The sequence below is a fragment of the Hakea prostrata genome, chromosome 8 (genome assembly GCF_041222555.1).
Source record: "Hakea prostrata isolate BN-2017 chromosome 8, UWA_Hpros_2, whole genome shotgun sequence".
NCBI classification, from domain to species: domain Eukaryota; kingdom Viridiplantae; phylum Streptophyta; class Magnoliopsida; order Proteales; family Proteaceae; genus Hakea; species Hakea prostrata.
Genome location: NC_142607.1, coordinates 2,893,632 through 3,035,451, shown reverse-complemented (window position 1 = coordinate 3,035,451; position 141,820 = coordinate 2,893,632). Strand labels below are relative to the sequence as shown.

Here is a 141,820-nt window from a genome sequence, read left to right as displayed (position 1 = left end):
GTTTTGAATATTCCATCACAACTCTGAATTCAGAAATAGATGATTACCCCTATTGAACTCCTTCTCCTTTGAATTTGAGCTGAAAATTAACCAAACTAGTGTAGCATTCCGCTCTTCCACATCCACTAATTGGAAACATATTGGGAGAATGCCCACACTCTCAATTACTAGACAACTTTCTTTGGAGAGCTTCATGTGAAGCTAGGGCAGTTGGGAACTCATTATTTTATCGAACGTTCCTCAACCCCACTATGTTTGATATGTGCATCGAATGTGAATAAGTCAATTATGAATTTTTTTTATTGTGATATGCGAAAAAACGTTGGAGACTCTCCCCTCTCCGTAGACACCACAGAATTTCTAAGTTCTTCATTATTTGATTGGATGAAATTTATGCATGAAAATTTTTAAGGATATGCAAATTTACAAACAGTTGATATCATTTCATCATCCTTTTGCTAGTGTATTTGGTATTCGTGTAAGCATGCCTACATATATTTTATGGGGCTCACATATATTTGACAAAAATAAATAAATTATTAATAATGATGTTTTTTTTTTCAACTAGATATAGGTAAATTAAAGCATTAGTTTAAAAAAAATACACGTGACTTTAACCCTAAAAAATTTGCCAAAAAAAAAAAAAATTAAGTAAAAGATGCAAACCAATGGTAGTTAGTTACCTTACAATTATAGATTTTTTATTTACAATATAAAATCAAATAATAAAAATTGCAAAAGAAATACAAAAATAAAGAATAACATAAAAAATAAGTAAAAGAGAAAAAATAAATAAATTGAAAAAGATAAAGAGAACCTAATAGTGCAGAAGATTTTTTTCCAAATTTTCCTTAATCCGCACTCATAGAATAAATAAAAAGAAAGAAACCGAAGAGAATAAATAAGAAGAAAAGAGGAGATATGAGAGAATAAATAGAGATTGAGGAGTTAATTTCCATTATAAATGAAATTTTGAATATTTAATAATATATTTTTTTCAAAAATTTTCCTTAACCTACGTTTATAGAATGAGAATAAATAGGAAAAAAAGATGTGAGAGAGAAAAGAGGGGAGAATAATAGGGATTGAAAATTTATTTTTTAAATAGGAATGACATTTATACCAATTATTTTACCTTTAAAATTTATTTTCAAATTTTTGGAGGCCAAATAGTGATATTTCACACGTGAGAAGAAAAAAAAGCTGAAAAAATGAAGAAAGTTAATATAAAAAATAAAAAACCTAAGTAAATAATAAAAATTTTAAAAAAAATTTCCAAGGGACCATTGCCCATTTGCCCCCGGCCCCTTAGTGGGTCCGCCCCCCCGCCTTGCCCTAACTCTTGGCGGTGATTAGTCCTTCGCAAATCAGGAATGTAACTCTTGAGGGGTCATCCTAGCAGAGGCTGCGAGATTAAAAAGGGGAAGTTTGTATCATTATCAGATTCAGATCTTAACGGAATGAATTAACTTGGCATATATGTTTGATGCACATGAGGGGAGTTTTATGTCATTATAATATTAAGAGGGAGGACCTTGGCATTATGTATAGCACCAGGCAAGTAAAGTGTCATTTATCCTAAAAAATTGGTACTTCATGTAAATCAAATGATAACAAGTGGGTTAATCCCCCTTGTTTTTCTATTATATGCATTTGTCATGAGCAATCTTTCTCAATCTTCTATCACTTTTCTTTCTCGATTTTCTCTGTAAATGTTGATGTGTAATAAAATAAAATAAGAAACTTCATTTATCAAGATTAAGACATGGGAGAAAATCAATGATGCTGCGTGGTAAATTTTTATGGGTTTTGCTTTTCAGAATTTGAATTTTGATGAGAGCTCAAAAATTTCTTATTTATAATAAACTAATAAAATAGCATTAATTTCTAATTTGCATTGTTCGGTCTCTTTCTTAATTGAAACAGTCATTTATGAAATTCGATCTCTGTTTTAGTGTTTTTGATCTCTGTGTTTAATGCTAGCTATTTAGTTTTCCAAGTTGAACTAATCTTTTTAATTTTTCATAGTATTTGCGATCTCTGTGTTTAATACTAGTTACTATGATTTTATGACCTATCATCTTTTAATTGCTCACGATATCAAATGTTGAATGCGTTATTATTTCTTAGATTAAATGTTTAAGATTCTATCGAGTTCTTTTAAGTCCAATTTAAGCATGATTTGCAAAGTTTAAGAGTGATTTTAAGCAATCTCTCTTTGTGATCTTTGTGTTTTACTTTACTTTATGATTCTCTCTGTGATGTGATGAAATGTTGAATGATTTGTTTGATACATTAATTTTGATGCACCAAGTGTTATTAGTCTTAAGTGATTTTTAGCAGTTCGGTATGAAATGAAGTTGATTTCTTGATTTGATGTTATTTACTTTTGTTTCACAGCCTTCCACATTTATAAAAATTGATGTTGCAGAAACTCTCCAATGGATGGACAAGGTGCCACTGTTTTTGCTTCACTGCCTTTGACTTGAGTTTCATTTTGCAATTTATAAGAAATGATGTTGCAAAGACTCTCAAAGGGAGCAGTTTCCATGTGCCACTTGAAGGTATTAATAATGTCGTTTCATTCTCCAGCAGCAGAATTCAAGTTCCTATGTGAATCATGTGTTTCCTTGATCTTCTCTATACAATAGTTTTGCAAGAAGAGTTTAGGGGTTGCGATTTCCTCAGTTTTCACTGCAATGTTTGATGTGTGCTGGAGGGATAGGCCAAATTCTTTCCTTTGATTTTGGGATATGGAGTAGTGAAAATAGCTGTTTTGACTATTCGTTTGCCAATATGTAGCAAAATTATGAATTGAAAATCAAAATTGTGCACTTTCTAGATCCTTGTAAACTTAAATTCTGAAATGGTTAGTGTCAAAAATTAATATCTAAGCCTGCAATGATATAGTTGACCATGCCTAGAAGTTCTAAATCTCGAGGAATGAATGTATAGCAATGATACATAAAACTGTGGGAATTTATGAAAATTTTCAATGTATGGAATGTCCCTTGCTTTATCTTCTTGCATTTGGGGAGGATTTTTAAATCTCTTCCTAGTGTATAGTATTCTAGGTAGAATCTCTGATAAGCTGCTTTCAATCTTGTCAAAGATTCAAGTAAATGCAATTGATGCTTCAAAGTCATGCTTCTTAAATCATAATACTCTTCCAAGATATTCATTGCTAGACTCTACAAATGTATAAGAGAGCAGGAAATCGCTGTTAATGATCTTTTACATATCTCAAGTTAAAATGACTGGCATTCTTTCTACTAATCTAAAGGTTTAGATCTGTATATTTTGGTGAAACAGAGATTTCTTTTTGAAATTGAATGTTAATATTGATTGACAAATATGTTGAGTTTTGAAATGAACAATTATATTAAAAGTCTTCTCATTTATTAAATGTTCAATTGAAGCGGTAAGTATAATCCAATTTGCTGAAATCGATTATTTGTGTTACCTCCAAAATCCATTCAATTATTCAAAAGCAATCTCCTTTTGCTTACTTTTTTGATCTCTCTCTTTTTTCGTCTAGACATGCAAACATTGAGTGACACTGATTCCTTCGACCTCGCCCACCAAATTGTCTTGATTTTTCTCTTACGGATTAAATATTCCATAACTCATATTGTTTTGGTTAACTCCTAGATTATGAGACATTTTATCACACTTTTTTTTTTTTGGTTCAAGGATCCCAACTTCCTCAATCCAATGCATCATGCATAATTAGCACCATACTTGGAGACGAATGCATTGACTGATCCAACGTGAAAACCTCACATGGTTCCACCATTCGAGAAAATGTAAGTTGTGGGAGATGCTATTTATTGGCACAAACACTGGTTTCTCTTGTTCATCATTTCATTATAATGGATTAAAGAAAATTATGAAATTTCATATATACTTCACAGATGAATACTTTCACCATATTTCAGCCATTCAGTTCAAAAGAAGAGCATGCTATGATTTGGGTGTATTTAGCTTGGAAGATAACAGCATTGAATTTAATTTTTACTCAACTAGTTTTCATTTCTATGCGTTACCGGCCCATCTGGTTTGCACCCATCCTTCTGGTCAAGAGGAGAGGAAGTGGATTTGTAGAGCCTTCAGTTATTGCCAAAATTAGAACATCCCTTGCAGACTCTCAATTACTAGGCAACTTTCTTTGGAGAGCTTCATATGCGGCCATGGCAGTTGGGAACTCATTATTTTACAGACAACATTCCCAACCCCACTATGTTTGATATGTACATCGAATGTGAATCAGTTAATCATGAATTTTTTTATTTTAATATGTGAAACAATGTTGGAGACTCTTCCCTCTCCGAATAGACACCACACAATTTCTGGGTTCTTCATTATTTGATTGGATGAAATTTCTTCATGAAAAATTTTAAGGATATGCAGATTTACAAACAGTTGATATCATTTCATCATCCCTTTAATAGTGTATTTGGAATTCATGTAATAAAGCCCTTTTTAGAGGTCTATTTATGAATATTGCTCAAATTATGACTAGGTTCTCTATGTAGGTAGTTGAAATACAAGCCCCTGTTCACCGCAAATATCAAATCAGGGAGTTCGGTAACCTACTACCATGGCTATGAGGATGATAAATCATCCCTCTCATTTATATGTTGATGGTACTTGGGATAAGGCTTCTAGGAGAGGGAGAGGACATTGGTGTATCTTATGGGACCAAATATGGTCTAATTTTGGTAGCAAAAGTAAAGGATTGTTGGGGACTATCCCCTCTTGCAATGGAACTTGAGGCCATCGTGACAGCCCTTTCTTTAGCTACTTCCTCGATTATTTTCAGTATTATTGTATAGTCAGAGAGTCTGGTTAATTTTTGTTGAATCACTAAATCAACAACCCCAATTGACTGATTGGATCAATAACAATCTAATCACGGAAATTAAGAACCTTTGTTTCACATAACTGATTGCATCTTTGTTGTTGTTTTTCCTTGCGATAGTAAAAAAAATTTAATCTTTTGACAATATTTAAGAGGAAGAAACCTTGAGTGACTGATTTACTACTTTGGTGTTGTTATCATTGCTAAACTCTGCGAGATATTAATAATATTTTTTTTTCCTGAAGGTACTGAAATTTCAGACTAAGAACCCCAAGGCCAACATCTCTCACCTCTTATAGGACATGAAAAAGAACAGAATTGCTTACAGATGTCTGAATTGAATTTAAAGGATAAATGCAAATTTCATCACAGGGAGTCTTTTTATAGGACATGAGAAAGAATAGAATTGCTTACAAATGTCTAGATTGAATTTGAAGGATAAATGCAGATTTCATCCTAAGAAATCCCTGATTTTTAGAAAAATCTCAAATCTTCAGAGAGGATTGACTGTTAAGTTATTTTCTCTTTGGTAATAGTTATTTTGACGGCTTGTCTTTAGTTAGAAAGTACACCAATACCAAAACCGTCGTTGCCTACCTTCTATTAGCTAGCTTCTCCTACTCATAAAACATTGGCATTTTTTTTTGGTCTGAGCAGTAGGGTGGGTGCCTTTCAATGACCATGGGGGCTCTGGCCTCCCTGTTCCAGCATGTTGACAAACTACACACAATGTCTCACTAATCCTGACTAGAACCAGTAACCACTGCATTTTCCCACCTTCCCTTTTTTTTTGGTGATCAGCATTCATTGTTGTTGGTGCTGCTGCTGCCACCACTTTAGCTGCAACTTCTCTGTTTCTGCATAGCCGCTGCTACATCCCAACACAGCCTTCCCATTGTTGCAGGGAAAAACTGAGTTCTGGAGCACCAACTCATATGAGCATTGAAAAATACCATAAAGAGATGCTGGTGGAAACATGGTCATGGCTTGTTTTGCTTGAGGTGGGCTTGGAATGTCTCTATTGAAACGAGGTGCTCTTTTAGTATCATCATAGTCTCCTGGTGTAAATTCAATTTTAGGGTAATAGGATTAATATTATATGAGAAATGAATACTCTGTTCAATAATAACTTTTAATTGTTTTTAAATCGTAATATTTTTTTAATAATAAATGCATACTTGTTCCTTTAAGGATATATATCATCAAGAATCAACATTATGAGCAATAATAGTCTCATCTGTGAATTTTCTATAAGGTTTTGCGCGGCCCATATTGACAACATCATAATTGGGCCTCAGCCCATCTGTTCCCTACTCTTTGATACACTCTCACACCTATTTTCATAATTGGTAATGTCTGAAATGGTTAGAATCAACAATTAATATCTGAAACGGTAATGATATAATTCATCAAAGGGTTTACCAAAAAAAAAAAAAAAAAAAAAAATTCATCGAAGGAATGAATGTATAGTGATGATACATAAATCCTGTGAAAATTTATGGAAAAAAAAAATTCAGTAGGTGGGAGTGGGAGGTCCCTTGGTTTGCCATTCTGCTCTTGCCCGAACTATTTCGGCTTTATCTTCTTGCATTCGAAGAAGATGAGTGCTTTCCAAATCTCTTCTGAGTGAACTAGCATTCTCAAAGTAAGAATCTCCAGGTACAGCTGCTTTCAATTTCGTCAAAGATTCAAGTAAATGCGATTGTCGACATTCACGTCGATACTCCAAAGTCATGCTTCTTAAGTCATAGTCTTCCAAGATATTCATTGGCACACTCTACAAATATATAAGAGAGCAGGAAATAGCTGTTAATGATCTTTACACATCCCAAGTCCAGTGACTGGATTCTTTCTACTAATATGGAGGTTCAGATTGTATATTTTGGTGAAACAAAATTCCTGAGGGTGCAGATCCAGATTACAAAGCTTGAATGTTAATATTGATTGACATTCTGTGTTCTTGATCAACAATTAAAAATTGAAAACAGTTCTATGTGTTACCTCCAAAATCCATCCAATGTATTTCACATTGTTTACATGTTGATTGGCATCCATATCACTCCATCTTGGCTGGTTTTCATAGAGAGTAACTGTTAAAATCAATCATACTAGGTAACTGTTTGGTATTCTGGATCTACAGTTGGTTATGGAGAGAAGGGTACTGAAAGCTAGCTGCATCATACTTACAGCTAATCCTGATCTGATGCTCTCTGCAGTTGCATCACTCAGTTTGCTGATTTGGTTATAGTCAATTGTAGCTACATCAATTGCTCTCTTGTCCAGGTAAAACGGTTTAACCTCTTCTTTGACTTGTTCTGGAATCTTAGATAACTTTCTTGTTTCTCTGTTCATGGTAACCCAGGTGCTGCATTAAACATAAATCAAGTCAAATGTTTGGTTTTGACCAAGTGTGTGAGAGCAAGAATGTTTGGGTTCTGATTAAACCTTGTAGCTCTTGTTATGATCTGTTGGGTTCTGTAATCCCTGATTATCCAGTCCCTGCGCATCCCATTTTTCCCTAGTGCATCTACCCATGTATCAATTTCAACTACATCACCCCTGAAACATTCATTTCTTTGCATCAGTTCATTATGAAACTCAGAAGCTTGCAGCTTGTGATAGGGGACTTACCATGAACTGTATTTCTCTACTTGTATGTGTATGCGTGTGACAACCCATATAAGCTTTCTGAGACTCATCTCATGTGTTGCCCCGAAACCATCACCAGCCAGGCCCGAGCTCATTACATGATTCAGAGCTGTCTCCTGCACCATTAAGGAAAACAAAAGAGTGAATTGAAGATGAGTTTTATGTTCAAACCTTGTGTTTAAATCCTAATCGTAACCAGTTTCACTTTACTTCTAACTAAGCAAGAACCAGAAATGGCAGTATAGTAAGCAAGTCATAAAGGAAGAATATACCTGAAGGAGATTCATGAGGGTCTCCATGGTGGCAGTCTTGTCTGGGCCAATCTCATAAGACCTTATAACAAAGGTCTGTCGATAGACAAAGCAGTCCTTTACGAACCTCCCAAGCTTGAAAGCTTCAATGGGCATGTCCACCCCAACAGCTCCTTTCCCCATTTCACTGCTAATGCTTCTCTTCTTTACCTCAATTCCATTAACCCTTCTGTTGATCTGATCCACGTTTTGATTACTGCTAACTGCTTTCACAGCCAACCGTACTACTGTGGCTTCTCTTTTTCTCAGAGCAAAACGCTTCCATTCATGTAAACCAACTCTATGGGTTTCTTGTTTTTCAAACACTTCTCTTATAAGATTAAGACCAAATCCTCCTCCGCTCATTGCTGCCATTGTTGTCATGGCTAAAACCTTTAGAAAACCAGTTTTCTTTCTGAAGGACCGATTAAAGGAAAGACAACTAAGTAGAGTTTTTTTTTTCCCTCTAATTCTGGATAAGAAGGCTAATTTTGGTCTGGAAATGGGAGAGTGAAATCATATTGTAATACAGAATGGGTATAACAACTTGAACTAAGCAAGGAACTCAATTTTTATTATGTTTAGTAGAAGAAGGTTACGAGAAAAGCAGTCTTATGGCTGTGAAGTTAGGGAAGAAGTTTGAGCGAAAATTATAAGTTAGGGAAGAAGATTAATTAAAGAGAGAAAAAAAATTAGATATGCAGGTGAACCACTTTAAATAGGTGAATTGGAGAGGAAAACACACTCACACGCAAATTGGTGATGAATGCATGGACTTTTAGTCCTTAATTTTCAGTACTCATGGACATACAAAGTGAAAAGAATAAGAGATGAAAAGCCAAAATGTTATATAAACTGTCATCAAGTATGCATGGAGAGAGCATTTGTAGAAGCAATACTGAGAGATGTCATCATCTAACCCCAACGTGTAATCTGGACCATGCCACCAAACCATCCAAAATTCCAAGTCAGACATACAGAGAAAGTGAACAAGATGAACCATTGAATTTTTTGGAGGATCTAATTAATGATTTTTCATAGGTTTCAAGGTTAGTTGTAACAACACTTGAGGTGGACACACATCACTACTTCTTTTGCTTGGAAAAAAAAAAATTTGGGTAGACTTTTGCTTTGAAATTGTTACACTTCTTTTTTTATTTTTCCCTGTTTTTTGCTAGAAGACACAGTTGGCTTGTTTCTAGAGAACTCAAAATAACAAGGAAACTTTAGGATTATGTACTTGGAGGAGCTCTATCAATAAGTGTAGTCATATAAATATTCTAATTTAAAAATTATAATAAATTCAATGAGTATCTTTAGATTAAAATATTATGAGTGATTGAATGATATAACTCATTTGGGAGATTTCCTCCAAAAGGATTGGTCAAATTCAAAACCCTTTAGCCCTGCTAGTTATTTGAATTTTCGTAAATTTTCCAATATCTAACTTGACTAAACTTAAGGTTGCCTTTTTTTCTCTCTTTTTCCCTTCTAGATAAAAATTAATTTATTAATCAAAAGCAAAGTACACAAACTCCCAATGCAATGCAAGATTTCAAGACTTTGAAAACAAAAATAAAGCATGAGCCATGCGAAGAGCTCAACTCTAGACAACTAAATTCATTAGCAATTAATCCATTATCAATGTCCATGCAGTTATTGTTTCGTCTTTCTTGCATATTTGATTATTGTACTACATGTGAAAATTTTCTAGTTTATCGGAAACATGATGCCAAGTTGCGGGAATCTGGGCAAACAAAATGAAATAGGGATTTGGAAGTCGGGTAAATGAGGGGTCTAATTTGTAATTAGTAAATTTTAAACCCTTAAAATATAAAAATAAAAAATAATATCTACAAATAAACCCCCGTCATTTGATTTTCAGTCATTCAATCATATATTGGCCCATACTTCTTCTTCATAGGCATTGCAAATCCAAATCACTAGATTCGTGAGATGCCAACTTACTTAGGTCTAGCTTGAAGTCCATCAACCCTTTGAAAGTCAGGAACTAACTTAGAGAGAGTCATAGGAAAGAAAGTCAGTGAGTGCTTACTAAAAGCGAAAGGCTAACATCTCTCCGTAAGACAAATAAACTTAGTCATTTGATTTTTAACCATTCGATCATATTTTGATTTCAAGGCGCGATCAACACCATTGGCTAAGGGGTTTGATTTTGTAAATTAGTAAACTTTAAACCCTTAAATTGTAAAAATAAAAAATAATATTTACAAATTAACCCGTCATTTGATTTTCAGTCATTCGATTATATTTTGATTATATGGCACGATCAACACCATTAGCAGCAGCCAACATCGGCTGCTCCAAATAACTATTCGAATCCTAGTCACCATAGCATGAAATAAGGCAATGGGAGTATATTTTAGAAACAAGATGAGAGTTAAAGGAGAAATTTTTAAACCCTCAAATAAATTAGCCAAATGATGGAAGGAGTTTTGCAAAAGTACAATTGGTTATTTCTCTTCCTTTATCTACAAACAGTATCACACTCCTATGTATACATTGGAAAGCAAGAGAGAGGGATGACCTTTTTGTGCAAAGTTTAGGCATTAGAATTGATTCTCTGAAACCCTAAACCTCCAACCAATTGAAGGAGAACCAACCAAGCTACTCCACCACTAGTTGCCTTTAAATTTTCTAGCCATTTTTCCAAAGTTAGCCTTTTCTCTAATCTGGGCTCATAAGATTAAGCAATGTGCATTTGGGTTTAAAAGCTACTTAAGAGGCCTTAATACTTGATTATCTCAAAATATGATGCCTAATTCAAGCACGTGGCAAATACAAGAATACTCAACCTGAATGATGGATTAATTTATACGAAGAATTCATATAAATAAACCATTGTCTAATTTGTACTTCATTGGTACTTTCCTCTTTGTTCTTCACTTAAACAAACACCACCACTGAAAAAGCTTAGAAGATACATAGAAAAGAAAAAGGAAATCATTTCTCCTTTCTCTGCTTTTGTTTGGCTGGCATACCACTCAAAACACAAATTTTAACCCTTTAACCATTACATACTAATAATTTATGCATTTTGAAGAAGTTTTGAGTATCATTTGTCTCAATCACATTTTTGTTAGTTTTCAAAGTTTCTCCAATAGTCATTGTATAGTATATGTATGCCTCCTTTCTCTTTTTTCTATGGAAATCTTCAGAGATGGGAAAATCAAAGAAATCTTCCTTTTACAAAAGAGCTAATGGAAAGCAAAGTGGGACTTTGTATGATGTAATAATCTATGCACACAGAGAAATTTATAATAGTGATAGATCAGGGTTACTACAACCTTTTCTCAATAAATTTTTTGTTGGAAAAATGAAAACTTATTAGTGAAGGAAGTGATGAAACCTAAATAATGCACACTTGTGATGTGTGTCCCCCCTCCCCTTCTTTTTGCTAAGAGAATCAAAATTGTTGTGGCTCGTGAAAGCTTTATGGTGGCTCTTTGGTTTATTGCTGTTGTAACTAAATGGTATATCTTTCGGCTGAATTATTGATGCGGGTCACTATTCTACGTTCATATATTTCCTTTATTTTAATCAAATTGCATTGACCCCACTATAACTATGAAGGAAAGTAACAGAAAATATCGTAAATCACCATACACGAGCTAACCTTTAACATCTTCTTTACACCGTTGTGAATCCTAAAACTGAATTGTTGTACTATAAATGGATTTTTAAGTGATAACTTCATTTTTAAGTTTCACTTAATACAAAGTAAGAGATCAAGAATTCAAATATCTTTCCTAAATATTAATCTAGATGTGCATAAGCTGCAAAGCTGGCTTTAACAAGATGCCCCCACATGATCTGAGAATCAAAATTGAATCAAAACCATCAAGTAAGATGAGTGATAGCAACAAGTGCTTTAAAGGAAAAGTTGTATCCACCAACAAAGCTGAAAGCTAAAAGCTCCCTCATCCTCTTCTCTTCTTCTTCTATATAAGGCCGTCTCTGGAACTGCTCTAAGTTCTGTCAGATGGGCAAGAATCCTCCTTGAGCTTCCTAAGTTTGCTTCTCAAACCCTAACTTTCACTCTTTTAAATTTAATTCTCAGGATCTCTCTAACCCATATTCTGTCCCAACCCAGAAACCCTCTGAAACCCCAGAGCACTAAACCCATCTCTTATCTTCGTTACAAATGGATCCCATAACCATACAAAAATTTCAAGCCATGAAAAAATGGAAGAAAAACCATTACTTTCTTAACACCCTTATCTTCCACTGCCTCACTGTTTTCATTTGTACCCTAATCTGTTCAAGCCCTTTCTGGTTTCCCTCTCTGCTCACTTCCACAAAGTCCTTCTTCTTTGACTCTATCCCCAAAAGTAGGTCTTTCCTTTTCAATCCCAAGTGCTTGTTTATTGTCTGCAACATTATCATCGTCTTCCTAGTCGGAGAATCTAAGCTGGGCATGGGTTCCTCCTCTTCCTCTTCCTCTTCCTCTTCCTCTTGTTCTTCCTCATCAGCTGCTGATATTTATGATGAGTATATAAAGAGGAGCCAAAACATTCAGAGGTTTTATTCCCATGAAGTCAAGAAGGAACAAAGGAAAGTGGAGAAGCATTTCATTAAAGAGAAAACACAGAAGGTTCATGAAGACAGAGTAATAGGAGGAGACAGTCTTGAAGGAGATGACCTGAAACGAAGGGTTGAAGATTTCATTGCAAGGGTGAACAGACAAAGGAAGCTCGAAGCTGAACAGTTGATCTGATTTTGCTTTACTGTAAATAAGGATCTGAAATGAAACTTTGTTTAAATTTTTGAACCCATTCAGGGCACCATGGGTAATGCAGAGAAAGATTATAAAAAAGTACTCCATGTACAAAAGTGACTAGTAGAAACAGAGAACAAGTTTTTATTCTCTGTTCCCCTATAGTTCTTCCCTATTGATCTCAGTCATGTAGATGCATGAATTTTTGTTACTACCATATCACAGAGTGTGAGAAGGAGCTCAAAAGCTCAGTTTGGTATGTATTTTAAAATTTGGTATAGTTTATAGTGCAAATCAGTTTATTGTCTGACTAACACACTTCAATCTTTTTCTGTTCTCCAATTTCTTCTAAGATCCTGACAGCATTCTTCTATAAGGTTACTTTAAAAAAAAAATTTGCCCTGTTTATGGTCTAATAATTGAAAAGAAATGGCTGTTTAGCCCTTTTTTAAACTCTTTCTTTTCTTTTTCTTTTTTCTTACTCTTCAACTTGCAAGTGTGCAACACACCCCGTGCTTTTCTTTTCAAATTCTTTCGGAGTGGAAAAGACTTGATAGGCTTTCCTTAACCATGAAGGAAATCAGAACACTCTCCCGCAAGGTTTTTTTTTTTCTTTTTTTTTTTTAAGAACCAAGAAAGATTACAAGCTACAAACACAAAAGACTTTGAGAAACACCCGCTCCCAACTGCGTATGTTAGTATTATACAAGGTTTAAAGTATCCCGTGATACTATACGATACTTGTCGGTACGTATCTTTATTTGACCCAACCGATACGATACATCTCGTTACGTCTCTCCATTGAATTACATTAAAATATATTAGTCAAAGCGATACAATACTCGATACAGGACTATACATCTCTTAAAATCATCTAACCGATACGATACTCGATACCAATACTTTAAACTTCGGTATTATATATTAACTGAGAGGCAAAGGTAAGAAGACAGTTTTCAGTATTTTCTTGCTTAGAAGGTTCGAACATGACCGTTGGGGTGACTTTAGCTAAGCAGCCTCCACTACCTCAGGAAGCCAAGGAATCTTAAGATATGATATGGAAGATAGTGTACTAGGTTATCTATGTTTTTTCATTTACTTTACATACAAGATTCTTTTGCCAAGCAATTATGATGTAAAAAAATTTATTAAAACAAAATTCTATTTTTCACGAGACTTGGGGTAATCACAAGTTGAGATGACCGAGTTGCTCGAAAGTGTTAGATTAAGGTTCTCATCCAAAGGACGTGGTTCAACCAAAACACCTAAACAAGGGTCTTTGATCCAAATTGGCCAAGTTGAGGGAGCGATTCACCTTCAATTATTGAAACTAACCGATGGTATCTCCCATCTAGCATAAACGAATATCCATGTTTGTTTGCGTTGGGTTTCCCCACCCCAGTCAAGGCGGGAAAAATAAACAATTCCGAATTTGACTCGGACGTTAAAAACTCGCCTCAGGAGTCCACTACGGGAGGGCTGCTCAAGGTTGGCTGCCGAGATGTGCCATCACCTGATGGAGGATGGATATTCCATCCTTCCACCTGCCAAAACAAACCAGTGTCAAGAATATTCCCTTTTTATTATTTATTCAAACTTGATCTCCACGGACATTATTAGGATCCCACTTGAACTCAAACTCAAAGAAGTACAACCATAATAAACAATCCATGTGTAATCTTAGGCTCTTTTTGGTATCAATTATCATTTTCAATACTCGTGTAATCTTAGGCTCTTTTTTGTATCAATTATCATTTTCAATTATAAAGTTTTTTCATTATTTTGAGTTGTTTCGCTTTTTCTTTTATTGTGCTATTTGAGTGTACATTCTCCCATCTTCACAGTTGAACTGACACAAACTTGTCCACGATACATAGACAGGTGGTGTTCTACAGGCAAACTCAACTGTAGAGGTGGAGGGATAGAAGGATGGGCAATTTGATGGAAGGGTCTAGATTAAGTATTCATAGAGTCTGAAAATTGTCCACTCATCAAAGGCCTGCAAAACAATAGTTAGATGTGGCCCGATTCATCGATTGGAATGCCACCTTCAATGAATAAATCAATAATTGCACCATTAAAAAGCTCTGAATAGTTGAAGAGGTTAATTGAGAGATATAATCCAAAGAGAATTATTCAATTACCCCTCTTTTGCATTGTTCATTAACTTATATAGAACTTACCTTTTAATCTCGATTGTCGGATCAATCAATGAGTCTTATCTGCGACCGTATGATCTTGAGGTTTAACTTCCCTAATCCTTGTTATTTCACATTCCTTCTTGGACAAGATCATATATCTCAATTCTGACATGATCATATCTTTTACCATAGTGGTTGAGTTTTTCATAATTAACATTTAAGTTTCTACATGCTCAAGTAACATTAGGGTTAGCTATTCACTCCGGTTCAAAACAGGATGAACCAATCAATCATAGTTCAACTCACCTGCCTTATTATTATTATTTCTACTTGATATATTATTATTTCTACTCATCAAATATTATTCCTACTCTTTAGCCCTATAATACAAATACTATAGGAAATAGTTCACATGGAATTCACGGCCAATACAATTTTTTCTCATTCAAATAGGACATGAATTTCCTCCTCCCATGAGTCGTAGTATCGTGTGACCTAACTGACAACTGCCGCTTGTTGCCTTTTTTTTTTTTTGTAGAACTCTTTGTTTTCATCGGAATTGAAATCAACGGAATGTTTTGAGGTGGTAGTAACTGATACCGTAGGATTGGAATCTTATTTTATAAGAAATTTGAAAAAGTACATGATTCGCATAGCTGGGTCGTTGATTAGGGTATTCATCGTTTTGTTTACGCATTCTGTGTTCGGTTTGATACAAAAATAAACGGAAATTGAAATTCCTTTTTCTCATTCCCTTTGCAGAGAAGAGCGACACAGAGTTCCCTTTTCTGAGTTTTTCTCCTCCTCCTTCGGCTTCGACCTTCCTTTCGTATTTCGATTACTGAAATTCCATTACTAAGACAAGCGACGAATCTCTGATTCTGATACCGGAATAATCACAGAGAAGAGAGAGATGTCAGCTCTCTATTCTCCAAGTTGTTCTTACTCTGTTTATTATTCCCGTCTTGCTGTTTCTTCTACCTCACCAGGTTGTCAACAATGTATTACAGTTTCTTCACTTCCAAAACGATTTCATTCACAGAATATCTCTTTTCAGTCTCCTAGGAATCATCGCCGCAATGTGGTTAGCATGCAAGGAGGTTGGTCAAATTTTAATTTTTAATTTGAAATATTGATGATCATTGCTATTCGGTTTTTATTTTTTACTGCTTTCTTTATGCTGCTTAACTTCTTTATTTAGTTGATCTTCCGAGTTTACAAGAGAAGTTGTGTTTATGTGATTCATGTGAGCTTCCTCTCGTGTTTGATTTAGGATTTTTTTTTTTTTTCTTTCTCAATTAGTCATTCAATTTCTCGTCTTTGTTTCGTATTGGAGAATTTACTCCCTAGTCATCTCTTTAAGTTACACAAATATTGGTTTATTAGTATTTGGAATGTTGAGCAGAATGAGTAGGGGAAACTAGAAAGGATAGAATTGAACATGAATACATCTAGCTGGTCTGTGACAAATATATAAATATAGATAACTGATGAATGTATTTTTGAAAACCTAAAGCAACAGCTTACAATTTAAAGGAATGTCGGATGGTCCAGCATGTCCAGTGAGCCTGTAAACTCCACGGGGATGTAATGTGAGTTGAAAGCCATTACAAGGACAAGGGAAAGACCCAAAACAATCGTGATGAATGCATTAATGGTTATGTTGGGATGGAAATCATGGCCTGGATATTGTGGAGAAGTGGAAGGGTGGAGCAAAAATTCTATAACACAACCAGATACTCGGGAAACTTTTTTTTTTCTTTTTTGTTGTGGGGTGTTGGTTTATGATTAATTTAAAGAATCTGCATTTTTCATACATGCATGTGCAATCTTTTATTTTTTTGCGAGGTTCATCGTTCGCATTGTAAATTTTGCATCAGGTGAAATAGCTGCAACCGCATTATTGCCTACTGATGAGATTCCCCTCACTGCAACTCCATCATTGCCTACAAATGCGAGTCCCATGACAATGATCCAAGATGAGTTGCTGAAAATAAATTCTTCAGAGGAATGTAAAGATGTTGCAGGATTTGATTTCAGTAAGGAACCCACTGTCAGCATCACCGTGGTTGGAGCCTCTGGGGACCTAGCTAAGAAGAAGATATTTCCTGCTCTTTTTGCACTTTATTATGAAGGCTACCTCCCAAAGGTTTTGCTTATTTTAACTGTGCTAGATCTGTCTTTAGTTCATCGAATTCTATGATTTGGGTCATTGGCTTTTCTTTATTAATTTTCTTGGCCTTTTTTCTTCTGAGATGTTACATTTGAAGTTGAGTCTGTTACATTTGTGTGCTACAGCATTTTAGTGTGTTTGGCTATGCTCGGAGTAAGATGACAGATGCAGAATTCAGGAGCATGGTTAACAAGACTCTTACTTGCAGGATTGATAAAAGGTGATCCTTTATCTAGCACTGGTTCCCTCTTAATTTCTTGTATATAAATTCGGTAACCTTTTTTTTTCTTTTTGACTGATGTTGATGTCTTCTTGTCTTCTGTTTTTTTCTAACTTATAATATTCTGTCACATGGTTCTGTTACTTGTTGAAGACGGGAATTTGGACTTATTTTTTGGGGATGTCTGTCTGCTGTCTTTTCCAGGGAGAACTGTGCGGAAAAGATGGACGAGTTCCTAAAAAGGTGCTTTTACCATTCTGGGCAGTATGATTCAGAGGAAAATTTTGCAGAGCTTGATAAGAAGTTAAAGGAACATGAGGTAATGTCATATAGTCTATTTTTCTATGTTCGTTATGTTGGATATTTGGTTTCTCAATGCTCTTCTTAGTTTCCTTCTTGAATTAGTTAGTGTTTATTATAAAATTAATTTCTCTTTATACATTCTGTAATCCCATTCATGGAGGTTTGTTGAAAAGATGAACTGAGATAGTTGCCCTTGAGAGTTTATGTGGCTGTGTGCATGTACGAGCCCCTCTCCAACCTTCTTATTTTCCTTCATCATATGTGATTTCTTCCCCCTCCCCTCCAACTCAGAGACCATTCAGGAAAAAGTTATAACTTGACGCAACTACTTCTCCAGTCCCATGGTTGCTGCTGGTCATTCCTTCAAATTCATTTCAAGTAGGGAGTCACAGATTAATTATCCAGAGCCTTTCCATCAATGTCATAAGCTGGTTCAGATGATTCTTTTGTTCTTTCTTTCGGTAGACTGCAGATAAATGGTTTGCGGTCAGTCAGGAGATTGAGATTTTTAAAAGGTTTGAAAAACTACAGCTTTGGCGCACAGGGTGTGCCCCTCTTTTATGCTAGATTATTTCTAGGTCAACTAGATTCAGTTGTATAGGTTGATACCATGCCTACTGAATTTCCATTCTATGTTTTACCCAATTTTCAGTAATATTGGTATATCAGTGTGTGAACTAACTTTAATTTTCCATTCATATTTAACATCTCTGGCTCTCAGAAAGTAGTCTTTTACAAAAAGAGCATAGTGCTTTGAGTTGAATGTTTAGGATGTGCTTCTTCCCTTCCTAGCAGCCTCTGTCATTTTCACATAAAATGTTGTAATAGATCCAACCCCGGCAACCCCCCCCCCCCCCCCCCAAAAAAAAAAAAAAAAAAAAAAAAGAAAAAGAAAAACAACCCCTCCACTTCTGCTAGAATACTCTTAAGTAGCATAATTGGGTTAGTCCTAGTTATTTGCTGCTGGCTTAGTCAACTGATAAATAGCATTGAGTACTTGGGTGGAGTAAACCTGCTCATAGACCACCTTTGCTTCTTTCATCATAGATCAGTTACTGGCCACCTTGATGCCACTTCACATAATGACAACTTTTTCCCGAGTGCAGACTCCACATATATGGAGTCTTGAGTGACAGATGCATTATATACTTCTGTGGGCTTAGATTGGTTACATATCAAGGTTGATGGTCTACCTTCATTATATGATCCACGTGCATATTGGACTTTTCTGCTCTTACTATCAGCGGTTGAATTTTTATGTTTTGATAACTACCTAGAAAGGGTCCTTGTATTGCTGTATCCTGAGATGTTTTGGACTACAACATACAAAATGGGCAGAAGGTGGGTGTTATGTTGACCTGCTCATAATCTTGCTGGTGTCTCTTATTTGCTTTTTTTTTCATTTCTCCACTTCAGAGCATGTGGTGAGTAAAGAGACAATTTTCCTGGATGCTATGAGCTCACCAACCAAATTATTATTATCATAATCTTCATTGTCACCATGATAGATGGTGCTTTTGTGGTTTGTGCTTCAGTACTAGCAAAATCAGTATTCACGATGTCACTTTTGGAATTGCCAAATCCATTTCTTATGGAACATACCTATTGTGGCATAAAATTCACTGTACACGTCCTTTGTGTGAATCTTGGGAAGTCGTAAATGGGATCATAGACATAAGGAGTACTAGTATATGTACTTATCGATTTCTTGCAACTAAGCTATTGCTTCATTAAGCAGCACTAGTGTCTTCCAGATTGATAATATGAGAAATTGTTCTTGCAGGGTGGGAGGGTTTCAAACCGCCTATACTATTTATCAATTCCACCCAATATCTTTATCCATGCAGTAAGATGTGCAACCTCATCGGCTTCTTCTTCCAGTGGCTGGACAAGGGTTATTGTTGAAAAACCCTTTGGACGTGACTCAGAATCCTCTGCTGCTTTGACTAAAGAATTGAAGCAATACTTAGATGAGGATCAAATCTTCAGGTGGCTTTACTGAACAAGAGTTGCTTCTTTAAGGTTAAGGCCAATGACTTATCATGACTGCTATGGCATTTTTATTGCAGGATTGACCACTATTTGGGGAAGGAACTAGTGGAAAACCTATCTGTGCTGCGCTTCTCTAATCTCATTTTTGAACCTCTATGGTCAAGGCAGTACATAAGAAATGTACAGTTCATCTTCTCTGAAGACTTTGGCACTGAAGGACGAGGAGGGTAAGCCTCTTTTATAATTTTTCTTTTTCTGAAAATCATTTCAAGGATTTCTAGTATCTTATTTTCTTTTCCATCAAACAGGTACTTTGACAATTACGGTATTATAAGGGACATTCTGCAGAACCACCTGCTACAAATACTAGCCCTTTTTGCCATGGAAACTCCAGTAAAATTGGATGCAGAAGACATCAGGAATGAAAAGGTGTTTGAGAAAAACTGAAGCATGCCCATTTTGTAAATGTTGGTCACTAGATTTCTTTTATTAAACTACTCAACTGTTTGGCAGGTTAAAGTTCTTCGCTCCATGAAACCTTTGCAACTAGAAAATCTGGTGATAGGACAGTATAAGAGCCACACCAGAGGGGGCATTACATACCCATCCTACACAGATGACAAAACAGTGCCTAAAGGCAGCCTTACTCCAACATTTGCTGCAGCTGCATTTTTTATTGATAACGCAAGATGGGACGGGGTGCCCTTTCTAATGAAAGCTGGGAAAGCTTTACATACTAAGAGGTATGTAGGAATATTGATATATCTTTGGTCTATCCAATATAGTTCATAATAATTGTTTGTGATTCCCTTCACCCCCCACCCCCAAAAAAATTGCTATAGTGAAAGATTTTCCTACTTCTGAAGAAATAATTTGAGAAAACTATAATTCCATGTCACTTTCAGAGCTGAAATAAGGGTGCAGTTCAGGCATGTTCCTGGTAATTTATACAGTAAAAGTCTTGGAACAGATCTTGATCAATCAACAAATGAGCTTGTTATTCGGGTTCAGCCTGACGAAGCTGTGTATTTGAAGATCAATAACAAGGTCCCTGGTTTAGGCATGAGATTGGACAGCAGTAATCTTAATCTTCACTATGCAGCCAGGTACATTTCAAACTCTTTGTGGATGACACAGGAAAAAAACTAGTAAACACATGCCTGTATGGATTATACACCGAGAAATCTTAACGTGGCAAACTTTAGTCCCAAAGGTTTTTGCCAATGCAGTTTCTCAATGTATTTGATTGGTCCTGAAAGTTTACAAGAAACCTTATTGTTAATGGTTTTCTTCTTTTTCTTCTATTTATTTCATTGGTTTACAGAAATTAATGATGATTGTCTAGGTACTCCAAGGAGATCCCTTGCGCATATGAAAGGCTTCTCCTTGATGCTATTGAAGGAGAAAGGAGGTTGTTCATACGAAGTGATGAGTTAGATGCAGCATGGGCGCTCTTCACACCTGCATTGAAAGAGTTGGAGGAGAAGAAGATAATCCCAGAGTACTATCCTTATGGTAGTCGAGGACCTGTGGGTGCCCATTACCTTGCAGCCAGATATAATGTTCGGTGGGGTGACCTGTGTATATAGCACCTAGGAATTTAAATGTAAGACCACTACCATTCTCTAGCTTTAAGAGATAGAGGCATGTTCATTTTTGAAACCACAAAGGGTGGAGTTAGCAGAGCATGGAGTGAATTCGCTCCATTTATAATATATTTATCATTGGTATACACCTTTCTTATGATAAACTTGATAGAATAACAATGATAGAATAACAATGGTAACTTTTATACATCCATAATAATATTGGGCGCTCTTCTTCTTTTTTTCATTTTTTTTAAATTCTGGGTGGTTTTTTTTATATCTATTCGATTGGTGCACTCTATGGATCAATTACACTCATAGATTCTGGATTCAACAGAATCTGGCATTCAAGCCTAAACCCTAATATGAATAGTTTTGACTTTGTATCTCTCCTTTCTTGGTTTCCGTTTTTTGTGAACAACATCAGTTTGCGTGAGCTATGCTCACCGTTCATGGATCAAGCAGTGTAAGGGTATTTCTGTCTTGACCAGGTATTTTTGACTCAGAGAGTTGACAATGATTTATGTTACAGGCTTACACAGCTTTTTGCAGCATGTAAAGCTATAAGTCTATTACTGAGTGATCGATATCTGAATATGGAATCCGAATCCGAACTGAAATCAAAATAGTTAGATAGAAGAAGATATAGGATCTAAAAATATCTTTATGATTGATTGACCGATGAATGTAATCAAATACAGTGGTTTGTAGAACGATAGTTGGTGATTTGACGCGGTAATGCATTGTCTTCACTGCATCTAACTTCATTTAGTGCAAAGTTTTCTGCTTGTTTAAAACAGTTGCTTAATTAAAAGTATAATAAGACAGATTCACATTTCCTTTTCAGTAGATTATTATGATTTTAAACCATCAAAAGTTGGGACCCATTTAATATAAATCCCATTTTGTCACCTTACTGCCGTTACTTAAATAAGAAAGAGTTTAAGTATTATTTGACAAGCTAGGAGGTTTAACCTTTACAAACCGGGTTGAATGGCCTAGTTTTTATGTATTTTATTTTTTTCCCTTCTGACTGGAAATAGGCCATTCAACCCGGTTTGTAAAGGTTAAATGTCTTCCTTGATAGGAGATCCGCAATTACATTGAATTTCCTAGTAATGTGTCTTGCACTGAACTATAAAAATTTGGAAGCTATATACTATATATCTTGGACAACAAGGAGAATATATGGAGGGGGAGTAGACCCATTCACAACGAGCTTGATTAGTTCCTTGCAATCCGAGTGAACTTCCACATAGTCAAAACTGAGACCTCAAGGAAGTGAAATTCACAAGTTACAACCACATGTTCCCACCAACTGCAAGTTTCTGGGTAGTTTGATGCACTGCTGAAAAGAAATCCACTTCCACTAAATAGAACATAAATAGTAATGAAGAAGAAAAAAATGTGTAGAGACCAGACCAGATCTGCCCAATCATCAGGGCTGGGGTAAATTGATCTTTGGGTAAGAGCAAGTGTTGGCAGGATGGGTGATTGACGATCCCCTTCAGTATCTCGAAACAGATCAACAATCCAGCCAATACAGTCCTTATTCTGATACAGTGGAAAATGGTTGTTCTGTACCAAGTGCATGGCAGTCTCTATCTATCAATGTATAGATCACGCACGATTCCCATGATGTCCTCATTAAACTCAATTTTCAGCATATACAGACCCAAAACCCACTCAACAAGAACATTCAGTGACCAATGCTGCTATCATGGCGTTTCCTTTTACTTTTTAGTCGCCAACTGCAGTATGGTATGCTCAGTCATGGGGACAAAACAATTGGATCAGAAAGCGGACACTGAGGTGCTTGAGCGGGCGTTGGGGATTTCAGTCTACTTAGAAGCAACCATGCATCAGATGTTGAAAAACCTTGATTCATCTCAATGGCAACTGGGAGAGGAGAAGTATCATTTATTTCTATGAGCATTGTACCCTAAAATCACGTAAAACACGTTCCGACTTCAGCAATAGGAAAATATATATATAAAAAAAAATAATAATAAAAGAGCAAATTTGATGCCAAAAGGCAAAAGCTTTGGAATAGAAGTCCAGGGAGCATTTTTCTATGCAGCCTTAAAGGAAAATATATCAACACAATAAAACAGATACAACATTCGAGACATCCTTGTTCTTGCATTCAGTGACACAAATAACAGTACCTATACACAAGTGGAAATTGGCACTTTTGAGGGAGCCAACTAGAAAGGCCATTCAATGGGAACTATACATGCGGTCATAATATTTATCCACATGCCACTTTTATAATTACAAAGATCCTGAGCTACCAAGGATCAAATTGATTTGGGAACTCTATCATGGGAATGAACTTTCGCCTTTTTCCTATATTGGGTATGGGTTAGATTTACCAACATGGCTGTAATTGTCATGCTTAGTCACAAGGCAGCCTGGGATAATCTAGGCAACTGGTGTGTAAAAGCGCCCAGAATTGAGCTTTGGGATAGCAGGAAACGAAATAAGTGGTACCAGGGAAATAGAGGCAAAGGGGGTGCCTGGGTTCTCCTAGGCCCCATCTAGACCTCATGAGCTGCTGCCTAACGCCTCCCTAAGCACCACCACAGTGACACCCCTAAGCAAAACAAAAAAAAACAAAAACTTCAAAAAGGAGAACAAGCAAGTCTTAAATTACCTCAAAATTTGCTAAAGTAATCTGGAACTGCTTCATGCGCTCCTTCATATCACTAATTCTTTTATTATCTGAAGAAGAAAGAGCAGCAGTTACCTCCTCAGGAGAAAAACCAATTCCTTTCTGTACAACCTGGAAGCCAAAAAAGAAGGGGAAAATAAAGAGGGAGGCAAAGGAGTCAACAAACAGTTAGTCACTACCAATGATCAAATGAAAAATCAGAAGGTAAATATAATTAGAACTCACATTGTGATCAATAAGGATCTCAGAAATGAGACTACCATCTTCAACATAGGTCTGGAGCTCAAACGTTGCCCTCCGTTTAAAATGGAAATGCTTCACCCCAGTTAAGAAACACTACGCAATTTGCTAGCAACGTAAGAAGCATAAAAGAGGATTATAACACTTCTAAATGGCAATATGCTACTCTAAGCTTTATGTCATAATTGCATCAGCACTGACACTGCTTACTGAGATGGCACCATAACACCATATAGCAGTGGTAGCTCTGTAATAAAACAAATTGATTAATTATTGAGCAAGCCACAGATTTTAAAACAAGACGGCAATGACTTCAAAATTTAGCATACCATATAGGAAAGGAAATTCTCTAAAGAAAGTGTCAAAAGTTTTGCGGCCGATGTCAGATGACCCATGGAATGATTTATGGTATGCTCCAAAGATTGTCCATACAAATACTCAGGTACAATGTGGGAAAGTGGGAAAATTTGAAGAATTTGGAGATGACTACATTCTTTTAGCAGACTGATCAATCAAAATCAGATACAAGGTGCAACAGATATAATGCTCAATGTGAACTGCAGAATGAGAAGGAAATATTGCAACAATATCTCTTAGGAGTATATGTTACAAAGAAATGGGTTTGCATGCATCTTATTCCACAAGGAATATCCTTAAGCTCCAAAGCAAAACCAAAGAAATTCGATTCAAATTTAGATGTGTAAGGCGGATAGAGACTTAGAAAAGGGGAGCTCAATGTTGGATCATCCTCCCAATGCACCACATAAAAACAAAATAAGTACCTTAATTACTCCTTGAACGGAAGGCACACCATCTTCCTTTGCATCCCACTTTCCCAATAAGCTAGACAAGTACGTAAAAGGGTTCTCATTATCACCAGTTAATATGAGTGGACATTCAATTTCATCGATCATATTGATTTCTTCAACATCCAAATGGGCATTAGAGGACATCCTAGCTTCTGCATCTGAAGCATGCCTGGGAGTAATATCTTCCATAATTACCTCACTGGCACCACTGCCAGGCACAGCCAAAACAGAAGCTGCAGTAACCAGAAACAAAATGATAAATACGCAGAAACTACTCGCTTAAATAAAGAGCACTGCATGAACAAAATATAATGAAGTCCACCACAAATTGTCAGGTCATGAATGAGATATGATATACCATTCCTGCTGAAGGAAAATTTTATGAGAAAAACAGACATATGGCTTCCACTTGGATGATGGTATTCTCTCTCATGTGTAAATGACTACTTCTCCGGTGAGTTCTTCAGGGTTTGAGGTATCGATCAGATGAACCAGAACCTCCCAAATTATTTCAATCTCAACCTTGGTCAAAACAGAACTGCATGTGATTGCATAGGCATGCAATCTTTCAACTGGAACTTGAAAGTTGTGATTTAAATTTGATACTTCAGCATTCTGGTTTTATGCTGCCAAAACAGTACATTCATTTGATTGAAATAGCTCACTGTTTTGACCAATTTCGATATATTTCTACATAGACTGAGAATTTGACCCCAACATTTTTTATTGAGTTTAGTGCCATTCCATTTGCAAATATTGTTGCAACAGCATGTTGGATTCTATAACATTTGTACAACAAAGGTGCCGTGCATTTAAGCTAAGATTGCTTAAAGTTATGCAGTTGAGGTATGATCTTTTTCCTCAAAGTTAATTTTGCAAAGAGTAAAATTAATATATAGGTAGGCTTCAATTTTGTTATATATTATATATCATAGGCCAATCTACAACTTCACAACGTCAATTTAATTTTTGTACAGGAAAAAGTCAGACCAATTTTTGAAAAAAAAAATTCAAAAATTGGGTAGTACTTAGTAGTTGAACATTCAGTAATGTAGTCATAGTTGTAACACTTGTATTTGTATGGTGTATCTGTAGCTGTAACATTTAAAAATATCAAATGGGTTTGCTCCATTAATGTAGTCATAGTTGTAACACTTGTATTTGTATGGTGTATCTGTAGCTGTAACATTTAAAAATATCAAATGGGTTTGCTCCATTGGTAAATTGCAATTGCAAATTTTAGCCGTTTTCTGTTATTATTATTCTAAATTAGGAGCATGGACTGTATTTTGAGAAATATATAGCCAAGGAACATTGTACACTGCCAACCTAGAATGAAATCCCACTAATATTTTGAGTGTGCTATTTAACAAACTAAATCTTCCATGGTGTCTACAGATGCTTAATTAGGGTCTCCTACAGTTTCAGGCAAAATATGGCTATTTGACCACATAAATGATTAAACAAAACCAATTACCAAAATTTGGGGAGTTCATGAAATGTTTTGTTTTCGACCAGGGCTTGAAACCTACTTGTTGAACTTTGGTTCTTCTAATCCTCCCATCTCTTCGATCTAAATTTTATCATTTCCCCCAGTCTTCCTCTTCTTTACCCTGTTCTTTCCTACAAAACTAGAAGTCCAGAAAATGTAGATTATCTCCCTAGCTCCTCCTTAACAAATTCTAACTCCCAAGGGCAAACCAAGCCCTATTCTAATTCCCATCTCCAAATACCTCCTATTCTTGTAAGAGTTGAACCTGCAATCAGACTTAACACTAACTCTACCACCACATCTGAAGTTTCAGAAATAATTTATTAGTTCTTAGGTTGCTAGTTCAATTGCATTTTTGTTCAATTTCAGAGCCTAAACAGTCAGAAATCTACATTAAAAAGTTCAGACGTTTCAGTGACCATTCAAGAGAGAAATGCCGGTTTCAATAAAACAAGAACATAAAAGTCTGCCATGTAGAGGGCACAAGGTTCTTTACCATGTAAATATGATCTGCTAATTTGAAACCTCTATCTACTAGTATACTAACACCATTGAGTTTTAGATTTTCTTACAACCAATTAATCAAAAGTTCAAATCTAAACTTCTTTTAATTACCACTCAACCATGTCATTTCACAATTTTGGTGTTCTTCAAATAATTATAGTAAAGAAACAATGGATGCTGCAAAGCAAATAGAAATCCCTCATTTCTTGCCCACACAATAATAAGACGTTCAGATACCCCGCTCTCAGGATGAAAATTTTTAAACTCATAATAGAAATTTCTGCTCATCTGGGAAACAGTCACACCATGAGAGAAAATAGAGGGTCAAGATGCAAGCAGACAGAACAAGTCCACTGATCAATTCAGCTTATTCAGTGACAAAAATGGTTGACATGAATGTATGTGTATAAGATTATTGTATAGCTATTCTGGAATGGACAAAAAACAATAACTAAAGGGCTTGATGATGACCAAGTAGTGCTAAAAAGGAAAAGTAGTCCACTCAATCTCCCAAGAAATGAAAGCTTGGCTGTGGCACGTCACCCTGCAAAGCAATTACACATAAGAGAGTAAAAAATACCATCATCAAATCTCGGTAAGTGGGTTGCACCAACTGATTCTGAATTGTTGGACTGCCCTTGATTGTTATCATTATTGGAAGGCCAAGCAGCAAGAGTAGCTCTAGTTGCCAAAGAAGGAAGAACTCCAGCCCGTGTTCTACATCAAGAAAGAGTACATAAGAAAAGACTAACAATTACAGAAGAGGAGTCAAACAATCTAATTTCAGCAAATTATGGAGTGCATTGCTTCCTGCCTTTTTTTTCCTTGACAAATGATTTATTTCAATGATCAACAACTCAAGTTCACCAAATAAATCAGGCATAAGCCATAACTGAGACAATATATTCACTTTCCAGAAATCAACATATTTAAAGATGTAATATATAGGACCTGTTATGAAGGGCGGGCCTGGCGCAATGGTGGATTCTCTCCATTGTGTGCTGGAGGTCGCGGGTTCGAATCAGCCTCTGCAAAAAGCAGGGGTAAGGCTGCCTAGAAAGTCCCTTCCCCAGACAGTCCCTTCCCCAGACCCCACAGTGTGGGAGCTTCGGCACTGGGTACGCCTTGTTATCTCTAGTAAATTTATGGAACACATTTCTACAAAGACAATCACACACCCCCCACACCCAACCCACAAAGGAAAATACCAGAGAATTGTCAATTCACATTGAATCGAATTTTGTCACCCTAAAAATTTTTTAGCATACAAATTAAGTGACATCAAATTCAATCCACGACCATAGTACAAACCATGGAATGTCAATGTCCGTTTGTCACATCATGCCACAGTTCTGCTACTGAAGATATTCCGGACAAGTCTGGCCATTATCTTTCAATTACATTGTTACCAAGGTAGAGATATCAAAGAGAAAAAGAGCTGACAAACATTACAAAGAAACAAACCCTGTTTCAAAACAACATGGGAAGAATAAAAGATGCTTCTGATATTATCTACATAGCCAAGTCAACATTGTAAACTCTTGCTCTAGAGCTACTACAAGAATAGAACATAAATATGCTGAAACAAAACCTTTTTCCCCTTGGTGGCTTATTCACTTCTTTGACAAGCCTTAGGCGTGCTGCATCCAAATCCTCAACCATTCCACCTAGAACCTCCAAAACTTCTGGGACCAGCATTAGAAGTCCACGCCGCACATTTGCATTACAAATAGTTACCTGCAAGTCGCAGAAGGCTCACTCTGAAATCACCATTAATCAACCAAAATCACGAACTGCATAAGTAAATAAAAATATAAATAATGTAGAGTTTTCCTTCGGCAAACAATTTTTACCATCAAACCCAAGAATTACCATAAGCACAGGAAACATGGGGAGTATTAATGGAAAAGCCCAAGGACATCTAAACCAGTTCCAATTTGATGGGATAATAATTAACATTTTTACCAACTTGATTAAATGACAAGAGAATTTAGCTAAGAGCATCCAACAAATCCTTCTTTGTTGTCCCCTGTCACAAGCCATAAAGAGAAGAAAATGCACAAGAAGGACAGATGAAATAGTTAAGATCACCTTATTAAGTTTTTCCCTTTTTGTGTGCCAGGTCAATTACAATCAAGAATTTTAGAGATGAGACCAAATGTGCACCACATGTTTGGGTGTAGTAACTGACAACTACTGATACAGCCAGAATTATCTAATCAAAAGAGAATATCAGCAAATAAGGTCAAATATGTAAGTAACACAAACCTTCAATCCAGCAGGAGCTAGGACTTGAAGATCCTTGATGGGCCTGTATTCCATGCCAAATACACGTTGCACACCATCTGTCATGGATAACTTTAGACACCTTTTAGTTCCGGCAGGCATATCCTGATACCTGCCACGAAGAGACTGGCTAATGTTGACAATCTCATCAACCTGGAGAAAAATATGCCCTAATATCAATTACAGTTCTCCAGAACACAGCTAAGCCATACAAAATATAGAGACATTCGATGGAAACAAATAAAGGTTACACTTTTGCATGACTGTCGATTCAGGCTTAATTGAATAATGCGAAGTAGAATGCTAATAACAGAGAACCTGCAAGACGAAAGGCCCACCCAAATCCACAAGATGCATAGCATGCACATCTTGAGGGAGAACACCGGCACCAGAGTAATTCATGTCTGATACGAGAAACTGTTCGAAGCAGAGTTTGGATTTGGTGGGTACATCGAAGTTGTGGAAACCAGGAATAGAGCTCTGAAGTGCAGCAATGCATGAATCCAACCATTCTCTTCGCAGACTCAGCCCGATACCTCGAAGGAATGCATCTACGGGAGAGTTGGAGCCTTGTTGATCGGAAAGCGGAGGAGGGGGAATCGGTGGAGACGGAGGGCGGTCAATCTGCTCTTGTGCGTCTAAGAAATCATCGTCGGAGATATCCAAGGGGAGGTTTTCATCGAGAGCAGCGGAGGCGGAGTTAGAGTTAGGGTTGTTGTCAATGATGGTGGCGTCGGCAGTGTTAGGGTTCGGATAGTTAGACGAGGTAGTGGCAGTGACGGTGGTGGGTTCCGTTAGAGTTTGATTCTCCTCTGTCGTTCCTACTCCTTGTTCTTCTTCTTCTTGTTCTTCTTCTTCTTCTCTGTGTTGTGCTTCGGCAACTTCTTCATCAGAAGATGAATAGTGTAGACGAAGGCGCCTTCTGTTCATCTCCACCGTGTTTTCGTTTTCCCTCCTCTGCGAATTTGAAGACCTCATAGTCCTGGTACCGCGAAAATGAAAATGACAGACGGCTTGCATTTTTCATATTTACAACAATTCATTTTAAATTACTGAGAATTTTTCGGCGCCACCCCTGAGGTCGCTGCTGGCTACCTCTTAAATTTAATCTCACCTCCTTAATCATTCAATTTATCAATAAGACGACCCCACGTAGGGTAAAAATATAACAAAAACATCCTTTGCCGTTAAGAAACCACAATCAAATGCTGACGTAAGCAATTAGATATTTCAAAATGACAAAATACCCTTGAATGAAAAACTCTTTTTCTTTTTATCTTCTTATCTTCCTTTTTCAATCATATATCATTATATCCTCAAAAATTTTGAGAAATATGTACAGTATATAGTGTTTTTAAACTTAAGATGTCGAGGTAATATTTTAAATGGATAAGTTAAAATTAAATTAAGACTAACCATGTTAGTAAAAGAAGGTCTATTTGATAAATTGAATAACTCAAAATGTGCTAATAATATTAGTGGGTAACTCATGAGTGGCGCTTAAAAATTTTCTTAAATTATTTTCTAAGCAAATTTCTCAACCCTGCCGGTGTTGGGACTACACAGATGCTTGAATTGGAGTATAGATGGGGCATGAAGGTCCAATAGAAAATAAAACCAAATACCGATAATGCCCAACATTGGGGTTATTTGTGACAGCAAGCCAAGATCATGTCACGTGTAAAAAATTGTATCTAACGGTTATAAATCAAGATGCGGGATATAACTGTAAATACAAAATATTTAAATCACAATAAAGACCTTTTAATTTTTAAAATTTTCATTTGTAAACCCCATGATTTTGAACAGATATTTCAACATCCATTCCTCTCTATCCCTCCCTCCCCGGAAGTCTCTCTCATTTTTTTGTAAGTTGAAGCTCGTTCTTAAGGAGTTCGATTCTATACAACCAACTATGGTGAAAAGGCGACATGCACAGATGATAGGGACTTCACAGAAGAGCAAGACTGATGAGCTATTTTTGTGATTAGCATTTCTGCTCACTGGCTAGATCGGACTATTTGTACCTTTGCAAACTCTACCGGTGAGGAAGTTGGTCCATAGTGTTTACTCAGCCAAAACATTTAGAAATAGCATGTCGATGAATCAAAAGCACAATGAAAAGTGGGATATAGGCTAGATGTATTAGATCCAGCAAATAGGTTAGATGCGTTAGAATTAGGAGCAGTAGTAAGGAGAATCGTTGATTCAGTTGAGTAAATTCAGGAATCTGTTTGTAAATTTAGAAAATAATAAACCTATTTTGTAAATATAAATATTTTAAATGTAAAAAAAAAGTTTTATTTACATCTATATCCCAATTTGTTGATTTAAGACAGTTAAATATTTACTTAAACACGTGACAAAATCTTGGCCCTCAACTGCTGCAGACAACAGACTACTGCAAATAAAAATCCAATAAAACGGCCCATTGGGCCATACTAACTACTACAACCATGGACTTGAAATAGATCCACCAGGCACTACTAGCAAGGAAGATGGGGAGGGGCTTTTATGATATTGTACACATGTCTATTATCTATTGGGAAATTGCACTGGTTAATCAGTATTTAACAAAGGTTTGATAAGTAAAACTTACAAGTGTTGAGGGGCAGTGACTCAGTCATCCCGAGTCGCCGAGTCCGACTTTGAAATTGGCAAATTAGCAATCAGAAAGAGGAATAAGTCACATTCTAGACTCCAAATAAATAAATAAATAAATAAATCCTCTCTGTCTCGTCACTGGTGTTGTTTTTCATCTTGTCCGTTCAATTGTCGGAAGGAACGTGTGGACCGGTTTAATGGCAGCTATATATCGGACATAAATGATGAATTGAAACTATTAAATCATATTCAAAACGGTCCGTTCCTTGAATCGGGACACTTGTCCAATAAAGAGAGAAAGAAACACAAAGACGAGATATTCCTAACTAAAACAAAAAATAATAATACACAAAGACAAGACATGTGGATAACCGTGACGTCCATATCCATCTTATCCATAAGGGACCAAACCCATGATCCTAACAATCACCACATACAAAAATGTTGTTAACACTTAACAGGAACTCATCCATAAATCCATAAATAAGGGGGAGTGCGAATGGTATGTTTGGATTCTTAGAGTTTCAATACTTTCATTTTGGGTTCACATCTCATTATTGAATGTCTAAATCTATATTTCATTACAAAACTTGTTAGGTCTCAAATCTAATTCTAGTCTCGACTTTAGTGAATTGACTTCCGATTGAGGTCCCAACCATAAAGAAGATTAGACCTGTAAAAGAAGTTAGACATGGATCGGCTTGGATGTCGGACAACCGCCTCCGATTGCTAAGTCAGTCGGGGATGAGATTAATGCCCCGAGCGAGTACTGCTCAAGGATTAACCATAAATTGTTCGTGTCTTTACCTAAGGATTGAGACCTTGTTAAATAGTGTGTGGATTAACTTTCTTGGAACCATCGGGGTACCGAGCACTTGCCCGCTCAGCTGTTATTGGGGTGGATCTTCTGTTTATGTTGGTATTTATTTCTTTGTCTTAGCATGAATGGAGCATTCCATATTAGTCAGGCTTGACCGGGATAAGTCTCAACCATATATTCGGGTGATTACCCGGTAAGAATCAGATCCAATTAGTCACATGCGTGTGTGCATCTTATTCGTAATAAAACTGTATTCAATGACTTTTAGTTCTCTATATTTTATTCTATCAGTGAGAGCCATCCATCGAGAACGATGACTGCAAATTAAAGTCCGATGATATGTTACGTGTCTAATAGAACCCAACTATTCAACATTGTTTCATCAATTTTTGGCATACTCTTCAATCTTGATTTTCCTTCTCACTTGAGAAAACGAGCAAAGCAAAGCTTTTGTAAAGAGATAGGGCCGGGCTTAGAAGAGCAAATGATGATTAAGAGATAGAGCAAGGAAATCAACATTGATTGATCTTGGGTTATGCCACTCTCTAGTGATTTGTGAGGAGATATCTTCAGTGAAAACCGTAGGTTTAGAATATTTAAAGCAAAGAGATCTTTTTTTGAATTGTAGCTGATATGTCAAAAATGGTTACTGAACTTTCAAAAGAGTAGGACCCTCCATGCCTCTAAGGTGGGAAACACATATGACAAGCAATGGAAGCATCAACACACAAATAATCACACCACACCTGCTATTATTATCTATCCATATTAATCCATACCTTCCCCAACTCAATATAACAATATCTATCCATCTACTCTTCCACACAAGTTAAAGCTAGCTTAGCTCAAAATCCTAAAAAGATGAATTAATGGACAAAAACCCATGTCAACATCTGGACCCTGATCATTTAAACTATATGGGATTTGGAAGATTGTGTATCATTCTCTCTTTTTCCACTTAGTTGCCTTAGCAAACAAGGTGAGAAAAAAGGAGAAACATAATTTCTTTTGGATTGAAAGCCCCACTCCTTAACAATCTTTTTTTCTTTCTTCCTTTCTTTTCTTCCAAGCTGAGGTATATACCACCATTCATCATAAAGATGGCTGGTTAGCTGTGAATACTGATGGATCTGACCATAAAGATAGAGGAGGTTGCGGGTCAGACCAGCCGTGATCTTTGCAGTTGCAGGGAGAGTTATATACGCTAGCTAATGCAGCGATGCGAGAACTTGCTTATAGAACATCAATCAAGTTCTTATCCATTTAGACTCTTTGGTTGTCCATAAGCTGCAATCGGATCCCAAACACGATTTGCTCGTGAAGAAGTATAGGGAATTTTTATTATTATTATTATAATATATATCACCTTGTTTTCAATGAAAAAGAAAAATCTCTCCCCATTTATGTTTATCTTTTCATGTTAAAGCTATGGTTGTTATCGTCATTTTTTGATAGGGGAAGAGGATACAATAATCTTGATAGGTAAAGCGGGTACAATAATCACACCAACTGGCCATTCTCCATTATTGGTGCAACTTTGAGTTGCTTGCAGAAGAAAACAATCCCTTCTTTACCATAAAGTCGAAAGAGGGAAAGTGGAATATTGGAGCATCTAGATTAAATATTTTGACCAATCCTTTTACTTTCCACCCCCCAAAATTCCATGGGTTCTACCTAAAAACATTTACCATGAGAGCAAATTTAGAGAACTACACAGAAAAAAAAAGTAAATACAAACTCGGAAATTGCTTGGATCCTGCAGCGAACGGTCGAAGATCTATAAATTTTTGAAAAATATGTTTGTTTTCGTACTTTTGAAAAATGGACGCTCAGAGTTCGAGATCAAGATCTCAACAGTTGGCACACTAAAATCGCAAAAGACAAATTCTAGTGAAGTCTAAATAATAAATTTGTCAATAGGTACAGCAAAGCATTACATGGTTAGTTTTAGGTCAGGTGAAAAGCTGAACCCTGCAAATGTAGGTGGGTTTGTGTGATAGAATATGAAAGAACCCATGTCACTCATATGGATATTATTGTCAAATTCCTTCTTTTAGGCTCCATTGGGTAGAATATGAAATAGTCAAAGGAGAATATTTAATTATTAGTCATATGAATTATTGTATGCGATTTTTGTACATCAGATGATGGACATCACCATCGAACTTTGTATTTCATATATGTATATATTTTTTATAAGATACTTTTAATAAGTATTTTAAGTTTTATTTCATTGTATTTTCAACCTGCTTACATCATAAACAAAGGCCGCAGCTGGAATCCTTGGGGAGGTATAGAATTTCTTATTTATTTATCAGGGATAATTTATAAATAAAATTAGTGGGTGAGCACAATTACAATAAATATTAGTAATGTCATCATGACCATTATAACCTCAGGGAGGAGTAGAGTCAGGATTTAACATTAGGGATTACGTATTGATATTTCATATAGAATACAACAAATTTTTTTTTTTCATATCCATTGTTATTACCATTAAAAATTTACTCCAATAAGAGAGAAAACTACTGATTCTCGATTCAGATAAGACATTGATTTGTTTACAATACACTTGTAATTTTATAGGATATCCCATTCGCCAAAAAGGTCGTTCCTTCTTTGTAAATACCAATTCGTTATTCGATGAGATAATAGAACAAATGGCGACAAGAATCGGCTGTATCAATGATTCTCAAATGGAGGATCGGGGGGTTTTGACCAATTATTCTAGTCCGAAGAAATCCGTTCGAGAAACAAGAAGATCAATTTTGGGTTGAACCAATAACCGGATTGTGTAATTATTTTCGATGCAGATAGAAAGTCCTCTGTCATACTTGAAGCTGGTCGACACGTAGAAAGAGGACTAGAGGGAAAATTTTCAAACAGTCAAGCAGAAAATAGAGGAAATTTCAAAAAATTAAGTGAAGGTAAAATGCTCATATTTTACACATGGAAAGAAGACTAGAGATAAATTTTCAAAACATAGGAGCAAAGGGGGGAAACTTAAAAAATTGTGGGGGTGGGGAAGTGGTTTAGGTTAGCTTAGTTAACGGGGACCAATGTCTCATAGTATGAAAATGCAATTAAGGTATGTGTCAACTGATTTGGAGAAGTCCGACTTCAATGTATTGTTTTATAATACGAGTAACTATTGTTAAGTTGATTTTAATTCAAGTACGAATTGAATATGATTTTTTTTTTCAAATTTAAAATAATTCTAAAAGGGTTTAAGTTGGCTTAATTAACAGAGACCAATGTCTCATGGTATGAAAATGTAATTCAGGTATGCGTCAACTGAACTGGAAGAGTCCTAGTCCGATGTATTGGTTTATAATATGAGTAATTATTGTTTAGTTGATTTTAATTCAGGCATGAACTGAATCTGGTTTTTTTTCTTTTTCTTTTTCAAATTTAAAATAATTCTGAATTTAAACAACCAATAACTCTTAAAAACCCTGACAATTTACTTTTAAAAACCTTACAATGAACTACCTTAAAACAGCTGAAACATCTAAATTGAGGTTGATCACAATCAATTATAATCAAAATCAATCAATTCTTCCCCTCCATCTTTTGCTTTTCTTTTCTTTCTTAATTGATAATGAAAATTAATACTCACACCTAAAAAGAGCACAAAATGGCCCTCATGTTTTCTTATTTATAGTAGTAAAATTGACCTATGAACTGTCAGAGCCTTGTCTTCAAATACCCAACACCATCAAAGACCTGAGTGCAGAGCTTCAACTGGAGAAGAAGAAAAAAAGAAGATTTTATAATTTTCCACAGCCTGAGTATAGAATTCATTTCCCCTGCTGCAGCCTCATGTGGTAGTTGATGTCATTAGTTTTCTTCTTTCTTCCCTATTTTTTTTTTCCATTTCCAGAGGATGAATCTGGAGACTCAGGGCTGGAGCAGTGGTGTGATACACAAGCAATTTCACTATCCATCCATTGACAAACAGGTGGTCCTTAACACAGGCGCCACGTGTGCTGTTTGAGTCCCTTAGAAGGTATCTTTACAGTGTTGATTGTTGTTCCAATAACAGCGTGTAGTGGAGGGAGAGAAATAATGAATGAAGATGGAATCCATCGAAGTGAAGTGGTGAAATTGGCGGTTAAACAATAGGGTATCAAATCAGGGTAGTCAAAGTCACACCACTGTGAAATTCTAAATAGAGGATTTGACTTGAGATAGAGAAAGAAAGACGCCAAATTTCCATAGTAAATCTTGAATTCTTGATAGGTGGTGTTGTGGCTTGTGGGTACCTGTGCTTCTGCAGTTTCGTCTGTTTTTCTTCCTTTCCTGGAACACGAAATCGAGTGCTTTCCGTAAACAGTGAAAACCCATCTAGGGTAGACCAGAGGCCTCTTCAGGTCATGTTGTTTTTCCTTTTTTTGGTATAAATTTTTTATTTTTATTTTTTTTGGGTAGAACAGGTCACCTTGATTCCAATCAAAGAAACACCTTTTTTTCCCCTTATCGACATGGATCCCAAGGGCTCGAAGCAGCAGCAGCAGCAGCCTTCAGAGGTACCAAAGTTCTTGAGTCTCCCGCAGCCAGACATGGGCGATAACAAACCGGCAGAAATCAAGGATTTTCAGATTGTGATTGCAGAAAAAGAGGAGGGGAAGAAGCAGTTAGCGCCCAAGAGAAGCTCAAACAAGGATAGGCATACGAAAGTGGATGGGAGAGGGAGAAGGATAAGGATGCCAGCTCTGTGTGCAGCTAGGATTTTTCAGTTGACGAGAGAATTGGGTCACAAATCTGATGGAGAAACCATACAGTGGCTGTTGCAGCAAGCAGAACCATCGATCGTCGCCGCCACTGGTACAGGAACGATTCCGGCCTCAGCCCTAGCTGCTGTTGGGGGCTCTGTTTCTCAGCAGGGAAGCTCTGTTTCAGCAGGTTTGCAGCAGAGGATCGACGAGTTGGGACCAGGTGGAGTTGGGTCCGGAAGTAGGACCAATTGGACTTTGGTTGGGGGTAATTTAGGCAGATCCTCTGTAGCCACAGGGCTATGGCCCTCTGTCAGCAGCTTTGGTGCAGGTTTTGTTCCTTCTTCGAGTCCATCCACTTCGAATTTACCCAGTGATACTTCGAATTTCATGCCTAGGATTGGGTTCCATGGCTTTGAACTGCCGGGTTCTAATCTGGGTCCAATGAATTTTGGCTCAATTCTGGGTGGGAACGCCCAGCAGCTTCCGGGGTTGGAGCTTGGACTTTCTCAAGATGGGCATATAGGGGTTTTGAATCCTCAAGCCTTGAGCCAGTTTTACCACCAGATGGGACAGAGCAGAGGTGGGGCTGGTCCCATGAACCAGCACCAGCAACAACAGCAACAGCAGCAGCCACAGCCGCAACCGCAGCAACAGCACCCTCCTGCCAAGGATGATTCTCAAGAATCAGGACAGTAATTAGTATAGTTGGAGGAGTTTCTATCGAAGAATTTTGGAGGAACAGAAAGACTTAGCACCACTGGAGAAGCTTTCTTTTCTGTGTACATGTGAGTGTGAGGGAAAGGACATTATGATAATTCAATCATTTTACTGGTGTTGGATCATAGAGACTGGATATTGGTTACTGGGTTCCGCTCCTTTTCTCTCCACAGCTTCGTCTAAGGCTCCAAATACAGGTGCTTTCTTCGTTCTCTTTCCTTTTCCCCCTACTTCACTTCATTGTGATCATTCTCCTGTTGAGGCTGTTGATTATAACTGTGTAACTTCTGGTTCAGATTCTGCAGGTTGGGTGAAAATTTGAAGTGGTACATGGCTTGGGTTGGACTTAGTTTCTTGTTTATTTCAAAGGTGTTTTCCTTATATATTGTAAGAGATCTTCAATCATTTATTATTAGGTCTGAACAGAATGATAGTCTGCTTGTTTGTGAAATAACAGAGGGTTTTTGTTTCCATTTTATTTCTTTGATTTGCAATTTCTGTAGGATATTTGGTATTCAGATATTCCACTCTAGTGTTCTAATGAGAGTGTAGTTTACTGCATGAGTGTTACAAGTATGCTAAGAAGGCTTCTTTACTTAATCCAGGACGAAGTCAAATCTTTCTATGAACATAAAATTTTAACCCTCAAACAATATCTGTATTCCTTCCTATAAGTAGAAAATTTGGGAGCAAAGATATTGCCCAGTGATTTTATTCTCTATAGTTGGATTGAAGTCAGAAAACCATGTTGTATTACCAAATCGGTATCTACTTATTTGTTCTCCATGATTATATGTTTAGCCTGCAGTGTCACCCAAGCTCTAAGCTTTATTTTCTCCTGACAGTCACAACACTTTAGGAAATCCAGAATAAATCTAGATTTGATGAATTTCGGACAAACAAATTCTCTGTGGTTCACTGAAGTGGTTTATATGAAGTATCCCAATATAGTAAATAATAGAACAGACAGAAACAGAATTACTTGAAAAGTCATATCTGATTAATAGACAATTGATGAACTCCTGGGACTTCTTCAATGTCTGATACAGTGGTATCTGTTATACACATCTAAGGTTTCTTCAATGAACTTGATTATCCTCTTTGTGGGGCCAATTTCTTGTAAGCACATAAAAATTATTAAGAGCCTTCTTGAATCAATCTCTTATTGTCTGATGTGCTTCTGAGTATCATTATTGTGGATTTGAACAGATCAAATGCATTACAAAACAAAAGCATTACTCCTCCCTACCGTAAGTTTTCCGTGTACCCCACTCACGATTTATGTCCAGAATTTAAGATGTGGTGGTTTACAATCTGCATCTAACAATCATATGGAAAAATTTTAGCTTGCCTCAGTTTTCTCACTGATAAATGCAAGATACAGTTTTTAGGTTCTCTATTTTCTCATGGGGCCACTGGTCATCCAATCTATTCTGAGACCCAATTTGTTTATTTGTGTATTTCAATTGTCCAATCGATGCCAAATTTTACTTGGCACCTTTGCTTTAGAAACAGTGTACATTACTGGTTACTGATTCATGATGAGTACATTAATGACACTCTCCCAAACATAAGGCTGACATTATCTGTAAGTGCTAAGGTATGTACCCTTGCGTTATTTCCATTTTTAGTGTTCAAATCATATCGGATATTCCTAGTGCTTTATCCTAGCTGCTTATAAGAATTTTCAAGAAGTTTCGGGATTGTTCTCTCATTTGTTCCGCTGGAATTTTGTACCCTATGATGGGTGGTTCAGTTTGGTGAGAAAATATTTCTTTTTCCAAACTGAACTTGGGAGCACATCCTGGCAAGACCCAATTAGCCTCTTTTGATCAAAACAATAAATAAATCTGGTATTTGAAGCAAGGAACACGACCTGTTCCATAGTCCATATGCTACATCTGAACCCCTCTCCCCCAACACACTGCATTTTGGCAGTTGGGTTTGGTTCAACAGTCCTATGTAATAAATAATAATGTAATATCTTGGCTTCAGAAATCTTGCAAGGAAAGATCAGAATAAATGAGAAAGTTGCAGCAGGCAATCTAAAGTTGCTTGTAGATGAAGTAGGACTAACTGACCAGCATGAACCGGAGATGGTTGATGGTGAGAACTAAAAGAACTAATGGATCAGAGGAAAGATCATATTAGTAGGAAACTTATGAAATCGTAGTGGAGAAGAAATGAGCTTCCAAAGAGAGCTTATTTTTGAAGAAGTTGTTGAAGATACAAACAGCATACATGGAAGTTTTTTTTTGGTAAACAGCATACATGGAAGTTTAAAGAAGAACAATTGGTTAATCATCAACTCCCAAATATCTCATCATGTAAAGATTCAAAGAAATTCAGGTACTAGACATGCATCGATATCTTCTAGAGTGTAACTTTCGGTTTGGTGTTGTATAATTGGCTAGTTTTTGAGTCCAGTTATTATTTATTTTGTCTACCAAATATGTAAATGGTGTATGCCGTACTGTATCTTTTTATGTGAGAATTTTTAAATACTTGATGTTTCTTTTTGGTTCAATATACTTGATGTTTCACATCTGCTAACTTCTGTCGGGGGAAAGATTGACTTTAGGAGTGCTTCCCTCTGCAGAACACACCAGGTAACTTACCTTAGCCCAAGTGGAACTAAATCAATAACATGTATCAGAATCAAATGAACCTTGCTTTTGCTCTCTGGGTCCAAGTTTCCGTGAAATGTTTCTTGCTTCTGCTTCGAGGTGACAGTTCTTATTTCAGCATCATAGTCAAATTTCGTGCATTACCTGGTATGGTAGAGCCTTCATTTCAACTATCTAGACAGTCTTGCTGGGTCCTTTGTCGGAGTGGTTCTGTCATGTCTGCTGGTGGTGGTATGGCTTTGTTGTAACTAGGCCAACAGAATTTTGATAGATAAGTATGACTTTGCTTTGGAATTTCAAATTAGTCATGGCTCTGAGTTTAGCACTTCTGCATATTTGTTGTTGTAAATAGTGGACAATTAGAGTGCTTGATTTACTGCACTGATTGTGGTGTTGTGGTGGTGGTGATGGTGACTGGCTTCAATCTTCTGCTGTGTAACGTGTTCATAAGGTTAAATTCTATAAGAATATATGTAAGTAGAATCCAAATTTCAACTTCAGATTTTCTATGCAATAATTCAGATACTTTTTCCTTTTTGTGAGAAAGAGATGAAAACACAGGAGTCAATACTCAAGAGACTTTAAGACTTGCATACAGACAAAAGAGAGAGACTTGATGTCGGTAGTTTATGTAGAGTGTGATGTTGTGTCTGCTTGTGATTTCAGTAGTTCATCTAATTGTTTATCTGCAACTTGCACGAGATAGAGAAGAAATTAATCAAATAATCATACAACAATAGCGACAAATAGAAAGACAAAGGTTTATTCTTATTATCTTTATTAAATCTATTTCTTGAGAAGCAAGAGAAAAATATTAATTTTTTTCTTCTTTCCCTGAGTAGTACTCAACCATGTTCTTGTGGGAATGGTAGATAAGGATGTGATACTAAAAAAAGTTGGGCAGAATATATCAGAGGTTAACCCCAGTGTATGGCTGATTAAGAACTTCCATAATAAATACTAAATTGAAAATTGGACTTAAAAGCAAATATTGGGGATGGATGCACAACCACGAAGAACACCACAAGCAAAATGCACTCACAACTATAAGGAAATTAACGTGGTTTGGTAAGGTCACCCATGAGAGAAAATGATTTCACTGTTTCTTATAAACATTGTCACTCCCACATCTTATAAAGTGTTGCTACCCTCTGGTTGCTCTATCATTACCCAACTTATCTCATAGGAACTATTTATGAGAAAATTGAAAACCCTATTTCCTATATAATTACAATTATACATCTATACAAGTGACTTAAAATCTGTTCAAATTACAAATACAACTAAACTATAATTATACGGACTCAAACAACAAATGTAAAGGGGGAGCATTTGTAGATTTTTGTTGTTACAGTTGGGAACCCGAAACCGTGGCCGTATGAACAAGAACTCATGAGTTAAGTCCATACTTAACTGGTCTAATGGCTATCTGATTTTGGGTCGGATTTCCTAGTTCCCATATCATCTCATTACTGATGATAGACAACCAAAACATCAAGATAAAATCTGCTCTGGTCACCAAAGATGGAACCTGGAGTCTTTAAAAGGAAAAATTGTAAGGGGAATTGGGCTTCTGGTTTGGATAGGAATCATATATGGTTGTGTGATTAAATCCACAACCACTCTCCTGAAAAAGCCAGTGCCTGGCTATCTACCAATTGGCTGGAAACCCATTAAGATCCTAATCAGCTAAGCATTTGGTCTTCTCATCTTGTTCATGTCAACCCTGCATTAGCATATATGAGAGATTCAACAGCATTCATTGCCTTATGACATTACAACCTGAAAGCTTGAAAGTGAGATCTGAACTAATTAGCCCAAAATGCATGCTTTATACGCTTTGTTTCATGTCATTCACTAACAGATGATAGAAATCCCACCAGAGTCAACCCTTCATTTACATTCCTTATCTTTCTTTAATGGGATCATCATACACTCGATGGATGATTGACCTAGAGCTGGCCATGAATTTGCAAGTCAATTCTCTCAAATGTCAACGCTCCTTAATTAATAAACCCACAAATGGAAATAAGGATTTTATGAGCAAAACGGCATGGAAGAAACATATACATGAACATGAGTGCCTAGCCCAGAAGAAATGAAGCTGGGCTGGATTACAAGGTTCAACTCATCAAGGTCCTCATGAACAGCAAGTTTTTACTTTTGAGTAGGTATGCTTCACATCAACATTTATAATTTATGCAAGAAAAAGAGAATATATTGTACAACAGATTCACTTCATTTCTTTGATCATGGAGAAGAGCTGGTACTCAAAAGTTGACCATTGAGAAGCTTAAAGTCAAGAGGATTCTCATGCCGCCAACATCTCCCACATTACATCTACATGTTCTCACATTAATTAGGAAACAATAGATGACAAAATTAATTAATAACTCAATACAAATTTAATTAATGAACTTGATTAATCAAAAGCAGTGTTTTAAGTTTAAAAAATAATAATAATACAAGGCAGAACGTCAGAGATGAGAAGAGTTACGTAATGCTTACATAGAGATAATGGGTAGCTAGTTGGCTACATGTATTTTGGTTTATCTATACATATATACTATTCCACCAAATAGAGTTATTAATTATGAATGTTAATTAATTTTCGATAATCATCTTAAAAAAAAATTAAGGGAATCTAACAGGTCCACGAGGGAGTGGGGGTTTTTATACACGTTGAATAAAAATTAATCGTTTTTTATAATTTAAAACTATTGCGTGGTTGATTAGCTTCTAAATTAATGGATAAACATGTTGTACTTGTTAATGGGTTATCGGTCACTTAGTCTTCTAAGTCATCCTTAAAATCGCAGGCAAATTTGACTTCTCCAACATATGATTATGATGTATGTCCTTGAAAATAAGGGCTCTAATCATGTGTGATTGTATTGAGTCTTGCAATTTTGCAATAATTATTCCTAATATCGATCATTAGGAACTCATCTATTCCTAGGTTATATGGCTCACGTATGCTGTAAGATCAATCAAATTTCAGTTGTCAAATCTAACCCAATTTTGTATTTCCTGGGGTGGCTAGAAGGCTAACCCATCTACGAGTGTTGATCACCTCCTCACTTTCTGGTGCTTTCAACCACACAATAAGGGCGAAATCTATTAATTTCATATTTCGCTAGATAGCTAGAATGCTAGCCCATCAACGAGTCTTGATCACCTCCCGGCTCTCTGGTACTTCTCAACCACACTACAAGGGTGAAATCTACTAATTTTTTATTTTGTTAGGTGACTAGCAGGCTAGCCCATCTAAGAGTCCCAATCACCTCCCCGGCTCCTGGTACTTCTCGATCACGAAACAGGGGTAAGACCTATGTGGGACCTCTACTTCTGATCTATTTTATCAGTATTTAGAGCTTTAGAGGTATGCCCTTCCCATATTGTGTGATTGAAAAATATCAAGAGTATACTCTGTGATAGGAAGGTGATCTGAACTCCCTTTCTCATAACTCAATTGGAGAATCAATTCGTCCGATTCAAGTCTACTTGTTCTTGAAACCCAGTCCAATCGGACCTTTGTTACAAATTTCATAGAAGATCCTTTCATAAGATCCATGTAAACGAAAAAGAAAAAACATAACATGTTTCAGAGAGGCCATATGTCCATTTGGATCAGTAGCTCTCACTTTCAACTTTTTTTCATTTTCCTTTCAGGGGAAGACATGGCTATTGCTTTGAAGGAAGAGAGATCCATGTTAAGCTAAAACAGGTTATTATTGTCATTTATCAGTTCACAGGTCACATTCGCTGTTGGATTGTACATATTTTGGTGCCTCTTTTAAGGTTTTTGTGCAATTTTTTTTGTATTTTTCACTAAAAATAGAAAATAAAAGAAATATTTAGCATGTAATCATCATATTTTTTCTTTCTGAAAACTAGAAAGAAATATTAATAAAAGGAATAGAATTTATTCGCCTTAAAAATGGAGTTGAATTGACAGTTTTAACCCTAAAAGCCAAATCAGAGTGAAGTGGCAAAGCACAAAAAAAGAAATTTCTAGATTCTGATTTCAAAATTGAATCAATTTGATTTAGTCCCATTAAGCTATTAATTAATTAAATGCAAATGACCATTACCATATAAGTATTACTGGGTAGCCATTTCTAATCAACAAAATCTGATTCCTTCGTAGCTGTATTAAAGGGAGATATTCCCATAAATCACTTTAGATTCATTAATAACAAATCTAAATGAAGTTACTTAAGAAATGAAAAATACTTCCCAAGAGAATGATTCTATCAGCTCCTGTACAGAGCTTTCTCCCACTTGGTAAACCATAAATTTATATGATTCGAAAGGAATGTAAATTGTTTACCCAGAAAAAAAAAAAGGGAATATAAATTCATATGAGTCTGCTGCTCACATGATTCACATCTACTTGATTCCTGAACATATTCCCAAATCATCCATCTAAATGGCATCAAACTGCCCAAAAAAAAAAAAAAAAAAAACCTTAGGAGCAAGCTCAAAAGATCAAATTTTGATTGAGAGAATGACCTATTTTTCACTTGTGTTATGCTAAAGCTGGCCATATCCCAAACCCTATGATAGACTGAAGTCCAGATGAACCAAGCCCAACTTACTAACCCGAAAGAGAATCGAAGCATCATGCCAACCCACAAACCAAAGACTCAGATGTCAAGGGACTTCCGTAGTCAGTATCTTTAGAGAGTTCGATCCTTGTATAAGGGTCCAGATCGAGATTGAGGAACATCCCATGATAAGCAAGTTGGTTTGTCCATATGTGAATGGAGGCCTAACATTTCATATCAACCAGGAGATTAATTTGACCTTACTCCTATTTACCCTTGTTTCAGCCAAATTGTTGAGTGAACAGATTATGATTTGTCAACATCAGCCTCAACTGTCATGTTAGTATCAGGCATAAACTCGAACATTCATACACCTAGAAGCCACATATCATCCCTAGAAGAGATCCGAGACACATTGGATGATCCAATCATCACAAAGCATCATGTTCCATTATAAATACTCATCCCTTGTCGCTATATTTAGTAATTTGTATTTACTCCTTGAGCATTTATTATTCATAAAGTCTCCAATTTCGGGACAATGTTGTTTTATAATCGGACTTAAGCTTCGAAAGTGGTCCCTGAATCGGCCACACTCACTTGAACAAATTATTGAGCCAAGCAATGGGTTCGATCGCGGTTCAGATGAAAGAGTCAGATTTTGACGCAGCAGATTGTATCAAATCAATAAGGTATCCTCCTGTATTGGGTTTCAATACTGTATCAGTATTCAAAAAAAAATTTGATAAGAGAAAGAGAGAATAGTAATCCTGTGGAATCTAGAATGCTAATGAGATCATGGAATCTGATATATGAGATCACATAAGAAATCCCACTTGTCCCACCTTCCAAAAGGCATATGAGCCAGTGCCAGGCTAAAGTCTAAACCAGCTTTGCTGGCTGGCTGGCAATGGCAGAAGCAGAAAAGGAAAGGTGTGGGGGCATGGGGGGATGGGGTTGGCAATTGGCATTAGAAATGCCAGAATGGGAAAAAAACAATAATAATAATTTAAAAACTATAAAAACAAGGGGTTCTGATTCTGCAACCACATCACGACATCACAAATTTCTATTTTTAATGATGAACAGAGAACATCACATGCTTGAATATCTTAATAAGGGTTTTGAAACATTCAAATTTACAAACCCAACAGAAAAGGTCTTCATCGAGCGAGGCTGCGGGAGGTAATGTGTTCAACGTCTCTTCTATGATTCGCTTTTACCTCGCTTTCGCTAAGCAAGGAGTGAGAATTGGTACCACAAACACACCCACAACAAGAAGCGACAATCTTGGAAGGTCCCCCATGAGCTTTCACTACTCTCGTTTGCCTTCTTTAATGAAAAAAAAAAATTCTCAAAGATTCTAATCTGAGATTCTAAGATCTATAGTCTTAGCAGACCACAATCCCTGGCTCCTCTTTCTAAAACTCAACGAATTCTCAGAAAGAGCAAACAACAGATCCTTCTTCTTCCTTTGCTCCTCTTAGCTTCTAGCGCTTCTTCCCACTCTCAAATCCCTGTCTTGGGTTCTGGGTTTTCTTTGTTCTCATGGATTGTTGGTATTCCAATCTCGACGTCGACAATGAATTTGAGAAGCTTCTCTTTCGAATGAACCCTCCAAGGTAATTCCCTTCTTCTTATTGGGTTGTTTATCTATGTTTCAAGCGTTCTGACATCTATTTCTAAGTGGGTTCTTGTTTGTTTTCTTGTTTCTTGAGGTGGGTTGTTCTTGTTACTTTGCTACTGACGTTAAACAATCGGAGCCATTTTTAACGGTTTTCTCGTTGTTATTTCTTCGTTCTTGATTTGGAATTTGCAGGGTCACTGTTGATAATTCGTCAAGTTCCAAAGCAACTTTGGTTAAGGCAAGTAAATGCTAAACCCATCTCTCTCCATTCTCGAATTTGCTTTTCTTCTTGAAAGATTTGGTTTTCATTGACCAAGGCTTTTCTTTCCACGCCTTTCTCGATCCTCTCTTTTGGGTTTTATGTATGTGTGTACTCTTCAAAAAATTTTCGATTAATAGGAGGAAATGAATTTCAGGTGGACAGTGCCAATAAACATGGGAGCTTGTTAGAGGTTGTGCAGGCTCTGGCTGATTTGGGTTTGACCATTAATAGGGCTTACATTTCTTCAGATGGCGAATGGTTTATGGATGGTGAGCTTCCAATTTTCCATTCTCACTGCCTTTCTGATTTATTGCAAATCAGTCACATTTTCTGTCTCCTTGGCCTTTAATTTACTTGTACTGATCTTGCATCTCTGTTTTTGTAGTATTCCATGTCGTAGACCAGTACGGAAATAAGCTTTCAAACGGTGATGTTATTAACCGCATTGAACAGGTCAATCTTTGAAACCAATCTCTTCTTTCATTATATGTGCAGTGCATTGGCATAATTAGGAGATTGGGTTCTCAGGTTCTTCATTTTTCTTACCAGAAAATTTCTTCAATAACACAGTACTCTCTGATGCTAGTCTGAAATTCCACTTTATTTTTAAAACAGAAAAAATTTCTTAGCCGTCCTATTTATTGTCCTCTCATCATTGTTGGCCCAAGTTTTTAATTGCTGATGGAACCCAACTAACCCTGCTTAATGGATTTAGAGTTTTCACTTTCACTAGGAGACCTTATCCTTTAATGTGATACTCCCTCTCACCTTAAACCCCTTTTCCAGTAGACAGATAAATAAATTAACAGGCAGAAGAACATATTACTTGTTTGTAACCTAAATGTAGCAGAATGATTTGCCCGTATGATTCCTGCTGAATTTTGATCTGTTCTGATTGTTACCATTCAATATGTCAGTCATTGGGACCAAGAGCACGGAGCTTCCGGTCTGTGAGAAGCTCTGTGGGTGTCCAGGCTGCTACGGAACACACAACTATTGAATTGACTGGAAGAGACCGACCAGGCTTGCTATCAGAGATCTTTGCTGTTCTTGCTGATCTTAAATGCAATGTTGTGGCTGCTGAAGTCTGGACCCACAATTCACGGATGGCATCGGTTGTTTACATAACTGATGAAGCTACTGGGACACCAATTGATAATCCGGACCATCTTGATAAGATCAAACAACTCCTACTTTATGTGCTCAAGGGTGATAGAGATAAGCGCAGTGCTAATACTGTTGTTTCTGTGGGAGGAACTCACACTGAAAGGAGGCTTCATCAGATGATGTATGCTGATCGTGATTATGACAAGGATGATGACAAGCCCACCAACACCTGTGAACAGAACAAACCCTTAGTGACGGTGGAGAATTGTGTGGAGAAGGGGTACACAGTGGTGAATTTGAGGTGCCCTGACCGTCCTAAGCTACTCTTTGATGCTGTGTGCACCATAACAGATATGCAGTATGTGGTCTTCCATGCTACTGTCATTGCAGAAGGACCAGAGGCTTATCATGTATTCTTCAATCACTTGCTAGTAGTGTGTAATTTGTTGAATTTCATCTCTAAACCCTTTGGATTAGAATGCTGATCATTACACTCGGAGTGTGTTTGAGGATTCTAACGAAACTCATTTATTATTGGCGCGTTCTTTAAAATCTAACATTGTTTCCTCATTCTATAGACTCGAGCAACTGACTTGTAACTGGTTTTGCTTGTTCTTTCAGGAATATTTTATCAGGCATAAGGATGGATATCCTGTCAGTTCAGAAGCAGAGAGGCAGCGACTAATCCATTGCTTGGAGGCAGCTATTCGAAGGCGAACTTCGGAGGTGCGTACAAACAAAGGATTATTAAGTTTCATTCTTTTCATCAGTAAACTTCTGTTTAAATGTTTCTTATGTACTTTAAATTCTCCCTTTAGTTTAAGGAATTCTGATTTAAGTTAATGTTCTGGTACTATAAATCTAATCCAGGGAATAAGGCTTGAGCTCTGCGGTGAAGACCGGGTTGGACTTCTATCTGATGTCACCCGCATATTTAGGGAAAATGGGCTTTCCGTGACTCGGGCAGAGGTCACAACCAGGGGATCCCAAGCTGTGAATGTGTTCTATGTGACAGATGCATCTGGGTATCAGGTCAAGAGTGAAACCATTGAGGCTGTTAGAAGTGAGATTGGCCAGACAATACTCCGTGTGGATGATGAAGTATATTCAAAATCTCCTCCAAGGGAAAGTGCTAAGTTTTCCCTTGGTAATCTCTTTCGAACTAGATCGGAAAAGTTCCTTTATAGCCTAGGTTTGATAAAATCGTGCTCATAGAAGCATTTTCTGGTCAAATAGGCTACTGTCATTCCATGTATGTGGATCAGAGTGTTGGTGGTGTGAGAGCTAGGCCAAGCAGGTTATTCAACAACATTAGCACTTGACAGAGTTTTTCAACTTGTCGACATATCCTTGTAAATATACCTGTACATATGCTGCCTTTGTTACTTTCTGGTAAATGTAAATGATATCTTAGATTCCTATTAATGAAGCTAGAATTTTCAGTTTTGAACCCTCCCTCCCCCTTTCTGTGCTTTGTACACATGGGGTTGAACTTGAACCCCCATCAATGTGCTTGCTATGAGTTGATCACTTGGTTCTTGGACAAAGGTGGCCATTTAATCATTGTTAGAGAGCATTAGGTTCTAATGGGTCTAATTTTTAACTCCACCTTTGAATCTTCACTGAACTACACATACACCTTTTTTTCTTCTGCAACCGAGAATCTGAGACTTTGGGCGGTTTCGTGCGTAGAGCTTTTGCCTGAACCTATGCTAGTAGTGGTCCCAACTCCCAACTCAGGCCCATGAGCATGTGAGGTCAACGGAGCCACTGCATACAGGGCAGGAAGGATAGGATCATAGGATAGGTCAGCCAGTCTGAGAGGCTGAGAATCCTAGAGATGGGGGAGGATCAGACCGAAGTCCAAGGCTCAAGTCTCAAAGCTTAATGCTCTATATATGTGCTGATGGGCAAGTGGGTATATGGTGAGTGGTGACTCGTGAGCATGACAGGTATTGGCGCAAGCAAGTGGGTGATGAATTGACAGATAACGTCGACCCATGGAATTGGGTGAGGCGTGTGCCGCCCAACAGCCCCTGCCAAGTGCCAAGAGCCAAGAGCCAAAAGCCAACCATTCTATAGCCATAGGTTTCCAGGTCATCTTCACCCTTCGTGGTCTCTGCCTCTCTGGCTTTCTCTGTCCAAATTTTCACTGCAATTCCAGTTTGTCATTGACTCACAAAACAGAGGGAGAGAAGACCAAGGTCTCCGTCCACCGGTTTCATGAGCCCCCAGTGCAGTGTGCATTGTGAACAATACAAGGGTCTGCACGAAACCTTTGGCCAATAAATATTTCATTATTTATATACTAGGTAGGTTAATGTATTTTTCCTTGTTTTAACAAATTATTATATATATTATACTTTTTTTTTTTGGGGGTGAAAAAATATATTATACTCTCAGTGTTGCTCTCTGTATCGATTATAATAAGAATAAGAATTCGTCTAATATAGTTCAACTCTAATTCAAGTTGGACGGAATCGGGATCTAACATGGTAGATTTTTTTTATCCCAATTTAAAGCTCTAGAGAGAAAGGATCAGCAACGAAACTAATAAAAGAAATATCAACAATACTGGAATCTTGGGCACCTCTAGTCTTTTTGGTCTTGTCTGTATTTTTTTTTTAATTTTTTACTTGGAGGGTGGGGGATTTTTATTTTTATATTTTTATTTTTGTTTGGGGGAAATGGAAAAAGAGTATGTTAATTAATATATACATGAGCATGCAAGTAAAAGAACATTGTCTCATCATGCAGTATAAGCCCAATTTCATGCGTGAAAAATTATTACTCTACCCCTGTAAAATGAAAAGCCTTCTCTCTGTTTTTTGTAGTTTTTTTTTGGTAACTAAATGAAAAGCCTTCTCAATGCATACATGTTAAGCACGCACTTTTATTGATCCCTTTTTTATGCAAGAACTACACAACCAAACACTAGTTGGGTAGTTCCTATCCTAGGATAGATTCAAATCAATGCATTTTTCTGCTGAAAAAAAGAAACTTCAACCTAAAGATTAAGAGACTTTATTTCTGTTCCTCACATTTTAAACAATCTTGAAAACTCAATAATCCATTCTTCACCGAAAAAGAAGGAAAAAAACACCATATGTACACATAGAAGTGACAGAACACACCCACATGAACTCACAAAAGTGGAGGTGCTGGGGACACACCACATGTAGGTCTGGACCGTCTGGTAACAGATCTTTTTCTGGTAAAGATATGGTAGGCAAGGCAATGAACATGTGGAAAAGATAACCTCACCTTCAACTCCTTTAGGATAGGTAAATTGACAAGCACCACACCAACTCCCTTAGGGTGGCTTAGATGGCAATGGGTAGCTTGGACCCATCAAACCCATTAAAATTTTTAAAAGAAAAAAAAATCCCACAAAAGGCTATTCTTAAGGTCTTCTTTCTCATCATCCTCCTATAAATTTGCTACTTATATAACTTTCTAGAGAACCCTCACCCTCAATAACATGGTTGGTTTTCTTTCAAGACATTTTTTTTTTCACTTAAGAAATTGGACGCTCTCTTCAAGCTTCAAATTTCAGAAGTGGAAGGAAGTCTTCTTGCTGGGTTGGGGGTCCATACCTTTTCTCTTCTCTTTAAATAAAATATCACATCTGCAGTTGGGTAGACTAAGACTTCTAAGAAAAGCCAAGAGATCAAGTCAGGCATCATAGCAAAAACTAGAATAAACGAAATTGTCCCCTCAACGCCTCAAGTGTCCAAGAGGCAACACCAAAGGAGAGGGAGGGAAGCGGCGCCACGCGATTTGGTGTGGACCACAGTCACAACGGAAGACTGAACCGGTGGTTTGGTTTGAAAAAAATGGTTCAGATTGGATAAATTGTGAGTCAACTGGTTTTGGAATTTGGATTAGACAATCTGGTACAACTAGTGTTGGAGTCATTTTCAGTCCAAGTAAAATGACTGCAAAATGTCATATTCATTCACACTGAAAATGACCTGGACCAAACCTAAAAGTTATCCAATTTTTATTTTCTTATAGGGTCCTTCTAAGTTTCGCTCCCAAACCATGCCACCTTCACCATCCATTTCACTGAAAACATGTTCTTCTAAACAAGAGAGCCAGTGAACTTTATGGAATCAGTAGTACAGCTAAAATGAAAGCTCAATGACTAATCCATCCCTATCACCATCCTGCTCCCAAAAAAGGGAATAACTACATTCTTGTCCTGATCCTGCTGTTGTTTCTATGTATCCGCATTCAAGGGAGGAAAAAATTTAACAAAACCACAGGTTACAGAGTTCTAAGAGTCTTTGTATGACGGGAATTATGAGATATTTCAAACCACTGGAAGTTCACCACAGTCACTAATCACCACCTTCATTCTCGGACGATCCCCTCTATCAGTTTCTTGCGACTCAATCAGCTCCACAACGTCCATGCCTTCCAAAACATGTCCAAACACAACATGCCTCTGATCCAGCCACGGTGTCTACATCACACCCAATTTACAAACATACCAGAGTAAAGTTAGCATCACATACATACTCTCTAATCACTTACTAGCTCTTTCTGCACCAGGAAGGAATTATTAATCGGCAGAATCAATTACCTTGACAGTGCAGATGAAAAATTGACTCCCATTGGTGTTTGGCCCTGCATTTGCCATACTGAGGACTCCTGGGCCATCATGAGATACTGCAAAATTTTTCAATGTTCACATTCATGTATGCTTCTGGCAGATGCATAGGTATTTTATCTACATAGGTACTACAAGTATGTAGGAAGAGAAAGAGAGGAAAAGAAAAATAGAAGATATTCACAGTATAATTTGGTGTTACTTGCAAGATGTTGAACAAAGTGAATGGGTCAAAACTAGAGAAATGGAGATCCAAGTCCAAAATTCAGAGATTCACACAACACAAGGTCGCAATGAGCCAACACCTATACAGTAAAATTAGGACTGCTGGAGGTGCTGTCAGATGCTAGAAATCTTCCGATATAGTTGAATTTTTTAACACAAAAATCTTCTTTTGACCACTAAGAATGAATTCACTGCATGGATACCACTCAAATTGGTGTTGTACTCATAAAATATAAGGTGGAGACCCAGATCAACTTACATTTAAAGTTCTCATCTTTAAATGTTCGACCGTAGATACTTTTGCCTCCAGTTCCCTGCAACAAAAGACAAATCCTGAAAATTAGTAGAGAGATTTACAAGGTAGATCAACCCAAATGCAAATCAAATAAAATGATGCTCATATCCAGTGATTCAACAAATAGACAGGGCAAAAACATTCAATGGAAGCGAAGTTTGTGCCTATATTTTGATAAAATAAACAAGAGACAATGGAGAATGAATAAAAGCTGTACACCTTGGTTATGGATGTGTACTACGTAAAAAGACACAAACTAAGTGCTGACAGGGGTTTGACCTTTGGAATATATATGCACATGCACATGCACTGCTAGAAATAAAATAATATAAAATTTAAAACATTTCCTTATGAATTTCATTTTTACATAGCTTATGCAAAATTTCAACACATGATATAATCTCAAATATTGGTACATAAGGTTATACTAGAATATAAAACCATAGTTCTACCACGTCAAAGATGTAAACTTCACAAGCTGTTAAAAGGTGAACTTCATACTCAAGTTCAATCCGTGTCTTAAAAAATGTTACTCTGTCAATGGAATCAAGATTATCCACTGAAACCAATCAGGAGTAGAAGGAGATAAGAGAGAGGAGAGAGAGAGAGAGAGAGAGAGAGAGGAGGAAGAAGATGAATCCAAGAGCAAAACAAATTGTATCCAAACGGGAATTTCAGCATTTTCAACTCAAAATGAAGGTGTCAGTGGAATCTGGAAGTAAAATAAGATGACCATCAGCTCCCTGGACTGAGATAATACCTTCACCCATCACCTTGGGCACATCAGATCTATGAAGACAATGGAGAGGACACCCACACTCCAACCCAAAATAACAAAAGTTAATATTATTAATTTATAAAGTTTCAATATCCTGAGTACTTTTGCATCTATTTGCAGTAAATAGAATACACATCCTGCCCTTAAATGGCTATACACCAGAATGATGATTTCATTGGAGCATAGAAAAGAAACAACACAATGAAAGCTTAAGAACCCTAAAATCAACATCCATACTTGAAAGGGGTAAAATGAGTAACCATTCAAACCCAGAATGGATGTGAGAAGTGATTCCCATGTCACTAGAAAAAGGAAATACAAACTTGATAATAAAATCTTCCACTTGAGACCGCAATGGAGACTATGGAATTCTCAGGAATCCAAAACTTCAGCAGCAAGCATGCAGAATTATTCATGAAGATGATGAACCAGTTCAAAATCCCAGAATTTAAGAAAACCACCATGATTTTATTTAAGATGAGACCTTACCTGCCTTTCTTTACCAGAATATGCAGCAAAGGTGAGACGTGAGAAATTTGCTTTTGGCTAAAATAAGAAAAGATGGTCACCCAGGGCCAAGGCCCAGGCTCCTTTTTTCAGGTCTGACATAATTTCAGCATACAAAACACTACATGTGGTAGCATGTTATTCTCATTAATTCTTGTCACTCGTGAGCACAAACATAGGAGAAATAGCCACTGAAATTGGAGTAAGGCTGCAAGCAACTGACAGAACCATGGAATTCTTGTGTATTTTCAACTTCAATGGGGAAATCCTAACTTTATAGTCATCACACTGTGATGTCACTACATGGCAAGCTTTGAGAACTTTGTTTTTTGTAAAAGCTAAAACAAGACATTTCCAGGTCTCATTTTTGTGTATGGCATCTCATTTACTGGTATAATACTGCTACACGTGCCAATTTCAAACAGGAACTTCTTTCCTGCGCTTTTGACCACGGAATAAACCCTAAAAAATGTCACCGGAAACAGGATATGAACATGCTTCGGACTTGGGAAATCAAAGGCAACACATTCAGAATAAGAGACAACCCACCCACGTATAAGTTTGATGAACAATGCAGCATAGGCTCCCTAGCTGCCCCTGCTCTCAGCTATTGGTCAAATGGTTGCAACTATTTCTAAGCTGACATAGACGCAGAACCACTCTAACTAAGCACTTACTAATTCAAAAGGTTCACATGCCTCATGGGAATGATCCAGTTAAAACAATCATTAAGAACAAACATCTGCATTTAAGAACAAAAATCTGCATTTCACGTTCATCAAAAAAGAGAGAAAAACACCTGCATTTTCCAAGCATGTTAATCAATTCAAATTTAAACTATCTTAGCCATGTTAATTATCAACCCAAAAACAAAAAGAAGGAATCCAAAACAATCTTTTATCTTCTCAGAAGTGACACAGATAATGTACAAAGTAATATATTTATCATCATCCAAGCTATGCCCTAAAATTATATAGAAGAGACACAATTCTTAGTTGAGGGAAAAAATTGTAAACATAGATAGAGGAACAAAATAAAAATAGTTTAGTAATGGTCCATTGGTTTTGCTAAAATTCCTAGCTGATTCCATCTATTTTGTGGTTTAGGTTTGTTAAGACTTTATCCCTCCCATCCTTCCTTGACTCATTGAAGACTATGTCATATTAGAATTATTAGAATTAGACATTGTATAAAATAAAAAAAAAATAAGGAAAGGTATCTTTGAGCTTAAGGCATTTACTACACCTTATCACCTATGAACATTTTATTATGTTTTTCACTCTTCTGAAAAACTGAATAACAAATTACTTAGTGAAAAAGGTGTAGGAAAGTTCAAAGAACAATTTTCATTGAAAACAAGAAGCCATTGTGCTGCCAAACCAAGAATATTGATTAGAAAAGGTTATTTTTCTTGATTAATGGGAGATAAGATGCTTTTTAAAAAGAAAAAGGCAGTATTCTTCTTCATCTAATTACGAAAAAGAAATTACAGATAAACAGTGTACTCTAAACAATAAATGTTATGCGAAACTTTATACCCACTACGACCAACAGTTATGTCTAGACATTAAGTTTTGTTTCCCCCCAAATTATCTTTGGCAGGCCAGACAAGATGGTGTCCACAAACCTGGATTACCCCAAATCAACGAAGATCTTGAACATCTCTATAATACCCTTGGTTAGCTTGATCAGTTATGGATGTCCCAGCAAGATCTTGATATTACTTGGAATTTTACAGCAATTTTGTTCTTACCACTCAAATCTGTCTTTGATTTCAACCGGAAAAGTAAACGATTTACTCCACTCGCTTTTTTAGGAAGTAAGTTGGGAAGCTATACCAAGATCTTGAACCATGGGTCCATGGTACATGCAATTTTTTGCATCCCAAAGTATCAAAACAACTAATGCTAAGTCAGGTTATATGAAAGAGCAGCTTTAGCAGTATACGAAAGGAAACAAGGTAACAAATAAACTTGACCATCAAAAGATGCTTCAAATAAAACTGATCATTTTGTCAATCATGACAAAAATTGGAACAGAATACGGAGGATATTGCCCATACAAATGGGACAACCAAATAAAACAGATTGGCTTTTTGGAATATTTCTATGAGCAATCCATGACAACTGATTTGAATATGTTATTGAGATATGAGATACAAGTTGAATTAGTTGTTCAAACAATCCTGTAGTACCAAAACAAGATATGCAAAAATGAAGGGAGGATCTAACAGATCCATGAAGGGAAAGATGGAATCAGTTACATATGACAACAACAAAGACAGCAAGGAAAGTATCAACTCTTGGTTAAATGACTAATGGAAAATTATTTCTGTGAATGTGCACAGGAAAAGCTCCCCTACCTAGGATGTTCTTGTAATTTTTTTTGGGTGAATTAGATGTTCTTGTAATGTGGTAGGGCGAGTTCTGATTTTTAAGCTCCAATCAGTGTCTCCACGTCAAAGCCAATTAAATATGTCAAGTTATCTACAGATTGTAAAATTTAGCTTCTGGATGGAGATTTTTGGAGTTGCTTTAGGATACTAGGATTCTGCAGTTCATATTTATATTTGTGCAAATCTTGGCATGAATCTCATATTTATGAGTAAATGTAAATCAAGTCCCCAAGAGACCTTTGACGAAGGATTTTTTTTATACTTTTTGGATGAATGCTAACAGTGGAGTTATTTGAGACCAACTAAATCTGCTTTTGGATTTCAGCCTCTCATAACTTGAGACCAACTAAAATTGAAAGATCTTACTCAAGGATTATGTGGAGCTCGGCATCCCCATTAGAGCTGGGTTTGTGTTAACCATACTCATATCTGTGTACACCTTAACCCTAAGTGATGGAGGCCTAGTAATTCTCAACGTAGCACGCAACTGATGATTGGATCCACTTTGGAGATGGAAAGATCCGTTTTCTGTCTTTTGCAAGTATGACTAGGGTCTCATTTGCAATAGAATTTCTCACCCCTCCCCATCTAAAACAATGAGTTGGAAGGTGATCTAGCTAGCATCACAAATTTCTACGCAACCAATTTAGTCAGTCTTATAACTAGGAGTTTTCCCATTCAATCTTTATATATTTCACATAATATCGATCATGATAAAATGATCTCATTGCCATGTTAAGTGTGCTACTCAAAATAAATCAAGTTGAGAAAAGTACATACATTTCCTTTTTCGAAATCTCCTCCTTGAATCATGAAATCCTTGATTACACGATGGAACGTGGAATCTTTGTACCCAAAGCCCTTCTCCCCTGTGCAAGATTAAATCAAGTTGAGATCATATCAAATTGCATTCAACAATACATTCAATCCGCACAAAGAACATGCAGGAGAAACAGAGAGACTGGAAAGTTAGGTATGAAAAAAATTTTACAAATGAAAATCCAAGAACTCTACCGACGCAGAGAGCACGGAAGTTCTCAACAGTTTGGGGAACATCATCACCATACAATCCTATCACGATCCTGCCAGCAAGTTTACCCTCAGGGTTCCCAATGCTTATGTCAAAATATACTTTATGTGTGACTTTAGCTTGCAACCCCACGTCCTGAAATACCACGAGATACAAATATGAACAAGAACTCATTTAGGTGGATCGAACTCTCATAATTTTGCTGACTGAAACCCCAAGAAGAATACTAATCGAATCACACTAACAGAAACAAATCTACCATTAAAAGACTAAAACAGCTCTAAGATTACATAGGAAAAGTACATGTACGTTGGATTCCTGGCAAGAAATATGGAAGGTTCAAGAAATGAATAGACCTGAGCTGCGGCACGAACAGAGCTAACAAAACCAGTTCTTCTCTGACAAGAAAGAAATAGCGGTGACGAAGAAGATGTAAGAGGAACAAGACTGTAAGAGCTGGGCGCCGACCATTTCTGTAATTTGGGAATGCAACAAGAGGGGTTGATAAGCTTCCACCGAGAGATACTTCGAGGAGCCGAAGCTGCTGAACTCGAAATGGCGGAACCCATGTTCGCCTTGTCACACATGAAAAGACACCCATAATCAGCCAACGCCAAGAAAACTCCAAGATCTAAAAGAGACCAGAAAAAATGAAAGATCAGTTTCTTACCATGGTAGTCAAAGAGACGTTCGCCATTTGACGCAAGTTGTAGTTTGCTCTGAATGCAGAGCAAGCGCTGAAGTGAAGACTGAAAGCTTTTCCAAGAAAGAGTTGAGCGAGAGTGAGAGAGAGAGAGAGAGAGAGAGAGAGAGAGAGAGACAGAATCAGAATGAGAATGAGAGTGAGAGAGAGAGGGATCGAAATGTAGCTGAACACGCGAAGGGTTAAACTTGGTAGATCGGTTGGAAAATTTGCACTCGCGACGCGATAACTCGGCTTTGCTGTCCGTCGCGTTAGTAACTTTAGTATGACGATGCTCTTCCAAGTTCGAAGAATATTCCAAAACTTCCTCGGAGAAAGAACAACGTGCTGATGCTTCCGAACCCGGTTCAACTTCAGTGTACTGCATTTAATGCACGGTATACTGGTGTCAACGGTTTGATATTGAAATCTCGACCAATACTGTGCATTAGTCTCACCCCTTCTAAACCACAAATAATGCCGGGTGAGATTTACATTTAACCCATTGAGATTTTTATTTTAAGTATTTACAAGTAAATTTCACTATTATTATGTAGTTGAAAAGCATCAAGTGAGGACAATAATTCAAACTCTTTTTATACAGGGTCTTAACGTTACGTATGCAGATTAGTAAGAAAATGGTCGTAATTGCATGGATATAGGAAATCAGTAGTTTGGTCCTATATCGACTGAGTCTAGACAAATTTATGGAACTAGCTACGTTCGCAAATTATGACTATCCTACCTAATTTGTCACAAGGCCAATCAAGAAAGGTGCAGTGACATTGACAATCATGGTGGAATTGGATTTGGTTTGACTTTGGCCTATTAAGGATTAGGTAGAGAGAAAATGATTTTATATTGGAGTCCATCTCACTAAGAGATGGACTTACTAAGAGTATTTAGGATCGGGATTGGATCTTGATACAAACCGACCCTGTTGCAACCCTAGTCGTGTGTTTGTTGTCAAATGTATGTGTCTGGTTAAAAGGATACTGCTTAAAAGGATACACAGTACCACAATGATGGGAAAATATAAAAAAAAAATCCGAAGGTGGAGTTGGTCCATAATTACTCGGTTACACAAAACTAATGCCTCATAGTATGAGGTAAAGAATTCAAACTTCCTTAGGTTCAAGGACAGAATCCGACATTATATTTAAATTATTATACAAGCACCAACTAAGGGGAGAAGAATACATTTTCCTTACCTAAAAGACCCTTATGTATTGAAACTTTTAAAACCTTGAAGTCATTGACAAACATGCCTATAATTGTAGTTTACTATTTGTACATATACTATTAGGTAATAAAATAATTGAATACTTATTACCAATTTATTTTTATTAATTGGTCACCATCTACTTGGGAGAAAGTTACACTTTCCTACTCACTTAAAGACCCTTCTCTTTTGAAACGATAAAGACGTTTATATTATAATTTACTATTTGTACATAATTTAATACTTTTTTTTTTTGGTAAAAATTTAATACTTATTATAACTTTATTTTTAGGATAATATTGATCATCATGTACTCGGGAATTGCAAAGACTTAACCTCTCTAAGAAAACGACAAATCAACCATAATGTTGCGGACATTTTATATTATAAGGGCATGATGATAACTTAATTATTTTGAGAACAAAACAAAAATTACTTATTAATCTTCCCATGCTAAGCGTCTATTTTGGTTATTTATATCCTTGGAATCTTGAATCGGAGATTTATACAAACATGGGTGGTAAAATATTCCTAGATTCATTAAGGGCTTGTTTGGTTACATGAGTCTGGAAATTTCAAATATCTAGAGATTTCAAATCTATAGACTTCAAATCTATGGAGTCATAATTTATAAAATTAAGTGTTTGGTTGTGGAATGAAATCTGTGGATTCATCTTAAAAAACTATTTGATCGACGTGATTTTTGTGAATGTGCAAATGTATAGCTTTTTTGAAATCTTTGGATTTCACCCCTTACCCATAAATCTACAGATTCACGTTTTTAATGTAAAAAGATGAATCTATAGAATTCATGAATCTAGAGATTTATACAACCAAACGGGTATAATTCTCAGATTCATGAATCTAGAGATTTGAAATCTCTCGATTCATGTAACCAAACAGGCCCTAAATCTAGGGATTTTATTTTTTTACCTAAAAATGTGAATTATGTCTTTTTTTAGGTATTAAGTGAAATCCATGGATTCTACTATAAGTATAAAATTCATGAAATTTGCGTATTCACGTGGAGTAGCCCAATGAAACTCTATGAACTTTGGTAGATTTGAGGCTAACCAAACAGTTAATTTTTTAAACCATGAATCCGTAGATTTGAAATCTATAAATTTAAAATCTCATTTTATTTCAAATCACTTGATTCATGTAACCAAACATGCCTTAATGTAATTAAACCAACCGTTTTGACCTAAAAATTTTAACTCATCTACTTACTTTTCCCCATGCATTGCCATCTCTCATTTGTAATTTTAAAATTATTTTTTATCTGTAAATATAATACTAATTGAAAATACCACCACAGCCAGGTGTGCGACCCAGGTCGAACACCGGATTAGTCAGGACAAAGCCTTGGAACCGGTGTTGGCAACCAAAAAAAACAAAGAAAGTACCACCGTGATTAAAGTGGAGTCTGATGTTTGTTTTAACATAAGAAAAAAGACCCAACAAAGGCCCACAGCTTTAACTGGTGAGCCCGTGGATTTACATATCGAGCTAATACCAAGCCCATGACTAAAAGTTTTCAAAAAGAATCAAAATTTATAAAGAAAAAGAAGTCTTTCGGTTCTCATCCCCCACCCTCCCAACATATTATCCATATTCGCATTAGACAATCATTCCAAAAACTTCTGAAATATTGTTCAAATCAGTCCAAATATATAATTGGACATGAATGAATATGATGATAATGTCACCATCCGATGTATGTACATACCTAATTAGGATAAACGACATCACTATCTACCAAACTTAATTTCAAATTGGTTACCAAAAAAAATAAAAAGTTTGAACCTCAAAAATCTGGATGACCATTTTTTTCTTCTCCCAAAGCAAGTTGATGGCAAAGCAAAGGTGAAAGCATTTGACTAATACCCAAATTATATAAGTTTTTACATGGTAATGTTAGATGATTGCAAAAATCTTCCATTGTGAACTTCTCTCTACTTGTTACCGAAAGAGAGAAAAACCTACTCTGTATGAGGTGAATAGCAATGGCATCAAAGAATGACATTGGAAAAATCTAATTTTGATGGTTGACATTAACTCCCATCTAAGTGCAAAGATCTTATATTTAAAAATCTAATCCTCTAAGGAATTGTGGCTGATGATCTTCGAATATGCTACTTTGATATTATTTTATAAAACTCACGGAGTGATACTAATTTTATAGAATAACTTAAGGGGTGGTATTGAACAATTCTCTTTCTTTTTAACAAATGAAAGAGGAGAGGTTAGATCCATGTCAACCTAAGGTCTTTACACTATGACAAGAGCTTTTAACTTTTGAGGATTTTTATCCATTCATCATTTTATAGTTTAATAACCCTATAATTTATTTATTTTTAAAAAAAATTAATAAATTTTATATTAAGGGGAGGAGATTATTACATGTACTACGATGAACATTGAACTTGTGACTTCTTCACTAAGAGAAGAGGTGCTTGTTATTACAGATTGAGCATTTGATTTCACTAATGCATCTCTCCTGCCTCCCTAATCCCCACCAATCCACCATCCCTGTAAATTTAGAAAACCTTGTTAAATGGTTTGATTGAAACCCTAATACATGAAATCTACTAAGCTTTTTATTTGTATACAACAGTTGGGTTTGAACCAAAAACCAATCCAAGATCAAAATCCATGAACCTGGCGCAACACGTGAAGCATACAAATTACAAACCTTCCTTCCTTTATGAAGAAGTCTCCCGGTCTTTATCTCCATCTTCCACCCCTCCTTTATTAGTTAGGAATCAAAAGAAAAGTTACATGGCCTGATGGCCACCGACTATATCCATGTCTCTTTAACCCTTTTGTAAAAGGTTTTTTTTGGTAGGAACCCTTTTTTAAAAGTGACCTGCCCAAAAAAGGTTTAACAGCTGTATGTACATGAATCCAAAGCCGAAGCAGGTGATTATTGACTCCATCACTGGACACCCACGTCCCTCCAATGACATTATGGATCATCTCTTCTGGCGGGGAGTATTCTGTACTTCTTCAATGGCATTACAACCATAAATGATCTAGGCCCTACAAGTAAAAAATAATAAAATATAAAAAAGTAATGGCTGAACGGCGATGTAATTTGCTTAGCTGAACAGTCTTAAAAATCTTACCATTGAATTGAGTATAATTAAAGTTAAACTTCATCATCATAATCATGTGGGTCCTCCTGTAATTTGTGGTCAGTAGTCGTTAGAAGAGCACATAATATTATCTGTTGGAAAAGACGATCTGGACTCGAATTTTTCGTCATAAGAACAAATATTATTTCATTGATGCTTCTTCATCATATAATAGAAGTGAAACTAAAATTTATATGATATCTACTAGGGTTTTATCTCTTAAATGTTCATTATGTATTCCTCTAATAGGGAAATGAGTTAGACTCGATAAGTCAATCGAACCGGGTGAGTCATATTTGACTCTTGACCTCCTGACAAGCCGATCGCGTTGGGAATAGTAAAGATTGGGTAATGATGATGAAGTGGGTCCATTCCGAGTGTGGGCCCATGGAGTCTTACAAGCTTGAAACGTGTCCACCGGATGTGGGCCCATGAAGTCTTGTCTCTTCCGAATTATTTATGACAATCGGTGTGATATTTTTGGTAGATCTTTCCCTATCCCGTACGCCACACCAACTAAACGGAAAAAGAAAGAAAAAGAAAAACACTCTCCCCATCTTGGCTTCGAATAAAACGCCTTGTCAGAAGTAAAGGTGGGTGCAAACTCCAAGTCCAGCGGAGCGAAACACCCAACGCGCAGGTTAGTTATTTAAAGTTTAAACATGCTAGCGATATTACGCATGGTTTGCCGCCAAAAATACAGACAAATCCCTACGTGTCGAAACCCAACAAAACCACGTGGCACACACCCCGGAAGCATACTCTTTGAAACTTTGGCTCTGCAGGTGTGGAGAGCTATATGTTTCTTTTTCACGTTTTTTCATTTCACAATAAAGATTTTGAATTTAAATCATTTCCACCTAATCTGCTCTATATGACTACTATACATAATACAATCACACTCACAGGTCTACCTTAATACACGTAGGGTCTCACACACATGTGAGTGCAGATGTATAATTATATAAATAGGCGGGTAAAAAAGATATTAACTCCACATAGACACCCTCCCTCAAGAGAAAGGTGATTTAACTTCGATGATTTACTTAAGAGATTCTCATTCTCCAATTGATATTACCCTATCTATTTATCTCGAACCACTTGGGAGCGACGCTGCTCTGAGCAGTTCGTGGTCGGATGCATTTTAGGTTCCAAAGTGTATCTCGACTATTAAATCAAATGTGAATTCAATGGTTGAGATGCAATTTGGAATCGAAAATGCAACCCAACCGACCACTGTTACGCGTGGCACTGCTACCAAGTATAACCCCTACTTATCAAAAGCATTCTCACCTCCTCCACCGGAGAAAGATTACCTTTACCACCAAAGGCTGAAGTCCAACCGTAGCAGTGAAGCGAGTATGTAACTTCGCCTTTGCGGGTATGGGTAGGCAGCTTTTTGGTCAGGCCGGGCAGTTCTATAACTGATTCTGTGATCAATTCCTTTTCAACACGTCAGCCTAGTGCCGTACGATAATCTAGGGCAGACTGACCTGATTAATGGGAATTTAAACTTTATTATTACTACTTAATGAAGCATGCACTGAAGTCGGTTTTCTTAAGTCCATGGTCTCCTCTTCAGGACATCTTCTTCTCTTATCTCGTTTCATATTGAATTCCTTGAATTCAGGGACAATCTTTATATCTTCTCTCCTTTAAATTCCGAAAAATTACTCTATTTCAGGGTTTGGTTGGTTTGAGTATCATCTGTTATTGAATTGGTTTGAAGAATGGATGATGAATTTGCTAAGCTCATCAGAAGAGTGAATCCACCAAGGTATGTGGACTTTCTTCTTCCTGAAATCATTTTTTTTCCTTCTGAGCGGAACCTTTTGTCCTGACCCTTTCTTGGAAAAAAATCTTTGGTTCTTCTTCCAGATATTTATACAAAAGAGTATGTTTTCTCTTTTGATATCTTTCTTTCACCTTCTCTAACTTTAATTTCTGGATTTCGATATCACATGTACAATCTTTTGTTTATTTTGTTCATTTTCAATCCTTGGAATCTGATTTTTTTCCTTCCTTTTATCAGGTTCTTAATTGATTTCCTTTGTAGTTGACTGGTACTGGAACTGCTTTGTTTTTTCATATTTATGGCTAATTTTTTTTCTTCCTGCTTTTCTGATTAATTGAACTAGAATTGCCTATGAAGTTTCAAGGGAAAGAGTTGCCTTTTAGTTTAGAATCCTTCTAGCAATCTGAGAATAGTTTTTCTTAAAAAAATTTTAATTTGCCTTTGGTTGATGCAGAGTCGTGCTAACAAATGATGCCTGTGAGCATGCTACAGTTATTCAGGTGAATCTTGGAACTCTACGTTAGTTGGATTCTAGATTTTGCAGAAATTTGGAAATATATGTCAGTTTAGAAACAGAATTTCCAGCAAGCTTGGAACCTCAGGGTTAAATTTTTAGATTTTGCAGAAACTTTGAACTCTGTTACTTTTAGAAATAGAATTTGCAGCAAACTTGGAGCCTCAGGGTAAAATTTTTGATTTTGCAGAAACTAGGAACTGATTTTAGATCTTGCGGGAACTTGGAACCATTTCTTAGTTCGATTCTAGATTTTATAAAACCTAGTTATCGTACCATGAAAGGTTCTATGTTCTGTTAGTTTAGTTTATCTGGTTCATTCAAAGTGAATATCATTGAAATTGCTGAATTTCTTCTTATTTAGGTTGACAGTGCTAATAAACATGGCATACTTCTGGAAGTTATTCAAATATTGACAGATCTGAACCTCATCATAAAAAAGGCATACATCTCTTCTGACTGTGGCTGGTTCATGGATGGTATGATTACTGATCAAGTAATTCAGGATATCATTATATCAATTCAATGGAACATACCGAATTATATCTCTGTTCCTTATGTTGTGCTAAGCCCGAAGTTTATGTTTCAGTGTTTAACGTGACGGACCATGATGGGAATAAAGTCAGAGATGGGAAAATCATCGACTACATCCAAAAGGTTACATATTCTCACTGCTGCTTGTCCGCTTTTGCTATAAATTTTTTCCTGTCACTGTTGCCTGGCTTCTGTGAATGTCACCTTTTTCAACCTTGTGTAATGCTTTCAAACAACCCAGTTCAAGAAGGATGTGTTCTCTGTTTTTTTGTCTTGGATTGAGTTTTTTTTATTTTATTCAGACAGCTGCAAATTTCAGCCAACTTTTTCTGTTATCGTTCATTCTTGCAGACCATTGCAACTGAAGCTTGCCTCTCACCCTCAATAAAAGGTTCTGTTGAGGTGATGCCATCTGAGGGACATAACTCAATCGAATTAACTGCTACTGACAGACCTGGTTTACTGTCCGAAGTGTGTGGTGTGCTTTCTGACCTTCATTGTCATGTGGTAGATGCGGAGATCTGGACACACAATGCTAGGGCTGCAGCTGTGGTTAATATCATAGATGAGACCACAGGGAATGCAATCAAAGACCAAAACAGCCTCTCAACAATCAACGAACGCCTGTTAAATGTCATAAAAAGCAACAATGACCCGAAAGCAGCAAAACTGGCACTTCCGGCCACTGGTGTATTGCACACTGAAAGAAGGTTACACCAGTTGATGTTTGCTGACAGAGATTATGAAAGGGTTGAAAGCATTGGACTCGAGGAAACCAGAAATATGAGATCAGGACCTCACGTTACCATAATGGATTGCACAGAGAAGGAATATACTGTGGTTACTATAAGGTCCAGAGACCGGCCGAAGCTCTTATTTGACACCATATGTACACTTACAGATATGCAATATGTAGTGTTTCATGGAACAGTAGACAGTGGAGGAAAGGATGCTTACCAGGTATGTCCATGCTCGAAAAAACCGATCATGATTCAACAGACAGCTAGTGACTGCATTTTCCCTGGTATATGTGCAATTAATGTCACTTCATTCTAACATGTTTTGCCTTCATGAAGGAATATTACATCCGGCATGTTGATGGGCTTCCTCTAAGCTCAGAAGCTGAACGACAGCGCGTAAAACAGTGTCTTGAAGCAGCCATAGAGAGGCGGGCCACAGAGGTGTATAACACTCCCAAATTGAACTTCAGCTGAGCAATACAATGAATGTTCTTATGAATGTATATAATATTTGTCCTTGCAGGGGATGGAACTAGAACTGTGCACAGAGGATCGGGTAGGACTTCTCTCAGACATCACCAGAATATTCCGGGAAAATAGTTTGTCCATTCAAAGAGCAAAAATATCTAGAAAGGGTGGAAAAGCAAGGGATACTTTCTATGTCACTGATGCCTCTGGTGACCCTGTTGATCCCAAGGCTATCGATTCAATTTGCCAACAGATTGGGGAAAGCATTCTGTGGGTGAAACAGCACAGAAGCTTGCCTCGAAGGCCTGGTGAAGAGGCAACTGGTTTCCTCTTTGGGAGCTTGTTTAAAGCTCTAACATTCCAAAATTTGGGGTTGATAAGATCATAGACATCTGAAGACACTGCAGTCAACTGTATAGCTAAGAGACTGTTACACGTTTAGGATCACACACTGTAAATATGTCAACTGTATTGTCATATTTCAACTAGAACTGACTGAGAATCACTAGAATATTGTACATTGATAGGTTAAACAGTTCTGCAACTAAATTGTATGTAGATGTGGATACCAGGGATATGAGAAGATGATGTACAGATACTACTGTATAGCAGTATAGGTTAAACAGTTCTGCAACTAAGTTGTATGTAGATGTGCATACAAGGGATATGAGAAGATGATGTACAGATACTACTGTATAGGTTAAACAGTTCTGCAACTAAGTTGTATGTAGATGTGTATACAAGGGATATGAGAAGATGATGTACAGATAATACAGTTACAATCAAAGTAATGTGAATTGTATGTGTAAATTTCCTGGTTTGAAATTCCCTCCTAGGTAGACTGCCAGACTGCAGGGGTCTATTTAAGAATCCATTTCCTTGATGCAGGAAAATGACATTCCTGCTAGAAATTTAGCAGCCAGATGTCATCCGATAAGCTTAATGTAAGGGAAGTGGTAAAAGAATAAACCTCATACAAAGCTTGCACCAGATTACAAACATCCACTTTAGTGTTTCACTGCTTTCTGATCAATAATTTGGCAGTTGTTTAATCGACTGTGGGATGAGGCCAAAACTTTTTTTAGAACAAATCAATAGACAGAAAATATGAATGTACCCAAACAACCACAATCCACCACCAAATGCATCCATTCTCTCCTTTTCCTCTCCAAAAACTGCTTGCAGCTGCTGATCAATGCCCAAGAATGAGTCGCAAACTTGGGCTGACAAAGGTTCTTTCTTGCATGCATCCTCATAGCTCCCCCTTCAAAGTTCATGCATTGTCAAGTGAATCCAAGGAAATGAAAGAATCGAAGGCAACAGCATCAAGATTGCAATCTGAGCCAAGGCATTGATTGAGAGCTGGCATGGAGTTGCTGGTCCATTAGACAAGTTACCTCAGCCAGCTGTAGGAGGAGGGAGATCCGTGGATGAGGCTCCATGTTTGTCTTCAGGCAAGGAAAAGAAAAAGAAGGGTGATTCAGGGAATAAAAATTCCTTCTTTTTGTGTGTGTGTGTGGGGGGGGGGGGGGGGGGGGTTGGTGAATTATTTAAAACCTACCTATATCCACATGAAATCAAAAAATCCTCCGATATTAAAGAAGGCTGTGAAGGGGAGGGTGGGATTACACGAAGAAAAAGGCGCTCTCTGTTATTTTTCACAAGAGTCCATATCTGAAGGACAGAATTCCCATATATGACATATGTATCAATACAAGATTCACAATTATCCAGAAAAAGATATTAATTTTGCTCAATGTAGATGAGTTCCTTCCTCTCTTCACCTTATGTGCCATCAAGTCCCATAGTTGTAGTACCCCATATTTAAACCTATAGCATCTACAATCCTATCAACAACATGAACGATAGAAGTCTACTGAGGAAGAGTATGCTCAACAAACTTATCAGCAGTACCAAGTACAATACCCCCGATAGAGGATTCATTGGCATATTTGCATGATCTACTGTAGTCACTCCTGCTTGCTTAGCCATGCTTTCTTGAACCTATAGCTCCAACTTGTTAGTTGTAACCTTAATTTCAGTAAGATTTTCTTCCACTTCTTTCATCCTCTGTTTTGGATAGTCCTTATCTACAGATGATTTACCAGTCACAGTCACCTAAGATTCTACATAAGACGGAGAGAACTCATCCAACCTTGAAGAAGCAGCTCATCTTCAATCAAACCTCCAGAATTAGTTGTTATGGACATCTTTCAGCTCTTCCCGGACCACCAGAATGTTCAACGATACCCACATCTACCAACTGAAGGGTCACTAGACCCTCTACCAAAGAACTGTGAAGACCAAGCTAAGGCTCTGTGTGTCAAAATGGTAACGGATTATATAAAGAGTTTGAATTAGAAACCAGCCAAGAGGGGTTCCCTTCTTTCAACCGAGGCAGGAACAACATCACCAACTTCTACTGACTGCGTAGATTGAAGACCTAGCTTCTGATGCAAATCCAACAGCAAATGTTTTGAGTTGTTATCATTTACTTACAGTGGATATCCATGAACTAGGGAGTTCAGAAATCACATGAGTTCTGATTCGCTTTTTCCTCTATGCTCTGCTTCAAGATGCGTTATATATATAGCCTGTGTGTATGTGTGTGTGCATTTGCGGAATCCTTGTTCCCCTACAGATCTGAGCTGTCTGCTTATTGCTCTCAGACTAGTAGTTTGCTATCATATCTGAAGCTGAAGCATGAAACTCGTTTGCAACTTCTGGGTGATGAACTGAAAATCAGCAGAAAAAGAACTTACTAGGTTGCCTGGGTTTATAAGTTGTACCTGCAAGTGTACACCTTGAGCAAGGGCCAAACCATTAATGACACCCAACTTTGTTCCTGGACACTGAGCATACATAGATGCTGACCTCTCAAATGGTAGCAACGTTCATATAGCCCTTAGTGTATTAGTTCCTGTACTCCAAGGCTCCATCAAGATGCCCCAGGCATTACAGAGAATAAAAGGTTTCAAAAGTCAAATCAGCGTTGAGAAGCCCAGCAAATGTATACATCTTCCCCATTAGGTGTAACAAAGGCCAATGCCTCAACAGGACTTTCCTGAGTTATAGTGGGTATCTCTTCTGCTGTGTCAGGTCGTGCAGACAAGGATGGAACAGGCATTTGCTTCCAATAAATTTAAAGAAGCTTCCCCCTTGAATAACAGAACACATAGGCTGACGGGCTAGACTTCCCATGTATATTTTCATTCTTCTATACACGAGCACCAATAGGACCTGAGAAGGGGACCTGTTAAGTGAAAGACTTTCAACCTCCCTCATCCTGGGGCAAATCCCACATTGGAACCCTCCACTTGGCCTCTCTCGAACCCTGGTGCAGCATAATGCACATTTGAGCCACCAGAACTGAAACATCTAATTGGTGCAATGGCACCATTTCTCATTATGGGCATCTTCATTCTGAACGTCAATCCTCTTCCAATTTGAGAGTCTTTCTCTTTGTCCTCTGGACCTCAACTTGATGATGATTTGCTATGACAAAGTGTGTCAGACAGAGGGATTATGAAAAACCCCAGTTGTAGTTCAATTGAAAGGGAACTCCATAAATCAGTTTACGGCTGGGGATGACAGGAATCCCCATTCCAAAGAGATACACTCTATGTTAGATGACGTCGCAGAAAAGTTGAAGGCAGTGAGCTTTGTCTCTAGAACTAGCCAAGCATTGCATAATGCCGATGAAGAAGAAAAAGATGAGAGCTAAAGTCAGCATAGGAGAACCTAGCTATCACCTTTGGGTCATCCATACAAATCCTGGAACTCCTATAAGTGTAGTGAAGAATCTTCAAGTTGATTGTCATGTAGCAACAAAAATGATTTCGAAGATTTAAGACGGGGAGATTGTCAGAGATAGGATCCACTTCCATCATTTTAAGGACTGAGCTTGCATGTCACGGCAAATTGTTGGCAAACAAGAAACGAACTATGACCCATCAACTGCTAGTAAATGTGACCTTGACATCTGGTACAGATCAATTATTGGGGAAGGTTTCTTCTTTCAACTATCAGGTACTGTATGAGCTAGGTTGAGTTGGGAGAACAGTTTGATTTTCACCTGAACTTATTCTTGGCCTTTCTAGCAATTAATTATTCTGAAATGCTATGCTGCATTAAGTCTTGATACACAGTAGAAGCACATACACAATTACCAAAAATCAGAACAAGAACAAGAGCCCTCATTGAAATGATGGAAACGGTTGCAATCTCTTGCTATTATAGTTCTATTATAATACTTAGAGACCATCTTCATGAAAAGATGGCAATCGTCACAGACACGTAGATTTTTAACAATCCGAATTGGAGCTCTGTGATGAGTACTAAGAAGACCAAAAGCAACAGCCAACTTCTCACTATGGTACAGAAGTGATTGCTCCTTCCCAACAAAGTCAACATCATGCAAAGCAGCTGATGTCTCAGGTACATATCCTTTGGTCTTTAATGTTGAAGCTATCTGGTCTAACATTTCATATACCTCTTTGCAACGAGAGTGATCCTGGTCTCCAGCAAAGAATTCATAGATATCATTGTTCACCTCAATTGAACTGCACCCAGGCTTCTTAATCACCCCCCTTTCCTTCATCATTTTCCGCAATTTTGCTGCTTCATTCCATCTTCCAGCCCGAGAGTAAATGTTTGCCAATAACACGTAGTTCTCACCACTTTGAGGCTCTAACTCTATAAGCCTAATTGCTACTTGTTCAGCTAGCTTGACATTGCCATGAATCCTACAAGAGCTAAGCAAGGTTGCCCACACTACCGGATGAGGCTCCATTGGCATACTCTCCACAAATGCATGGGCCTCTTCCAAGAACCCTGCACGACCAAGAAGATCAACCATACACCCGAAATGCTCCATTTTTGGTGTCAGTCCAAATTTTGCAGTCATCATCTCAAAGTATTTCCTTCCTAAATCTACCATACCCACATGGCTACAAGCCTTCAATAGCCCGACAAATGTAACATCATTGGGTTTGATCCCTACGCTTGTCATGTACGTGAAAACCTTACATGCCTCTTCTGCCTTCCCATGCATTGCCAAAACCTCAATCATCGTGCTACATAAGAAGGTATCCTTCTCGATGGCTTCATCAAAAACTCGCTGTGCATCCTCCAACCCTCCACATTTTCCATACATATCTATCAGCGCCGTGTTGACATAAACATCCATCTTGATTCGAAGCCTACGAATATAAGCATGAATCCACTGCCCCAAGTCCGAGGCCCCAAGATGAGAGCATGCTGAAAGCACGGCAACTACTGTTACCTCATTAGGCTTGATATCCCCAACTTGCATCATTCTGAACAATTTCAATGCCTCAGTGAATAGCCGGTTATGCATATAACAGGTTATCATAACATTCCATGACACAACATTTCTCTGTGGCATCCCTTCAAAGAGTCCCCTGGCGGCCTCATACTGTCCAACTTTGGCATAGCCCGAAAGCATAGAATTCCATGAGATAATGTCTCTCTCCGGCATTTCATCAAACAAATGGCGTGCGGTAATTATATCCCCAGACTTGCAATACATATCGACCAGAGTGTTCCAGGAAGAAACATTCTTTACAGGCATCTGATCAAAAAGATGTCTGGCGCTACTAAACTCACCGCATTTGACGTACCCAGCCAGCATGGTGTTCCAACAAATCACGTCTTTGTCTCTCGTTCTATCGAACACCAAGCGCCCGCAGTCGGATAAACCACAGGCACAGTACATATCGATAAGTGCGGTCCTTACGATCACCCTCGAATCAAAAGCTGTTTTAGTGATTAGCCCGTGCAACTCTTCCCCGACATGGATCATGGTTAGGCTAGAAACTGACCTCAGAACACCAGGAAATGTGAAAGAATCACAAGGGACAGAACGATTCCGCATGATGGAATAAAGGCGTAGAGTTTCGAGATGGGCTCCTGTTTCTGAGTAGCCTTTGATCATGGCATTGTAAAAGAAAAGCTTCGGTTGAGGGGTTGCATCAAAGATTTTACGCGCGTAATGCATGGAATTGGAGAGTGAGCAGCACAAAGAGGAGCTGCCCAGAAACAAGATCGTTGCCGGTGAGGCCGGTCTTGTAGATATGGGCATGGAGGGCTTTGAGTTGTGGTAAGGTTCTGGGAGATTTGAGAGAAGTAAAAAGCCACTCTTCTTGGGTCTTTTGGGATGAGTTCTGATCTTCCAATCTGTGAAGTGGGAGAGGAGAGACGATGGAGGAAGACAAGCAAGCCATATCGCTACTAAAGCTATAGAGTTTGCTGTGATTTAGAAGCTCCACAATCAGTGTCAGCTTTGATATCAAATGGAACCGAAATTAATGAAGCCCTCTCCAGGAAAAGACAAAAAAGCATTTTTGTAAATCAGAAACGGCTGTTGTTTTTACGAGAACAACCTTAGATTCTTTTTGTGCCCATCGAACTGGTTAGGTGACTCTCCCAAATGAATGTCTGTGTGTTCGACCAATGGCGGCAAGCGTAAAGTCTCTGCTCTCAGTTTCGACCTCTCATATCCATTTTTATTCTTCTCTACGTGCGAAAACTTCCTCGGCGAAACTCAGATTTCGAAGCTCTATTCCGAAGATGGCGATGGTTGAGTCTGAGAGGGTTCTTCAGTCCAAAATCATCGATTCTCACTTGCATGTCTGGGCATCTCCTGAAGAGGTGAGAACACCCAATTTTGAAGAAACCCTATCCTGTGCTTAATTTTGTTTGTCTCGTTCTTTCTTCACCGTTTTTGTTTCTTTTTATGGATAGGCTGCGGACAAATTCCCATATTTCCCTGGCCAAGAACCGTCATTACCAGGAAACGTTGACTTCTTGCTCAAGGTTATTTTATGCGTTTCTTTCCTCAAAATTTTCTTCATCTTTGATGTTATATTGCAATACTGCATTGGCTAGACTAGTGGAAAAGCTAATTTGCTTCATTTAAGCATAGAATGAGTCTACGGTATTGAGGATCTTCTTGACTGTAATTTGTACATTCTCTTTAGATGGGCTTCAGAGCAACCTGGATACTCGTGATTCTGTTTGTTTTTCAAATTCCAATTAACAAAATTGTTTTGTTTGCTTCTGAAAATACATTTCAAGATGGTTTTTATTTCCAATTCTGGTGACGTGAGTAAGTGAGTTGGAGGCCTCTATACTCTATAGCCAGTTTTTGTTAAAGGCTGCAGATTGCCAACAGGAGTTTATAACTAGGCCTAATATATAACATATTGTGCTTGCACCAATTCATTTTAAGGTCATTGTGATTTTTCCTGGCAACAGCTCTTTCTTCCTGGTCCGACCTGTATCATGGAGTGACAACTGTATTTACTGAGTATACAATACAACATGATTTTGGATTTTGTTCATTTTATATTTTAGATAATTGTATATTTTCTGTATTGAGATCATTAATTTCATCATCCATTTGATTTTCTTGACTTATGTCTATTTAGAGAGGTACTGTTACATGTATATTTGTTATTTCATCATCCATTTGATTTTCTTGACTTATGTCTATTTAGAGAGGTACTGTTACATATATATTTGTTAAATTCTTGTGGATTGTACTGAGGACCAAGGATTGAGTTCAAACTTCAATTACCAACCAAGTGGATGCCACATTTTTTTTCTTCCTGTGGTAGATGCAAAAGAAAGGAGGGGGTCCATACCAGCTAAATCACTGGTTTTGGCTGACTGTTGCAAAGACTGGAATGATGGAAGAAATGCCCTAACAGGCCTTAGGGGCAAGAGACATATCCTGGTCTCACTTTTGGCTGGTGGTTTTGCTCTTCTTGTTATATTCTCCCTCATCAATAGGACATTATTATGACCACTGGGGGCAGGGCATAACTGTATATTAAGTTGAAGTGCAAATACTGATATTTATGTGCCCATTGGTTTTCCTTTGCTTGCTACCGCAGTGCATGGGAGAGGCAGGAGTAGATGGTGCTCTAATTGTGCAGCCTATCAATCATAAATTTGATCATTCCCTTGTAACAAGGTCAGCAAACTCTAAGCTCACGCTTTCCTTCCTTTCTCCAAAGAAGCTGAATTTTGAATCCATGTCTGATATCAATATCATTACCTGCATCCATCTGCTATTTTGCCTATCTGTTTGTTTATACCTTGCTGAATTAGTGAACCTTTTAATGATATACCTGCCCATGACACTGATTAAAGTGTTGTATTAAAATTCTGCACTTCATGCATCATGTGCTGAATGTCGTCTTTTAATTGAAGTACCAAGGCTGCAGATGATTTGGGTCATCTAAATATGCTGGCATATATACCAACTTCAACAGAGTTATTTTGCTAATTATATTTGAATGTTGATGGTTTTTAAATCTTCATAACACAATTAATGCTGCCATTTGCTGACTTGTCATTTAATCTGTGATGTAGTGTCCTTAAGAAGTACCCATCCAAATTCGTTGGTTGTTGCCTTGCGAATCCTTCAGAAAATGGAAATGGGATTAGTGAGCTTGAGCATCTCATTTTGAAGGTCATTTCCATAACATAACTTCATCAGACTGCACCCCCCACCCCAAAATTTCAATCTCAGGAAACTCACTCAGTGAATCATGTTGTACAATAGGATGGGTACCGTGCTGTGCGCTTCAATCCATATCTTTGGCCTCCTGGTCAGCAGGTATTTGTTACCCTGGCTTGTTTCTTAATTAAATTGCTTTGTTAAAGACAATAAAAATTGGCAATTTTTTTGTTGGAACCAAAAACTTGTTGCAATAAAGATTCTAGCATCCACCTCTCTTTTTCTCATCGTATATTTTTATTCCCTATGTTGTGGGAAGTACTATCCCAATTGGCATAGTTAAGCTGCTTCCTAGGTTTCCCCAGAAATTGCATATTTTGCGTGGGTGATTGCCATCTACTGACCTTTATGGAATCCGACATTATTGTCCGCAAGGATAGATTTATGATAGTCCTATGGAATATACCGCTGGGGGGGGGGTCCATCTGATCAAGGTTTCTGATTCCCTTTGTATGTACTGCAGATCTATGGAATAAAAGTCTCTTCCTGTTTTTTACCATGAAGCAAGTATTTATGTAGTTATAATTCCTCCGTGCAGATGGCAAATGAAATTGGCAGAGCAATGTTCTCTAAGGCTGGAGAACTCGGAGTTTCTGTGGGTTTCATGTGTATGAAGGTATTTAATTAGTTGATGTTTCTGCATATGAAATTAATGGTTCTATGTTCTGGTTAACAAATAATAGTTTATATTATTTTGTAGTAGTTGGAACAGGTCTAATTATTCAATTCAATTTTTCTATTGCTGTTATTTTCTGTTTCGATTTGTTTTATCCTGTTGAGGTGGACCCCTTAGTCTCCTAAAAATTTTCCCAAACAAGTAGTAGAGCCTTTACATAATTAGTTAGTCACTTGGAGATTATTCTCTGCAGGGACTCAATCTTCATATTGCAGAAATTGAGGATCTTTGCTCAGCTTTCCCTTCAACAGTTGTGTTACTTGATCATTTGGCTTTCTGCAAACCACCCACGTCTGTTCTTTGTTATATAGTCGCTTTCTTTCTTTTGCTTCTTTTTGGCATTTAGTTCATAATTGAGTGTGTTAATTAATCAAACTTATGCTTCTTTTTGACAGAAATGGTGAGGAAGAGAAGACTTTGTCTGCTCTTTTAAGGCTGGCTCGATTCCCTCAGGTATATCCCTCCCACAAGATTACATAATCTGTCAGACATAAGAAGTTGAACTTTTCTTCTTTCTTTTTTTATTCCCACTCCACCCCCCCCCCGGGCTTTTCATGATCAGAAAACACTGGATATTTATGAAATGTTTCTTCTTTCCATTGATTACCCTCTAATCTCAGGATCCTTTTACTCAGCATTTTAACTGCATGTAAAGCTGAAAGCAGGTAAGGCAGTTGTTATGTTCTGTCAATGAAGATAGGGCAGGTGGGGTTTCATCTGCTTCACCCCATAGATGGTCTTCCAGGCCTTATGTTTTTCATTAGTCACTATGAAGCTATTTGTCAATGAGTAAATCTAGAGATCTGCTTAAATATGCCACTACAAAATCTGTGTATTGGTTTTGAGCTCATAAGTCATATGTTGAACTAAGGCATAGTTCTTTAAGACCACCATTCTGTTCTGTATAGAAATGAACTATCATTTGACGAGGTGTATGTGAAGCTCAGCGCTTTGTTCTGGGTGTCACGGAAGCCATTTCCATATTGACATGTTTTTTCATTGCTTACTATAGCTATTCATCAATGAGTATGTCCAGAGATCTGCAAACATGTGCCACTACTAAATCAATGTATGGGTTTTGAGCTCATAAGTCATTTGTTGTACCAAGGCATAGTTCTTTACGACCACCATTCTGTTCAGTATATAAATGAAATATCATTTGACCAGGTGTATGTGAAGTTCAGTGCTTTGTTCCGGGTGTCACGGAAGCCATATCCATATGAAGATACATACCAGCTTCTTTCCCAAATAGTGTCAAGCTACGGTGCAAACCGTGTCATGTGGGGCAGGTAGAGTTATCTATTTTGTCTTCTTTTTCTTTTTTGTTTGGGAAGAACAGGGGGAAAAGCATTTTAACTTCTGCAGTTGCGAATTTATAATGGCAGTGATTTCCCATACGTTGTGCCCGAATGTGGTTATAAAGAAGCAAAAGAAGCTGTGTCTATCATTGCCAGTCAAGTGCCATTACCGAGTTCTGATTTGGAGTGGATAATGGGGAGAACAGCAATGCAGCTCTTCCAGGGTTCATGGATTGGTTCATAAGCACCCCAGGCCAGCAGAATTATGTAAGTGAATGAAGCTGTTCTTTTGGAACATTGATTCAGAACCTTTACACAACTTCTTAGGCAAAAAGTTTGTTTTACTATTTCTAGCTTTGGAGTTATGCTTTTGGTTTTTTCTGTTTTTAAGAGTGCACCAGATTCATACTACGTTGGTGATCATGAATAAAGTCGGAATCTGTTGTTTTATTTTAAATTTTTTAGGTGGCCAAGAGCCAAGTGTGTTGTGGGATGTTCCAGGTAGGTGAACTAGATGTTGCTTTTGAGATCTATCATTTGAAAGTTGAATCTTCACATTAATTTTTGCTTTTAATTAAGTCATATCCAACTACTTTTAAGTGAGAGCACCACCATGGCATCCACTGGAACAGATCAGAACTCACATGTTATAACCGAAAGGTCTTTGCAAGTAAGCCATTTTCTGTTTCTCTCTTTGCCATGCATTCTGCAACCACGGTAGATTGCGGAATCAAGATCCATAATCCAACTAGGGAAATTCCCGGACCTGCGTTGCATCATCGACCCAGATTCCTGCTTCCTCCTCTACTAAAAAGATGCACCCAGTTGATCCAGTCGAAGCAAATCCACTCCCAAGTCATCAAAAACCCCTCGTACCAAACCAACAATCTACTTGCCAAACTCGTATCCTCATTGCTGGAGTCATCCCAAATGGACCATGCTCGCCGAGTGTTCCATGAGATGCCGGAGCCATCCACCCTTTGTTTTCAGCACGATGGCTAAGGCGAATGCTCTTCACGGATCTCGCAAATACGCTATCGAACCATACGTCCAAATGAGAAAGCAGGGGCTTGAACCCGATAATTTCACCTTCCCGATACTTCTGAAGGCCTGTGAGAATCTCAATCAAGGGAAAGGAGTTGATGCCCTCATTCTCAAAGGTGAAGGCTTTTCGTCCGATATATACTCTCAAACGGCCTAGGTTGATTTTTTTTTCAAGCCATGGTGATTTGGGGAGTTCCCGGTTGGTGTTTGATGAAATGGTTGAAAGGAATTTGGTTTCATGGACTGCATTGATCGCGGGCTACGTGAAACATAAGAGGTACAACGAGGGACTGGCTCTATTCCGTCTCATGCAAATTGCAGGAGTTGAGATAAATGTGCTCTCGTTAACGTACTCTCTGCTTCCGCCCACCTTAAAACTTTTGAGATGGGGAAATGGGTACATGGTTATACCGACCTGAATGATATTTTCTTGAATTCTAGTCTTGTTACTGCCTGTACATGTAGTGTGGATTACGTTTGAAAAGCTACCTGAGCGTGGTGTCTGCACATGGAATTCAATATAAGAGGACTTGCAATGTGTGTTCGTGGAGAAGAAGCACTCTTAACAGATTTAAGGATATGGTAGCAAGTCGAGCAAAACCAGACCACATAACATTCATCGGAGTCCTATCAGCCTGCAGCCATTCTCAACTGGCAAACAAGGCTAGAGAGTACTTCAACACAATGAAAAGTGACTTTGGGCTTGAACACAACATAAAACATTATGGATGTTTGGTAGATCTCTTGGGGAAGTCAGGGCACTAGGGACGAGGCTTACACGGTCATCAAAGAGATGCCCATTGAACCTAATGGAGCTCTGGGGAGCATTGCTTAATGCCTGCAGATCCTATGGAAACGTCGAACTAGCTGAGGTTGCAATGGAGCAGGTTGTGGAGTTGGAACCCTTCAATGATGGAAACTATGTGCTCATGTCAAACGTCTATGCCGCCAAGCTTCAGTGGAACAATGTTGCTAAGTTGATGAGAAGATTCATGACAGAGAGAGCGATTCTGAATACCTCAGGATATAGCTCAATTGAGAATGGGAACACCATAGGTCAGTTTTTGGCCGGAGACGGCAAGCACCTCAATTCCAGAGAGAGATACTGTGTTCGAAACTGCTTTCATCATTTCTAGGATGGTGATTGTTCCTGCAACAGTTGCACCTAACATAATTGAGTGAGAGGTAGCAGAGCCCACCACTTTTAGCAAAAATGCAGACTCATACGCAAGGTACGAAAAAGCGCTCTATGTCGCTGTGTCGGTGGCTGGCGAAACCACCGACACGGCAACATATCGTGATACGTAGGGTGACATTTGGAAGGGTGTTTATGAAAAATCGACCTTTAGTTTCGAGAGGTATTTGGGATCATTTTAGTCTGAATTTTGTTATGTAGCTTAATATGAAGCTTATCAACACGCTAAGAGCATTATTTTGACATAAAAATAAAAATAAAAAAAGTATTATTTTGACCTAAAACATCACCTAGACTAGTAGTCAGCAATAACAAAACAAGACGTACTTGTAAACGTTAAAGATCCGATCAAAATAGGATTAAAATGCAAGAAACAAGAGAGAAGCATACCACACTCGGAGGGGGGTTTCTTGTGACCCAACTCCATCATGACGACATATTGCCGACACTCTGAACCATGCTCATACGTACCACCAAAACTGTTGATCTAATCAATTTCGTTTCGTTAAACTCATTTATCTAGGCTGCCAGTAATGATGCCTAACCAGTATTGGAACTTTTCACCGGCACGGGAACTGCCATCACCAAGGAGAGCGCTTTTAGTGCTCAACATCGGCTCTAAGGTTGGTTAACCTCCTTTTTCAGAGCGTAATAACACACCGATAAGTGACGAGAGAGAGTATGATGATCACTTATTACTGCATTAGTTGATTCCCTATGAAAAAGGGGGGAAAAAGAAACTTTATTAAAACAAGTATACAAAGTTCCACCCCGAACTACAACATATCACTTTCTGGGGGGCTCCGTTGATTTCCAAAATTGCATCAGGCGACCGGTCGTCTGACACTGAAGACGACGTGCAATGGAAACAAATGAAAGAATACTCTCTTTATCTGCCAACACTTTACAAGAAAGGTACAAAAACTGTACAGTTAGAATGGTTAGAAAAGAACAAAGAAAAGCAACCAAATAATGAATGGTTATTCGTCAAGGCGTTGAATTTCTCCCATCATGATTCGGTTGCTGGATACTTTGAAACCAAGGAGGGCAGGATCAATCTGCCTCCCTTTCTTCCCTTTCTTTTTACCACTGCGACTCCCCTGAGTGTTGTCAAATGACTCTGAAGCTCCAGCTAAAGTATCCGCCTCTGTCAAGACTGGCTTCTTAGCAGAGCTCTTAAGCATGTCAATAAATGAGGCATCAGAAACGTCAGCATCACTGCAAGATGATGTCCGCCGAAATCGCACATCTTTCTTGCCGGAAGCAAGAGTCTCAGCAGCCTGGCTTGCTAGATTCATTCCAGTTTCCCGTGTACCCTCTGAGTAAAGACATGAGCGGAGAAGTTACAGACACAAGCATTACTAAGTACCAACGGTTCTACCAAAAAAAAAAAAGTACCAACGGAAAAGAAAGCAGTGTGTAAAGTGAGGAGACACTACACCCCCATTATAAATTAAGAAAAACATACTTCAGCAATGATTAAGGAAATAACTGAAGATGTCATTATGATGGAATCAACCATATATATTTAATTTTAAATAAGGTGATCTGTTGAAAGGTGCATTAAATTTGATTGAACTGCCTAAACCATCAAAAGAAGCAAACATTCACCAGATTTGTCCATTTGGATAGGTCAGAGGATATTCAAATGAATCAAAAGACTATGAATTAAAGCAAATTTCATTGTTATAATTCTAAGTTTTGGTATTAGTTAAGGTGGAAATGATTATTATACGAGCTATTAATTTTTATTCCTGATCACTCAAAACCAAACCAGCGAAGGCTAATTGCAATTTAACAATACTTCAATGACCAAACTCCTAGCGACAATTATTGGCATGAATTGTTCCCAGAGATGAACCAAAGTTAACTAGGCTGTGAGCTGTCCATACCTTCTGGAGGAGCAAGACTCATTAGGTTCCTCCCTTTCGCAGATGGAGCAGACGATAGTTTCGATAATGCTTCATGTGATGACCCAACACGTGAGACAGGAGGACGTTTTGGCAACGAGATATCCATCCCCCTTGATAGCATGGATGGTATCCTGTCAGATACCAAAATCTCAGTTTAAGAAAAAGAAAAATGAAAAAAACTGGCAGTCAAAACACAGATGCATTTTAGAAACATTCTGTCCAGAAGTAAAGACTAAATTACTTTATGATTCTATTTGTCTAAAGTATATTTATTTATGCAGATATTAGATATAATTTACAGTTCTCATTTCCCATAGTGAGATGAAAATAAACGAATAATTCATAAACAGCTCAGTTGTCTACAATTTATTGACCAAATGTTTATTTCCACTATAATCCGCAAAATGTTGACGAGCACATGCTCACAAGCTTAAACTGACGGAAATTTGGTCATTCACAGTATTTTCCAAAGAATCCTGTCAAAACATTCTTCCATTTTCCTTCCCTCAACAGTTGAGAAGAGAATAACCTTACTTCCATATTCAGCATATATAAATTTCTAATTAATGGGTCCATCCATATTTGAAGGACATAACTTCTCGTATATGATGTTATGTATCAATAGAAAAGTTTTTAATTCACCAATAATCCAGCAAGAAATATTAATTTTGCTCAATGTTAACGAGACCCTACCTGTCCTTGGCCATGTCTTCACCATATGTGCTATCAAACCCCATCTCATAGTTGTAGTGCCCCACATTCCCACCTGCAGCATTTATAAATCCTGTCAACAACATGAACCAAATAGAGGTCTAATGAGGAAGAGTATGTTCATCAACCTACCAGCAGTACCAAGTAAAGTATGCCTCATAGAGGGGTTCATGGGCGATTCTGCTTGATCTAATGAAGCCACTCCTAGCTCAGCCATGCTTTCTTGAACCTCTGAGGCCAATTTGTTGGTTACAACCTTACTTTTGGACAAGCGTTTCTTCCCTTTCTTCCCATCCTTTGTTTCAGATAGGTCCCTATCTACAGATGATTTACCAGTGACATAAGACTGAGAAGCCTCATTCAAACCTTGAAGCTCTTCTTCATTCAAAGCTCCAGAATTAGTTCTGATGGGAAATCTTTCACTGCTTTCCCGACCACAAGACTGTTCAAAAATACCTACACTTACCAACTGATCCTGCAAAGTGTTCCCTGAAACAGAGCCACTAGACCCCTCCACTACAGAATTGCTAAGACCAGGCTGTGGCTCTCTGGGGAAATTGAATGGATGATCTGATGTGTCTGAGTTAGAAAAAAGCCAAGAGGGTTCCCTACTTTCAAGTGATGCAGGAACACCATCATCGACTTCTACTGACTGGGAAGAATGAAGACCTAGCTTCTGATGCAAATCCAACAGCAGCCTTTTTGAATCGTTATCATTTACTTCAGCTGATACCCATGAACCAGGACCTTCAGAAATCACATTGAACTCTATACCTCTTTTTTTATTCTCTGCTTCAATATGCATTTGCTGAATCCTGGCTTCCCTCCAGCTCTGAGCTGGATGCTCAATGCGCTCAGACCAGTGGTTCTCTATCATATCTGAAGGTGAAGCATGAAACTGGTTTGCAACTTGAGGGTGATGAGGATGAACACCAGAAGAGAGTGAACCAACTTGATTGCCTGGGTGCATATAACTGAGCCGTTCCTGCAAGTCTACACCTTGAGCACGGGCCAGAGCATTAACAACATCCAAGTTCATTCCTGGAGGCCCAGCAGACATAGACGGCGACCTCTCAAATGGCAGTGAGCTGGGTTCAAAAGGCCCTCGCTGTATCCGTTCCTGTACTCCAAGATGCCCTAGTTGCTCCTCAAAGGGAGAAGGCCTCTGCTGTTTCTGGTAAAAATCCAACAGACCCAAACCTGCAGACTGAGGCTGGTGAGGCGTGGCAGCGTTTCTAACAAAATTACCAGTTTCATCCACAGACCAGACCCCATCCATGCGCCTCTCTTCTTCCATTCCATTATGCTGCCTCGACGCCAAAGATAACTGTCTCGCTTGTAGCTGCTCCCGCTGGAGAAGCACCTGTTGTTCCAATGAAAGACGTTGCTCATGCTTTGCACGTGATAGAACCTCAAGCATTATATCATTATGGTCTATCTGTTGGCTCTGGCCAAATTTAGTCTGCATGAACTGCTCAAGAGCTAGATCCCCATGTCTGGGAAGAGGATGGGAATGCTGTTGCATTTCATGTAAAAGGTGCTGCCTGAACAAATCTGGATCGGGCACGTTGTTACCTCTAACAGGATCCATGTGTAGCTGTTGAAGGCCTGGATCATGCATTTGATGATGCAGCAACTGTTCAAGCATCTGTCGAGCTTCAGGCTGCTGCTGCTGCAATTGCATCTGCTGGGGATGAAGATGCTGGTGCAGCTGCTGGAGCTGCAACTGTTCAAGCAATTGTCGAGCTTTAGACCGTCTCTGCTGCAATTGCATTTGCTGTTGTTGCAACTGCTGCTGCTGCTGCAATTGCATTTGTTGCTGTTCGAACTGCTGCTGCTGCTGTTGGACAAACTGCTGCTGCTGCTGTTGGACAAACTGCCGCTGCTGATGCATTTTCATAAGATGTTCCAAATCAGTCATTGTAGACTGCTGGTGGCGAACAGGATTGGTGCTCTGAGAAAGACCTGAACCTGGTACCTGCTCTAGAATTGATGCATTAAAGTGAAGCGCAGAATGAGGAGGTATACTTTGTGGCTGAAGTGGTTGCTTTTGTAGCTGATGTGCAATCACACGCTCAGCTAGATCAAACCGACTAGATTCTTGATCAAGGTGTGATTGTTTATGCAGTTGGGTATTTGAAATTGTATTTCTTCTGTAGCCATCAGACCATGAATCCCCACCAAGGGGGAAATCTACCCCTGCACCAAATGAACTCTGCCTATTGATAACAGAAGGTGCATCACTTCCACCAAGAGTATTCTGAAGGTGACTCTGATCAATGTTAGAAGAAATTTTCGATGGTTGTGAACGTCCCAGACGATTGTCATTAAGTTCAGACCACAACAAGCCAAAAGGATGCATTGCGCCATCTTGATGAATCGGCATTGTATCTTGCACTGATTCATTTGAAAGAACAAGATGGTTGGCAGTACTTGCCACCATATCACGAATGTTTGCAGAAGGCTTTGCAATAGGATTTCCACTGCTGCTCCCAGGTCTTCCAGGAAACAAAAGTTCTGCAGAAAACAAAAGTGGGAAATTATTGCATGTACAAAGAGTGGTACATAAGAAGCAAAAGAGCAGGAAAACAAATTCAAGAAACTAACCCTCATCTTGTGCAACAAAATCATGAAAACTTTTACTCTCAGAATAATGAGGCTCTGTTGGATTATCATGTTTAGACATCGTCGAGTGAATATGGTGACCAGGAAGACCATCAAATTCAGAAGATATCCAGCCCTGGTCATCTACAGCAACTGAACCAACAAGAGCAGCGGCAGTGGCAGGAGCAACGGCTGTGACAGCAGGGGACGCAGGAACAGACACAGGAATAGGAGCAGCTATAACAGAACTTCTACCGCCCTCCATAACATCAGAAGACTCAAGCGGAATAGCAACATTGGAACCAGAAAAGGGTCCACCTTTGGTCTTCAAACTCGGCATGACTTCCCCAAGTTCTCGAAAAGGTGTTCCTTCAGGAGCATCTGACAGACAAACTGGCAAGTCCATCCCAAAAAAGCCTTGCTCAAACCAAGAGATGATATCAACACCTAAAAATGGTCCTTGGATCTCTCCCTGAGGATCACAGTAGAATAAACTTAATTCTTCGGGAGGGATACCCCTTTCCAAAAGGTGGTCGTCACCATTGCTCTTCAAATACTGCTTATGACTACTAGGAGCTGGAGACCCAGAAGACAGATCAAACAGAGAATCATTGGGAAGCTTGCTACCGATATCAAAATTAGCAGCTGACATGGTCCCTCCTAAATTAGGGTACTTGTGTAAATATGAATCTTCTAACTGCTGATTTCCACCACTTCTGGAATCATTATGTGCACCATCAAAACCTCCGGCAGAGAAAACATCATTAACCTTCGAAACTGCAACAGTCAAGTCATCAGGTTGTGTCCCATCCTTCCCAGCCAGCACATCATTTTCACCTTTCTCGAGATGAATATTTCTTTCTGCAGTAAAGCACACAAAACTGCTTCAGAGGGAAGAAATAACAACTGAGAGAGCTACAAATCAAAATAGAGGGCAAACATCCTAATAAATCAACTGAAGCCGGGTATTTCTCCTCACCATCAAAACCAGAAATTTGTGAAGCATGACCATCGAAGGAACCAACAGCACTTTTTTGACAAGCATCACTGTCAGAAGCAGTTGCAACATATTCCTTGGACTCAATTGCATGAGTAGAAGGTTCTTTTTCTTGCTTCTTCTCACTTGATGTAACGAGGCCAAGACCTGCTGACAGAAATCGGAAGGGAGGTAAAACAACATTACCATTTCTTGTCCCCACAAAACATACCAACATTACCAATTGGTCAGAGAGACTGATCCACCAACCATACACCCAAGGTGAACTTGATAAAGTACATTACCTGTCAAATTTTCATTTGATTTCCCCATCTTGTCTCGAGATGAATTATACACAACTCCACTGCTGGTGATTTTTCCTTGCCAAATCTCATTAAGGACAGCCTGGTCAAGTAATATGATTCAATAAAACAAAAGGAAAAATCAGAGCAACTGCAGGAAATAAATTTTCAAAGGTGACAACAATGTTGAGAAGCCTGTCAAATGTTACCTCTTCTTCCCCATCAGGTGTAACAAAGGCCAATGGCTCAACAGGATTTTCCTGAGTTATTGTAGGTATTTCTTCTGATACACCGGGTTGTGCAGCCAAGGAAGGAAGTAGCTTTTGCTTACGATAAATGTCAAGAAGCTTCCCCCTTGGATAAAAGAACATATAGGTTGATAAGCCAGATTTCCCATTTATAGTTTCATTCTTATCTAAAGGAGCACCAATAGGACCTGCTGAGGAAGCCCTATTAAGTGAAAGGCTTCCTATGATGTTTGACCTCCCTCGTCCTGGAGCAAATCCCACAACATTCGAACCATCCACTCGCCCCCTCTCCAACCCAAATCCTGGTGCAGCACGGTGCACATTTGAGCCACCAGAAAGAGCTTCTAATCGGTGTCGTGGCCTCCATTTATCACGAGAATCAGTTTCACGCTCAGGAGTTGCACGATTACTACCAGTGAAAGATTGCTTGTCATTATGGAGATCTTCCTTCTCAACTTCAATCCTCTTCTCCATTCGAGATTCCTTCTCTTTGTCCTCTGGACCCCATCTTGATGACCATTTGCTGTCACGTCGTGTTTCATGTGCAGAACTACGATTATTTACATCATGCCACCGGTCAGAGGAAGGCAAATTTCTAGCCTCTTCACGAACTGAAACATTGTCAACACGACGATCTTCTTTTCTTCGGTCTCTTCTTCCAAGCAATCCAGTTTCTCTCTCCTCCTCACGCCAACGGCGAGTGCTTTCAATATCTGTTGCAGCCCTCCTCCAATCTTTTTTTTCCTGAGATCCATCCAAACGCCAACCTTCTTTCTGAATTGGATCTGTGGAGCTTCCATGAGAGACAGAACTTTGGGCCCGTGCATCCTATCAGACAGAAAAATAACAATTTTGAATTATAAGAGACAAGATGATCAACCACTAACGTCTAAGAAGCTGCATTAAGAAAGCAAGCTTGCTATAAAATATAACTCGATCAAGTATTCAAATAATATAACAAGTTACAGAAAAAATCATTAACAGTATATACTTGACCAGTAACATTTTAAAAAAGAGGAAATTGTGGAAGTCCAACTAAGGAGCAAAAAGAATTACAAAAGTAGTAGCTATATATTATGCATTCACAAGTTGCAATGCTGAAGAGATTTACCAAATCCCCAGGGATAACAATAGCTAAAGAATAACCCCAACTTGTCTCTCCTTCAATGAACGGTGTGCTCCCTCCTCCCTACCACTCCTTCCACCCTGCCAGCACCACTACCACCAGGCCCACAGCCTACCACTCTCCCTCACCACCCCCTTCCCTCTCTCCCACACCATTTCACCCCTTCCTTGATGAACCATTTCAATAAAATGGAGAAAACCAATACAGCTAGGAGCAAAATAAATTAAGAAACAAATTCTTTAACAGATTTGGTTTCCTTCTCTGGGGAAGGTAGCTTTATTGAGATCACGGTTCCCATTTGGATAGTTCAAAGTTACCTGAACCTTCTACAAGCATCCTTCCAGAGCCAAGGGATTTCTGGATTTTGGGTTCACCATTTCAACCACTGAATCTGATGTATTACAGTCTTGCACTTAAGTGGTCGAGAATGATGAATTTCACAATCACAGCCGCAAAGCCATCATTAGAATCATCAACAAACCAACACCCTTTACAAAGAGGAATGTCATATCAAAATCCCTAACAATAGAGAACCAGCTCTTCCCTATTAAAGCAATACATATAATCAAATCTTCAACAACTTCTATGCTTATAACTAAAGAGGAAGACCTATATCATTAAAATTTCATTATTATGGGCAAAGTTTACAGAGGAAACAAGCATAGTCAGGCAGATTTGCCAGGGGTGTTTGTTAGGGAAAACAACGAGAGCACGCACATTCTGCCATGCCCCAGTGGGCTTTGTGGTAGCGGCCACAGGGTGGAACAGAACATAATGCAGGGAGGACCGTGGGTGATGTAGTCATAACTGTACAGGAGCTCTAGTAGAAGCCAAACAACTGGATCTTCAATAAAGAAGCAAATCCAAAAAAGCCAACTCAGGTTAGGGTCAATGAGTGAAATTAGGTTAATTGACAGTTATTTGAATGAAGGATGTCTTTAGTGAATGATGGAGTATAGCTTGACTTTTAAGTTTCAGTAATTTAGAGTTAGGGTTTCAGGTTTTGGAAAAGCAATGATACAGGGAATCAGAGAATCTACAGTATATGATCAGAACTAGAGCTGGAGCTTTGGATCAAGCAACCGAGTGGCAAAGGGAAGACTTAACTTCAAATTTGTACCAAGAGTGATTGGTGCATGGGCTAGGTGAGTTTTGGTATTCTCCCAGGAAGAACCAGCTATGGAGATTGTCAGGGTTCAAAAAAAGGTTTTAGGCTTGAAACAAATTGAGTTTTCTAGAGGGCCAGGAGGTAATTTGAGTGAAAGGTCAATGGGTTTTGATGACTGAATGGTCTAAGGATGATTTAGGGTTAGGCTAATAGAAGAATACAGAACACATAGGGGAGTTGGAAATGTAAACTCACTATAGTTTTGTAGGGAATCCTTGGCAGCAGTTTCTTTCTTGGAAAACTTTAAAAAAAAAAAAAAAAAATTGAAAAAGAACTTCAAACAAGTTGAAGAAACTTTTAAGTCAAAATCCTGAGCTTCACAACATCAGCATGTCAACCGGATCAGATGCCAAGTACACCCAGCTAGATTAAATACCATAGACCAATCTCCAGTGGAAAGCGTATTCAGCAGAATAGCTAACTTCAAACAAGTTGAAGAAACTTTTAAGTCAAAATCCTGAGCTTCACAACATCAGCATGTCAACCGGATCAGATGCCAAGTACACCCAGCTAGATTAAATACCATAGACCAATCTCCAGTGGAAAGCGTATTCAGCAGAATAGCTTGCAAGGGAGCAAAATTCAACAATCTAAATTTGAGTTACCACCCTCCCTTCCCCCAAAAAACAAAAAAGTAGGCCCAATATCCATGCCAGCCAAAGAGTTGAAAAGATATAGCCCTTCCTTTCCCTGGTCAAATTCTATTACATATACAGCAGTTCATTTGATTAGTTAATGTCACACGACCATTACAACAATTACTCTCTTCCTTGTACTTACTCCCTATTTACTCTTACTCCTCTCTCAAAAGTTTCAAATATGATTCCTTCAACAAAATGAATTATACATCTCATTCTCCCTAAAATTTCAAAATGGCCAAATTACCCTTTTATTTTTGTGCCTTTAGTTTATTAAAGGAGTTTTTTTTTCGGGTTTCTTTTCAGAATCTTTTTTTAGAATTTTTTTTTTTTTGGTTTCTTTTCTCCCTTTTTTATAAGAATCCACCTAATTAGATGTATCTTTTTTTTTCCTTTCCCCCTCTTTTATAGAAACTTTTTTTCCCTTTCAAGTTTTCCTTTCTCTTTTCATGGATTCTTATAAAAGAGGGAGAAATAAAAAGAAAAGTACATATAATTGTGTTTAATGGATTCAGATAAAAGATTGACTAAAAAATACATCAAATCACATTAACCTATAGAAAGGGAGAAAGAAACTAAAAAGATCTTTATAAAAAGGAAGAAATAAATTTATTTAAAAGAAAATACAGCACATACAACGGATTCTTATAAAATAGAAAGAAGACGATGAAAACAAAAGCAAACAATAAATCAACATGATCAATTAAAGATGTGAAAATGAAGGGAAAATTAGGCCATTTAGAAATTTCAGGGGGGAAGAAGAGGTAATACTTCACTCTCTCTTCTTCTTTTTTTTTTTGGGGGGGGGGGATCAGAGGTGAAACTTTTGAGAGGTAAACCGTAAATAGAAGGTACAGGGAAGGGATAGAATTTTCCCCAACAATTAATTAAAACTACTATAATTGAACCAATAGTTCAAACCAGCAGAACTGGTTCAATGAAAAAATGAAATAAAAACTACATATGGAATAATATTACTAATAAGACACCTGGACTACTACTTCTTAGGATTTGCGTCAGGCAGTGTTGCATGGAGGAATGAGGCAGTAAGACCATTCCTTTGAAGAGGAAGAGAACAAGAAGAAAGAACAGAGAAGGAACTTGGGTATTTTTAGGTTATTCCTTTATATGCTTCTACTCATAAAATGATTTGGTAAACCTTTTTCAACTTTCTGACTGATCATTGGACTCTGGGGAACATTGTTTACACCTACCGTTTTCGTAAAAAATTTAACTATCTAGTAGATCTAGGCAATTGCCACTTTAAAGATAATTTCATAAATCAATATCTATGGCATTTACAATCAGAAGCATCCATTACTCATACGAAGCTCACATGCCACAGCAACAAGGCATCACAAAAACATATATAGAAGTACAAATCACCATTAAAGACTACCATTTCTTATAAGTTTGTGCCATAGAATTGATAGAATGGCCAACACACAAACATAAATTGATCAATTTGGTCTAGAAAAATTTGGCAGAATAGCGACTTCATTCGATACAATAATACCACAGGAGACAGAAACAAGCAGCTGCCTCCCAAAATCAGTCCATGGATAAATAAATTAATAAGGCCTATCAAGTTCTTGTTAGAAGACATGAGTACGAGAGTCCTCATAATGCATCTGGCCAAGACTTCATTCTAACATCACTACACTGGTCCATCTTAACAATGGATGGGAGAAATTGTAGTTCTATAGAAAATACACATGTAGTAAGGATATAGATTAACTCTACAGGAAAGCTTTCTTGACTATGAATCTAAAAACTGCAATGCTATTGCTGGCTGTCAAAAAATGAAGATAATTGAACTGCATACATCCTCACTTCTACTAGTATGGTTTGAAATTCTGCTCACTAATTTTTTCCAATATTAACAACACGGGAAATAGTTGTCCAACTGAAGGAAAGCTGGAGTATATTTTTACCCCTGGTGCTCCAGAAAGCCCTGACTTTGCATCGCTTGGCTTCGCATAGAGCCACTGAGGAGACAAAGGTATACTGCTCTCTGATGCTGCTTGATCTGTAGCTTGCATCAATGAAGAACAAAATTAATTAGATGAAAAAAATTACACTAGGTACAAGCAGACAAAGGAAACAAACCTGTAAGGAAAAAGATACAGATTGAGCAAAGAAAATCCAACTTTAATAATTTTGGTAACATTTATAAGAGGAAAAAGTTGACTGACAGTAGAAAGAAAGATAAGAAAAGACCAATCTTTTGAATCATCAAGAGAACCCATAAGCATTTTCTGTGATCATTCCCTAATGAGGCTTCTTCTAACATGAAAAGGAATAAATCATATGAATAGAATACTCATACTCCTATTCATCTTCATTACTCGAAATGCTTGCTCTGATGTGCGCAGAGGAAGAAAAAGAAAAGAATCTGCTCTATATTCTCTTGTTTCCATTTAATCAATTTCACTTAATCCATCAATTGATAAGAATTAATTGCATGCAACTATTTCAACAATTATGATATTAATACTTAATAAATCAAGTTAGGCATCAATATAAGATAACTTCCATTTTAAAAGTTAATTAGGATGCGTTTGGTGATAGCCATGGAGAACAGTTCTGGCGTTCTTTTGTTCTCAAAAACAGAAGAATAATTGGTAGGTGTTTGTTGAAAGCAAGCCAGCGAGAAAAATAATCTGAAGCGCGGCGTTTGCTGAACATGCAAGACATATTCTGTGGGGGGAGATAAAATATTGTTGCATAAATGGTCCTACAGTGAAATGTCGCTCAAGCCCACCAGTACCCCTACTTGCAAACTCCCTCCATGTTGCTCTCCTGCACTGCAACCTTGCTTGAAAACTAGATTTTTCAGATCATGGACCCAATTAGGAAATATTTCCTAAACCCATACTTACAAATGCCCATTTCCAAACAAAGAGCGATCTCCGAGCACAGAAACATGTAAAAAAAGTTTTACACAACAATTGGTCTCCTAGAACGGAAACGTTACTAAATCCTCCTCCTGAACTGCTAGCTATATGTTTTGTAGTCCAAGGATGTACAAACGTTTCTTCACCAAACGGTTGAATGGAATCATTCCCAAAGATCTCTCTCAGGGTGGCAGATGCCAAAGATTACTTTATCAATCACCATGTCTAGATTTTCTGTTCTGAATTGCTGCGAATGTGGTACACTGGTACCTGAGGTACTACAACAGAAAGGGGTAGACAAGGAATAACAATATGCTCCCTGCAACTGCCGATGCATTTATGCTACAAAATCTTACCATGAATTTCACTTCACAGCATAGAATACAGATATTGTCAATTAGAGTGTGATCAGATGAAGGATAAGAAAATAAAAAGGAGTCTTGCGATGAAGTAAAGACAGGGACATAACCAAAATGTCGATTCAGGAATATTTAGCATCTCGACATCAAACAAATCTAACTCAAAATGGGAAACCAAAAATGTAAACAAATACAGATTCCAACCAATATTCTGCAACACAGTTTTATTGATAAAATGGCTAAGGAATTGCAACAGATACAATATAAAAGACAACAGAAGCCGAATAGAATAACAATAATTAGAAAAAGGTAACCCTTAAACACATATTGGTAATTTTCAAGGCTTAGAAGAGGAAACTGCCGACATATCAAAGGAAATTATCTTCATGAACCAATAAGAGCTTTTGCCTCCATCTACGAAAAAGTTTCCAAGTCACCAGAGAACATTACGGTTATTATTTGTACATGACATGTAACAATAAAATTTCTCCACATTAAACAGTATACCGTTTTACTGTTTTTGCATAACATTAACAATCCAGGGCAAAACCCCCTCCCCTACCTCACAAACACACACAGCACCCCCAACTTCTTCCCAAAAAAAAAAAAAAAGCAACAAATATTGTGTTCGAGAAGAAGTTAGTGGTGACACCATCAGCAATGCACTGTTTCAATCACAGATCCTGTGAGATTCAAATAAATTCATCTAAATTATTAACCATGAATCGACTATACTATAAGAAAGTTTCTGCAGAGCATAATGAACAAGAAAATATACTGCATGCACAACACAACAAGCAATGATACTCTACATACCAAAAAAAAAAAAAAAAAAAGGGCAGACAACACAATATTCAACCACAGTATTTAGCAGTCCAAGTGCACTGAATTTGTTGTCTGACAACTGAAAGTATAGTCTAAAACATGCAGCGTAAGTTATCGATCCGCGGTATCATACGGAACTGAAAATGAGGACTACACAAATCAATATAGTCGTGAATCCCTAAAGTTGAACCAGAGTATTACCATTCATAAAAATACAAATAAAATAAAAAGAAGAAGAAGGTTGGAATAGCGGAAACAAATCAAACCTAGAACTTGAAAAAACCAAATATCCTCACTAAAACTGAACCCAGCGACACGAGTAGAGCACATAAATCGACAGCGAGAAACCAAAAGAAAAAACTCAAATGCAAAAGGGCATAGGATCAGAGAATCCCTAATCGAACCCAGAAGGCACAGATTTCCAACCCATCGGATCGGGCAAAGCAAGCAGTGAACAGTAACTTCGATTCAAACTAAAGCAGAGAATCATACACCAACAAAGGAAAATGCAAAACAAGCATTTATATATAAGAATCAAAAGTACCTTTACTGCTCCACGGCTCATCACCCGTTTTCAAGGAGAGAAGATCCTCCGGTAGATCAATCTTGCCTTCAGCCATCGCTACAGAAAAACCTCGGATATCAGGTGAAAAACACGAAACGGAAGAAGGATTCAAACAGAATCCAAAGAAATAGAAGGATGCAACAAGTGCGATAGGTAACAGAACTCGACGGTAATTGAGAACTCAAAAAGGAGTTTAACAGGACGCAAACGAAAATCGGAGATTTCGAAAATGGACGCTTTTATGGTTCGAGGTGCAAACTAGGGCATCGAAACATTAATGGACATGTAGGAATTGGGGCTAGATACGAAACAGAGAGAGAGAGAGAGAGAGGTAGCAGAAGGGTGAGGGTTTGGGCTGTCAGAGACTCAGAAAACCGAAATAGAGTAGTGAGTTTGGAGAGCTTTCATATAAATAAATAATTCTAATTAAATAATAACTCGGAAATGGTCTTTTGAAAATCGTAATTTTTTCACTCCCTACCGTACCGGGTGACTCCCGCACTGGGGGGAAAAAGGAAAACCAAAGAAGCGAATCGGACGAATCTGAGAAACTTATCAAGTTATCATTGAAAATCATTTCCCCTGAAAATTAATTTGGATCTATCCCATAAATATATATATATTTGGGACCATTGTTGTTGCCTTAATTACAATCTTATCCCTTATATTTTTTTAAATTACAAATCTAAACCGACAAAACTTTGACCTTGTCTGAAATTACTAATGTCTCCTTATAGTTAAGTTCCATTAGTTGACATCTTTATATTTTTAGTAATTTCAAAATAACCTTGAGGTTTGTTCATTTATTCAATAGCATAATTACCAATTGAATGCTGCTTTTTATGAAATACTTGTTGTCCTCAACTCTAATGGTGCTTAAGAACTATTAAAGAAGAATGTGCAATATATATTCTGCCCTTGCTAGGATGAAGAAGTCAAAAGCTTATGTTGTATTTCTTTAGGAAAATCATATGGAATGTTGATTTTCTTGATGTTGGAGACATTAGTAATTTTAAGCAAAGTCTAACATTGGGTTAATAATGTAAAAAAATAAAAAGGAAAGACAATAAGTAAGATATATTACAAGGACATCAATAAATCCAACAAAAGGCAAAATTAACATTAAATATCTAAACTTAATGGCTTCTTGACACCATTAGAAGTGAAGGAGTAATGGTATTGTACAAATAGCAAGATCGAATAATAATCAAACTGGCAACGATAATTATCTTTCTTTCTTTTTCTTGTTTGATAATAAATAAAATAAAAACCTCAAATATTTTTTCAATATACTTAAAAAAAAAATCATCCATTAACACTTTTGTTTTGGGAATTCATTTTAAACATTATATTATTTTCTAATAATTTGTAATGTTGAAAGATTAAACAAGATAACCTACTACCATCATGATTGATAAGATTGATAACACTGTTCACCATAAAAAATTAAGGTTGATAAAGTTAAGTCATCACAATTACCAAAAGCTTAGCTAAGTTGGTAAACACCATCATCTCTTAGTAAAAAGTAAAGAGTTTGATTTCGATTCTAAGGTTTTGATTTGTCTTACATGATTGCCCTTAATACATTATACTACTAACAAGATACACTCGTCTTTTTTCTTTGCAGATCCATATCCGCAAATGAAGTCTTATATGGTTATGGAAGAATAACAAGGAATCATTGTTCTATTTTTGGCTTAGGGTGAGCTTTACATGACTCCATTGTCAGTGAAACTCTTGCCATTGCCATTCTAAAAGTCTTTAATGGGCCAATGAAAAACATTTGCTTAAGGTTGTTGTGGAGAGTGATAATATCCCTCTTAGGGTTGTTAGTCAAGAACTCTCAAGAATGATCAATGTGTTTTCTTCCTCCCTATGAGTGTTTCTTCTTCCTCCCTTTGAGTGTTTTCTTCATATTGAAATTATTGTACCAATGTCAAATCATCCACCACACCCTCCGTATCCTCCTAGAGCTGAGGTTCATATAGCAAGAAGGAACGTTGTGCACCTAGTTGAACCTAAAACATATCAGGTAGCTAGGGAGAGTAATAATACCTTGGTTTTGTGCTACTTGGTAAGCCACATCATAAACAGGAGGAGCTAGAAAAAGGGGAAACACATATATATGGCTAGGAAGAGTTTGGTTCCGCAATTCTATGGAATCGGGTTCAAAATCATGTTTCTAGGGAATCATGAGTCTGTGGAATTAGGTTTTGTAGAATCATATTCCTAAAAAAAATTGTTTGGTTACCCTGATTCTAGCAAGTGAATCAGTCAGAATCAGCATTTGGTTACCCTCATTCTGAAAGTGAATATGTCTGACAAACTGTTTGGTTACCCTGATTCTGAAAGTGAATCTGCTTTGTTATTTTATTTGATTAACCAAAGAACATAACAATTATTTACAAAATTCAATACATCAACCATGAAATTAGTGAGACACATTTATTGGTCAATATTAAACATCACTAATTAAACATGAAATTATTAGAACCCAGTTATAGGTTCCAACTTCCAACTCAGTACAATTGTTAACGAGTTCATCCTAAGCTTTTTGAACCCATGGTTGTTAGTAAGTTTTGGTGAAAGTGATGTCACTAGGGTTTTAAGGTATTTGATCCTCTGGCATTAAAATGGTTTTTTTTTCTTGGGTTTTAATTATCAATCACTTATAAATAATCTATAATAATTCTTATTCTAGGTAAGCTTCTTGAAGGGCTTCGAGAGCTTTTCAGAGGAAGAGAAGGGAAATCAACCACATCACTCATTTTGGGACAATCACAGGATTATGGCAGGGGCTCTTGTCTATCTCCCAGACGACACAAATGAAGGTAGGCATCAGTTCCTGTACAAAACATCATAGATCTCTGTTTTAAGATGTAAAGCATTAATAAAATACCTATAACAGCAAACTACTATGTCATGAACTTTGGTCACGCTCGTGTGGAGGTTTAACATAATTGAAGAGCTTCCTAAGATATTTTCCTAATGAAGCATATTAATAACATCAAGCCTGAATATCACCACAATATGATGATCATTAGGCATGTGTTACCACATATAGAAGGAAATCCAAATCCAAATTTTATGAATTAGTAAACTTTAAACTCTTAAAATGTAAAAATAAAAAATTATATTTACAAGTAAATCCCCAACATTTGATTTTCAACCATTCAATTATATTTTGATTACGAGGCATGATCAACACCATTGACAGCAGCCACTATTGTGTTCAAACTTTCAGAAGACTCATCTCTGAGTTTTTGCTTTCATTATCATAATTTCAAGAGGATATGCGAGTGCATTCCTTTTGTAACTGAATATAACCTGAACATGTATGAGTAACAACTATTGAGGAGGTCTGCAAGACAGTTCTATCTTACGGTTGGAAATTATCGGCCCTGGGTCAGAGTTGGACTGGACTAAAATTGAGGCCTTGGCCTGGCCCTACTTAGCTTCGACTTTTATTCTACTGTGTACTAGCTTTTAGTTTTTTCATGCCTCTACGTTTAGTTATTAAAAGGTTGTTTGAACCCAACCAAGATGGATAAAAATATGGAGTTATGGATTGGCCAAGCTTTCCTTGCGACTGAGCCAAATCTTGGACCAACCTTTATCTCTTGTGCATTGATCCAAAAATTCCACAATTTCTCTTTTCCAAATTCTCCCCCACCAAGATAAGTTTTGTAAAAGTGGGTTAAAATAGTTGAATCAACCTTATACATGCTAATTTAAAATTTTAGGCAACACTTAAATAACTTCCAAGATTTTGAAAATGTGAAAACAGTCACAATTTGATAAATGGAATGCAAAGTATCATACATGGACAGTTACATGAATCGTAGTGAGGCATAAGCAAATGGGTGGAAAACTGAGATACATTGAAATTTGCCAAGGTCTTTCCTCTGTACATCAACAAGCAATAATTCAATTAAAAAGTAAAAACTGAATGTTCACACATGACAAAGCATACATATCCACAGCCGGAAACAAACCAGCAAACAAGTTGAATCTTTTTGTTTCACTTCACATGAACTTCAGATTACAAGATTGATCATGTTGACATCTTCCCCCTTTTAACCTACCATATTGATGATGCATCGAATGCCTTCTCCTTTAAGCATTAACTCGAAGGCCTTGTTGATATCTGAGAATGGAACGGAATGGGTTATGAACTTCTCAACCTCAAGTTCCTACATGTACAACAAACAAATGAAGAACCACATTATGTTGCTGTTCTAGACTTCTGCATAGAGGATAGGATAATTGAAACGCTGAATGATCAATATTGCTTACTAACCTTGTTGATGTATTTCTCCACAACACTGGGTAGATCCGAACGTGGCTTGTAGTTCACAAAGAATGTTCCCTTGAGAGTCCTTTCATTCAATAAGTTCATGGGGTGGGTCTTAAATACTGCATCCTTGTGTGGAACACCAACAAGAACAGCAACACCCCATCCCTGTTGATTGAGATGAAAAAAAAAAATCATTATATATAGATTCTAGATTTAACACTTAAAAAGCAGAGAAGAAAACTGATGTACACAACAAAGTCAATAAATTGAAGGAGATCCTGCTGGTAGTGAGAACCTACGTCATGGACAAATTCAAAGGCAGAGATCATGGCAGTAATATTTCCAGTACACTCGACACTCGGTCAACTCCCCCATTAGTCATCTCAGCAAGGACCTAAATAGAGTAGTCAAAGAACAGAGTTATCAACGGTGGATAAGAAACCTATAAAAGAAAATATGAGCTATAGCTACTAGAGAGAAACAAACCTCTTGAACTGGTTTCTCATGGTCTTTTGGGTTCACAAATTCATTAACACCAAACTTCTTTGCTGCTAAGAAGGAAAGTTCAATCATTAACCAATGGTAAATATATAAGTTTTGCCTACAAAGAGACAGGATCTCTGCCTCTTTATACTATAATGCAGTGACTTAAGCACAACCATGTGGATCAGTTACCTTCCTCGAATCTGCTGGAGTTCAGATCAACACCAATAATCCATGAGGCTCCAGAAATCCTGGCTTCTTCTGCAGCCTATATCAAATGACAAGAACATAAGAAAATTCCACATTAGAGGAAACTGGAAATGGCAGAATCATGAATGTTAAAGATTCATCCATTGCAAAAGAAAGAAACTCACAGCAAGGCCGACTGCTCCTAAACCAAATATTGCCACTGTTGAGCCCTTTGGTGGTTTTGCAACATTCAAGGTAGCACCAAGACCTAAAAACAATAACTCAGAACTTCAGTAATCCAATACATAAAGATTATACTTGTGCTAACTAATCCTCTTCCTGTTCACTCACCAGTTGAGATCCCACAGCTTAGAACACAAACTCAAAGGATTAATCTTGGCAACAGAGCCAACATGGCAAACAGTACACTCGCTAAAGGTGGATGTACCCACAAAGTGATAGATGGGCTTCCCATTAATGGAGAATCTTGACTGGTCATCGTTGATCATCACACCCCTGTCTGTGTTGATCCTAAGGAGCTTGCACATGTTGCTCTCCTCTGACTGGCAGTGGTCACACTCTTTACATTAAGCCTCTTTGAAAATAGAATTACTAGGTGAGAAAGATTCATAGAATATAGAGTAAAACAAAAAGAGTAAAAACAAAAACAAACCTTGATTTAATTTGTGAAGAAACAGATGGCTGGTCATGGTCATGAAAACCCATAAATTGTCCAATGTACTCAAGCATCATATTATAAACCTGAAACACACTGTAGAGATGCAACTTCCTGCTAACACTGATATATCAAGAAGAGACCAACTAAATCTGAAGAAATGCAAGCTCAAATCCAAGGAAAAAGCAAATCTACAAGAATTGCATCTTTCCTGCACCACATTGTTGAGATGTTAAAAACCTGAAACGCACTGTTACCACAAACAATTCCTAACTTCAAGGATCTAAAATCATTTCAAAGTCCCACCAATCCAGGCCATTAGTAGTATTTAATGAGATCAATTTCTAACTTCAAGGATCTAAAGATTTCTCCACACCTTTCTAAACTGGAAGCTTAGATAAGCTATAAACATATTATCCTCAAAATTGGGTTGTTATTACTGAGAGAATTCATCAATATCTGAATGTAAAACCAGTTGCTACAAAAAGGGCAACCTTCCTTCAAATACAAGCTACAATTAATCAAGAAGTAACCATTGCAAAATTCAATAACATGACTGCTGCTTCAAGATGCCTGCTTGACCATGAGAGTGGCAAAAATATTAATCATCATTATCAAGATACCCTAAAACCAAATCAACAAAGACTAAGAAAACCAAAGATCGATCTTGAAGCCTTTTTAGAAATCCTTCCTGTATCTCATTATTATATCATTTTAGGTTACACATTTTTCATTTTCTTTTTGAACAAAGCTGAAATAGAGAATGCCGGGTGTTGTCCAAGTGTTGACTATAATCGAATTCAAAATGCAAGAATACCTAGCCAACAATAAAACGAAGATAGAGAATAAAAAAACCCCCAACACAAAACTAATATAATCCAAACAGGGAAAATAAAGACTATGCAGAGACTCACCTATTTCTATGCCGAAGTCAAAAACACCAAGAAAATTTTGGGAACGCTGGAGTTGCAGAGCGAGAAGCTAGGGTTTTCTTCCCGGATCTGCCGAAAACACCACGCTAAAGTGAATCTGTGATAGGGATCCTTCTTCACAAGGTTGGTGGTGTTCGTCGCCTTCTTCAGCTCAAGAAATGGCTCGCCTTCTCAGCAGTGGAAGTGCTTCGAGTTCTCAGCAGGATTTCTTTGAGGGCTTTGAGTTCTCAGCAGCAGCAGGAGAGAGGAGTGCAAAGTCACGAGTTGGGAGTGATTCGACTTCTTAGCAGCAGGAGTGAACGGATCTTCGAGTTCAGCAGCGGGAGTGAGGAGAGCTTCGTCTTCTGTCGAGTGTCGAGCATTCGTTCGATGAAAGTAGGTCTAGGCGGAGTCACACTCATTTTCTCCCTTTTATACCGAGCCTAGAATTGGGTGATTCTATTTGGAAACCACCTATTGAGGTGGTTTCTAGAAAATCACCATTTTACACTAAATTTTGGAATCACTTGAGTCTCACGGAATCACGTGGATTCCGAGTCATTTTTTAACCAACCGGTATTTCTTATCTGGAATCATGACTCCCTAGAATCTGGTTCCACAGAATTACGGAACCAAACGCGTTCATCATAAGAAAATAGGTAAACTGGCAAGAAATTTCTTCTAGGGTGATCAAGAGGGTAATAGGAAGACTCATTGGATCAACTGGAAGAGGTTAAGGATAAGGGGGGGCTAGGTTTTAAAGACATTGATAAGCATAATAGAGCATCATTGGCAAAAGCAACTAAGAAACTTCTTAAAAATTCAAATGCAGGTGGGCGCAAATGCTGAAGAATATATATTTCCCCCGAGTTTCTTTCTTAGGTGCAAAATCTGGTCATAGACCTTCGTGGGCATGGAGATCGATTATAATTAGCCATGAGGTGTTAAAAAAAGCTCTTTTATGGTATGTGAGCAATGGTCAACAAGTGAGGATTTGGGAAGACCCATGCATCCCTACATTAAAAAAATTTCAAAGACCCTTTATCAGCTGCTCGGGTGGAGGGTTTAACAGTGATAGCAGATTTGATGACAAGTGCGGGGGGTTTGGAATGTTGAAGTAGTTAATAATAATTTTCCTCACAGATTTGCAATAGAGATTCTAGAGATTGCACTTCCTGTTGTTCCTCAGGAGGATAAATGGATTTGGGAAGCAGACAAGAAAGGTGTTTACTCGGCTAAGTCGGCCTATGCACTACTAGCACTTGAGGAACCGAAGTCTTTAGAAGCCCAACCATCATCTTCAATGACTTGCAGATGGGCAGCAATACCAAGGAAGGGTTGGAAGGTATTATGGTCTATGTATACTCTTCCAAAACTTCGATCCTTTCTGTATAAAGCTTGTGCTGATGGGGTGGATTCATCCTTGAAGATATCAAACTACTCCCAAGGCAATTTTGCAGAAATCCAGTTCAAACACAGCATAAGAGGAACAGTCTATTTATATTCATGAACGGAACTCAAAATTCTTTAATCAGCTGAACACAGAAAGTGATTTAATTACATTGTCAAAAGATTTTACCAACTTTGGATTTTACCATTCGAGCTTAAAACCAGTTCCAGTTACCTGGTTCAAGCATTCAAGGTGACTTCTTTACGCATTTTTTGGTATCTGGGGAGGTTCCCTGCCTCTCAAGGGTCATGGATGCAGCCTGTCTTTTCTTCTTTCGCCTCAATCTTTCACACATGAAAGCTCTCTCCAGCTGCTCGACCCTTTGCGACAGTGAACCAATCATCCTAGTCTGCATTTCGCTCCGTTCCAACAGCTCCGCCATCAGTCCCGTAAGCCTTTCGTTATCTTCGACAACCCTCTCCATCAGATTCAGATCCCTTCTCTTGTCGCCATTATCATTGTCGGTGAAGTAGCCACTCTTTTCTCTGTTTTCGGCGGGAGGAGATTCATCCATGTTATCATGAGCAAGGTCAGGTTGCGAGTAAGCTTCCTGGGCTTCTTCGACTACGTTTGGGGTTTTTCCTTCACCTTCTTCAACCATACTCCGGTGGGAATACTCAGAGGATTCCGTCACGTTTTCTGCTTCGTTATCTTTCTCTGTCACAGCTTCACTTTCCTTGATGGCATGGACTTCTTTGCCTGCATCGTTCAAGGCTTCAACTGGTGTGTCTGCGTTGTCTCTAGACTCATCGGAAGCTTCTGGTTTCGGATTTTGGCATGCAGTAGAACCCAGAGACGGTTCCTGCTCGTCTGAATTAGCTGAAGAGGCACCGTGAGATTGCAAATCAAGTGATTGATAAACAGCATCTTCTAATGCACTGCGCTCGTCCAAAGGCCCCTCAGCATCTCCGGTTTCCAGCATTCCATCATCTCTGCTGCCTTCACCTAAAGAATTGGTAGACTCGTTGGTTTCCACGGTCGGAACGGGCTCCTCAGCGACGACATTTTGACACGCGAGCGATGAAGAATTCGGATGATCCTCCATTTGAGGGTTCTGAATCTGTGTTTCTCCGCCATCTCTCGCATCTACCGAACTAGTACCTCCGGTGACGATAGCGTCCAGTCTATCCTGCAACGAGATCGCTCTCTTGATTAGTGTCTTCCGGCAATCCCTAACGCCAGAGTCGTTTCCAGGAACCGTATCCAACCGGAAGAGTAACGCCATCAACATCTCATTCATCCTCAGCCGCTCCTTAGGGTCCCTTGCAATCAATTGGACCGTCTCATCCAGAGAAATCCTTCGATCGATCTCCTCGATCTCTCTTCTGATAGCAGAAATTGTTCTAAGGTACTTCCTGATCAAGAATCCCCGCAACACCTTCTGTATTCTTAAGGCCGCATCTGATCTGGACTTCTCCTCGCTGACGAAGTGAACTGGAATGTTGACGACCTTCGGTGATTTCTTCGAATAACCTTGCAAGGGAACCTCTCTTGCATAGGAAGGAAAGCGAGGGCGAGAGAAGCTCCGGAAGTATGGACTGTCCATTGTTGATTATGATTACTGGCTTCAAATAAGACCTAGTTATGGACCTGCAATATGTAAGATCACAAAGTTTATCGACTCGAGTTCTTCTGATGCTTACCGTGAACAAACAAACGAAAGATGGAGAAGATATATCATAGCTCAAGAAGAATTCTAGAAGTTTCCCGAGGCGAGAGGAAGCGATGGCCCCGGAGATATGAGGATTGAGATTAATTCTTCACAACCAAAAATAACATACTCAATACCTTCAGCTAACGAGTTCTAGTCGTTTCTAGAAACCGAAAACTATCTAGAAGCTGGGGACTGAGATTGGTTGGAGTTGGAGAGAGAAAAATTACTTATCCAAAACAAGCGGTTGAGATCGAATCTCAACCTTAATTCGATCTCTACCGCATTACAGTACCGCACATAATTGGACTCTCTAGGGACGAATCCGGATCATCTCCCCATGGTTTCCGACCACAAAAACCAGTTGGTCCGACGAGTGAAAAAGTTTTTTATTTTTTTATTTTTTTCAAAAAATATTTTTCACCGTGGGTCCCACAGGTTTTTGTAGTTAGGAAGTATCGGGGTCAGGGTCGCAGATCCAGACTCGCTAGAGACTGAATGAGGTGACGCATGTCAATACACATTGAGTGCCGGTGGAGGGACAACTGCTAGTGTGGTGGTGCCTGTAGAGTCCACATTGAATGATTGCTAAATAGATTTCATTATCATGATTCGATTTGTTTAAAAATATCGTAAAACAAATATCGTTTTTTTTACTTCACGTAAATTGATTATATGTGCATATAGTGTTTTGAGCTACAAGAATTTAATTAAATTCACGTGGTTTCCATCTAATGGTGAGCACCATAGAAACCTCTCCGACAGTGACACTACCCTAACAAGATCTCAAACCTTGTGAGTTTGCATCTTTAAAAAATAAAAATAAAAATAAAAAAATCCAGAAATAAGGATGCAGAAGACCGGGTCTGGTTGTAGTATTAGGTTTCCGTTCGAAGTTTGTTTGTATTAAAAAAAAAAGGGAATAAGAAAGATTTATAATACTAAGGCTCTTTTTGGTATCAATTCTCATTATCTATTATGCTTATTTAAAATAAATAAATACAATAATTCATTATTGGTCAATAATGAAAAATTGTTTGGTTAATTTTATCAAAAATAAATTATGAAATGAAAAATAAGTTTGATTTCAAGATAAAAAATTGTTAAAAATGATAGTAAACAAGTGAAAAAAGAAGGAAAAAATATGATTGTTATAAAAGAATGTATATTGACTATTTTACCCTCATCTTACTTATAGAACTTTAAGCAAACTTACACAAATGAAGATAATGAAATTTTCATCACAATCCATAATGGACAAAAAGTTCATTATGGATTTTGGAGGTTTTTCTATTATTTTAAATAAAAATAAAATTCAGAATAGATGCCAAACAATTTAAAATAATGAAAATTTCTCATAATTGACAATGATAATTGATACCAAAAAGAGCTTAAGGTACTTCACATAATCTGAAGCACCTCAAGTCCTCAACTATAAAGACACTTAAGGCATGACAATTTAAACCAGAGTTCATATCGTCTCCCCCGATGGGGAGCACAATTACAGGGACTTACAGGTTAGGATGATGATTTTTTTAATATTTTATCTTTTTCTTGTGGGATCCTAATTGTGGTTATAATATGCCGTCCCCGCCGGGAGTATCCCCCCTTTTAACCATCCTAATTCTATAATAATAGCATTCCGTTGATCGCTTTTAGATAATTGTTGTCCCTCACTCTATGGTGCTTAAACTATTGAGTGTGCACTTTGGCCGCTTTGTTGTTTCTTTCAATCTTGGTGTTGTTTGTCCTCTCTTCTTTGGTTTTGGTCGTCCTAGTGAGTTGATGTTGGAGACATTAGTAATTTCAAGCAAAGTCTAACATTTGGTTAATAATGTAAAAAAATAAAAAGGAAAGACAATAAGGCTCTTTTTGGTATCAATTCTCATTCTCTATTATGCCTATTTAAAATAAATAAGTACAAGAATTCATTTTTGGTCAATAATGAAAAATGGTTTGGTGAATTTTATCGAAATAAATTATGAAATGGAATAAGTTTGGTGTCAAGATAAAAGATTGTTAAAAATGATGTAAACAAGTGAGAAAAGAAGGAAAGTATGGTTGTTATAAAAGAATGTGTATTGACTATTTTACCCTCATCTTACTTATAGACTTTGTAACTTACACAATGAGATAATGAAATTCTCATCATAATCCATTGGACGTTCATTATGGTTTTGGAGGTTTTTCTATTATTTTAAATAAAACTAAAATTCAGAATAGATGCCAAACAATTTAAAATAATGAAAATTTCTCATAATTGACAATGATAATTGATACCAAAAAGAGCTTAAGTAAGATATATTACAAGGACATCAATAATAAATCCAACAAAAGGCAAAATTAACATTAAATATCTAAACTTAATGGCTTCTTGACACCATTAGAAGTGAAGGAGTAATGGTATTGTACAAATAACAAGATCCAATAATAATCAAAGTGGCAACAATAATTATCTTCTTTTTTTTTTTCTTGTTTGATAATAAATAAAATAAAAACCTCAAATATTTTTTCAATATACTTAAAAAAAATTCATCCATGATCGCTTTTGTTTTGGGAATTCATTTTAAACATTATATTATTTTCTAATAATTTGTAATGTTGAAAGATTAAACAAGATAACCTGCTACCATCATCATTGATAAGATTGATAATACTATTCACCATAAAAAAATTAAGGTTGATAAAGTTAAGTCATCACAATTACCAAAAGCTTAGCTAAGTTGGTAAACACCATCATCTCTTAGTAAGAAGTAAAGAGTTTGATTTGGATTCTAAGGTTTTGGTTTGTCTTACATGATTGCCCTTAATACATTATACTCCTAACAAGATACACTCGTCTTTTTTTTTTTGCATATCCATATCCGCAGATGAAGTCTTATATGGTTATGGAATAATAACAAGGAATCATTGTTCTATTTTGGCTCAGAGTGAGCTTTACATGACTCCATTGTCACTGAAATTCTTGCCATTGCCATTCTAAAAGTCGTTAATGGGCCAATGAAAAACATTTGCTTAAGGTTGTTGTAGAGAGTGATAATATCCCTCTTAGGGTTGTTAGTCAAGAACTCTCAAGAATGATCAGTGTGTTTTCTTCCTCCCTATGAGTGTTTCATCTTTCTCCCTTTGAGTGTTTTCTTCCTACTGAAATTATTGTACCCATGTCAAATCATCCACCACACCCTCCGTACCCTCCTAGAGCTGAGGTTCGTATAGCAAGAAGGAACATTGTGCACCTAGTTGAACCTAAAACATATCAAGTAGCTAGGGAGGGTAATAATACCTTGGTTGGTTTTGTGCTACTTGGTAAGCCCCATCATATACAGGCGGAGCTAGAGGCCCTCCCATTAGCCTAGAACACTAGATTTCCAGTGGAAGCATCAGTGTATAAAGAAGATTTGTACCATTTCAAGTTCCAACACCCAACAGATCTCCTAAACACGCAAAGAAGGGATCGTGGTCTACCTCAGGAAATCTTATTCTTCGGGACCGTTAGAATAACTGGGAAACATGGAACTTCACCCACATTGAGTTTTGGGTTCAAATGCACGACCTGCCAGTAGAACTCCTCTCAACTAATGTGGCTCGGCAAATCAAAGCATCTTTGGGTAAGGTAAGAAGAATTATGTTGAGTGAGGGCAACCAATTTGGTTGAAGAGTCTAAAACCTTTGAAGTAGGGTTTTGATTGATATACGGGAACCCCTAATGGCAAATCTTAGTTTGGTTCTGAGGAGTTGGTGGAAGTGGCGCTGAAGTTTGAAAATTGCCAGTAGTTTGTCATATTTGTGGAAGATGGGGGCATGAGGAAACAAGATGTGAGACTCTATTTAAGTTAAGGGGGGAAAGTAATACTCTATTAGCAAAACTACCAGCATTAAATTTTAGAACGATTTAGCCTTCAATCAGGGGTCAAATACCATATTCTCAGTTGGTACAGCTGGCAAAAGAATTGTTGATTGATCCCCCGATAGGAGCTAGTCCTCATCTTGGAGATGTTAACCAAAGGTTGGGACGAAATAGGATAACAGAGGATTTCAATGAAATTAGGGGCGTCACATTGTTCCCAACCTTGTCAGCAACAAGTACTGCTAGACTTCTCTAGAATATCTCATCTGTTGAGCAATTTTTTTCCATCACATCACCCAAGGCTTCCTCCTTCACCTCATCGCCCAAATCTACCAGATCTTCACACGAACAACCTCTCACTCCAATGGCAGCCTCAAAGCACTACACCCCAAGTACTGCCGTCACCTGCAAACAAGTATTTCTCTTCCATAGTTGCTAGCTTGGTGGACCCAACCATGAACACATATTATCCACTACAACTCGAGGTTCACCTCATGATATAACGAGACTTCTCCTTGCTTTAATACCTAACCTCACCATGTGTCAACTAACCCATGCTCACCTAGTAACATATGCCCAAACCTAGATCCTCCTAATCTTGATTTAAACATGAACCCACCAAACTCTCTAAGTCCTTCAACCTAGCCAAGTAGTGACAAAGATTTTAGCATCCCGTTTAAAATCAGTGCTTCCTGAACTTATTGATCCAACACTATCTACAATTGTACCGGATAGGAGTATATCAAAGAATGTATTTATGGCCCATGAATTATTCCATTACATCAAACAGAAGAAAAAGGGGAAACACATGTCTATGGCTATGAAGATTGATATGCATCGGGTTATGATCGTGTGGAGTGGCAATTCTTGGGGCAATTACTTCCCATTTTAGGTTTCAATAAAAAATTCACGTCTCTTCTTATGGGTTGTATCACTCCAATTACATATTCCATTCTCATAAATGGATCCATTAGATGTAAGATCACCCCATCTAGGGTACTCCAACAAGGGGACCCCCTCTTGCCAACCATGTTTGTGATTGTATCTCAAACCCTTAGTGCTTTGATCAGGGAAGCTGAAGTAAATGGACTGCTAAATGGTGTGAGGGTGAAAAATCATGGGCAACCAATATCTCACCTATGTTTTGCAAATGATCTTATTATGTTTACTACGGAAAATTTGCAAATGACCAAAATTTGTCGGAGGCATATGGCAGTGCTAGAGGCCAAAAGGTGAATCATAAAAAATCTTCAATATGCTTTAGCCCGAATGCACCTCCTATAATCAAGAGGTGGTTTTCAAAAATTCTAAAGATGCCTTATGGTGATGGGCCTGCGAAATATTTGGGTCTTCCCTCGCTTCTTGGGATTTCAAAAGTTGAGTTTTTTCATGCTTTAAATGATAGAGTAGCTGCCAGTATCGATGGTTGGAGTAAAAACTGCCTATCTCAAGCAGGGAAAGAGACTTTACTCAAAGCTACAACATTTCCTATTGCAAATTATGCAGCTATGCATTTTAGACTGCCTAAAGTTCATCATAAGAAAATAGGTAAAATGGCAACAAATTTATTCTGGGGTGATCAAGAAGAGGGTAGTAGGAAGACTCATTGGATCAACTGGAAGAGGTTGCGATTACCAAAGGATCAAGGGGGCAAAGGATCAAGGGGGTCTAGGTTTTAAAGACATTGACAAGCATAATAGAGCATTATTGGCAAAAACAACTAAGAAACTTCTTAAAAATCCAAATGCAGGTGGGCGCAAATGCTGAAGAATATATATTTCCCTTGAGTTTCTTTCTTAGATGCAAAATCTGGTCACAGCCTTCGTGGGCATGGAGATCCATTATAATAAGCCATGAGGTGTTAAGAAAAGGTCTTTTTATGGTATGTGGGCAATGGTCAACAAGTGAGGATTTGGGAAGACCCATGCATCCCTACATTAGAAAATTTCAAAGACCCTTTATCAGCTGCTCGGGTGGAGGGTTTAACAGTGATAACAGATCTGATGACAAGTGCGGGGGTTTGGACTGTTGAAGTAGTTAATAATAATTTTCTTCACAGATTTGAAAGAGAGATTCTAAAGATTGCACTTCCTGTTGTTCCTCAGGAGGATAAATGGATTTGGGGAGCAGACAAGAAAGGTGTTTACTCGGTTAAGTCGGCCTATGCACTACTAGCACTTGAGGAACCGAAGTCTTTAGAAGCCCAACCATCATCTTCAATGACTTGCAGATGATGGGGTGGAAGGTATTATGGTCTTCCAAAACTTCGATCCTTTCTGTATAAAGCTTGTGCTGATGGGGTGGATTCATCCTTGAAGATATCAAACTACTCCCAAGGCAATTTTGCAGAAATTCAGTTCAAACACAGCATAAGAGGAACAGTCTATTTATATTCATGAACGGAACTCAAAATTCTTTTATCAGCTGAATACAGAAAGTGATTTCAAATATTACATTGTCAAAAGATTTTACCAACTTGGATTTTACCATTCGAGCTTAAAACCAGTTCCAGTTGCCTGATTCAAGCATTCATGGTGACTTCTTTACGCATTTTTTGGTATCTGGGGAGGTTCTCTGCCTCTCAAGAAGGATCATGGATGCAGCCTGTCTTTTCTTCATTCGCCAGCTCTCTCCAGCTGCTGGACCCTTCCAAACAGTGCACTAATCATCCTAAACTGCTTTTCGCTCTGTGTAACCCGCTCCTCCATCAGTCCCGTAAGCCTTTCGTTATCTTCGGCAACCCTCTCCATCAGATTCAGATCCCTTCTCTTGTCGCCATTGCCATTGTCCCGTAAGCCTTTCGTTATTTCGTTATTTTCCAGCATTCCATCATCCATGCTGCATTCGCCTAAAGAATTGGTAGACTCGTTGGTATCCACGGTCGGAACGAGCTCCTCAGCGACATTTTGACACGCGAGCGACAAAGAATTCAGATGATCCTTCATTTTAGCGTCCAGGTCATCCTGCAACGACAGTGCTCTCGTGATTACTGCCTTCCGGCAATCCTTAACGCCAGAGTTGGTTCCAGTAACCCTATCCAACTGGCAGATTAACTTCATCAATTTCTCCTTCATCCCCAGCCCCTCCTTAGGGTCCCTTGCAATCAACTGGACCGTCTCTTCCAGAGAAATCCTACGAGCGATCTCATCGATCTTTCTTCTGATAGGAGAAATTGTTCTAAGGTTCTTCCTGATCAAGAATCCACGCCACACCTTCTGTATTTTCAAGACCGCATCTGATCTGGATTTCTCTTCGCTGACGAAGTCCATTCTTGATTCTGATTACTGGCTTCAAACAAGGCCTAGTTATGGACCTGCAATATCTGAGATCACAAAGTTTAACGATTCGAGTTCTTCTGATGCTTACCGTGAGCAAACGAACGAAAGATGGAGAAGATGTATCATAGCTCAGAAGAATTCAAGAAGTTTACCCAGGCGAGAGTAAGCGATGGGCCGGGGATATATAGGAGGTCTAGTCGTTTCTAGAAACTGAAAACTATCTAGAAGCTGGGGACTGAGATTGGTCGGAGTTGGAGAGAGAAAAATTACTTATGCAGAACAAGCGGTTGAGATCGAATCTCAACCTTCATTCGATCTCTACCGTACGCATTACAGTAATATACATTATTGTACTCCCTAGGACTGGATGAGGTGGGACCCAGGACAACCGCCAGCAGGGTGCCTGTGGCGTCCACGGTCCACCATTGATTGATTGCCGAATAGATTTCGTTATCATGATTCGGTTTGTTTAAAGGAAATTGATTTTTTAGTGTTTTGACTTTTGAGCGACAAGAATTTAATTAAACCCACGTGGTTTCCATCTAATGGTGAGCACCATAAAACAAGTTCTCAAACTGTGAGATCATCATCGTTAAAAAATAAAAATAAAATCCAGAAATAAGGATGCTGAACAGCTGAAGACTATGTAGTTTTTTTTTTTTTTGGGTAAACTGAAGCCTATGTAGTTGAGGTCTCTTCAGAAATAAGGTCTGGCCGTAGTATTAGGTGTCTTTGTAGTTGAGTTGCTTTAGATTACGTGAAATACCTTAGTTTTATAAATATTTTTGAACTCTGGTGTCATTGTAGTTGAGGTGCTTTAGATTATGTGAAATACCTTGGTTTTATAAATATTTTTTAACCAGATTCCAGATCTGTCTCCCTCCTAGTGTGCTCCCTCCGATAGTTGTTGACCACAAATTACAGGAGGACTCACAGAGTTAGGGTGATAAAATATATTTTTTTAATTATTTTTTACTTGTGAGATCCACATAATTTATGGTGATAACACTGACGGGAGAGCACAAAGTACTGGGGAGATTATCCACACCCTTTTTTTTTTGGTTGCCAATCCCGGTTTCCAAGGCTTTGTCCTGACTAATCCGGTGTTTGACCTGAGTCACACACCTGGCTGTGGTAGGTGAGTCTTCTAGCGGGAATTTTTTGCATCCACAAAGTTTCAATACCGGAACCTTGCTTAAGTGGACCAAGCTGCTTACCACTTGGACCAACACCCTTTTAACCAGCCCATTTGTTGACTTGGCTTCCGTTATCACTGATGTAGGCAAATAATTCTTCTATTATCTTATTGTTATTTTTCCTTTTATAACATGGAGCAGCTTTTGGACGGAAAAAAAAAACATGGAACAGCTTACCATCCTGATTTTATGGTTTAGGTTGGAATGTAAAACTAAAGTTATACGAATCCTAAAGCTAGGCTTGTATAACAAAGAGGAATTATTGGAATTTGACAATCTCATGTCCTATACACATTCCTTTTTTGTTTTCATGCCAAGTCTAGGATCAAATCCTGCCTTCACACGGGAGGGTGGGTTGGGACAATTCCGACTTCGGTAACTGCATTAGGTTAAAGTCCAGTTGAATTTGATGGTTAAGGTTTCTTGAGCTTTTGATTTAAGTTATTTGGTAAGATAAGAAGAGATGAAGAGCAGAAAGAAAAAGCTAAGACAGGCCAAGGGCATCCAGAATCAACCTGTCGAGAGACACCATGTTGGATGTGCCACCGGAGTAACCTATTCAAGATTTTCATTGAACAATGTTGAAAGGACAGATGATACTAATCTGTCATTTCGTTCAACTGCAAGCCTTCCAAGGAAGAATTTTGTTCACTCTATTGGAAAAACACAACCACTTTTCATGAACAAATTTGGAAATTTTCCACTGAGAAAAATTCAGAGGAAATTCATTCTGCTTGGGACCATGATGTCCGCCCTCTTCATAATTTCATTAGAAGTTTGCTTTGCCATTGAAATAACCTCCCCCTGTTCCAAAGAGTTGGCAATAATGTTTTAACTCCCATATGCAATATGATTAAAATCAAAACAAGAATCTTTTACTTCAGAGTTGCAACTGATAGTTATTTTGAGAATAACTCAGACTCAAAAAATTAATGGCAGATGTAGCAGAAGAAGAAATTAACATTTTTCATCAGATAATCAACAAATATATCTGGAAGCTCACACAAAAGCACCATAATATAGGAGTGAAGCATTGCCTTTCTCACACATCACACTCAAAGAACATAGATACATTCTATGTAGTACAAAATAAATTTATTTATACTCATCAAGTGAAAATGTGAAAGACATGGGAGAACTCATCTATGACCACTTGGATCCCTACGATGAAATAGGGCCTGATGGACCATATCTGGATCCCTCGGTTCATTTCTCCCCTTCACCCCCATTCCTTGCCCAAGGGCCAATCACACCTTTCACCCCCTAGCCCACTCAACCCTGTCTCAACCCCGTTCCGCCTTCCACCCTTGTCCATCTCTCCCTCCCCCCCAGCCATGGCCCATCTCAATCCTCCCTCCACCTCCAGCCATCCTTTGTCCCCTCCCCTTGAGAGTTGTAAGCGTAGTTTTCAGTCTACCAAAGGTCATCACGACCTTGACCAAGATTTCGTTGTGAAGCTCCATTCTTCTTTAAAGAAGAAGAAAAATAAAAAACACTAGCCTCTCTCTTTGTTTTGTCCCAACTTGTCGCTTTGTTTTTTCTTTGCTTAGTGCCGTTTGGCTTTGTTGGGTTTAGCCCTTGGTTTTTGTATCTCTTCCCCCCCCCCCCTTTTGGTTAATGCATTTTTTCCTTCATCCAAATTAAAAAAAAAAAAAAAGCATTTATGAGGTAGTGTTACTAAACAAGTGATTACATCCGAACAGTCACAAAGAAAAAAGAGGAAATAAATTACATCTACATAAGTTGTGGACATTTGCAGGACAGTAGAGACAGCAGATGAGGGCTGAGAGACGGCAATTTGAAAAAACTTACCCTAGGGTTTCTGAAGTGACTGTTGAGGCAAGAGACTTTGGTGGTCCTCCGCCTCTCTCTCTGTGCTTCGCAAGAGCTCTATGCCTTGGTCTCTTAGGGTTTTTGAAGACTTGCATTGAAATCCTGCAGCGTTGGGGGATTCTAGAGGCTGAGCGATGCTGGCGGTCCTCCGCCTCCTTCCCTCTCTTTGATTCTCCTCTTCTCCTCTCTACAGTTTCCTTATCATCCTCTTCTTTCTCTCCTCTCTCTCTCTCTCTACTTCTACTCCTCTCGAACTCATATTCTCTCTATTTCTCTACCATCGTTCTCATCTCCTCCTCCACCCTCTCCACCAAGTCCTTTTAGAAAGAAAAAAAAGAGAGGCAGTTTTAGGGTTCTATATTAGATCATCGAGGGTTTTTGTCTTTGAACGTCTCTCGGAGTCGGGGGGAAAGCCATGGGCCACCATTGCTATTCTCTCCGATTCTGTTTCAATCCCAGATTTAGACTCATCTCCTTCCTCTATCTCTCCTCTCTCCCTCTCCCCATTTTGCTCTAGTTTCAACTTCTTTGTTGAGGGTTCTACTCCTCGAAAGCCTCTCTAGCGTCGGGGGAAGCTGTGAGGGCCATCATTGTTGTTCTCTTTGAATCAGGTTCAATCTTAGATCCAAATTCATCTTTCTCCGTTGTTTCTCCTCTCTCGCCCTCTCCCCTTTCTGTTTTAGGGTTTAGCTTTAGTTCATTGTGGGTTCCAACTAGAGGCAGACCAATGTTGGGGCTAGAGGAGGCCATCCTCCCCCCCCCCCCCCCAAATTTTTTGAAAATGTTGATTAGTTCCTTTAATTTTTCCCCTTTTTCTCTCCCCACATATGAAATATCACTATTCCCCCCCCCCCCCCCCCAATATTGAGAATAGCTTTTAAAAGGTAAAATAATGGGTATAAATGTCATTCCCAATTAGAAACTAACTCAGTAACTCCTCAATCCCTATTTATTCTCTTCTCTTTTTATAAACATCGGTTAATAAAAATTTGGAAAAAATCTTCTCCACAATTAGGCTTTTTTTTCTTTTCTCTTTCTCATTTTATTTGTGATTCTTTTCATTTGATTTCATAGTCTCTCTTTCTTGATTTTTTTTCTGCTATTTTTGTTATTTAATTTTATATTGTGCATGAAATATCTATAGTTAGTAAGATATAACTAACTACCATTGGTTTGCATCTCCTACCAAAAAAAAAAAAAATTGGTCTACATTGAGCTTTTTACGGTTGAAATCATGTGCCTTTTTTTTGCTTGCATTGTCGCTTTAATTTACCCATATTTTGTCATGGATAAAATATCATTATCAATAATTTACCTTTTCTTTTAATGTGTGTGGGCCCCATAGAATATATGCGGCCTACATCTAAATATGATAAAATAATTCAGAAGTGGGACCCTAGTGGGACCTACATGGGCCCACACAATGTGTGGTGAGAAAATATTAGTGCTCCCTCAAGGGGGCAGCGATTTGGACTCTCTTTCTCCTCCCCCCCCCCCCATTGTTGAATTCTGGTACCAGCCTTTGGTGGGCTCTCTAGCTTCGGGGGAAAGCCATAAGGGTCATTGTTGTTGAAATCTCCGAATTAGTTTAGAACTCTAATCTGTTCTCATCATTCTTCATCTCAATTTTGTGATGCTACCAACCCGTCCAACCCTAGTGTCTGTGGAGCTTTTGATGCTTGTCCAACACATTGTTGCAACGAAGATTTTTCGTATCTCCCATCAATCGGGAGACTGCGTTGGTCTAGTTGGGTCTGCTGCTCTTTTGGTCCATTTTTTGTGGTTGTGTTTTGCACTTGTTTTATTGAGTCTGTCTTTGGCTTTGTACTTTTTCCTTCCCCTTTCCTCCTCTTTGGTTAATGAATTTATTTATTCATCCAAAAAAAAAAAAAAAATTAAGTGACTACATCTAATTTTATGCACTCGACAACAACCACATCCATAATTTCTTTCTAGTCTCCACACTCTCTTTATGAAAATTACTTGCAGTTAGGGGCAGATTCATCTCATGTAAAACCCCAAATCAAAATGTAACTGAACCTCAATCTACTAAGTCTGAAGCAAACAACCAGGATACAGAGGGAGCAACAAGTTGAACCACAATAGATTTAACCTGATTCCTATCGTGAACTACTACCTTAATTTTATTATTCAGTTGACAGCTACCAAACTCCTTAAATAGGAATCCTACTAAGCCTACTTAAGGAGTACCACTCTACTCTAGCTACAAACTATAAAAGGAAAAGAAATATAAGTATGTCACAATAGGCAGACTCCCAATCGTGATCTTCAACTCCTTAAATAGGAATCCTACTAAGCCTACTTAAGAATTAACTCAACATGCTTCACCCTTCTACCTCCCGTATCTCTCTTGTGAAAAGTGTTTTCTTTTCCCTCTAGGATGAGTTCTTAATTTTCTCCTTGCTGGAATGTGTTTGGCGCAAATTTCTTCTTCCTATCTGGCAAGATCTTGTTTGTATCAAGAGCTGTTGAGAAACTATCACAGAGACAGGGGTCCCTCTAGGTGTGCAAAGTAGACCTCCGTAAAGCCTATGACTCAATCAGATGGGAAAGAGCTCTGTAAGTTTTTGAAGCCATGAACTTTCCTAGAAAGATGATTGATTGGATCCGAGTGTGCACTCCCTCTGCTAATTTTTCCATCTGCATCAATAGGGTGCCCCATGGTTACTTTACCAGTTCTCGAGGCTTGAGGCAAGGATTTTTTTTTTCCATACCTCTTTGTGTTAGTTATGTACGTTCAAAATGGTAATTTGGACTCGTGATTTATTAAAAATCCTAGTGATTAAATTTAAATACTTATTCCGACAGCAAAGGAAATATTTCAGTTCTTTTTCATCGAAGGACCATTCATGTATTATAATTTCATTCAAATAGGGGTGCAGGAAGGCTCTATGGAAAGATGGTAAACTTTTTATTCTAAGGATAAATAGGCATTCAATAAATTAAAAAATTCATTGAATGAATATCCATTTATTATATTTTCATTCAAATAGTGGGGCAGGAAGGCCCTATGTATCATAGATTTTTTATTTGTTTTAAGAATTCAAAATCAAGTTCCAGTTAACCTAAAGTCCCCAAATGGGTGGCAACTCTTCAAACTACAGCTGCAACATGGCAAGTGCAACTAATTCAAAGCACAAAAATATGTTGGACAAAATAAGCAACATTCTGAGAAAACATGTAGAATCATTTAGAATGAATAAGTTATACCATACCTCATCTACATTCAATATTTTTTTGTTCTTCATAATCCACCGGCCATTGCACATGACAGAATCAATATTTTCACTTCGCATGCAATAAACGAGGCTGGAAATGCTGAAGATGAAAACAGAATTAGATATGGTTAACATACATATGAATCATATACACTTATCTTATTAGAAAATAAATATCACTCAACAGGAAACAAACAAGAGTAAAAAACTGTAAGATCACTGAACTAAAGCTTACTGTAACAAACTGTAAATCTGTAACAAACTGTAAAGCTTCTGCTCAAAAAATTAGAAACACGCAAATGATCTTGGTAGTTGCTGATAAATCTATATTATGCCGCCCAACCCCACCACCCAAAAGTAAAATCTATATGCACCTTGATAATTTCATATGGCCATCATATATGATGATCATGAATCATCATAGAAGAAATATATTACTTGTAAGAAACAGTTACTTCTTCCAATAATGCAGAGCTATACTTTAGGGTGAAGCCGAGCATTCTTTGATCTTTTTTCTTGGGATGAATGAAATAATCATTAATCAAAAGCCCCAAACAGGGCAGAGAGAATGTACAAGAGGGGGGGGGGGGCAACCACAATCTACTGCTCGGTAAGAAGCAAGAACCTAAGCCCCAGAAGACAACAATAATTCCGCTGGGGTATCAGCAACTGGGGGATGGGGAAGAGACTGAAGTCTAGAAAATACATCAAAAAAGATAGCTCTCCAAATCAAGTCAAAGGATCTAGATTTGGAGGTCCACCTTCTCAAATTCACTACCATCATAGATGAGAGATCAATGCCTTGAACACCAACTTACCTGCCATGTCACAGATGGTAGTACCTGCACAAGAACCAGACCCAGTCCCGAGAGAATCCAAAGGAGCGTCCACAGCGTGTCCAAATGGAGGTAATGGCTTTCATCCACAGGGGGTGAGAGAAGGGACAGAGAAAGAAGAGGGGGTCCTCCAACAATGGGAACAGTTGGGGCTAACATTAAGGTGCCGGTTTAACAGGAAAGACTGGGTGGGAAGGCAGAAGATAAAGGCTCTCTAGGTGGTGAAGGCATGACGGGGGATGTGGCCTCTAAACCAATCCAATGGGGGTCCAAGTGACAGTAGGGGTGGGAAACTGGATAAGATTCCAGCAGTCTTTGATCTTATTCAACTTTCCACACCCATTTTGAGTTATCTACTTATAACTTCTTTATGTTCATCCATTAGTTGCCAGGTAAAATATCACAGTATCTCACGTTATGGGCAATAATCATTTTGCACTAGCATGATTGCCATCTTTTTTTGGCAAGCAAAATTTCATTCAGCAGTGCAGGAATAGTGGAGTCAGACTTGCAAAGATCCAAAAACCACAGATCAGATTGTGGCCATTTTGTCCTTCCTGTAGATGAAACTGCCTTCCAGGCCAGAAAGCGAGCTACAGAACTACACTCTCTGGGGATATAAGAGAAGCTACATGACTCAACTATATTTTTCAGTGTAACAGGTCTGAGTTTGAGCTGAGATCATGCTGATCAGAACCTGGCATGATTGCCATTTTCCAGGCTGCATAGTGTTTTCTCAATGTTATCACAAGTTGGTGAGAATATATTTTTTCTTTCATGATCCCTTAGTTTCTTTCTAAATGCAAATTAATCTTCTATATGTTTCACGAAATAACCTAAATGAAAGGAAAAGGTTGTTTTAGCCTCTATGGGTGGATAAACCATATACTAGTGCAGCAGTGCCTCTTTTTCCATCTCTCCTCCTCACATGAAATGACCTTTCTGCTGTGCAATGTAAGATCCATTTCACTGCGCCTTGTTGGTCTGCTCTTCAATGTACTTGCTCAAAGAACCCTCTCCCATGATGAAATCACAATTCCATGAATTTCTTGCTTAATGTAAATAGTCTTCCATACTCCCAAGTAATATTTGACTGAAAACCTTCATCTTCTTCTTAAATTGATTTTCCTTCTATAACTTAATTTTCTCAATAAAAAGATGTATTCTGACAAGATAGTCAGACCAGTGAAATCACTATGAAAGTGACCAGCTCAGAAACTATGCCAGGCCATGGGATTTGGAATGCTGTCAAGAATGTGGATTGAAGTAGTTGGAAGCGACATCAAGAAAAGCAATAAGAAAGGGACATAACCCTCAATAGATAAGAGGCCCAGATCATTACAATAAGAGTGTGGAAAAGGTTTATTGCTCATTCAGGAATGGGCCCTAAGACATACAAGAAGACTGCTCTACAACACGCTTTTTTGACTATTTTGGTACTTGAAATAGTGGAAGGCACCCAAGAAGTACTAGATTATAAACTGCATACATAAGTAGTTGCTAAATGCCTACTGCATGAAATAATCTTGGTTGTGATGTATAAAGAAAATTTAAAAGGGTTGGGCATGGATGAGATCAACATTCATGTCCCCAGATACAATAGAATGTCCAAGAGGACATAGAGCTACTACGGGCAGAGATAGTGCCCTAATAATCCTAGTGTAGCAAGACTGAGGATACTGGACAAGCTTAGGCTTCAGATGTTTTACTATATATCCTTATATCCTGCAACAAAGTAAATCAGTACAATCATAAACTGTAATCTGATTCACAGATTAGTGTACCCAGTTAATAAACGAGGTATAAGTTAATGAATAAGGGGTCCTCAATTGCCAAGGATATAGTAGAACTCTAGAAATAGTCACAACACGGATCTTCAATCAAAATCATCATGACATTGGCTATTCAATCGCAATAGGATAATACAAAAACACAAAAAAATATATAAATAAGAATGCCAAACTGATGGGATTTTACAAAGCATGAAATTGACTTCTTCAACAAGTGAGCTTTACCAATCATGTACAGGAACCATGGACCAAGATAGAGGATTGACAACAACCAAGTCAGCCTGCCAAGAAAAATGAAATACAAATTAATTTTGTCAGAATGGGGTAATTTTAGGAAAGCAGAACAGTCTCCATGCTACTTCATCCATTCAAAGTATATACCTTCTTGCCAACCTCAAGTGATCCTATTTCATCATCCCATAGCACTGATTTCGCACCATTTATTGTTGCCATTTTAAGAACCATATCAGCAGGAAGGGCAGTGGGATTAGTTGTTCCGTTCTTAAAAACTTCCCGTCCTTTGTTAATTAATGACGCTAGATACATCTCGTCAACTGCAAACAGAAGATTCCATTCAAAAAATATCCACTTCAAGAATATTCAAAGAAATGCAAGGTAGCAAAAACATGAATGCCCAGAAACAAAAGAGAGGAAAAATGAAAATGCAAGAATAGCACCTGGGGGGAAAATCCAATCACATCATTAGTTCCATAAAAGAAAATCACACCTAGCACATCTATTTCTGAAACCCTTGGACATTCCAAAATGTGGTTGGGATAGCCCCCAAGTCCCAGCAAGACATAGATTTCTTTCATTTTGCAATCACTCACACTCTTCATGAGTACAGGTCCTTATCCATGATAAAAATATCAGGATGTAACCTAGGTTGGACCCCCCCCCCCCCAAAATTGGGCCCAAAAAACCAGACCCAAGAAGTCTCTTAAAGTTGGCCAAATGCCTCAGGGGTATTTTGGTCATTTCCCCCTGCCCTTCTAGGGGTGAAATGGGTCTAATTTTACTCCACTCGATTCCAGGGTCAGGGATCTAATTTTTATTTTTATTTTGGTTAGTCAATTTTGAGTTATTTGAGAGTTTCAGTTTGAATGGAAGTTGGTTGGTTGTGATAGGATTCCTTATCCAAAGGGAATTTTATCTTTTAGAGTTGTTTCCTATCTGGGAGATGGTTACTTACTTATTTGAGTCCTTAATTACTAAGTCCTTTACAGTATTAAAGTCGTTGGATCCCTATCAGTTAAGGAATCCTAAATTGAATCAGTTTGGGTTTTGACGGCTATAAATAGCCTTGAGTCAATGCAATCAGTTAGCTTAATTTGATGAATAAAATTTGATTGAAGAATTAACTCTGAGAGTCATGGTATCCCTAGCGGTGACCTGCGGCTGGGGTTGTGTTATTGAGTCTTTAATTCCAGTTATTCTTCTTCTACTTCAAGCATTCACACTACAGTTCCAGCAAGCTTTGTGAGTTTACAAGTACAGCTCCTCCACCTTTTGTGCTTACTTAGAAAGCTTCCCCTACCCCATCGCAAACCTTCCCGGCGCCTTCTTCTTTAGTTTCAGCCAGCTTCTACCCCTCCCCCATCCACCAAAGCCCTCCCCTTCCCCCTCTTCTTCCCTGTGATACAGCACACCCCTCCCCCTGTTATACCTTGATTCACAGCCCCTTTAGACCTCTTTCAACCTCCCCAGGAATCAGGATTGCCCCAAGCTGTAAAATCTATTCCTATAGTTACTTACCCAATCCGCCCTATTTACCCCAACTGGAAAATTCTGCAACTCATCTTCTACATTGAGATTTTTTGCAGAATTTTATAAAACCCTAAACTGATCAATTTCAGATCTGAACCCCTTAGTGCAGCAGTGTTTTGAGCCTTAGGATAACCCATAACCACCTGTTTCTGCTTTCCCCTTTAGCCGGAAGTTCCTGGGCTAACCCTACGTCTAGAGAAATTACCAAATTACCGCTAACCCAGGTTACATTATAAAATTCCTGGGATCACCTATACTGATCTAACAAATGGATATACTCAGAAAAGGTATCACTAGTTTTTTTCCCCTGCAGAAAAGGGTTGTCCCCTATTAAGCCTTGATTTTTATGTCTTACTCCTATCGTTTTGGGGTTAGGAAAACAGGGAATGAACTGACAAAAAGGTTGTACCATTGACAATAATAACATCTGATATATACACAGCAACATAATCTAATGAGACCAAGCTACATTGGTGAGATTCAGTATGGCATGTACAATTGAGGTCACCAAACAAAAAAAATATTAAAAAATCTACAAAACTGTACATGGAGAAGGTTCAAGATGCACAAACCAATGCTCATCCTATTATTTGAAGGAGCCCCATCTGTACCCAAGGAGACACAGATGCCAGTATCAAGCATCTCCTTTATAGGGGCAAATCCAAGCATTCTCATTGCTGCAGCAGGGCAATGAGACACTTTCACCCCAGCCACTGAAAGGAGATCAATCTGTCACCCAAAAGAATAAAATAAAATAAAAAAAAGGGCACATCTCATAGTTAATAGATAAAAGCAACATGACAGTGACACGGGAAATTCTGTCCAAATTTGGAGATACATGTTATTCTTTCTATCATTAGGGGCACAATAGCAAAACCCATCTAAATACCATATCAGCTATCTATTACCTACCCATGCTCAGACTTCATTAATAATATGATGACTTGTATCAAAGACCATCACTGTGCTTTTTCTGCAGTTAGAATAATAAGACAAGCCTTTCCAAAGATTTAGTAGGTCTGTCAATAAATCAAACTTTGATGCAGACCCAATCCAAAATCGGTCAGATAAAGGCTTAAATTGAAGGGCAAGACTTGAACAATGGATCAGGACTGGATGACTTGGCTGTTTTGACCCAGAATCAGATCCAATTCTATGCACACTGAATCCTACCTAGTTAAGTTAGGCCAGGTCCAGTAAGTCTGATCAAATCCCAGCAGATTTCAGGACAAGTCAAAAAGAATGTACTGACCAATACAAGTTTCAGAGAAATGAGCAATAAAATTAGAAACAAAATGGAGAAGAGTAGAGGCAATTATACTTAAGATATGAGACAGCAATAAAGCAAACACAAGCTGCAGGAATGGTCTGAAATAGCTTCAATTCATTAGTTGTCACTTGTCAAGTAGCAAATAATACATATTTGGAGAACCTGCTAGCATAGTTCTCAAGGCGACGACACCTACGCGTCAACCCTTCTTTGGGTCAAGGCATCCTGTTATCGCCTTGTCGCCTTGGTTTTCATTACCCTCTATCTCCTCGCCCCGCCTTGTCGCCTTGACAAATATGCCCACTAGACCCCACTCTTTAATAGTAAATAAATGTCCATAAAAGAATATATCCCCCAGCAGTATTCTTAAGCGAAAACAAATGACTGCTTGAATAAGTCTCTCAGGATAGCTCCTTCAACATTCAGGATTTAAGGATCTATAATAACAGTGAAAAAATGTTAAAAACAAAATATTCAGACAATAAGTGGTCATCAAAGTTACAAAAAAAAGAAGGGGGAACTAGATATATTGACCCTGTGACCTGGCTGATTTTGCATGGTTATTTTGTTACCATTATTTGCAGATCGCATCTAGTTGAGATGAGCCTGGTTGTTGTATATAGTGACCACTATAATCTAACAAAATAAATAATTAAATGACACAATTCCACTAATCACATCTAAATTTAATTTCAATAAAATGGAAATGGAAGTACTTGTCTAATTGTCTTCACATCTATATAGTTCCAAGTTCTGACCACACAATATAATTGTCTTCACATCTATATAGTTCCAAGTTCTGACCACACAATAGCAACATTAAATTTGTGTTCTGTAGTTCATAAAATATATATTAAGTGTATTGTGGTATCAACCATATCAGGCCACATATCAATCAATATCAACAATGTATCAACCATATTAAGTCTATATGGTAAATATGATTTCTTTTAAGGTATCATTTAAATTTGATTCCAACAATGTTGCTCTATTGCAAACCTAGAGCTCGCAGATCTGAGTATAAAGAACAGCCACTCCGCAAGGGGAGAAAGGCTACATATATCTGCCCCTTCCAAGACCCCGCAGTGGCAGGAGCCTTATGCACTAGGCACACCCTTTTCATCAGTACTGTATCATATCAAGGCCTTCAATCCCGAGATGGTTCAATAAGGTACAATACTTTAAACAATGGATACAACAATGGCCATTCACACTATAATCGTTTGTTTATTTTTCTCATCCTAATACATGTTTCTTTGATTCTTTTTTTAACAATTTATATTATGTTCATAAATTAAATACATCTAAAGTGCCATTTGTGTGTGTGGGAGGGGGGAGAGGGGAGATTCAAAACTTGAGAACGCCTCTCCTGCAAAACAGGGTGTAAGACTGTCCATTTGCCTCTTCCAGACTCGGCAGTAGCAGGGGCCTTGTGGCACTCTGGGATGCTCTATCTTTTTTGAAGTTCAACAACTCTACAAGAGAGAAACTTCAAATATTTGAAACAGCCCATGTATTGCTTTCTTGTATATTGCTTCATAGAAAGTAGTTTTGTTATTGCACTGATGCTTAAGCCATCATATTGTCACATCCAATAGTTTTTAGATGTTCCACATTTCCATATAATATTTCTATGGCATAATGCTACAAAGTATTTCCATTTCAACAAAGTTCTAGTAATACCTAACATCTAGAAACTTGATAAATCACTTTATTTTTTTCATTTAAAAGAAGAAACCGAACAAAATTCAGCATTGGAGGGTACCTCAGCATCATTGACCCAAACAGAGTGAGCAGCCAGCAAGTTTCTTTGTAAGAACTCTATTTTATCCAAGTATGTGACAGTTCCATGACCAACTTCTCGTGTATTCATCACAAATTCATTCTCGTAAGGTATCTCTGCAATATGCTATAAAACAAATTCATTCTCGTAAGGTATCTCTGCAATATGCTATAAAACAGAGTGTGCTTGCAATGCATTAACTTATTGAATTAGAACAAGACATTCAGGTTTATCTTGTGTAAAGTGGACCAAATTGGAATACAGAAAACTGCAGAGGTATACAGTACATCAAATCACTTCAATTGTTCTGTTTCATATTCTTACACATTCCATATATTTGCACAGCAACTCAAGGTGCAATTGTGCATCTTCAGAGTCATCAATGTCAGCTTGATCTAGGAGAGTCCAGAGAAGCTAAATTTGATTTTGGATTTTTGGTCAAGGCCTTTGGTCCATAACTATAAAGTCATTTGCCATTAACCTTCTTCTTGTTCCAATTTGATATTTCTTTCCCAGACAAATTCTTGGAACAGGGGTAGCATTAGCAATTCTCTTCAAAAGCAGTTATCAGGTAAGGCTAAATAGCCCAGTACAAAATGTGCCACTCAGGCATGATCTCTTAGAACTGTCAGGTTATCCTGTCTGGTTCCTGATGAACATAACATATTTCACCAAAATCAAGGATTATGATTCTATCAAACCTTATTTTGAATCTTTCCACCACATGGATACTTTTTTGGCATGTACTGGTATTTTTGCAGGTTGACCGTCAGAAGGATTTGCAAAACTCTGACAGATCATTTGTCAAATTCAGCGTTCTGTCTCAGCCATATGTTGGATCATAAATGTGGGAATTTTTCTTAATTCTTCAGCAGGTATAGTTGCTCTTGACTTCACTTTCCGGGCTTCTCGTAATATTTTTAAATTTGTATACTGACACGAGACGTCAGGGCAATCTGAGATTTTGACCACAACTACATAATGATTTTAGTGAACACGTCCACTAAATTTGGGCCCAAAGTGAACTACCACAGGGCAGTTATTCAGATTTCAGGGTGCAGTGAAGGGAATCCCACATAAGCACATAGTAACCCCATCACATCAACAAGTTATCACCTATTTTACAATATAATTTTTAAGAAGCTGCCCAACACCATATTGCAAATGGGTTTTGAGCTCAAACAACCATTTCCTGTAAAACTAACCAAGCAGTTGGGTAGTGACAGATATTTAGGAGCATTAAGAGAAAAAAGGGATCATACCTAGTGCACAAGGCTCCAATGACCAGTCTTGCCTCTATAAGACTGGAAGACTCAACCAAAGAGGTTACCAGGACTTGAACCCGTGACCAAGCATCCAGCAAGTGAGCTTTAACGCTATAGAATGACAGGAATAGATGGCAATCTATATCTACTACAAAGATAAGAAATGTGTCTCATGCTAAAGGTGTTTCAAAGCCCAGATACCTTCTTTCCAGGACTTTTCACAACAATGCAATTAACTTTCTCAGTTTCTTCATTGGTAAGAGAGGTGTTTAATTTGGTTATTTTTAATGACCTAAGTTATGTGGCACTTAAAATCATGAACTGCCCCCATCTCACATTTCATGTAAGCCTTTGAGAAGGCAACCAGTCCAATTTTTGGTGCAAAAGTTTTATCCTTGGCCATGTAAGAGTAACAATGATAAAGATTTTGGTGCATCTGACTGGTGAACAAATTCTTTTGGGTGAATGTGGACAGATGAACTGGAATATTGCAAAGAATACTTCAAAGTGACTAGTGAGAATAAGTGTGCAATCATTGACTTGTAAAAAGTGGCCCCTCAAATTAAAAGACAATTTTAGGTAAAGAAGAATGATAACAGAGTTGTGTTAAACAAAAAGAGTACAATTAAGTTACAAATTAGATACCTAGAAAGTTGAAAGGGCAACTAACTATATCCAATCTTAGTTGGGGTTGATTACTGATATACTGTTTCACCATTCTAATCTATGCAAGCCTGAATTAAAGAAGAAAAAGGAATAGGGCATCAGAAAGCAAGATATTCAAAAGAGGGGGGGGGGTAGAGAAAGAAAAGATCATGGTCTGTAAGTTAAGCATATGCTACAAAGCCAACCCCAATGCCAACATGCCTCTCAAGCATTTAGCAAAACAAAATATCAATCAAAACAAATAAATTTTATGTTTAGGCAACAAGGGAAGGAAAAAAAACCTATGTTATATACCATGTGAATTCCTGTTTTCAGATCATTTGCTGCATGCTTTGTTTCAAGTAGTAAGCGTTCAGTTGCATTCATGATTTGCCTTATTCCAAACCAAATTCTGATGCGTCCATCTGAAGTATTATGATACTTCTTGTAGAGCTCCTTCTGAGACTGTGCCCTTACGTGCATTCACATAAGTCACGAAAAGGGTAATCAGAAACAAAAAGAGTTTAAAATATAACGAGAGAAAGAGTTTTTTTTTTTTTTTTTTTTTGGGGGGGGTTGGAGGGTAGGGTAATGTGAGATCCCAAAGGTATAGAGATTTATCAACCAAAACAGGTAGAAATAAACATTAGAATAATCTGTACAGACCCCATAAGGCCTTAAAAGAAAACACAGTCCCAATTTGCTATGAAACAAAGTTTTGCAATTGAAAATTTGATAATGAGGGGATGGCTCCAGTTAGAAATAAGTAGCCCGTGGCGTTTCACAAAACCACAGCATATCGCTTTCAGATCTGCTCACCCTGCAAACAAATTAGAATAAAACAGCATATAAAATAAAAGATCTCATATGAGAACATGATCATAATGTAATCAGCATCATGCATGCTGGGCAACAACTGATATCGTTACCAGCATTAACAGATCTCAGAAGCCAGAACAGAACAAATCCATCATCCATAGTGCGGATCCTTCTTGTAAATTTTTGTCAAAAATTATGTCAGAGAAACGACTATGCTTGATGATGAGATAATTATTCCGTAGCAGTAAGCTCGAGAAACCGACCCAAAATAAAGCTATTAGAAGCATGGCATAAAGCCATAAACCCCCCCCCCCCCTTCTCTCCTCTATTTATTTATTTATTTATTAATATTTTCCTTTATTGTGGGGAAGGTGGTGGGGAACAAATCAACAATGTCCTGTATCTACATAACAACGGTAACTGAATGTGATATTAACCTGAATAAAATGATCGGTAGTGTGAGCAGCCCAGTGAGCAGGTAAGCCCTCACCAGAATCCATTATCGATTGTGTTAAACATGCGCGTAAGCCCAATAAATCCACTGCTCTAGCCATTCCAGATACATGCTGCCCTCCTGCTTCAGCAAAACAAGTTACCTGATTCGAAGGATTAGAGCAGATTCAATGTTAGACAAAAGTCATAATAGTAATACTGATACCATGCTAAGTTGGTGCCAAGTTAGGTTTGACCTATTTCTAATCAAATACAATAATCAGATTTTTTTCACTAAGATCAAACATATGATGAATCAGGAACTATATGTGGATTCTCTAGAAGATTATGACGAAGCAAAAACAATGGAGTAATAAGAATGAGTAAAATGAAAATTGGCATTAACATCTCTTACACCAGAACGTATGAGTTCGATTCCACATAGCAAAGTCGATATGTAAGAATCCTCTTCCGTCATGTTCGACTCATACGGCCATATCCGCTTGTGTAACCATGTCACCAAATCAACATCGTCTGCTATCCCCCTGGCCAGCTGTTGAGATGTATGAACGTGAGAATTGATAAATCCTGTTCACGGGAAATACTTCATATCAGTATCACTCATTCAGTCCGAAGACTTCAACCAACAAATGCTTCAAACACTTGGCTTCAGCATGAAAAATCTAGTTGTTTAAAAATGTTTTTTGGGATGTTATTGCGCTGATCGTGAGGGAGGGAAATGAATCGAACTCGAAAACGAACAGTGTGAGACCTGGGAGTAAGATTTGACCATTGAGATCGATAATCTGGTCAACATGAGCAGAGAAATCACGAAGAACATCGAAAGATTGACCGATGGCTTTGATCCTGTCTGCTTCAACGACGAGTCCGCCGTCTCTGAACACTCGATTTTCGGGGTCCATAGTAACGATCACAGCATTATGAAGTAATGTAACCAAACCGTCCGAGCGAATCTTTCCTTCCATCGCTTGCTGTCAGTTCCAATGCACGATATCGGAATTCAGGATTCAGGAATAATGTCCAATTGGTAATGTATACTCCACAGTCCACACAACACACATACAAACAAGGGTTATGTACTTAGGTATACTCAGCAAACATATTATAAAAAGAATATATAATAATAATAAAACTACAAAAAGACAACATCAGCTTTTGTTTAGGACAAAAAAAAATAATTGTACAAGGGATTACAATCTATAATATTTTTAGGGTAAAAAAAATATATCTATAGTATTTCCGTCCATTTGCATCATCCTAAATTAGGGTGATGGTTCACAAAAAAAATAAAATAATTAGAGTGATGGAAGATAAATATTTCGTATCTAAAATGTTTAATTTTTTATTGTAGTTGTTATAGCATTTATTGTAAATGGTTATTGGGCTTGATCCATCCCTTAGCTTTGATGACATCATGACCTTGTTTATTGCATGTATGACAATTTAATCAATTTCTGTTCCTTAGTTCGAATCGAACCTTGAAATTTCCATGTATCTATCTTTTATATTTCTTTCTTTTTCTTCTATGTATATGTATTCCTTTCAAGTTCAAATCTTTTAATCTTACAAAAAAAGAAAAATTAGAATGGACAATGTCGATGGAAAGTGCATGAATAACAAAATGGGCCTTCTGACGAGGTTGCAAAAACTCTGCTAAAGAATTCGTATATGAGTTAATCTCACAAATATATTGCACAAAAACACAATAAACAAAAGTATTCTTTAGCTCTCTACTCTCAAGGCCAACACCATCAAATGGATAAGAAAGTGATCAAAGATGGCTTGAATCATAGCCTTAGAATCATAACGAATTTATCCTTGAGAAATGCATGCATGGAACAATATATCGCCGATTTTTGGTGATGCAAGATATAAAATTGGGGTCGAAAACAAATTACTTGGAATTGCCGGAAAATTGCCCGTGAAAGATTAGCGAATTTTGCAATCAGCTTGTAAGTTGTAACCTAACTCCTCACTGCAAGTCTACAACACTAAACCGTCCAGCGAAATCTAACCTTTCGGTTTCCGTTCGGATGAAAATCAACAATCAAATCGATTTCTAGTTTGCAACTCTTAAATCGCATAAAATGGCTTGACCCGGCCAATGTCTATACGTAATTTATCGAAAACACCTGCTATTAGGCGCTGCTTTTCCATATAACTTACTGGAAAAGTGCAGAAAACCAAAAACTTCCATTTCGAATTGTAGAATCTGTTCCATGGAAGTTGCCGGAGAAATGCATAATGTTAGCGAATTTCTAGAATCTTCTTTCCACTTCTATAAACGCATCGAGAAACCAAACAAGCACTCTTTGGAAGCTGAGATCAATTGAATCTTCTTGCTAATTTCTTGTTTCTTCATCAAATCCAAACCACAACACAAAAAAGTCATTGATTCCGAGCATTTTCGATCCATTCTCACTGAACGTTTGGGATCCATTCGAGGGCTTCCTTTCAACAACAACATCTCGCTTACCTCCAACTCGGCCCGTGAAACCTCCGCATTCGTCAGTACCCACATCGATTGGAAGGAGCTCCACATGAGTGATGTCGTCGTTATGTATTGGTTAACACGTCTTCCACAAGAGTGGCGCCCAACGGCACCATAATCACCAAATCTTTTATAAAATATCCATCATGATTAATTGTACTCCGACCAACTGCAAGTTTAGGCCAACTCATAAAAGTGTGTTGCTTATATTAGAGTTCACCCCATGATGCACATTACACATCGAATATCATGGAAATTCGAACCTGATCCATCGTGCGCCTTGAACATCGTCTCTCCTTCCGCATCCTATTGGTGCAAGCTTAAAAAAAACGTTGAACAACGACTTGCAAGGTCGACCCAGTGAAGTGTGTGATAACTGATATGCCATATATATTGTTATTTATACATATCATGGAGGTCAAAGTAGTATATTGGGAAATGTCATCATGTCAGGATTATCACATCAGTCTTCATTCATTTTGATAATAACAAACTCGAATTACTAATGTCTATGTTAAGTTGTGGTTATTCAGCTCAATATGAAAACAAGTAGACCAAATTCAACTCATCTAACCCAACTCACCGAATGCTCAAGTCCAAGTTAAGTTGGGCAATGAACTTAAGTCAATATGAACATCAATACCAAAGCACATAAATATGCAAAAATCAAGTCAATATCAAGACTTACAAAAATCAAAGACTTTGAACAACTCTACATAAACTCATATAGTAATTGTACTCAATTGTACACATGTCATGGAGTTATAATGACCTATGACATGTTAGAAGAGTATATGAGGCTTAGGGTTGGCTATAAATCCATAAAAAAACTCAATCAAGTCCCTGAATGCACATTACTGTGTACTCTGTGCTATAGACGGACGTCCGTCTGGTCACAGAGTGTCATATGGACGTCTGCCTAGTTTAAAGAGTGCCTTTAACCGTTACTTTCAAAACAGAGCCCCGTCTAGATTGAAAAACGGGAGAAAAACAAATTATTTGACTTCCAATGTTCCTCGCTCAACTCTGAAGAACATTTAAAAGTCTTAAAGCAAACTCATTGGAGTAAATACTGAAATGGTTGAAGGTTATTAGTACTTCATTAGTGGTGCATTCATTTAATATTTGAGTATACATTTTCATTGTACCACATTTCACACTAGTGGTAAAGTGTCATACTCATTGTTAGGTAATCTCATCAATCTCTTATACTTTGTTGTTCAATTATAGTATAAGTTGATTAGAATTGATAGAGGGTGCTATTACCATATTGAACACCATATTGAAATATTGTCGACACTAGGGGTTTCATCCCTTGGTGAAATTGGCGAACCTGATATGTAGGCAATATTTTACCGACATCTAAATGGGGTTATAACTTTCGCGGCTTCCATCAGTGTTAAGGTCAATTAGGCAATTGCTGGAGATATTTTTGCAGGTTTGAGTTTGGAAGCATAAAGAGCAAAGGAGAGAGACCCACAAAGAGCGAGAGAGAGAGATAGAAAACGGTCTAAAGAGAGGGAGAGAGACGATCCACATAGCGGGAGTGAGATACAACATACAACTATACAAGCATAGAACTTAGAAGATGGTACAACCGTACAAAGAGATAAGAGGGGTGAGAATCGAGTTAAAAACTTAAAATAACGAGCAGAGAAAATAGACCACAGAGAGAGAGACGAAAGAGAGCATAAGAGCAATATATCGCGACATTATAAAGATATTGGTATCTGAACATGCTGACTTTTCCTACGTTGATTTTAACCCATTTATTGCGGGTCCCATATCCATCTACACTTACACCTTAAAATGCGTAAAAAGCACGTGCACATTTATGATCATTACAAGAGATGAAAACAGAACCTACTTTTCTTCCCTTCCCTCAACAATAGTTCACAAATTTTTTTTTACCCCAAAATAAAATAAAACAAAATAAAATAAAATAAAAAAATCACGAGAAGCACTAGCAGTCTAGCAGAGACGACTGAAACAGAGAGAGAGAGTCAAACCCCACTCCCTAGACGATCAGAGCAGTTCCCGCTATTAATTTCACCCCAAATTTCAAACTGACCCTTTCAGCGCGCCATTTCCTCCTTCCTTTCGCTTTATTAAATACATTCCAATTTTGGAAATTTCTCTCTCTACCCCTCTCCTCTCACAGTCATACACGATACACTTCAGAAGATTACATCAGCACACACCCTCTTCTTTTCGCTCCGAAACTCACAGTTTGGAACGTTCGCTCCACAGCTCAGCCTTTTCTCATAGCGAGATCGCGTATGAATTATACATACCCGTTGCGGATATCAACTGTGGATTTACTAGGGTTATTTCGATCGGAAGTTAGGGTTTTTTTGAAAATATTATTCGTTATTTTGTTCATTTGATTGAATGGCTACTGAAACCCTAGAAAATAAGTCGCTAGTCGAAGAAGTGCCCGTCATAGAGAAAACAATTGCTGAAGAAGGTGATGAAGAGAAAGGAAGTCTCGAGACGGTGGAGAAGAATGTTGTCGAGGAGGAGAAAGTGAAGGAAGTAGAGGAGGAACAAGAGGCTGCGGAGGAAGAAAAGAAGACTGATGAAGACGAAGAACCAAGCGAGAAGGCCACAGCAAGTCGAAAGCGGTCGAGGAGAAGGAATTCGACCTCCAAGGAACCGGCCACACCTGTGGACAGACCTTCTCGAGAGAGGAAATCCGTTGAGCGGTACTCGGCATTGTCATCTGAAAAGGTTCCCGCTGCTAAGGGGCTGTCAATTGAGAAGGTATGGCTATAGTTCCATACCGTTTACTTGATTTCGCTTCAATTCCATTTGCCTTTTGGTCCACAACTTTAGTTTTATGCTGAAACGGTATTGTAATTCTTACTTGGTGTCAGGGTCGTGGTACTCAGCTTAAAGATATTCCCAACGGTACAAACCTTAAGTTTTTTCTTTCATTTCCGTAGCTTGATTCCCGTTGATTTCATCCATCGTTGTGCTTTCTCAACTCTAAATCAGAGAATGCAAATTTTGGATTAACTCTAAATTTAAACTGTAATGCTGCTACTGTTTGGCAATTCTAAATGAACAACCCCCCCAAACCGAAAAAAAAAAAAAAAATTGTCTGGTTGCATTACCTCAGGTGAACTCTCAAGTTAGTTACATAGCTAGCATTATCTTTTTTATTTTGTAATTTTTCAATGTGCGGATGATAAATGCTTTCATTTTTTGGGTGTAATCCTGTTTATAATTTATATCACACATTTTTTGGGTGCAATCCTGTTTATAATTTATATCACACCCTTTTGAAGTATTGAAATTGAAATGATTTCATTGGTCTCCATCGAAGTCTTTGGGAAACCTTTCTTGCTGCCAAACCATGAACACCTTGCTTAGTTTTACAATTTTTTGCATAAACAACTATCTTCAAAATTTACCCCCCTCCATCTTGAGTAATGTATTTTACTAGATAGGAAAAAGAGCAGTAAGGAAAATATTTGTATTGATTGATAAATACATATTTTCACTGTTGATCCAGTAATCACCAAAAGACATGAAAAATTTAAAATAAAAAAGAAGAAAGATAAGTACAGGTATTACTATGAAGCCTGAAGTGTTTTTAATATGTCAGTCAGGATGATGAGACCATGGTTTGGTGCCAACAACAAAATCAGAACCCTTGCTAGACAAGGTTGTAGGGAAGTGAGATATGTATTAAATAACCAACAGTGCTGATTGGGGAATGGGTGAAGAAGTTTTGATAGAATGTTGAGTCTCTCACTCACACCTCAAGGTTTCTAACCTTTTGTAGGGATTCTCTCCTAAATATTTATCTTAGCTATTGGGAAAAGTGAAAACCAAAATTACATTCATTAGTTTCATTAACTTATAGGCAGCTCCTTATACAGAGTGGCTAGTAGTGCCATAGATTCTTATGACAACTTTACATTGTTGAGGTCTTTCACAACTAAGAAGGAATCTGATATATTGAGATCTTTTGGGAACTACTGATATTCATAAGACTTCACATCTTTAGAGAATGGTCCATTTTTTTATTTCTTAATGGTCTGTTCTCTGTCTCTTGTATCAAAGTTAACAGTTACTGATAATATTGTATTATTTTTGAAAGAAGAATGAACCATGTTTTCAGTGAGGTTATATTTACAGTGAACTAAGGCATTGTGGGTCTTGGTAGTTAACACAATAAAGCAACTGGTTCAATATCTTTTTCTTTTTGTTATTCATGAACCTTCATTTTTTTGGTCGTTAATTTGTTCACTTTCAAGGCAAATTCTCAACTGCTTTCTTCGGCTAGACGCCAGGAACTTCTAATGCTAATGGTATTCACTTTTGACACCAGGGACTGTTATTTCCTTAAATGTGTAGGCACTATCTGTTAGTCTTACTGGATTTTTATCTTATCATTCTTGTTACAGAAATGTGACCTGTTTGAGTCTCTCTGATATTGTAAACTGTTTCAGTGGCTTTCAAATTGTCAAAGAGAAAACCTGATGAAAACCTGCAGATGCTTCACACAATTCTTTTTGGGAAGAAAGCCAAGGTGAAGTTTCCTTTTCATGGATATATATACTGCTTGAGCAAATTTGTTTTGAATTTAGTTTGTTTTTTGGGAGCTTTTTAGTTTTAGTTTTTTTTTTCCCTTCCGTATTCAACAGAGATAATTTTCCAGTGCCCCTATAATATTTAAGAGATTTTGAAAACATGCATGCCTTGCAGGTGCATATTTTGAAGAGAAATATAAGCCAGTTTTCTGGCTATGTGTGGCTTCAGAATGAGGTATTTTTTTAATCCTAGGCACTCTTTGGTTCAATTAACGTTCAGGGGATGATTTAAAAAATTTGCATTTTTTATGATGATTTTGACCCTTTTTTTGGGGAATAGAAAGTGATAGAAGTCAAAATTCTGATTTTGGGATTTCTATTTTGTTTTTTGTTCTGTTTTGTATCTTCTCTCCCTGCCCCTGCTCTGCTGCTTCTCTTTCTTCCCTGCTTGCAAATCCTCTCCTTGGTGTCCAGGCTCTGTGATCTCCCCTGCCCCCACTGCTGCTTGCATATCCGTCCATCCACTCCCTCCAATCCTCCAAATATGCACCATCCCTGTTTGCAAATCCCACATCCATGATAACTAAGGTCTCTCCCCCCCCTCCGCGGAGATATGAAATAAGTCGAAATAGTAATGCAATAACCATACAATTTTGATTTCTTATATAACCTACTTATTTGTTGATTAATGTTTAGAATCTATCAAAATCCTGTAAAGAAGCCTTACCTTATGAAAATATTTTTCAATTACAGATGTACTAAAAATCAGATTGTTGGAAACATGTATGTGTTATGTAAATGGGATTACTTCCATGTTGAAACTGTTGAAGTAGGTTCATAATTTTTTAGCTTTATTGATTTACCATAATCTCCTCTGCAGGAGAAACAACGGACAAAAGTAAAAGAGAAGATTGACAAGTTTATCAAAGAAAAATTGTTGGACTTCTGTGATGTGCTTGATATTCCAGTTTCAAAGGCCACTACAAAAAAGGTTGTTAACAATTGCTGCTGTGGTTCCATTGTATCACTGTTTATTATGCTAGACATTATTTTATCTGGTTTACCTATACTTTCAGGAAGAGCTGTCTGTGAAGTTATTGGATTTTTTGGAATCTCCACATGCTACTACAGAAGTCTCGCTAGCAGAAAAGGAAGAGGTTTTACATTTGTCCTATGTTTTAGTATTTGGTTTAAGTTTTGCTTTTTTTTGATAATCCTACTATTATTAATTTCCTGCTTAAAAAACTCCTTTTATCTGTCACAGAAAGGTAAAAAAAGAAAGAGGAAAGCAAGTGCTGGTACCAAAGTCACATCTGGAAAGGCATCTAGACATGGGTCAAACAAGGTTTCCCCTCCAAAAAAGAAGCATCTTATTCTGGCTGCTATTCTCTACTCTGTGATGTGTTAATTCTAAATGATTCCCTTAAAAGTTATTAGCTTTTATATCTGTAAGATGTGGGATTCCAAAGTTGAGCATGTGACAAGATCAGAATAAAAAACCAGCAGTCAAGAGAAGAAGGAAGTGAGGTGGTAAAGAGTCTGAACATTTGATAGCTGCTTCTACCTTTCTAATTTTTATTTGTAAAAACAGAGTAAAAAGGTAGTTCTGTATTCAAACTAGGAAAGAGGAAAAGAGAAAACAAAAACAAATAACTAAACTTAAAATCCTAGTACAATTAGGCTAGAAAAAACAAAGGAGAGAAACATAATCCACCATAGAGGGACTCCCCCTTATTGTGGTATGCATGGTATATACCTACTGATTACAAAAAATCCTAGCAATGAGAACCAATGAAGAATTGGAATTAGGGAGATCTCAACAAATACTTGCAAGCCGTGCAAGATGTTTAAGAACCAAGGAAGAATAGTTATGAATTGGCCTGATAGAATGGATTCTTGTAAGAAATGACAGTTAAATTCTGTCCTCAGATGTGAGGAGAAGTCACTCTCAAGCCTGGACAGCTATAATGATTTGCTAAATTGTGGTTCAGCTGGCTAGGGAGGGATTTATGGGGGCTCCTTTATTTTTGGTATTTTTCCAGTTACTCATCTTGGGTGATGACACTAGCCTTCTGTAGTTGTTTTTGTTCTTGTTGTACTATATTTATTTGCTATCCTTTAAGCAATAAATTTTCTGTCATCTATTAACCTTGTTACAATAGCAAACCTTAACTCGTTTTTACTGTCTCCACATGCCCTGTCTATTCATAATCTTTTTTTTTCAATGATTACTAAGGAGATTTTAAATATTGAATTTTGCTTTAGATGTACTTCATTATGTAACTAGCTTGTTAGGATTTATCTGAGATTCAACTGAGCAAACAAGGAGTCCAGAATAATTAATTGAAGATCTCCAATGATGGGGTGCTTAGTACAAACTATCTCGGATCACTATAAATAAGAAACTGAGATTTTAGATTCAATAGAAAATTTCCAACATGGTAAAGATGCTCCTAAAGCTGCATTGTCCTTGCGTCATCCTCTCTCAACTCTAGGAATATGTTGCTTACTATAAAAATTGTTTTCCACATTAAACAATGCTTCTTCTTTTATATATGTACTGTAGTTTTTTAGTGGTTCTCTCATGGTTGCTTGCTCATCTGCATTTACCTCTGATGCTATCCTTTTCATTTGCCCTCTACATAATAAAAACAGAAACAAAGCCCTGAAACCACAGATAAAGAAAAGCATAAGATAGAAGTTGAGGAAGAAGCTGAGGATGAAGATGAAACTGGTTCTGCTGGTACTAGAGTTGATACTGATGAAAGTGATGACAGTGATAGGGTTCAGGAGGAGAGTGGTGATGAGGGTGAAAGTGAATCTGAGAATGCCAAAGACAAAAGAAATTTGCAGATGGAGAGCATAAAAGGGTCTTCTAAGAAAACTAAGGGATCTGAGGCCAAGGCAAAGTCCAAAACTACACCGGTCAAGACGGGAACAGCAACAAAATCTGTAAAATCCCCTGCAAAATCTATAAAAGGCTCTTCAAAGTCTGCTTCTAGAAAAGATGCTGCTGCTGATGATGATAAAGTTTCTGCGTCACTTGCTAAATCCAAGGCATCAGGAATTAAAAGAGGGTCAGAGGATGACAAGAAAGGCGCAAAGAATACCGGTACATCTATGAAAGAGAAATCAACAAGCATTACAAAGCCAAGCAAGTCTGAGGCAAAGGTTGCTGTGAAGGAAAAAGGTATTTTATCAACTCCTTACACCCTCTCTGCTTCAGAGGTTTTCTAACCAAGATCCACTTGTGGACTTCTATTCTCAGTTAACTGGGAATTGTTTTTTCTTTCAATAGTCTTGGCTGTGTGATGGGCGGTGTGCACTTAAATATTGACCATTCATATTTCTTCTTGTGCTTGAAATTATGCTTTTTGTAGCATTTCTTGTTTCAAAGCAGCATTCAACCAATGTAGTTAGATTTTCTCAGTTCAATTCTGTTGGAAGCTCCTGTCTATTAAGTTTATTTTCTGTAAAAGTACCACAGTTGCTTCATGCTTTTGTCTCTTGTTTGTAATTATATGTTTTTGCCCTTAGGAGCTGTTAAGGCCAACAAGAAAGCAAAGGCTGAGCCAAGCAGAGGAGAAATGCATATTGTAGTCAGCAATATAATGAAAGAAGTGGACTTCAATACAGTGAGTAATGTCTGATTCAGTATTATATTTGCTGTTAATAATGGTTCTGTTCAATAAATTCTTCCATCTCTTTTGGCAGGCAACGTTGTCAGATATTATTCGGCAACTAGGTAAGATCCCCTTATTCTGCATATGTATGTTATCTGATGAAATTAATGTGCACTGATTGATGTAAATGTTATAATTGCTTGTCATAGCTGCACCAATTCCAACCATATAACTTTCTGATGTTAACCAAGATGGGTCAACATTGTATTACGTCTTAGGATTTGATCAGTTGTGGCCGATATTCAATTTGGCCAAATATGGTAGTCATGGTTCCTAAACTGGAGTGGATAAAATGATCCATTCCCCCCCCCCTCCCCCAACAACAACAACAACCCTTCCTCAAATATAAATCATCGAGAGGGGAAAGGATGAAATCCTTTTAAGAAATAAAGTTTTTGATCAGATTTCAGTAATAGAATGAATGACACTTTTACTGCTAACCTACACCCGCTACACTGTACAATGTCGTTCCCAAAAGAAAGGGGAAGAAAAAGATTTTATCCAGCTTGATATGTTCTGGGAACACTGATACTGCATACTAAAACCATGAAGGTCAGCCTAGATGTACCATAAATGTGTTAGCCTGATTAATTAATAACCATTTTTTGTACTTTTTGAGGCTGTTTGGAAGGCAGGGATCCATGTAGCCTACCCATTTAGTTGGGACAGGGCCTGTTGTTGTTTGTAATTTTTGAGGGGCTTGGTGTTTTTGTCTTCCTCTCATTGGCACTTACATAGGTCATCATTCTTGGCTTGTTTGGTTAGGAACCCACTTTGGTATGGATCTAATGCACAGAAAGGCAGAAGTGAAGGGTATAATTGAAGAAATCATAAGCAACATGACTGATGAGGAAGATGAAGAGGATGATGAGAATACGGAACATGCCGGGGAGGAAGCTGATAGTGATGTTTAGCTCTCATTCAATTTAGGGGGAAATCTTGTGAGCATCCTCTAAATCTCGTGGGAAGTTGCTAAGCTCTCTAACTGAACTTTATGGCTCATTTGAGGTGCTCAGGTGATTGATCTGTCCCTCAGCAGGCCGCCCCCAACCTTCCCTGGGGGGATGTTTAACAACATTAGTTTTTATAGGTCATAAATATTTAACCATTTTATCAGAAACTGTATTCCGGTTGTGTACAATAGACTTGTATTTATGTTCTTCCAATACTTTATTTTTGTTATCCTTTCTTTAGTCTCTCTGTGAAAAATGTTCTCCTTTGTCTGATTAGTTGAATTATATGATATGATGGGCCCGGGGAAGCTTTTATGGTGCCTTTGGGGTTGTGCTTCAGTGTTGTGCATTAACGGTGAAGCCAAAGCGCTGTGACTTGTATGCTGCGCGGCATACATGTCACAGCGCCTTGAATGAGGCTAACAAATAGGTATTAATGTAACGGGAATCTTTGGTCAAACCACTCAGGGAAAAGTTCCCCTTGCATTACATGACCAACTTTTGGTTCCTTTCCCTTTGCATTACATGATCAACTTTGGGTTCTACGCCTGTTACAGACTGCAGATTCTACAATTTTCATTGGTTATTGATTCGGTACTGATTAAAATTGATTTGATTCGATAGGTTCTACTTGGTTGTTGGGTAGCACGGGGGCAGCTAGATCAAAATTTGTGGTTGGGATGAAATTTAGACTATTAATTCAATAGTTAAATTTTATATAAAAAAAATCAATTGTGTAAAATGAATAGTTGAGATTTTGTTTCCACTACAAATTTCAATCTAAACCTTAAACTACACGATGGTTGCACGGTACTGAGGTAATTTCACAACATTGCAACTTTAATGCTCTAAAAGTTAGTTTTTTATTTTCCTGTGGAAGGATTACATGAGCTGGAATCCAATCCCTCTCTATTCTTGATACCCAATACTCTAATGTTCTTCATTTTCAATGTTAAATAGTCAGAAATCAGAATTTGTCCGTTTCCTTCTGTGAGTTGAGACAAAAATTTCAGGATGATTGGGCGGTCGCACAAGGGCATCCAAGGGGAGAGTAACAGTGGTTATTTCCTGCAGCATGGGAAGGGTGGGGGACATTGAAGATAAGTGTTCTGTTTCCTAAAATTAATCGTCAACTCATAATGGAACTATTGAACTAGTGCTTAATTATTTTTGTAATCTGAAATCACTCATTCACTTATTCTTAATTCTGAACTCTGGATCTAGATTCTCAGTTGACCTACCGCATGGCCAAATCAGTGCAATAAAACTGCCGCACATATCTACTTCAAGGCTATCTATCTACCAAAGAAAATACCTACCACAAGACTTGTATCCTTCTTGCTAAAAATGGCATTTATCCTAGATGTGACTGCATTGGTGGCCTACGCCCTCCATTCCCTTACTCTTTAGAAGATCTTCCCACAAGAGAGAGGAAAAAAAAAAAAAAACCAAAGGTAGAGATGGATTGTTGTCCTACTCCTACTCCTACTCCTACCCTTGTATTCTCTTTGAAGACCCAAGCTGGTAGCCATTTTCTGTTTTAAGGCAAAAAGTTGAAGTAAAATGAAATACACATATCGAGTAAATTATCCAATTCCGGTTTACTTGTTTTGCTGCGAAATTGAATGTCATCTTTCTTTTTCCATGACTTCTCCCTTTACTAGTTCTTTGTTTAATTGAATGGATTCTTTTCTTCTTCGTTTTCTTGTCTTACTTACCTTATCTTGCTCTTGGGTGCTTTGATCATCCTTTAAGCACGACCCCAGCTGAATCTTTTTTTTATGCACTAGCCACATTAATTGATAGGAATGGGTCTTTATCAACCAACATCACCCTTTGTCTTTATATAAAAATTTGAGTTTTTTCATATATAAATTATTGCTTTCTGATAGAGAGGTTAGGAGTTTTTCTTGTGCCATTGACAGCGAATTATGATAGGCTCAAAGGCCACAAGGTGCGCCAAAAATGTTTCACTGAAAGTTTCCTTTCGGGTAGAAAACACTAAATTGTTTGGTTGCATTGGCATGCCAAAGCCACTAGGTGACTTAGTTTCTCAATCTGCTTAGGCATTCTTGTAGATCCTCCCTCTACTTGCATGATCGTTTCAGAGAAAATTGAACTTTAACTCTTTTGGGAGAATACTGAAACTTGTCACATCTTTTGAGAGAAAATTGCAACGCTTTGATTAAATTCTAGAAACTAAAATTACAACTCCGATGGCTAATTTGCATTTGGAGGGAAGTTGATAGGGCTTATTGTTTGACATGTGTATGTGTCAAAGAAGTAAGGGAGTGAATTTATAATTCTCGCACCCCTATCCAAATTTCGAATTTCTTAAGTGCTCCACAAAAGGAGTAACGGTTTAATTGCTTAGGAATCTCTTGTACTAATAATTATTTTGTTATGTTGTGTTTATACTGGATTTGGAAGAAAAACCTCCACCGTTATATTTTG

General features: G+C 37.8%; 13 protein-coding genes and 3 pseudogenes across 15 annotated transcripts; 7 read left to right on the top strand and 9 right to left on the bottom strand.

Moving 5' to 3' along the window:
• Positions 1-6,159: 6,159 nt before the first annotated feature.
• On the bottom strand, positions 6,160-8,360 carry LOC149006283 (palmitoyl-acyl carrier protein thioesterase, chloroplastic-like). Its single transcript, XM_089166674.1, has 6 exons — positions 7,783-8,360; positions 7,493-7,626; positions 7,307-7,420; positions 7,049-7,226; positions 6,863-6,931; positions 6,160-6,638 (listed from the first exon to the last, which is right to left on the bottom strand). The coding sequence occupies exons 1-6, from the start codon at positions 8,182-8,184 to the stop codon at positions 6,375-6,377; spliced, it is 1,161 nt and encodes a 386-aa protein (XP_089022800.1). The 5' UTR covers positions 8,185-8,360; the 3' UTR covers positions 6,160-6,374.
• A 7,032-nt stretch (positions 8,361-15,392) lies between these two features.
• Positions 15,393-21,177, top strand: LOC149006282 (glucose-6-phosphate 1-dehydrogenase, chloroplastic-like). Its single transcript, XM_089166731.1, has 10 exons — positions 15,393-15,779; positions 16,560-16,828; positions 16,978-17,072; positions 17,277-17,391; positions 19,159-19,364; positions 19,445-19,594; positions 19,676-19,796; positions 19,881-20,110; positions 20,273-20,473; positions 20,713-21,177. Exons 1-10 carry the CDS (start codon positions 15,593-15,595, stop codon positions 20,954-20,956), a joined length of 1,818 nt encoding a protein of 605 aa, XP_089022857.1. The 5' UTR covers positions 15,393-15,592; the 3' UTR covers positions 20,957-21,177.
• A 920-nt stretch (positions 21,178-22,097) lies between these two features.
• Positions 22,098-29,955, bottom strand: RMI1 (recQ-mediated instability protein (DUF1767)). Its single transcript, XM_089166824.1, has 8 exons — positions 29,277-29,955; positions 28,941-29,111; positions 28,264-28,409; positions 27,253-27,389; positions 24,650-24,909; positions 23,853-23,963; positions 23,610-23,738; positions 22,098-22,895 (listed from the first exon to the last, which is right to left on the bottom strand). The coding sequence occupies exons 1-8, from the start codon at positions 29,934-29,936 to the stop codon at positions 22,725-22,727; spliced, it is 1,785 nt and encodes a 594-aa protein (XP_089022950.1). The 5' UTR covers positions 29,937-29,955; the 3' UTR covers positions 22,098-22,724.
• Positions 29,956-36,053: 6,098 nt separating this feature from the next.
• Positions 36,054-37,845, top strand: LOC149006280 (transcription factor TCP20-like). The gene has a single exon (XM_089166507.1). It carries the CDS (start codon positions 36,867-36,869, stop codon positions 37,794-37,796), a length of 930 nt encoding a protein of 309 aa, XP_089022633.1. The 5' UTR covers positions 36,054-36,866; the 3' UTR covers positions 37,797-37,845.
• Positions 37,846-46,128: 8,283 nt separating this feature from the next.
• Positions 46,129-49,984, top strand: LOC149006279 (ACT domain-containing protein ACR4-like). Its single transcript, XM_089166088.1, has 7 exons — positions 46,129-46,616; positions 46,814-46,859; positions 47,038-47,152; positions 47,269-47,336; positions 47,801-48,400; positions 48,612-48,716; positions 48,861-49,984. The coding sequence occupies exons 1-7, from the start codon at positions 46,543-46,545 to the stop codon at positions 49,203-49,205; spliced, it is 1,353 nt and encodes a 450-aa protein (XP_089022214.1). The 5' UTR covers positions 46,129-46,542; the 3' UTR covers positions 49,206-49,984.
• A 1,869-nt stretch (positions 49,985-51,853) lies between these two features.
• Positions 51,854-58,721, bottom strand: LOC149006278 (photosynthetic NDH subunit of lumenal location 5, chloroplastic-like). The gene is made up of 7 exons (XM_089165768.1): positions 58,506-58,721; positions 58,192-58,410; positions 57,820-57,970; positions 57,586-57,674; positions 53,090-53,144; positions 52,579-52,664; positions 51,854-52,458 (listed from the first exon to the last, which is right to left on the bottom strand). The coding sequence occupies exons 1-7, from the start codon at positions 58,530-58,532 to the stop codon at positions 52,306-52,308; spliced, it is 780 nt and encodes a 259-aa protein (XP_089021894.1). The 5' UTR covers positions 58,533-58,721; the 3' UTR covers positions 51,854-52,305.
• A 5,718-nt stretch (positions 58,722-64,439) lies between these two features.
• On the top strand, positions 64,440-67,737 carry LOC149006277 (ACT domain-containing protein ACR6-like). The gene is made up of 7 exons (XM_089166718.1): positions 64,440-64,653; positions 65,126-65,171; positions 65,550-65,664; positions 65,775-65,842; positions 66,071-66,679; positions 66,796-66,900; positions 66,983-67,737. Exons 1-7 carry the CDS (start codon positions 64,607-64,609, stop codon positions 67,313-67,315), a joined length of 1,323 nt encoding a protein of 440 aa, XP_089022844.1. The 5' UTR covers positions 64,440-64,606; the 3' UTR covers positions 67,316-67,737.
• An 815-nt stretch (positions 67,738-68,552) lies between these two features.
• On the bottom strand, positions 68,553-73,172 carry LOC149006276 (pentatricopeptide repeat-containing protein At3g62890 pseudogene; annotated as a pseudogene).
• A 148-nt stretch (positions 73,173-73,320) lies between these two features.
• On the top strand, positions 73,321-77,948 carry LOC149006275 (catalytic/ hydrolase). Its single transcript, XM_089165747.1, has 10 exons — positions 73,321-73,599; positions 73,693-73,764; positions 74,847-74,926; positions 75,328-75,427; positions 75,521-75,574; positions 76,014-76,091; positions 76,345-76,442; positions 76,547-76,604; positions 77,319-77,440; positions 77,537-77,948. The coding sequence occupies exons 1-10, from the start codon at positions 73,402-73,404 to the stop codon at positions 77,691-77,693; spliced, it is 1,017 nt and encodes a 338-aa protein (XP_089021873.1). The 5' UTR covers positions 73,321-73,401; the 3' UTR covers positions 77,694-77,948.
• Positions 77,949-78,113: 165 nt separating this feature from the next.
• Positions 78,114-79,629, top strand: LOC149006274 (pentatricopeptide repeat-containing protein At2g02980, chloroplastic-like; annotated as a pseudogene).
• A 575-nt stretch (positions 79,630-80,204) lies between these two features.
• Positions 80,205-94,404, bottom strand: LOC149006273 (uncharacterized). Its single transcript, XM_089164847.1, has 10 exons — positions 94,000-94,404; positions 91,309-91,403; positions 86,404-87,270; positions 86,198-86,297; positions 85,896-86,060; positions 84,920-85,777; positions 82,445-84,829; positions 82,295-82,367; positions 81,581-81,732; positions 80,205-81,006 (listed from the first exon to the last, which is right to left on the bottom strand). The coding sequence occupies exons 1-10, from the start codon at positions 94,073-94,075 to the stop codon at positions 80,669-80,671; spliced, it is 5,109 nt and encodes a 1,702-aa protein (XP_089020973.1). The 5' UTR covers positions 94,076-94,404; the 3' UTR covers positions 80,205-80,668.
• A 2,991-nt stretch (positions 94,405-97,395) lies between these two features.
• LOC149006272 (alcohol dehydrogenase 1-like) lies at positions 97,396-101,208 on the bottom strand (annotated as a pseudogene). Its single transcript, XR_016175062.1, has 8 exons — positions 99,663-101,208; positions 99,341-99,552; positions 99,175-99,257; positions 98,993-99,068; positions 98,804-98,865; positions 98,617-98,711; positions 98,321-98,482; positions 97,396-98,213 (listed from the first exon to the last, which is right to left on the bottom strand). The product of XR_016175062.1 is annotated as an alcohol dehydrogenase 1-like (transcript).
• Positions 101,209-102,213: 1,005 nt separating this feature from the next.
• On the bottom strand, positions 102,214-103,572 carry LOC149006271 (uncharacterized). Its single transcript, XM_089165380.1, has one exon. The coding sequence runs from the start codon at positions 103,570-103,572 to the stop codon at positions 102,214-102,216; it is 1,359 nt and encodes a 452-aa protein (XP_089021506.1).
• Positions 103,573-110,139: 6,567 nt separating this feature from the next.
• On the bottom strand, positions 110,140-110,793 carry LOC149006270 (BAG family molecular chaperone regulator 6-like). Its single transcript, XM_089165379.1, has one exon. The coding sequence runs from the start codon at positions 110,791-110,793 to the stop codon at positions 110,140-110,142; it is 654 nt and encodes a 217-aa protein (XP_089021505.1).
• Positions 110,794-112,358: 1,565 nt separating this feature from the next.
• On the bottom strand, positions 112,359-128,742 carry LOC149006269 (uncharacterized). 2 transcript variants are annotated; one of them, XM_089165586.1, is made up of 10 exons: positions 128,450-128,742; positions 128,093-128,265; positions 127,683-127,841; positions 126,742-126,891; positions 124,499-124,642; positions 122,036-122,192; positions 120,078-120,250; positions 119,922-119,977; positions 117,068-117,170; positions 112,360-112,802 (listed from the first exon to the last, which is right to left on the bottom strand). In XM_089165586.1, the coding sequence occupies exons 1-10, from the start codon at positions 128,661-128,663 to the stop codon at positions 112,713-112,715; spliced, it is 1,419 nt and encodes a 472-aa protein (XP_089021712.1). In that variant the 5' UTR covers positions 128,664-128,742; the 3' UTR covers positions 112,360-112,712. The 2 variants fall into 2 exon arrangements, with proteins under 2 accessions (XP_089021713.1, XP_089021712.1); XM_089165587.1 differs by lacking the exon at positions 126,742-126,891 and having other exon boundaries at positions 112,359-112,802.
• A 3,490-nt stretch (positions 128,743-132,232) lies between these two features.
• On the top strand, positions 132,233-139,676 carry LOC149006268 (DEK domain-containing chromatin-associated protein 1-like). Its single transcript, XM_089166449.1, has 11 exons — positions 132,233-132,952; positions 133,066-133,099; positions 134,650-134,729; positions 134,906-134,965; positions 135,611-135,721; positions 135,807-135,887; positions 135,995-136,075; positions 137,386-137,920; positions 138,268-138,365; positions 138,445-138,475; positions 139,179-139,676. Exons 1-11 carry the CDS (start codon positions 132,581-132,583, stop codon positions 139,325-139,327), a joined length of 1,632 nt encoding a protein of 543 aa, XP_089022575.1. The 5' UTR covers positions 132,233-132,580; the 3' UTR covers positions 139,328-139,676.
• The last annotated feature ends 2,144 nt before the right edge of the window (positions 139,677-141,820 follow it).

Bases quoted from the DNA above. Each gene is read 5' to 3' on its own strand.
- LOC149006283 (XM_089166674.1), bottom strand. From the start codon at position 8,184: ATGACAACAATGGCAGCAATGAGCGGAGGAGGATTTGGTCTTAATCTT. The intron at 7,627-7,782 runs GTATATTCTTCC...TTAATGGTGCAG, and splicing joins CCCTCATGAATCTCCTTCAG to GAGACAGCTCTGAATCATGT. The intron at 7,227-7,306 runs GTTTAATCAGAA...TGTTTAATGCAG, and splicing joins ATCATAACAAGAGCTACAAG to CACCTGGGTTACCATGAACA.
- LOC149006282 (XM_089166731.1), top strand. From the start codon at position 15,593: ATGTCAGCTCTCTATTCTCCAAGTTGTTCTTACTCTGTTTATTATTCC. The intron at 17,073-17,276 runs GTGATCCTTTAT...TGTCTTTTCCAG, and splicing joins ACTTGCAGGATTGATAAAAG to GGAGAACTGTGCGGAAAAGA. The intron at 17,392-19,158 runs GTAATGTCATAT...TTGTTCTTGCAG, and splicing joins AGAAGTTAAAGGAACATGAG to GGTGGGAGGGTTTCAAACCG.
- RMI1 (XM_089166824.1), bottom strand. From the start codon at position 29,936: ATGAGGTCTTCAAATTCGCAGAGGAGGGAAAACGAAAACACGGTGGAG. The intron at 29,112-29,276 runs GTTCTCTGTTAT...ATTTTTCTCCAG, and splicing joins GTGGGCCTTTCGTCTTGCAG to GTTGATGAGATTGTCAACAT. The intron at 28,410-28,940 runs GTTTGTGTTACT...TGCGACTTGCAG, and splicing joins TAGCTCCTGCTGGATTGAAG to GTAACTATTTGTAATGCAAA.
- LOC149006280 (XM_089166507.1), top strand. From the start codon at position 36,867: ATGGATCCCAAGGGCTCGAAGCAGCAGCAGCAGCAGCCTTCAGAGGTA.
- LOC149006279 (XM_089166088.1), top strand. From the start codon at position 46,543: ATGGATTGTTGGTATTCCAATCTCGACGTCGACAATGAATTTGAGAAG. The intron at 46,617-46,813 runs GTAATTCCCTTC...TGGAATTTGCAG, and splicing joins TTTCGAATGAACCCTCCAAG to GGTCACTGTTGATAATTCGT. The intron at 48,717-48,860 runs GTGCGTACAAAC...AATCTAATCCAG, and splicing joins TTCGAAGGCGAACTTCGGAG to GGAATAAGGCTTGAGCTCTG.
- LOC149006278 (XM_089165768.1), bottom strand. From the start codon at position 58,532: ATGGCGAACGTCTCTTTGACTACCATG. The intron at 57,971-58,191 runs GTCTATTCATTT...GTGGTATTTCAG, and splicing joins CTGTTCGTGCCGCAGCTCAG to GACGTGGGGTTGCAAGCTAA. The intron at 52,665-53,089 runs GTAAGTTGATCT...AAAATTTTGCAG, and splicing joins TAAAGATGAGAACTTTAAAT to TATCTCATGATGGCCCAGGA.
- LOC149006277 (XM_089166718.1), top strand. From the start codon at position 64,607: ATGGATGATGAATTTGCTAAGCTCATCAGAAGAGTGAATCCACCAAG. The intron at 65,665-65,774 runs GTATGATTACTG...TTTATGTTTCAG, and splicing joins CTGTGGCTGGTTCATGGATG to TGTTTAACGTGACGGACCAT. The intron at 65,843-66,070 runs GTTACATATTCT...TCATTCTTGCAG, and splicing joins TCATCGACTACATCCAAAAG to ACCATTGCAACTGAAGCTTG.
- LOC149006275 (XM_089165747.1), top strand. From the start codon at position 73,402: ATGGCGGCAAGCGTAAAGTCTCTGCTCTCAGTTTCGACCTCTCATATC. The intron at 76,443-76,546 runs GTCTGTTCTTTG...TCTTTTTGACAG, and splicing joins GCTTTCTGCAAACCACCCAC to AAATGGTGAGGAAGAGAAGA. The intron at 76,605-77,318 runs GTATATCCCTCC...TCATTTGACCAG, and splicing joins GGCTGGCTCGATTCCCTCAG to GTGTATGTGAAGTTCAGTGC.
- LOC149006273 (XM_089164847.1), bottom strand. From the start codon at position 94,075: ATGGCTGAAGGCAAGATTGATCTACCGGAGGATCTTCTCTCCTTGAAA. The intron at 86,061-86,197 runs GTAATGTACTTT...TTCTGTCAGCAG, and splicing joins ATCAAATGAAAATTTGACAG to GTCTTGGCCTCGTTACATCA. The intron at 81,733-82,294 runs GTAGGGTCTCGT...GGTATCTGACAG, and splicing joins GAAGACATGGCCAAGGACAG to GATACCATCCATGCTATCAA.
- LOC149006271 (XM_089165380.1), bottom strand. From the start codon at position 103,572: ATGGACAGTCCATACTTCCGGAGCTTCTCTCGCCCTCGCTTTCCTTCC.
- LOC149006270 (XM_089165379.1), bottom strand. From the start codon at position 110,793: ATGGACTTCGTCAGCGAAGAGAAATCCAGATCAGATGCGGTCTTGAAA.
- LOC149006269 (XM_089165586.1), bottom strand. From the start codon at position 128,663: ATGGAAGGAAAGATTCGCTCGGACGGTTTGGTTACATTACTTCATAAT. The intron at 128,266-128,449 runs GTCTCACACTGT...TCCCGTGAACAG, and splicing joins TGGTCAAATCTTACTCCCAG to GATTTATCAATTCTCACGTT. The intron at 117,171-119,921 runs GTAAAGCTCACT...TTTCATCTTCAG, and splicing joins ATGGTTCCTGTACATGATTG to CATTTCCAGCCTCGTTTATT.
- LOC149006268 (XM_089166449.1), top strand. From the start codon at position 132,581: ATGGCTACTGAAACCCTAGAAAATAAGTCGCTAGTCGAAGAAGTGCCC. The intron at 137,921-138,267 runs GTATTTTATCAA...TTTTGCCCTTAG, and splicing joins GGTTGCTGTGAAGGAAAAAG to GAGCTGTTAAGGCCAACAAG. The intron at 138,366-138,444 runs GTGAGTAATGTC...CTCTTTTGGCAG, and splicing joins AAGAAGTGGACTTCAATACA to GCAACGTTGTCAGATATTAT.